Source organism: Perissodus microlepis, chromosome 2, assembly GCF_051167445.1.
Source record: "Perissodus microlepis isolate ML-2025 ecotype Zambia chromosome 2, ASM5116744v1, whole genome shotgun sequence".
In the NCBI taxonomy this organism is placed as follows: Eukaryota; Metazoa; Chordata; class Actinopteri; order Cichliformes; family Cichlidae; genus Perissodus; species Perissodus microlepis.
In genome coordinates this window covers 12,734,478-12,874,128 of record NC_140462.1, presented here as the reverse complement: position 1 = coordinate 12,874,128, position 139,651 = coordinate 12,734,478, and the positions used below count along the sequence as shown (strand labels likewise).

The 139,651-nt window shown below is 40.6% G+C and overlaps 12 protein-coding genes and 1 long non-coding RNA gene across 23 annotated transcripts; 8 read left to right on the top strand and 5 right to left on the bottom strand.

Moving 5' to 3' along the window:
• Nucleotides 1–10,327: 10,327 nt before the first annotated feature.
• rtn4rl2b (reticulon 4 receptor-like 2b) lies at nucleotides 10,328–16,143 on the bottom strand. The gene is made up of 4 exons (XM_084947716.1): nucleotides 15,964–16,143; nucleotides 14,498–14,724; nucleotides 14,154–14,387; nucleotides 10,328–12,513 (listed from the first exon to the last, which is right to left on the bottom strand). The coding sequence occupies exons 1-4, from the start codon at nucleotides 16,010–16,012 to the stop codon at nucleotides 11,668–11,670; spliced, it is 1,356 nt and encodes a 451-aa protein (XP_084803842.1). The 5' UTR covers nucleotides 16,013–16,143; the 3' UTR covers nucleotides 10,328–11,667.
• A 9,495-nt stretch (nucleotides 16,144–25,638) lies between these two features.
• Nucleotides 25,639–46,926, bottom strand: slc43a3b (solute carrier family 43 member 3b). The gene is made up of 13 exons (XM_084947706.1): nucleotides 46,587–46,926; nucleotides 36,300–36,566; nucleotides 36,052–36,181; nucleotides 34,583–34,629; nucleotides 34,407–34,483; nucleotides 32,931–33,023; nucleotides 32,701–32,840; nucleotides 31,418–31,524; nucleotides 31,152–31,295; nucleotides 30,776–30,883; nucleotides 30,192–30,378; nucleotides 28,645–28,765; nucleotides 25,639–28,556 (listed from the first exon to the last, which is right to left on the bottom strand). The coding sequence occupies exons 2-13, from the start codon at nucleotides 36,484–36,486 to the stop codon at nucleotides 28,434–28,436; spliced, it is 1,464 nt and encodes a 487-aa protein (XP_084803832.1). The 5' UTR covers nucleotides 36,487–36,566; nucleotides 46,587–46,926; the 3' UTR covers nucleotides 25,639–28,433.
• Nucleotides 46,927–49,335: 2,409 nt separating this feature from the next.
• Nucleotides 49,336–49,948, top strand: LOC146392439 (uncharacterized). Its single transcript, XR_014801896.1, has 2 exons — nucleotides 49,336–49,431; nucleotides 49,512–49,948. It is a non-coding gene; the product is annotated as an uncharacterized LOC146392439 (long non-coding RNA).
• A 3,046-nt stretch (nucleotides 49,949–52,994) lies between these two features.
• On the top strand, nucleotides 52,995–65,605 carry LOC146392437 (uncharacterized). The gene is made up of 11 exons (XM_084949874.1): nucleotides 52,995–53,058; nucleotides 53,136–53,191; nucleotides 53,261–53,536; nucleotides 53,623–53,898; nucleotides 53,988–54,528; nucleotides 63,671–63,865; nucleotides 63,945–64,000; nucleotides 64,073–64,396; nucleotides 64,483–64,758; nucleotides 64,848–65,422; nucleotides 65,499–65,605. The coding sequence occupies exons 1-11, from the start codon at nucleotides 53,033–53,035 to the stop codon at nucleotides 65,508–65,510; spliced, it is 2,613 nt and encodes an 870-aa protein (XP_084806000.1). The 5' UTR covers nucleotides 52,995–53,032; the 3' UTR covers nucleotides 65,511–65,605.
• On the top strand, nucleotides 55,960–62,047 carry LOC146392438 (uncharacterized). Of its 2 annotated transcripts, XM_084947684.1 has the most exons (4): nucleotides 55,960–58,296; nucleotides 59,903–60,071; nucleotides 60,233–60,312; nucleotides 60,787–62,047. In XM_084947684.1, the coding sequence occupies exons 1-4, from the start codon at nucleotides 58,264–58,266 to the stop codon at nucleotides 61,081–61,083; spliced, it is 579 nt and encodes a 192-aa protein (XP_084803810.1). In that variant the 5' UTR covers nucleotides 55,960–58,263; the 3' UTR covers nucleotides 61,084–62,047. The 2 variants fall into 2 exon arrangements, with proteins under 2 accessions (XP_084803810.1, XP_084803803.1); XM_084947677.1 differs by having other exon boundaries at nucleotides 55,961–60,071.
• Nucleotides 65,606–66,978: 1,373 nt separating the features above from the next.
• smtnl1 (smoothelin-like 1) lies at nucleotides 66,979–70,867 on the top strand. Its single transcript, XM_084947651.1, has 5 exons — nucleotides 66,979–67,198; nucleotides 68,589–69,184; nucleotides 69,284–69,398; nucleotides 69,512–69,663; nucleotides 70,027–70,867. The coding sequence occupies exons 1-5, from the start codon at nucleotides 67,106–67,108 to the stop codon at nucleotides 70,409–70,411; spliced, it is 1,341 nt and encodes a 446-aa protein (XP_084803777.1). The 5' UTR covers nucleotides 66,979–67,105; the 3' UTR covers nucleotides 70,412–70,867.
• Nucleotides 70,868–71,527: 660 nt separating this feature from the next.
• On the top strand, nucleotides 71,528–76,091 carry LOC146392435 (uncharacterized). Its single transcript, XM_084947664.1, has 4 exons — nucleotides 71,528–71,929; nucleotides 74,436–74,536; nucleotides 74,618–74,696; nucleotides 75,019–76,091. Exons 1-4 carry the CDS (start codon nucleotides 71,635–71,637, stop codon nucleotides 75,828–75,830), a joined length of 1,287 nt encoding a protein of 428 aa, XP_084803790.1. The 5' UTR covers nucleotides 71,528–71,634; the 3' UTR covers nucleotides 75,831–76,091.
• Nucleotides 76,092–78,140: 2,049 nt separating this feature from the next.
• Nucleotides 78,141–95,873, top strand: LOC146392434 (catenin delta-1-like). Of its 8 annotated transcripts, none has more exons than XM_084947610.1 (22): nucleotides 78,141–78,454; nucleotides 83,726–83,851; nucleotides 85,260–85,423; nucleotides 87,493–87,561; nucleotides 87,648–87,767; nucleotides 87,878–88,140; nucleotides 88,716–88,997; nucleotides 89,101–89,338; nucleotides 89,455–89,677; nucleotides 89,842–90,037; nucleotides 90,152–90,269; nucleotides 90,425–90,578; nucleotides 90,777–90,794; nucleotides 91,086–91,154; nucleotides 91,256–91,383; nucleotides 91,553–91,703; nucleotides 91,806–91,998; nucleotides 92,155–92,363; nucleotides 92,458–92,499; nucleotides 92,601–92,668; nucleotides 92,854–92,908; nucleotides 94,272–95,873. In XM_084947610.1, the coding sequence occupies exons 3-22, from the start codon at nucleotides 85,265–85,267 to the stop codon at nucleotides 94,328–94,330; spliced, it is 2,814 nt and encodes a 937-aa protein (XP_084803736.1). In that variant the 5' UTR covers nucleotides 78,141–78,454; nucleotides 83,726–83,851; nucleotides 85,260–85,264; the 3' UTR covers nucleotides 94,331–95,873. The 8 variants fall into 8 exon arrangements, with proteins under 8 accessions (XP_084803736.1, XP_084803741.1, XP_084803738.1 ...); XM_084947615.1 differs by having other exon boundaries at nucleotides 92,854–92,956; XM_084947611.1 differs by lacking the exon at nucleotides 78,141–78,454 and adding an exon at nucleotides 78,494–78,932.
• Nucleotides 95,874–97,848: 1,975 nt separating this feature from the next.
• LOC146392433 (uncharacterized) lies at nucleotides 97,849–107,892 on the top strand. The gene is made up of 6 exons (XM_084949541.1): nucleotides 97,849–100,977; nucleotides 101,438–101,628; nucleotides 101,728–102,995; nucleotides 103,192–104,268; nucleotides 105,491–105,613; nucleotides 106,133–107,892. The coding sequence occupies exons 2-6, from the start codon at nucleotides 101,472–101,474 to the stop codon at nucleotides 107,030–107,032; spliced, it is 3,525 nt and encodes a 1,174-aa protein (XP_084805667.1). The 5' UTR covers nucleotides 97,849–100,977; nucleotides 101,438–101,471; the 3' UTR covers nucleotides 107,033–107,892.
• Nucleotides 107,893–109,195: 1,303 nt separating this feature from the next.
• cryba1l1 (crystallin, beta A1, like 1) lies at nucleotides 109,196–111,902 on the bottom strand. Its single transcript, XM_084938702.1, has 6 exons — nucleotides 111,482–111,902; nucleotides 111,028–111,110; nucleotides 110,810–110,928; nucleotides 110,321–110,462; nucleotides 110,083–110,225; nucleotides 109,196–109,864 (listed from the first exon to the last, which is right to left on the bottom strand). The coding sequence occupies exons 2-6, from the start codon at nucleotides 111,100–111,102 to the stop codon at nucleotides 109,717–109,719; spliced, it is 627 nt and encodes a 208-aa protein (XP_084794828.1). The 5' UTR covers nucleotides 111,103–111,110; nucleotides 111,482–111,902; the 3' UTR covers nucleotides 109,196–109,716.
• A 576-nt stretch (nucleotides 111,903–112,478) lies between these two features.
• On the top strand, nucleotides 112,479–114,368 carry crybb1l1 (crystallin, beta B1, like 1). The gene is made up of 6 exons (XM_084938701.1): nucleotides 112,479–112,628; nucleotides 112,820–112,917; nucleotides 113,024–113,142; nucleotides 113,223–113,355; nucleotides 113,453–113,595; nucleotides 113,684–114,368. Exons 2-6 carry the CDS (start codon nucleotides 112,825–112,827, stop codon nucleotides 113,853–113,855), a joined length of 660 nt encoding a protein of 219 aa, XP_084794827.1. The 5' UTR covers nucleotides 112,479–112,628; nucleotides 112,820–112,824; the 3' UTR covers nucleotides 113,856–114,368.
• A 1,878-nt stretch (nucleotides 114,369–116,246) lies between these two features.
• On the bottom strand, nucleotides 116,247–128,638 carry cabp2b (calcium binding protein 2b). 3 transcript variants are annotated; one of them, XM_084947609.1, is made up of 8 exons: nucleotides 128,534–128,638; nucleotides 127,731–127,997; nucleotides 119,766–119,957; nucleotides 118,458–118,488; nucleotides 118,220–118,354; nucleotides 117,962–118,071; nucleotides 116,699–116,846; nucleotides 116,247–116,612 (listed from the first exon to the last, which is right to left on the bottom strand). In XM_084947609.1, exons 1-8 carry the CDS (start codon nucleotides 128,612–128,614, stop codon nucleotides 116,587–116,589), a joined length of 990 nt encoding a protein of 329 aa, XP_084803735.1. In that variant the 5' UTR covers nucleotides 128,615–128,638; the 3' UTR covers nucleotides 116,247–116,586. The 3 variants fall into 3 exon arrangements, with proteins under 3 accessions (XP_084803735.1, XP_084803732.1, XP_084803733.1); XM_084947606.1 differs by lacking the exon at nucleotides 119,766–119,957 and having other exon boundaries at nucleotides 128,534–128,637; XM_084947607.1 differs by lacking the exons at nucleotides 119,766–119,957; nucleotides 127,731–127,997; nucleotides 128,534–128,638 and adding an exon at nucleotides 121,102–127,719.
• Nucleotides 128,639–130,541: 1,903 nt separating this feature from the next.
• On the bottom strand, nucleotides 130,542–138,744 carry LOC146392429 (zinc-binding protein A33-like). Its single transcript, XM_084947605.1, has 6 exons — nucleotides 137,996–138,744; nucleotides 137,162–137,257; nucleotides 135,194–135,427; nucleotides 134,999–135,021; nucleotides 134,533–134,648; nucleotides 130,542–133,846 (listed from the first exon to the last, which is right to left on the bottom strand). Exons 1-6 carry the CDS (start codon nucleotides 138,521–138,523, stop codon nucleotides 133,281–133,283), a joined length of 1,563 nt encoding a protein of 520 aa, XP_084803731.1. The 5' UTR covers nucleotides 138,524–138,744; the 3' UTR covers nucleotides 130,542–133,280.
• Between the last annotated feature and the right edge of the window lie 907 nt (nucleotides 138,745–139,651).

Sequence of the window (139,651 nt, the reverse complement as noted above, 5' to 3'; positions counted from 1 at the left end):
GTAGCATTTATACTTGGGAAGGAGTGCAAGTGTTAGGCTAGGTTTAAAGGTAAGAACTGTTCAGTGACACTTTATAAACTGCAAATTTAAAGCTCGCGTGTGATGTCATCACTTCAATCACAGACTGGATATTCCTGCGAAACAAACAAAGCTATACTAACTTTGTGTTATTCAAGTGTCACGTATAAAATCCTGGGTAGTTTGTATGGGATAAAGAGGTCAGCTTGTCGTACTGTGGTGGATTTATTGTAAATAACTGCACTGAACTGCTGTACAGTATCTGTGGTGCCCATGGTCAGTGTTGGTTTACATCAACTGTAATAGACTAATTAACAATTAAAATGATGATGATGATCATTCACTCTATAAATAGTATAATGTCAGTGTAGAAAATGAAAGTCAGCTGAGATAGCTGTGAAACATCTTCTGACATCTGGTTGAATTCAGTTGTGTGCAGCCACAAAGAGCAGCTGGCCAGCTGAACACAGCCTTTACACTAAATAAATCTACTGAAGCTCATATTAAAAATTATTGTGAGTAGTTTTTCTTTTCCCTGTGCTGACCCACTACACATATCTTAGGATTTTCTAACCTGCTGAATCCCACTGTAACCCCTGACTGTACTTAGTCTAGTGTTTAGGTGTGGAGGCACAGTCCCCATCAATGTAGCAACAGAACATTTTTTAAAATGATCTATCTGTGCTTATGTCCCACAGAACAGATTCAAGCTGAGTACATTCATTAGAATTAGAATTATTATATTAATACTGCACAAGGTTCAGTTACCTTAGTACAAAAATGGTTGGTAGAATTGTCCTTCAAGGAGCTATTTTTTACTTTCTTACTTTGAGTACATTTCAGAGGCTGTACTTTTGCCACCTCTGCTCCCTGTGTTTTCTCTCCATGTCCCTCGTGTGCAGCTCTGTATTTTTGATGTTTTTTGGACTTCGTTCAAATAGTACATCTTCTACAGTTGGCTGGTCATTAGAGCATTGTTTATGTACAATGATCCATACAATGTACAATGAGCGGCTCAGCAGGCCTAGTTGCTCAGTGGATAACACAAAGAGGCTTAAGACATGTAACATATTTGCTGTTTTTTTAATTAAATAAAAGCTTTTAAATTGTTTCATGCAATGAACAAATTTAAATAACTAATCTATGGCTACAGATCTCTGGCTCAGCCTACTGAGCTGTCTGAGCCGTAGATAAAGTGTTGGGACCCGAGTTGATTTACTTTTTGGACTCGTATTTGCGTCATCCCGTTCTGCTAAAACCTGTAAAGTTTTTTATTAAATCCGCTTTTCTGGCTCTTCCAGAGAAAGCTTTTCCTGTTATCCTCTGTAAACAGGGAGACAGATGAATGCGGGTCCCAAGGGCTCGTGTCCCATATTCTCTAATAATTTTGTACGATTCCCAAATGTGGACTCGTGCAGGATGGCTGAGAGACGGCATCCAAAACAAACAAGAAGAAAAGTGAGAGAAAAACCCTGCAGAGCACCAGACGGATGTGTTTGCCTACTCCAAAGTCAGGAGCAAATATGGTGTTACCGGAATAGCAGTGTCTCTCACAGTGGCTCTGGAAGTCATATTTTTGGGCACATATAAAGCAATTGTCAAAAGGACGTCACAAGTTGCGTCTGTGCCAAAAAACATGGGCTATACAGGCTCCCAGTGGGAGGCAGAGTGACTGACTCACGACAACTGCTCATCTAATCACTGTGCTTTTGTTCTCCTACTTACAACAAACTCAAGACTCACACTTCTTGGGTTTTACTCTTGTTGTCTTTGTCATACGATGACATCTTTCACTCTTTCTGAATCAGATCAGGCAGAGGGAAAAAAAAAGAAGCATGCATCAAATCTCGAGTGCTTCTTTGGCTCCCAGCAGGCTCTCTATGCAGCCTGTTGCAGAATATTTTTAGCTGTCTGCGTAAATGTTCAGAAGAGTGGACAGATCTTCAGACAGATGTGCCCTGTCGTCACCCCGCTCTCCTCTTTTTGCTTCTAAGTGACTCAAGGCCGGATGCACAGGGCAGCAAGCCTCATCGCATAAATTCTCATGCATGTTCATGGATATTTCTGTGCATGCGCACACAAGCAGAGGAGCAGTGCCAGAAGGTTGACGTTTCATTCATCAATCCAATTCTTATTTATGGCTGCATCTTATTTTTCTGACTTCTAACCTCTTCAGCTGTCAAAGCTCTATTATGGCACTTAACTAATCTGTGTCTGTCTCTTTATACTGCAAAACGCAGACAGTACAACTTTGATGAACCTAAGATATTCAACAAATCGATACAGTCAGTCAGATGTGAAAATGACTTATCAGTTCTATCTTTGCACACAGGGTTTTACTTACAGTTATACATCCGCATTTTTATGTATTAAAAAGACGCACAAAAATTTTCCGTAGTTTCTTTGTTTCAAGTTTAATGAAAACTAAGAGCAGGGGTGCCAAACATAAGGCCTGGTCCCAAAATGTGCCCGCGGTGAGTGTTATTAAAATTATTTATGAAACCGCCTTTTTTTATGTGGATATACTACATATGCAGCATGCATTACATTGTTTAGTAAAAATTAATTTAGATGTTTAGCAACATACATAAAGTGAACACAAGTTTGTTTTCCAAAAATAAATAATACTTAATAATAGTTGGGCAGCCTACTGATTAGCTACCGTAACACTCGAGTGCGTTTAACTATACTGGTAATGTGTGATTATGACCTCAGCTAAGAAACTCAGACAAGAGTAGCATGAGAGATGTTTACTTTGATTACACAAACATTATGTAGGAGTTGATAATAGATAATAGATATTTATTTGTAAATAACTGGGCACGAATAACCTGAGCTTCTTCTATAATAATATAGTATATTTCTAACTAACTAGGTAATACTCCCTTTAAAGATATAACACGTTTTGGGGTCAACCTGAAAAAGCGACAAATGCGAAATGTAAAACTGAGATCAGAGGTCAAATATAAAATGACATTTGGACGTTTGGAGTACCCATATACCAGTATCAATACCTGAATGTTTCCAATACAGTCAAAGGCAGCAGAATTTCAAGTAAAGTTTTAAATATAAAAGACATTTTATGAATGTTTGACTTTATTTAACTTTGAAAAAGATCATAATAACATGATATTTAGAATATATGTTGTCAATAAAAAGGCAGTAAGAAATATTTTGATAAACTGCTTTATACAGAAGCCTTAGTTTCTAAAATATAAGGCGTTCTGTCAATTTCTGACCATTAACTCATTAAGTTGTCCTTAAAAACTTTGGTGGATGTAAACCAAATTTTAATAGAATTTTTTCCATGACCCTACTCCACACCCCAACAAATTTTTATGAGAATTCATTCAAAACTTTTGGAGCTGTCGTGTTTTAAGGACAGAACTATTACGTCCTTGGCTGAGGTAATCGTGCTCAAGTTCTGAAGGGTTAGGGTCAGGGTCTAACAAAAAATTAGCAATACTTTACATTTTACATCCACAAGAAGCTAGTATAGGTTATCAACAAAAAGGTCTTGGGTTCAAATTTCTGTGTTGGAGTTCGTGCATTCTCTCTGTTGGTGTTAATGGGACTGGCAGCCTGTTTGCGGTGCACTACTCCTCTTGCACCCATGATCCAGAACTTGATAAGGGAAAGAATTTATAGTAAAGTATGGATTTTATACCTTATGCAGTATTTTTGTTTTGTTTGTTTCTTTTTAAAAGTAAAATCATGTGCTGTGCAGCAGGTTTTGGACCCAGTATGGAGGAGAGGGAAAAATGTGAACTCAAAAACCGCTTTGATGCGTGAGCTTTTTCAAAATCTCAAACATACAAATTGAAGGAAGCGCTGGAGTCAGGAATACAAAACAATAGAAATCTGGGGTAAACCATGGAGGGGAAAGACACATTAAGGCTATTTTCAAACAATTTTAAAACAGTGAGAGAGATTATTCACAAGTGGAAAACATCCAATCTTTCCAGCAGTGGACGTCCCAGCAAACTCACCCCAAAGCCAAAGAAACTGTAAAACTCCCAATAGTTACATGTGAGACACCACAGGCATCAGTTATAGGCAGAATTTAGAAAAAAGACTGAACAAGCATAGTTTGTTTGTTTTAGCCCCAATAAACATATTCTAGAAACATAGTTTCATGTTAATATTATATTATTTGTACATAGATAGGGAGCACATAACTTCAGGAAACATGGAGCAAGGAAACACACAGCAGTGATCGAGGATGCGACAAAGGACCAGAGGAAGATGTAAACAGTTTACACACATGGTAATGAGGTGAGGGTTAAATAAGTGGGAGACACGGCAGGAATAAATCAGGGATAATGAGAGGGCAGTTAAACTAGACATGGTGCAAATGAGACAAATAACTAACAAAAAAAATGACAAAGTGATATAAGATGAAACACAGAGATGGGATTTGACCAGATACGGGAAAATAAGGCAAGCAAGGAATACAATATGAACTAAAACCAAGAACAGAATTAGAGGGAAGAACCAAATGCAAAGAAACACAATCAGGAAACATTATTTTAAAAAAGCCCAACGCTCGGAACTGGGTACTTGACTCAGGAACCCGAATACATGGACAACTGTTCAAAGAACTGCAAAAGTTAAAAGAAGACATATTTAATGGAAAGCTTTCTTTTTTGATATTTAGTAATTGTTTGGGAGGTTTCCCAGTTGACTCCCTCCTGCTTGGCAGCTCTTCGTCTAGTGAAACTCCCACAGGCAGTAGGAACATTGATGTTCAGTGTGTGAACTCATAGGCAGCCTCTCTCTCTTTCCTTGTTTCCACTTAAAATGATTTATTCATTCAGTCTTGCTTTTCTGTTCAGGAGGAAGGCTTTGCCGTCCAGCAGGCTCAGGTTTTCACGTGCTGGTTAATAGAAGCTGGCACTGCTGTGTAACAGCACTGCAAATGATGTTTGTCAATTATGGATGTGATAGGTTCGCTTTCCTGTTGACTGCAGCCCTGCACTCTCAACCATTCGACTGAATTCTTTTGCAGGGTAAATATCCAGCACGCAGTGGGAGGAAATTAATCGGCTCCATCCTTCTGAAATTCTTTCCCCCATACATTTCATTTCCTTCCGGCCTCCTTTGACGTCAGGGTGTGAGTCTCGGTTCATCCTCTGCAAATACCACGTGTGAAGGTGAACGTCAGCAAACACGACGGCAAAACGCAAACTAAAACGCCAACTCATTCGGGCCAACACGCAGGCTTATTCAAGACAAGCATAGACAGCCACGTGGAGGATACTGTCAGGGAGAGAGAAGTGCCGGAGCGATGGGTTTCAGACAAAGACTGAGTGACAGCAAATTAAAAAGATGCACACACACAAAAGAGAGGAATAAAAGGCAGCAGAAGTTAGATAGAGAGTTGGGGGAGAATGAGTGGGCACACATCATCAAAGTCTGACGATCAGAGAAATTCTAGCTGTTAATGGCCTGGTTCCTGCACCGGAAAAACACTAAATATGTCCCATGACCACCCAGGCAGCTGCTTTCCGCCATGGAGGGCAACCGCCCACAGTTCTGCCATGAAATTGGGACTTGAGAATATGGGAAGGGTAATTACATTGGTCACGATGAAAGTTTTTCTGCAGGTGGTTATCAGTGGAAGGAAAAAGCTGAGGGGAGTAATTTAATACTGTTATCTCATCTCCTCTAACAGTGTGAAACTGTGACACACAGTAAAAAGTCCTTTTACATAACCAAAGCTCAAAACTGCCTTTAAAGTAGTTTTGTCACAGTTATACTGTGAAATACTTTCTGACCTGGTAACTGACTGCATCTAGACATATTGTAGACGTATTTCCTTTGAACATAACAGCAGAGACATTTCTGATAATAATGCAAATAATTAAGAAAACACATGAATACTCTATAAATGGAGTTTTTTAAAAAAACAAAAAACCCCAAAACCTTAAACTTACAAAAAATCCTTATTTTCTCTCTTTCTTCCAGTCAAAAGAAGTATAAAGTATTACCACTGCCAGATGTGTGAAACTACACATCTGGAAAAGCTCAAGAGCAAACTTCTCAGTTCAGTATTCAACAGCAAATTTTAATGAGACATACATTCACCTGCCATTTTATTAGGTACTTCAGAAAGGCCTTAATTCTTTGTGACATAAATTCAACAAGGTGCTGAAAACATTCGTCAGAGATTCTGGTGCATATTCACACGACAGCATCACATAGTTGCTGCAGATTTGTGAGCTCTACATGCATTAATACACTAAACTGCTGTCATGTGATTGGCTGATTAGACAAGCAGTTGAAAAGGCATACCTGAAAAAAGTCACTGGTGAATACATATAACTCACTAACTCATTAAAACAGGGCCTTTTGTATTTTCTTATACCACATAATGTTTTTTTCACTCATACTTAATTCTTATAAATATATGTTGCATGATTAAATATGAAAGATGATGATTACACGAATTGATTATATTAAGAGGCATTTGTGTCTTCTACATTTACAAATAGAAGACACAAATATTTACTGTAACTTTTTCCTGTTTTTCTTCCACGTCACATTGGCAATGAATTAGCTTAGCTTAACTAGCTAGCTAGCTAACCTAAAAAACAAACAAAAAACCAAAACAAGGTGAAACATCCACATTGCCTCTGCCTAGGGGTGGGTTTTGATTATCGATTAAAATCGATTCTGGCTTGGATAACGTGATATCGATTCATTAAAATCCTGAATCGATTTTTAAATATAAATTTATTTTGCCCGAAACCCTGAATCTCAGGTTAAACCTCACAAAATTTCTACAACCACCAAACAGCTAAAACAGTCAATGAGAGCAGGTACACGGATTCTGCACAAAGATGTAAACACAAAACGCGGACCCAACGCATCCAAATCAGTGAGATGTCGCCTTTCTCACCCGACGGCCCGTGGGGGCTGACCACAGCTCACTGGTTTTGAAACGTCGGCGGGTGCTTTGTGTTTACGTCCTTTTTGCGCTCGATTCTGAAGCTGCAGGTTTTATCTCTCTCCAAACAATATTGACTGAACCAGCAGCCAAAGACGATCCAAACTACGCTTCACATAAACATCGTCACGAATTTCCTCTTACTTTTGCTGTTTTGCTTCCACCACGATAAAATCACACTTCACGTAGAGCTCTCTCTCGCTCTAAATCGATCATCAAAACCCACTCCTACTTATTACCCACCAGTCTATGGTGTCGGCCGCTGTTTTTTGTTTGTTTGTGTGTTTTTTTTTTCAACTTACTTCCGACAAGAAAGCCTAATTTCTGCTGTTCAATACAAATTTAAACTTTTTAAAATTATGCAAAATTGCAAAAATGCTTAGCTGTGTCTCTAATCAAACCTCAGTAACTTTACTCTGCTTCACTTCGTTTTTGACTGCACAATATTTTTAAGGTCATCTGCTATAAAAACCCAGACCGGGAAAACCGCCTTTGTGTTTTTCTGTGTTTTATCCTCAGTTACTTTGACACAAAGGAATCAGCTGTGATGGTTACACCTTTGATAAAGTCTCACAAGTGTCAGGTTTCTTTTTATAGATATAAAAATATAGATATGTACTGCTAAGTGATCAGAATTATAATATTTCTGACTGTCTGAGGCAAAATTTCCCCTATTCGAATCGAATAGAATCAATTCGGGACCTTGTGAATCGGAATCGATTCTAGAAATCAGTGACGATACCCAGCCCTACCTCTGCCTATTAGTAGGTTATTGCATTAAAAAAAACAACCTTGTAATAAATCTCAAATGATTTATTTTTTATTTACAATATTTTACAACAACTTTAATTTATGAAGCCACGTAGAATCTTACCTAAATACTATAAAATGTTCCAAGTTACAGGCTCTCAAACTACATAGAAGTAAGTCCAATATTTTTCAAGGTTTATTATGGAGGTGGCTGTGGAGGTGTAGGAAGACAGGAACATCTATATATCAGAACATCAATCCCTGGCTCCTCAAATCTACATGTTGAAGTTTCTTGATGTATATCTGTGAGTGAGTGTCTGAATGTTAGACAAGGCACTAATACATAGAAAAAAAGTGTTTGTAATGATGGGTGTAGTAACAGTGCTTAAAAGTACAGGTTCATTAGCAATTTCTACAAGTTTTGATTCTGTTAGCTAAAAACTCTGGGGAAAACAAAAATGCTAATTGAAAAGTAACAAAATGTCTGACTCACCTATTAACACTTTGGAGGCCTCTAAATTTATTTGAAAATATTCATGGTATGGAGTAAAATTTTGCATTGATCTATAAAGTTTTAGTAAAGAAACAAATTTGCTGACTCTGAGGATTTTTCCATGAATGACCCAGTAACAAAATCCACCTACCAGCATCTCTGAAGCTCTATAATTTAATACTATTATTTGTTTTAAATAAATGTAAAAGCATGTGAAAATTGCTCGTTGATATTTTTTATTGAGTTTTTACTGAGTTTTCGCCTCTGAGCAGTTGCCAGGCAACAAGTAGACTCCAGGAAGTGCCTGGGCCTGGTCAAAAAAAAAATACTCTGACATATATTGCTCTGTAAAGCAGTAAACACACATTTATACAGTGTTTCTAAGAATCAAACATACCAGATATGATGTTCTTACTAGTGATCTTAAAAAGTGCAGGTTTTATTCCTCAAACTTTTTAAATTATTACACACCTTTTCCCCTCTTTTCAGTCTTTGAGCTAAGCTATTTCACAGAGCTATCTGGGAGTAGTGTCCTTTGCTCCCATCTAACTTCCCTTCAGGTCAAGAACTAACTTTTTCACAGCTGATATTTAGAATTTTTATTCCAGTAAGGGGAGATCCTTACTTTTTTTGTACGTGCTTTTGCGCACGTTCTCACTGGGAACTGAGCCAGCATTGGCACACCTGCGGAGAAAGGAGGACAGGTAACACCAGGTGTCATGTAAAGCGGTCAGTAATTGTTTATTTAGTGGAGAAAAAGATTCAAACAAACTTCTCAGTACTTTTAAGATTCAGAGAAGCTATTCCCGCAGATCACTGGGAACCGGGGGGAATAGGTTATGTCCCTGGTGGGTAAAGTCAATTATAATAAAATGGTTTTCCTTTAGAGTCAGCAGGTGTCAATATCACAAAGTAAAGACGTATTAAGGCTATTTTTAAACAATTTTGAAACAATGAGAGAGATTCTTCACAAGTGGAAAACATCCAATGTTCCCAGCAGAAAGACGGAACTAGCATAGTTTGTTTGTTTTAGTCTCAACAAACACATTCTAGAAAGATGCACAGTTTTTGTACCATATTTGTAACATATGACTCATTTATTTGTTAGCAAACGTCAGTTATTGGCTTACATTTTTATGTGTGAGGATCACAGGACTAACTTGACTTTTTCAGATATTCAGGTTTTTTTTGTGGTACCTTTATTTTTTTTTGTTATAAAAAAAAGACAGTATTTGTTGTGTAAAATGCAATTTTTAAAAAACTGATTTTTGTCACTTTTCAGTGAATCTGAACTACAACCAGAAGCAACAATCACATATTTTAATATTAAAATTAAAACAAGGCGATCTGTGAAAGTTGTGAATAATTATTTACATGGAGGCCAACCACGAAGTGTGAAGTTGGAGGCAACTCAGCTAAACTTCTTCTTTTTGTGTGCACATGTTGCTGTTTATGTACGTGCACGTGTCCTTGCACTAGCAAACAGATGCGTGAGTGTGTGCATCATCATCATCATTATCATTATCATTAGCATGGTGAGAGTATCTGTTGAGGGGGTGTGCTGATTCCGGGACACATCACATATTCATCCCTGGTGTGCTCCCGGTTCTGCCCTGAATCATACCTCAGCCCCTCCTTCCAAACCACCGCACACACACACACATCTCGAGAGCTTATTCATCCATCTCACTGTATATGTAATGCGACCTGATATAGCTGCCTTCTGCACATGTTGAGAAAAGTGACTGGCTTAACATAGCCAAGGCTGGATACCTTGAACACGCACTGCATCTACTACACACAGTTATACAGATAATAAATATCCCTTCTATAAACAAATGTCCTCACTTTTGCACGAGTCCCTCATTTTACTGGATGGAATATTCCATGCAAAGCCCTTATTCAATAGGTTATCAATTTCAGACTTGCTGAAAGACTTGTTGCATTATATAACTGTATGTCTTATGCTTTGCTACTCAGGTTTCTGCTCTCTGCTTTCATCTGATTAAGTGTTCGTGTAAATTCATTATTGATTTTTTTGTTCTTTTGCATCATCCCTAGAGAGCACTTAGAGTGAGATTAGAGCAAAGACAAGAACAAAGAAAACTCCCACTCACTTCTGTGTAATTATTTCTTTATTTTTTAATAAAGCAAAGCACTTCCATAACAGTTTTTAAATTTTTCATCAAAAAACAGACTCTAACGAATGTCACAGTATCTCTCATGTTCTGTTCTGAAACTCACAGTCATCATCGAGGTTTGGTTTCAGATTTAACATGTGGGGCCGACGTGGACCGTATGTCACAGTTAGGCTTCATTGGTCGTAAACAACACACATACACTTTTCCATAAACACATACTGGGGTTTTTGTGTGTATGAAGGATTTTTTTTTCAGATTTCAGGTTAGAAAAAAAGCACATACAGACATGTAAAATAATAAAAAACAATATCAGGTATAAGTGTAATGAAATAGGACTTCTGGACTTCCACACAACATGCATACAGGCACTCACTTTTCTAAGATAGATGAAGATCCGTCTCTTCCAGACTTTTCTAGACTCTCTTATCTACATTACTTAAGTTTCATTCACACAACCACAACAGAAAATTTAAACACACACACAAATCAGTTATAACTCCATGTCTGGGATATCGAAAACTTTTAGATTTATAAAGGGCAAAGTGATAATAGTGGAAATCAAGAGGCGCATATTTAATTTTCTTGCCATCCTTTTACAGTCTAAGCATCTCTTCTATCTTCACAAACAACTGTTTACTACGATCAAAGTACAAATCCACCTAGTCCAAGATACAGTGTGCTGGATGTGTATGTACAGTCATGGTGTGTGGTATGTACAGATGGTTTGCTTGCATCTCTGGGATCACACAAGGTTTTGAATCTGAAGGAGGGAGGTTAGTCACTCCTGGTTGCATTGAAGTGAACACCTCAAACTGCTTTACTTCTCTCCTCCTAGATCTCTCTTGTTAATCCACATCTTTATCCTACTTCTGGTAATGCCAAATAATCTTCCTTTAATAATGTTAGTGATAATTGAATGGCGAGTACTAGTTAATATAGAAAACAGCTGGATAGTTTTACAACGCCTGCGCTGTTTACAGCTGTGATAGAAAAAAAAGACATCTGGAGACCCCACCAGCTAACTTGGTAGTTTTCTGCCTTTGTGTTGTCACTGTCATTCAGCTCTGATGTCATCCTAAGCCTGTACTACGAAAGATCAGGTATTTCATGATCAATTGTGTCTGGCTCTACATCAGCTCAACTGACCTGGCACTTTTAAGCAGCTCCCTGCTGCCTTGCCTGTCTCCTGCTTCAGTGTAGCACCCCTTGCATGTTGAGGAGGCAACTGAAAGGACTCAAGATCCAGGTTTTTGTTAGTATTAGAAAGAGGAGAGGGAGAAATCAGAGAAAGAAACAGGTAGAAAGGAGAAAGGAGTTCAGCTGAAAAGGAAATGGAGGGAGAATACGAGTATGGTGAGGGTGAGGAGGTGGAGTGGGCGTGGAGTGATGGCTAGGGAGGAGAATGAGGGGAAGGCTTGGTCGTCATAGCTTGGAGCACAGTCCAGCTCAACACAGCGGACAGAGGAATCTTCATTGCCATAGTTGGTCCAGTATTCTTCTTGGTCGAGTTTGGGGAGGGCTGCCTCATCAGCTGACAGTTCATACTTGGAGGGGAACTGAGGCTTGACCGCAGGGAAAGGGAATGACTTCACTGTTTCTGAGCTCTTCTGGTACGAGGACTTTGATTTGGATTCGGGTTTGTTCTTGGAGAACCACCAGCGGGTCTTGGTACTGAAGGTGGTTGTGGTGGATCCAGCCAGAGAGCCGGGGTCAGGAAGAGGGCAGAGAGCGAAATCCATTTCTCGGAGGAATCGGAGGTCCTGACCACGACGTGTAGATGGGGAAGTGCACACAAGGTCAGATGAGGAGATGCGGGCCTTGCGGAACCACTCCCAAAGGGGACGTGCCTCACAGCCACAGGACCAGGGGTTACCATTGAGGCGGAGGAACTGGATGTCTTGGACATCTTTCATGGTCTGTCCTGGTAGCTCAGCCAGGGAGTTGTTGAACAGGTAGAGGATGGTAAGACGACCAAGGTCACGAAAGGCCTTGCGGTTGACCTGCCTGATGCGATTGTCATGCAGAAGGAGACGGTCCAGGTTGACCAGACCCCTGAACACATTTTCAGTGAGGGTACGGATACGGTTCCCATGCAGGAACAGATGGGTGAGGTTGACCAGATCAGAGAAAAGGTCATCATGCAGAAAATGGAGTTGATTTTCCTGCAGCAAAGTCAAAATGCAACATTTAGTGCTGGGAAAAAAGTGAAAAGTAAAACTATAGACTGCATATAAAAGATACACATAGTGTCCAATGCAGAAGTGACTTAAGCTTGCAATCTGTTTAGTGGTCAGCAGGGGGGACTCTGCTGCTGGTTCAATTCTCAGCTCATTAGACACTTTTGTGATGAGTTTGTGGTTTCAGTCACTAGTTTAATGTCTTACCAAGCAAACCATCATGTTCACATTACAAATTATAATCCCACTAAGACTAAAATAAATGATGATGGATTGTATATAAAAAAGGCTACTTCGTGATTGCAAGTTGCTGTCTTAAAAAACTTGAAACTAATGATTAACATCACAATGTTTACATCTATCTTTGATATACAGTCTATGAGAAAGACTAAAGAGAGAAAGCTGATTTTGAATCCTGAAATCTAGAAATGATTGGAAGCTCACACAATGTGCGACACAAAAGCCGCCTTTAACGAATTACTGAACATCCAACATTTCTCTTTGAGTCAGCGATCAATATGAGCAGTAAAAATAAATAAATAAAAGAATATCTCACCTCCCTCTGATTGCAGTTATAATTTATGCACACGTGAGAAGTGTTCTGTTTGAAAGTAGCTTTATAACACTGAGAAGTGACCTGCATTGTCTGAGTCACACTGAATGTGGGATGTGTTCTCTTTAATTCCCTCAGAAGGCTTCTTGGCAGGCAGTTATTGTCTGATTGGAAGAGAGTTTAAATTCAGGAACAGATGAGATCTCTCTGTTAGCTGCCAAAAGCTGATAGCAACCAAAAAATAATTCACATGGCATCTCTGCAAGCTAATTTTCAATGCATTAAAATGAAATCACTGCCTGTTATATTATATCTCTACTTTTAAAAAAAAAACTATTTGGATCTACTGTACTGGTTTTGAAGTGATTTAAAAAGATGACTTTAGGTTTTCTTTTTCACTTATTTTAAATAAAATTAACTTAAGGATGAATATGAAGTGTTGTAGTAATTTTCCTGCCTTCTAGAAGTGGTGATTGTATCACCATCCTTGCCATCTATATTTGTATTTTAAGTTTGAATTGATATTACTTCCTCTGACTTGCAGATACACTTGCTGAAAGTAAATGTGTGGACATGTGTTTTGTTTTTTATTTTTATTTTACAATTTATATTATTAGAAGATCTGTCAACTACCCACTTAGCTTACATTGATCATTATCTGCATTCAGTTTATAGTAATTAAATAAATCTATTGTCCTATTGTAAATCTATCCTTATACGATAGTTTCAGTATTTTTTAACTGCTCAGTGGTTCTAATTTTCTTTGTAGATATACATTTCTGCATCTTTTTATTTTTACAACTTATTATTGTTTGCATATAAATGCCTGTGGTGTGTACAACTCAGTGGACCTATTTATAAGTGACGCTTCAACACGTGCAATATGAAAGCATCAACGTGCGTGTGGGTGTGCAGCCTGCGCAAGCTTTAAATCAATTCTACAACACAACTAAACGTAGTAATTTTGCATACCCTTGATCATACCCATGTATTACTATCCAACATCTTACTGTGAACGTACTGGTCATCTTTTAGGTGTGTGTGTGTGTGTGTGTGTGAATGTTGTCTTTACCTGCAGATAGAGAAATTGCAGGCTGTACAGCTTGTGGAAGAGATCATGGGGGAGAGTGGCCAGCTTGCAACGATGCATATGCAGGCTCTGCAGCTTCTCCAAGCCCCTGAAGGCTCCACCTTCCAAGTGGCGCAGTGAAGGGTTGTCACCCAGATCCAGCTCTTCCAGCACCCTGAGGTTACTGAAGGCTCCGGCCTCAATCCATGTGATGTTGTTGCCATATAGCCAAAGCACCTGCAGAGGAATTCAACAGGACAGCAGAGAAAAATAAGAATAATGGCATGAGAGAGGAAAAATACATTTCTGCACATAATTACTATAAATAGTGTTGTCACTCTGCTCACTTGTGTCTCAAAGCCAAAAGAGTCTGCGCGAAGCTCTGTGATGCGGTTGTTCTGGAGGAAAACACGTTGTGAGTTGTAGGGCACACCGGCCGGCACTATGGTGAGGTTCTGGGACTGGCAGCTGACCGTCATGGGCGTAGGGTAACACACACACAGCTTGGGGCATGCTGTGACCCCACCCGGCTTCACCACCACCAGCCACAGAATCAGCCATAGGGTTAGTCCACCTGGAAAGAGAAGAAAAAGGCAATGTTAGCATGAGAAAACTGCAGGAGTAGCGGCTTGGAAAAACGTGCACATTGTGTGTGAGAAAGAGTGACTGGCAAAGAAAAAGAGATTGGTTTCAGCTTTAGGTACCATTTCTTTTTCTTTTTGTCTGTCTGTCAAAACTTTTGTTTTGTTGTCAGTGATTCCTTTTAACATCGCTGTGCTCTTACCCGTGACCTGTTGATGGATTCAGAACCTTAGGCTTCATACATAATTCAGCAGCTTACATTACAAACATCAATCACCCATTCATATCCACCTTATCACTTTACCTAAGTATCAGTGGATTTTGTGACATGGTTTCATAACCGTGGATTTCAGCAGTTTAGACTATAAATTAGCCACAAATCAAGAATAAGAATATATTTAAGAGGCAGAAACGTGAAGCACATTGCCTCCCTGTTACATTAACCCTGTTTTCTACTTCTCAGGCTGTTTCAACCAAAAGGATGTTTCCGCCAAAAGGTTGTCTACGCGGAGGGCACGCGTAAAACTAGTAACCAAACCCGGATCAGTTTCGGTTCTTATGATTAATTTAGCAGCTTCTTGGCATCGCTCAGATTACGGTACACAAAAAAGTGGGCAAGGCGGGAAAAGTACATGCGTTAAATATTAACGAGGTTCCTTTTCATCTATTGTGCGCAAGATTTTCCAGCGTCTCACCCCTTGACCTCTTAACAAGTTGGACTATTAGCCGCGCTGGACGCTGAGAGACAGCTGGAACCAGAGCTCTGGAGTCAAATAGGGCATATGTCTTTCATATTTACACTAACGCTAAAGTAACGAATTGTGCGCGCAAAAGTCATGCTTTTATCTCTCCATGCGTAAAACAGTATGGAGAGCAGAGGAAAAAGCTTTGACCACGTGTAATAAATAACTTTTTAAGCAGATCACAAAATCTGTACCCAGAGTGAGCATCCCTGACACGTTTCTTTAACTCTCATAATATGTAGCTGACATATACAGTTTAGATTCACAGTAAAATAATTAGAAAACAGTCAGACTGACTGCGCGTAAATCGTAGTCTACACTTTGTTTTTTTGTCTAACAAAGGCTGCTTAAACCCAAAATGACACGACAATATTCCCTGAAAACACAAAAAAAAACTGAACGTGTTCAAAGGTAAGTAAAAAGGTGTCAGCTATAAGCACATGAATGCACCTGTAGAATCTGCAGGTGCAAAATGGTGAGGAACTTACCCTTGTAGTTGCGGGCGCTGGAGCCCCTCACGGTGCGACGAGTTTCCATCTCGAACCAAAGCCGAAAGCGAGTTAGCCTGCACGGCGTGGAAGTGCCTGCTTGATGCTATCTCTGCTGAGGTTCAGCTCTGGTGACCGAGTCACTGCGGCTTCAGGCAGTGACGTACCGGAGTCCCGAGGAGCTTTTTATCCCCGTGGCCGGTCTTCGCCCACTGCCGTGGGTAGCGGAGGATCCTCTACGTCAGCCTGGGAGGAGGAGTTACCGGAGGAAGCGACTAGAAAGGCAATGGCAAAGCTTGCCACTGTCATCTTGGCGGCAGACCTCCACTGGCTGTCAAAAGAAAAATAATACAATTCAACATTAATCATTTATTATGCTGTGATAATGAAACACAACATAAACTAGAAATTTTCTAATTTCGTTACATTTTCTTTCTGAGCATGTATTAAATATTCTAACCTTTCCCCAACGTTTAATACAAATATCCAGTATTTAGTTTAACTATTGCAATAATTTCTTTGTTCATCGTTTAAGACAACTCGCAGTGTGGGAGGATTGGAGGTGGATGGAGGTGACAAATTACTGGGAAAAAAAGTAAGAATTATTGCTGTATGACTACTGCACATTAAACGAATTTGTGTGTAGCCTCGTGGCACATGTACTCTGGGGAGGTGGAGGTGGGAAAACTCATCTGGCCTTAAAGTCAAGTTATCGTTTCTCTTCTTCGGTGTAGGCCAGGCTGGAAAGAAGCCGATAGACGCCTACAGTTCAGAATAACAGATGAACATGAAAGGGAAACCCAGCGGTGGAGCGAAATCATCTACCACAGCATATGACCTGGTTATATTAGTGTGTGTGAAAGGGAGAGATAACACCACTGACAAATCGTAGTAGTACAACACCTGCACATCAGGCTGCATTTATTCACACCAATCCTCTTTGTAAATGTCACATTTACCAAAGCAATGCATTATTAATCCTCCAGTGGACTGATGAAATGTGGATTTTCTTTGCGCTGTGGATGTGAATAAAGATGATGGGATGACTACCAGTAACAATGACACAGAGTACCCATTTGACTGAATAGGTCCCATAAGTCGCTTCCTTGAGCCAATTTGGCTGCAGAACAAATGATTTGCTAGAAAAGGCGCGATGCAGCGCGCACGGGCGGGACGTGGGATGGATGACAGGGGACATGGAGTTTTGTTTTGTTTTTTTCCATGTGAAATTAACTGTGTCAGGGCAGGGGTGGGCAGAGTTTACTCACAAGTGAGTCCTTCCTTCGTGGCACGGGTCAAGCCCAGGTCCAGCATGATGCGCATCATCTGTTCCCCAGTGAAGACACGCTCACCAAAACCTGCTCCTTGAAGGTCATTTGTAACTCCAAGCTGTGAGCGAAGCGCAGGCAATAAAAGCCGTCTGGAGTCACACGATTTCTTGGCATCGGTATAGTGATTGGGGGAGGCAGCTCAACAAGGAGGCATTAGTGGCCTCAGCGGGGGTCTGTGGAATAGATAAGGTCGCGTGTGTGTGTGCACATGTAATGCACACAGGGTATTCTTGGCCTCAGGGTGAGTGGGGGAGGCAGCCAGCTCATCAACAAGTGTCCACCTTCAAGTGTGTGTGTGTTTGCCCACCTGCATGTGGGCGGCTCTTGGTGCCCCTTCTACAATAATGATCTAGTATCCAGGCTGAGACAAGTTTTGATTCATTCTTGTGTGTGTGCGTTTACATTGGCGCTTACCTGAGACTTACCTGAGTATGTGTGTGTGAGATGCTAAAGCTATGGCCCATCTAATCAGAACAAAATATTAAAGTGGATAAATGTATGCAAGGACATACACACAGGCACACATCTATCTCCATTCCCAGATACATTCTCTCACTTGCCTGCTGTGTCAAAGTGAATCACTGGAACGCTGGCATTTGAACTGGTGTAAACACAGCATGTTCAAAGGATCTGTCCTGATCCTAAAAAAAGTGTTGGTGACTCTGTCCATAACCCCCACTCACACATACAAACATACACACACAGCTGAAGACCTTGTGTGAGGACTGAGTGTGGATCTCTGCCCACAGGGTGGAAATTCAAGGAGAAAACTCCAGAAACTTTGCTTTCATGGATTCACTCTCTCAAAGTTGGTCTCATTTATGTCAGGCTCCGTGTATTTCTCGACCTCTTGGTACAGGGGAGGTTAAGCTTATCATTAAAGGCATCTGAGGACCTAAACCCTGTGAGGTATTGCAAAACGTTATTTGATTTCGTCAACACAGCTAGTCCAAGAATCGTTTTCAAATCTCGGCCTTTTAATGCACTGTGAACTTGAAAGAAATGTATGAATCAGACAAAATGTGGGTGTCTTTTGGGACAGAAAAGGTCTGACAAGACTTAGCTAATGAGACAATGAATCATTTGATATTTTGTTTCAGTGTCAGTGGAGAAGCTTCAGCGTGTAAAGTTCATGTTTAGTTGTGTAATTAACGTGATGATGCAAAATAAGAGAAATCTAAAGTGTAGTTGTGTAACGTGTGCTTTAGTCACTGATAACTGAAGTGGAAAGTGGTCCTCTTTAAGACTAAAAGTATGTGGACATGGAACAGGCCAAAATCACAACTTCATCTCATACAAACATAAGTAATTACTTTTACTTTTATTACTCTGGTTTAAAAACCTCTGTTTAAGTATTTGCAGAAAATCTTAAGGAATTTGTTTTCATTCAGCTTCACAAAGCTGTTAGGTGATAACTTCTCACTCTTTTAGTTCCAAAAGCATGAGGTTTAGGCCACAACGATTATGTTTAAAACAAGGCAGACTGTGGCACGCAATAGGCCTCTTCTTTAGGAGATCAGGTGAATAACTTGGTTATCAAAAACTATCATCTTTCTTCACCTTGAGAAGCTCTTGGGATGCTTTTGTAATATGCACTCAGACATGCTTCTGCACTCTAAAGCTCTGTCAGATCAGTTCTACATCAACTGGCTGAATCTGAGTACAGCCCTTTATACTTCACAATTCATCCTGCTACTTGTACCAGCAGTCACTTTTTGAGATATTTGTTAGCCAAGGCCAGTCTGGCCCTCTTATTCTTGAGTGTAACCAGTGGTTTGCACCTTTTTGTAGACCGCCTGTATTTACATTCATGTGGGAGTCTCTTGATTGCAGGCTCTGATAATGATACACCTTCTTCTACTAGACTGCTCTCTATGTTGTGAAATTGATTTTTTTTCAAGCAAGGAAATACATTTGTGCATATGCACTTTAGTTCTCTTCTGTGGCCTTTCAGAACTTTGGATCTTAGTGAGATGACCAGTGAGTGATCTTGTCTTTATTTATTGAACAAGATTGTTGAGTAGACCACTCCTGTCTCTGGCAGGTTTGTAATGATTGCCTCCCTCACTTGCACTGATATCTCTTGGTTTTTGTTTATCTTTTGCAGTTTTATTTGATAGTTTAGTTTTTGTTCTCCATTCATTTTGGGAGACAAAATCCTGTGGCCCACGGTGTGGCTGGACCCAGACTCCTTCCATCTTTTTGTTCCTTTTTTGCAGGAAAAGGAACAAGAGTTTCTAACAAGAAATGATGCTTAGTGGCAAACTGAAACTGGGGTGTATTTTTTTTGTTGGGGTCACTGAGATTAGTTGAGCCTTTGCTTGTTCCTAGTTGCGACCTACTAAAAATTGAAGTCAAACACTTTCAAATCACACCTCGAGTGTTTGATTTAAATGCCTTTGTAGTTTTGTACAGAGGCATACTGTTCATTGAAATACATATTCTGCATAATATATAATGCATGTAATGAAAATGCATACAATTCAAGTAATCAGCAACTTCAGATTAAATATACATTAAAGAGAACCATTATACTCATTTCTATCTCAACATTTTTATTCTTGGATGGCAGTAAGCATGATTTAAACCTAATAACAAAACTAATTGATCTCCTGCTCAGTCTTTTTGAAGCTCTTCAATTCACCCACTGTCTTGAAACAAGTCTTTTTAAGCTCCTCTTCCTGTAAGCCAACTTTTCTGTAGACTGAATGCCTCTCACAAACAAAAGATTTGAACAGCAGGTGGGTGGGGCTGCTGTGCTCACTGCCAGTGCTGTATGCCTGATATGACCATATTAAGGACATCTGCTGTCAGTGACATCACAAGAGAGACAGGACAACCTATGAGGGGAAAGTGAGGCTCGGATCTCCTTTTTCTGTAAAAACTGTGCTGTCGTCATCAACATATTTGGTAAATATAATTTATGCCCCATATGGGTTTGCTTACTTTTGTCCAACTTGTTAATATTGCAGTTTGTTACTTGCTTCATTGTTAAATCTCTTTTTCTGAGGTCATCATTTTACCAAATGTGTTGGTCATTATAATTAAAATCAACAGAACTGGCTGAATTTCAGACAATTTTTGAATAATTTCATTTTTGATAGAGTTTCTAATCTCACATTGACCCTCTGAACTAGGTGGCATATACAAATATTCTATACAAATCTCACAGTCACATGTATTTATAATTTTGACAGATCAATTGAGCACCAAATGGAATGTCAGATTGGACTGGTGTGTCAAAATATAATGTGTCATAGTATCATATTATAATAATCACAGTCTATGTATGTAAGCTTATATGTTTCCTACTGTATCTACCACTTGCAGCATGGCTGTTTTGCTAATAGAACAGAATAGAATAGATCCTTATTGTCATGGTTCACTAAAGCTCCAAAGCTCCTTCAACAGCAAAAGACAAATAGCCTATGGTATGGATATGAAATAAATTGAAATAAAGCTAAATACAGTGAGGTAATATGCACAGGATAACAATGCAAAATGCAAATGTAATGAAAGAGTTTGTTAATCCACAGTCTTGGGAATGGGAGAAGAAATTGTGCTTTTTATCACTGTGAAGAAACTATTGGTTTTAGATCAGATTGATTTGAATCTCTCACCAGAGAACAGGGGGAAGAATATGTGATGTTTGGGGTGCTTTCCTTTGGAGTCAATTAGTGTGGGAGGGTGGTGTTGGTAATGCACTCTACCACCCTCACCACTCATTGCAGGCCACTTCTATTCTCTCCTCTGATGCTGGTAAATCTCACCATGCAGCCAATAGAAGCTGGTCAGCAGGTGATGATAAAGGTAAGTGTGCTTTAACTTCCTCAGGAATTAAAGCCTCTGTCGGGCCTTCACCACCTCATGGGAGACGTGTGTGTTCTACATGAGGTCAAGCAAGATATGAACCCCAAGGAACTTAAAGCTCCCTGCTTCCTACTTATTTGTGCAGAGGGTAGAGGGCTCAGTGTGCTTCCTGAGGTCCGTTATCAATTCCTCAGTTCTTGTAAAGCTTAACTTCAGAATATTCTGATAGCAGCAGTCTGTGAGGGGCCTGACCTCCTCCCTGTACGCTGTTTCATCATTGTTTGATATCAGTCCTACTGTGGTGCCATCATCAGCAATAGTATGACCACAGCAGGGGCGGATCTGAAGAAACCTTCTTTAGGTGGCTTGGAAATCAAACAGGGTGGCAAAATCAAAGCCATTTTTTTTTTACACATATGCAGGTAATAATAATTCTGTAATATGTATTATATATGGTTAAAATACATCAAACGCTGTAAGTATACATGTTTCATATCAATATAGACTGTAACGTTCTTATTTTCTTTAGCCAAGATAATAAAACATTTCAGTTACATGAAATGTGAATTTTGACTTCATTTACGCACAGCCTATAATAAATAAGTATGCAGCCAAATAAGTATCAAATCCAGAAAGCTACACAACATGGGGTGGTTCATTTACAAACACAAGTCTTTACACTGTTTTTTTTTAATTAGAAATAATCAAATTGTTCTTAAATTTACACAAAATGCCAGAAATCTGCATTGTCATTAATAGATTTTTCACCAAAAAAATAACCATTTTCAAACCTTCCTTTGAACCTCCTAAGGAACAATATTAATTAGGAGGTTCAAAGGAAGGTTAAAATTGTTATCACCATTGTCTCATCTGGTCAGAATGCAAAAAAAAAAAAAAAAAAAAAAAAAAGACCATCAATTAGTTGCAGTATATCTGGGTTTATTACATTGTTATCAGTGATAGCTTAACTTAAAGGAAGACACACATGGACTGCTAAACTCTGAAAGAGAAAACAAGGTTGGACTGCAAGTTACTAACTTAAGAATAAAGGTTTAAACTCAGATTTACCAGAAACAAGGTAAATCTGGTGAGGTGAGGGAGAGTTACGAAAAGGGTAAATAGAATAAGAATCTTTACAACACATCCATTTAAAAATACTACTAAAACTAAAATTAGAGAACAATCGGCTGTCACAGTAAGATGCCACACATGAGTGGACAAAATGAGTTTGTCCACTACAAGACAGCCTAAACCCTGCAGGCCTGACAACAGGAGGTGTATCACTCCTCCTGTTTTTCCACCTGGAGACAGTGTTTACATTGCAATCTGCCTTTGGTGGCTTTTTGGCAGCAACTGTAACAGTCACTGGAACCCTCACTGACACACAAAACAAAACAACAAATACACTACACACTAACCACACAAGACAACACAACCCACTAACTACACACTCCAAACACCCTACACATCACAAATCTCTCACATCTCAAAACTCACTGTCGATATTGCTCTCTTGCTCTCTCTCTCTCAAGCTCTCGCTGTTGCCACTCCTAAAAATTTACCCTCTTCCTAAATAACCAAACCCCACATGTTGCCATAAAAAATTTTTATTGGTCGATATGGTACATTTTTCCACCAATAGGAAAGGGGTGGCATTTTTTTCCTCTTCTCTTTTTTTGCACTGTTCTTAAAAAAACACCCTTTTATGGTTTCTTCTAAACATCTACACTAAACATCACGATAGTATTCAGAAAAGAGCATCGCATATATAGATTTTTTAATCGTAACTCTGCTTTTAGTGGTCTATCAATAAAATTTGCAAACTGGCATATAGTTTGAAGTCTAAACTTTCAACACAAGTTCAAATGAAGACTCAGCCTGGCTGCAGCTTGTTGCTATGTCATTCTAAATCAGTCATGAAGTATATTCACTTTTAGAATTTATATTCAGTGTTAATTGTTGCCTGGCTCAAAGTGTTAATGCTAGCTTATTTTAATAAATAGCATTGTGATAAGCAAAACTAGGGTTGCACTACGGGTGGCACGAGATCATTATATGGTGGCACTTTTCACCCCATGCTATGCCCGTAGATCCGCCCCTGACCACAAGAGCCTCAACACTCTATTTTAGTGCAGCACTTAAATAAATGTACTTTCCATCACTTTAAAGAGTATGTAAATGGAGGTGTCCATTATTTTTTGGCCACGTCTGATGTCCGGTTAAGAGACTCGCGGACCTCACAGCCTTGAACAGTTTGTTCGTTTAGTGCTGCAACTCTAAACTGAGCATCAATAAGCTCATAGTAGATGATGGAGCCTGATGAGCCACTTATTCATTCAGTTTCAGGCATAAACTGTTTTCCTATTAGCTGCCATAGCAGATGGGAGACAGCACATAAAGGCTGACAATGTGAGGCCTTAACATGTTTTTCTCTTGTTGAACCAATCACAGAGAGCGACACAATTTAGTTGGCACAGTTTGAGGTCGCCTATTAAATCTGTGTGTTCATATAAGACATCCTCTGTCTCGAGAACATATTCATATTGATTAAAATGCACACACACACTAACACACACACACACACAGTGCACACAATCCACCTCATTAACCGACAACCTTATTTTCATCTTCCACTCCTCCCGCCCTCGCTCCTATTTCTGTCATTCATTTATGCAAGTCTGTATTTTTAATTTGGCGAGATGCTGAGGATGTGATCATCAATGACGCAGATGCATGGATGCAAGGGAAGAACCTGTCACCATGTGCATACACGCTGCGTGCACACACACACACACACACACACACACACACACACACACACACACACACACACACACACACACACACACACACACTTGATGTGAAAGACTTTGTTCAGTTGCATCAAGTTTTATTTTTAATTTCGGGGCACAGCAGGTGTGGGGGAGTGTCCCTGTTATTTCAGGTGCCAGAGATTTTCCCCAAGTATTCTTCCCCAACTGAAATCTCCTCAGCACTTCCCACAAAAACATGGCAACTGCCACCCAGACTGCCAACAGTATGAGTATGACTGGAGAAGTCATGCTGTCCTCCAAGGCTGCCGTGGAGGACAGGTGTGAAGTGATATCAGATCTGTTTTCCACAGATTGAGCACAACACTTCTCTGACATTAACAAACTCACATCCAACAATGTTTTAAGAACATGAAATGATACAGCTTGTAGAATCTGAGGACTTGTCTGGTTTGTTTCATGCAAACATGCACCACCTTCTTCTAAAGATGGCAACTACATTGCTCACCCTGCCGTTTGACCTCTGACAGTATCCTCGGGGCTTCAGGATGTGTGCTGGCAGCAGGTAATGTACGGTCTACCCTTACAGGTCTGATGAGCTCACTATTTGTAATTCTATTTTATGCTGTTCTGTCATATATTGTGCTGGTCACATATTTTGAGCACGTCCCAAATTTCTGGATGCATCTCATCCAAACAGAGGCAGTTTGAAGCCAAGGATTCATAAAAGTTTTTACACACAAACTGGTTCACACCTGTTAGCTTTGATGTTTTAAATTAGCAGAATAGGCAGATTTTATTTAATCCCAAACTGGGAAATTCACTTGTTACATACAGCAGCACATGGACAGGAAGAAAAAGTGAATTAGAGATTTAAAAATAAAAATGGAAAAAATTAATGAAAAATGTGCACAAAAACCAAAATCGTGTACAAATGGTTACTATATACTGTAAGAATCTGTCTCATTTCATGTTAAAACCCTTCACTTGTCTTCTGTTTGGACTAACAGCATTCTTTCCAGGTGTGTAGTCTTGAGATTGATTGATTTCCTAATGTTAGTCTTTAATTCTGCAGCAGCAAACTGAAGATCTAATATTCAGTTTATAAAGCTGTTTAATGCATCATGAGTTTTATAAACAGAACACCAACTTTGCAGCTCTCTTTCCTCAAGTGCACAGCAGTGACAAGTGAATTAAGGTAGCATGCTTTGAAGCTGAAACACATAATGACCCTTTTGCTGTCAGGCAACCACAGAGGCATCGCATGTGAAAAGCCTCAATACTTCATGTTTTCACACATGGCAATTCCACCTCCTTAGCCTTTCAGTGCCATAGAGATGGGGAGCACGCGACATCTGTCAAATTAAAAGAGAAAAATATGTGGAACAGAAGCCTCCTATCCTGGTAGATGGTCCTTTCTCCCATACAACGCACCCACAATGATGGCAGCATGTTTAGTTTTTCAAACTAAAAAAAGGACTAAGGTCACACAATGACCCAGTCTTCATCACCATAAATAAACCAAACCTGGCTGAGCAGGTGCCAATTATCTTCAGTGATGGTCTTCAATTATTCATTTAATATATCTAATGGTTTATTTGTTGCTTTAAATCCTAATTAATGTATAATTATATAAAATGCGCGCGCGCACACACACACACACACACACACAAATACCTTTAGAAACATGTTGTAATAATACATCATTTGGTCAAGTATTCAAGCAACAGACAAAACATTCAATAAATCAAAAAGGACAAAAAGCCAGTAATTGTCACATTTATTGAAATATAGTATTGGATATGTGCATGTAAAATATACATATACTGGACGTGTCTCATAGGTTTCTTTGCATCATAATTGCACTTTCTATATCTTTGGCACCTGCACATGAGGATATAACAGTTTCACCACAGTTAAAAACTGAAACTGCATTCAAGGCTAATATGAATTCCCTTTACTACACTATAGATAATATCAAAAGACTTGTATCATTTTGTTGCTGAAAAAAGAAGTTTGTAGGTCAAGACAGTGCAAAGTCTAGAGTAGTTTCTTTAGATTTTGCTTCCAAGAGCTCAGATTTTTTTACTTTACTTTGAGCAGTGTAACCTACAAATAAAATGCCCAAGATAATGGTTTGATAAGGTATATTTATAAAAAAAATTAAAAAAGTAATTTGCACCAACAAGGAAACCCTAGCGTTACTAGGTAAAAACTTGGCACATCTCGGCATGGTGAAGTGTTGTCATGATTTGTGAAATTTTGAACATAGAAAAATGTAAATCCATTTTATTCCTACGTGCGATACATCTGGAAAACATCTTGTCAACAGCTTCGTTTTTCAGCCAAACAAAGATTCCAAGCACACTGGCAGTGCAGTAAAAGCATACCTGATAAAGTGAAAAAACAAAAAGGCACAGTTGAGCACTGTCAGTCATTGACCTTCCCAGAGCCTGAACCTCACTATGAAGCAGTGTGGGATCATCTTGACAGAGAATGGAGCAAAAGGCAGCCGATATTGAAAGAAGAGCTTGCAAAATATAAAGAAACGAGTGATGGGTAAACACTCTTGCACAGTACTGTTTACATGCAAATTTCAATATTATTACTACCTCTTAACACTTGGCACTTCAGAAAAATACTTAGAGTCTGAAACAAACACTATAGGAGACATTCCCTTTAACATCCTTCACATGTCAACATTACCAGGTACAGTACATTTAAAAAAAAAGAAAGAAAAAGAAATAAGAAACCACGCTCCTCCACACTGAACACCTGAGAATTCACATCCTGGATGCAAACAAGAATCCCTTACTGTTGATTATTGTCATGATGTCAGTGCAGTTTGTACCGTGTGCACTGAAGCCAGCAGATGGCAAAGTTTTTATACTCTCCACTTCCCTCATCAACCAAGTTATTGACTTACTGTCAAGACATTCCTTAAATAAATAGCTCAAAGCCAAGAACGAGCTTAAAATTATTGCTTTTGTTCCCAAATGTCCCTTATGTTCTCACTATAGCCACACTGTTGGTCCTTTACTCTTTAGGAGGTAAAAACACGTATAGGAGAGAGAGAGAAGTTGAAGATGTTCGCATTGGAGCAATGACACAATATATTAAAAACAAACAAACAAACAAACAAACAAAACAAACGCAGTGTATTTGTTGAAAGCATTTCTCTGCCAAGGCTGGAATTCCCTCCATACAATGTGTGAACAGAGCCCCTGGATCCAAGACGTCATCTGGATCTAAGTTACTTTCATATTTGCTCGGGAAAATAAAAATTATGTTTCACCTTGTTTCAATCTGATGTGCACTTGCAAAATTATAATCTCCCCCAATTTCAAGGAATCCTTACTTTTATAGTAACTTCATAGAAAACTTTGTAACTTCATTTAACTTCAATGTAACTCAAATCATTTCATGTAACTTCAAATCCATGCATACCTTCAGTATCTTGCCAACAATCTAGCAATTGTTTGAAGGGGAAAAAAAAAAAAAAAAAAAAGAAGAAAAAAGGACGTAATAATAAAAGTGCATTAAAACAAGAAACAAGACATGTCATAGTTTTTGCACATATATTATTAGGGCAGCCAGCATGATTACAGAAACGGACGGTAAAGCAGGGTTAGAGAAAAGGGCACATTAGCACCATCGGTTTGTTTACATGCTTCAGAGACAGCAGCTCAGAGCCTGCTTAAACTCTTGCAAAAGGGAGTTAAAAAGCTGCAGAGCAGAATCTTTTCTATGACAGATACAGTCATTTTTGCACTGGACATGCACAAAGCTTTGCGAATGCACACTTTACAATCTGAAATGCATTTACAGCCAACTTGTGGAATGTTAAAAAAAAGAAAAAAAGAAAAAAAGAACAGCCAATAAAGTTAGTATCTGAATGCTTTTTGTTGTTCTTCAGGCTCTGTCTTTCAGTAGATTCAATCTAAAGCAAAACAATGCAAACTTCAATAAAACGGGCCGAGCAGCAGTTTTGTTACAGTAAAGTACATTTGAGATGATTTTTATGAATATTCAAAGAACTGTGTTTGACAGATAATGTGTAAGGTTTGGTTGCTGATTCAGTGCTGGTCTACAGCTACATTTGCACTGGTGTGGAGGTGTGTGTTAATATAAAGTGAGAATCATGTGAGAGTGGAGAAAAAAAAAAAAAAAACTACAATTAATTTGGATAAATCAGTAGCTGGGGAAATTATTAAAAGGAACGTCTGCAAAGGAAAAACAGGCAATAGCACCAAAATGCAGACAAGCAGATTATTGGTGCGGTGAAAGTAAAGCCCCATATAATTATATAAGCACAGTCATTGATTAGGAGGAGATCTCACTAATCTAAGATGCAAACTTTGGTGATCCTCAAAGAAAAAGACCATTTGCAGTTTTAAGAAAAATCAGCTTCTATCATCATTTCAGTACAGAGCCTGAAGAGCAAACAACAAATACTTCCTGTCAGGAATGTGGAAATAGCACTTTAACCACATGAAACAAGTTGAAGAGGTAATTCTCACTGGTAGTAAACTTATAAGAATGAGTCACTGTGTAGACTTTAAGAAGACTGCGTCATGGCTTTATTCTTGACCCGCTGGGAGGAAACGCTTCGACAGTGCAGGTAGACTGAGAGGGGGTGGATGAAGGCCAGCAGGCTGAGCAATGTCAGACCAATGTTCACCTGGAAAAAAATGGAGAGAAAATGATGAAGATGTGAGGAGAGAAAGGATGAGATAAGGAGCAAGGATAGATCATAAAAATGTATTTACATATAACGGATCCCCATCCAAGACTTTAACCAGAGCAAAGCAGGGATACTGCAGCAGCGAAAACACCGCAGACAGAGCCATGACCAGACCATACAGCTTCCCAAAGTGGCAGGATGGGAAACTAAACACACAGACCGAGAAAGTAAGGAGGAAGGAGATCACACAAGAATTATTTAACCAGGACAGGCAGCAATAATGTGGAAATAATTACTTATTACAGTATACTATATTTACATGCAGTCTAAGAGCATTTGTATACATTTACTTGTCAGCAGCTAACATTAAAGACCCTTTGATGCATTTGAAAATATGAAGCTGTGGTAGAGATGATGTCACTGAACAAACTTATAGACCATCCTGGTCACCCTCCGTACAGACTGAGCACTTATTACACATTTCCATTACTCATGCAGCAGCTTCCTACAATGCATTATTTGTTCTGCTGACTTCACTTTTGTTGATTAGGAAGTATTTAATATATTTGTTTTTTTAATACATTAATTTTTTTAATTTAGATTTATACTACTAATAAGGTATTTAAATGATGCTAAACTGGTACTAATGGGCCCAAAGTCTGCCAAGAAAATCCACCACCAGCCTGAACTGCTGATCCATGCTTTCATGTTGTTTACATCTAATTCTGACTTCAAGAGTTTAGACTCAATGTTTTTCCAGTCTTGTGTTCTTCTATTGTAAACTGCAGCCTCAGCTTCCTGTTCTTAGCTGACAGGAGAGGCCACTGCGTGGTCTTCTGCTGCTGCTGAGATGCTCTTCTGCGTACTTTGGCCGTGGCAAGAGGTTTGAGGTATTTGAATTACTTGTCTCCTCTTATGATCTAGATTCATTTACTTGACGCCTGGGGTTACTAATTTTTATTAATTTTCACCCAGAGAACTGCAGCACAATGGATGTTTTCTCTTTCTTTGACCAACCTTTGTAAGCCGGAGACGAGGTTGCCAAAAAATCCCAGAAGTTTCCAAAATACGAACTGACTAGCTATTTTGTAAGATTTCACTTTTAGGCATTACTCTACTTACTAAAATAATTTATTTTAATTTGCTGTGTTTGACTTCATTTTAACTGCTGTAGCAAAGGCATATCCCAAATTTGGATAAATGAAATGCTTCATGTTATAAACACAGCTGTTATATACTGCCATCTAGTGATCTAAAGAGGAAATGCTGGGTAATGCTCACCTCTATAAACATTTTTAAAGACCAGTGTGTAAACCTGCCTGCCTCTATGCACATGTGTATATAGAGGTTGGCTTATTTAAAAACAAACAAGAAAAAAAAAATGAATTACATGCCTCATCAAAAACAATTCTTTCTGATAAGTTTCTCTTTTGTTATTGTTTTTTCACTGTTTTGATGGATGAGAGTCATCACTAAAATATGTGTTTTATGGGTTATCTTTTTTAAACCACAGATTTCTTATTTTTTGTGTTTCATTAAATATCAGAAATATTTCGTGGCGTTACAGTTGTGTTGAAAGAGTGCTGTGAAATATAAACTATTCATTGATTAGCGTGCATGTTTGATACTCACGCCACACTGATGAAGGCCGCGTTGCCGCCATAGAGGAAGGAGCGGTTGAGCACCTGCAGGACGAAGGTGAGGTACTGAAGAGGCAGGTATGGGGTGGAGGCACAAATGGAAAACAACAGGCACTGCAGGGCCGTCAGGAAGAGAGAAAGCACCGTCGCCCGCAGGTCCACCTCCTGCTCGCTCTCCCCTACAAACACAATAATGACTTAAGACTGAAGTCTGCATGTCGCTCTTTATGAATCTGCAGCCAGCCTGAGGGTCTCAGACTCTTCAGATGAGACTGAAGATTAATGTGGACAAAGCTTTGCAGACTGTGTCCTCCGAGTTCCCAGACAAATCTTTATATACTGTATGCAAGTTTCCTTTCTTCTCCCCTATCATTAGTCTGAAATAAAGTTAAACTATTAAACAAAACTTCAAACAAGGTATAAAAAGACTAGTTTAAATAGCATGCACAAAAACTAAACCATGACAGCATTTCATGTAAACCCATCACTGAATGAATTTATGAAAATTAGTCAATCCACACAGGGATGGGAGGTGTTGTCTTTTATTCTACATCAGTATTAGAGTCATGGTGTTACCTTCAGCTCGTGGTTTGCCCTTGTGTCTGTCCATAATGAGGCCGTTCCAGGGAGCACACAGCACGCCACATAGCTGGGTGATCGCAAAGGCATTGGTGTACTGACTCACTGCAGGGACACAAACAAGATGGATAAAAGGCAGAGTCCACCAAAAAAATGAGACACCAAAGTTCAAAAGGCATCAAAAACATGGAGTTTTAGTTTGTAAATCACTGCACTTACTGTGTAACTTCAGAGAGTAAGATAAGCCAGTTTATTAATGAAGCAGAATTTAGACACTGATGCATTTTCAAAGCACCTAACGCATGTTGATTTAGTAAAATTACATTCAAGTGCTTAGAGCTGAGACTGAGTGATGTGGTGTTTGTGCGATTACCCAGTGAGGACTCTCCAGCTGTGAGCCTCTGCAGCATGGGGTTTAGGGTGCCAATGAACAGGTAATGCCTGAGCTGCATCACTGACAGCCAAAGCAGATGCCACATGAAGAACCTGGACAGCAAACAGTCACGGAAACTCTTCTCTGAGAGAGACGGGAGATCACAGAGATGAGGAAAGAAGGCAAAGAGATAGGTAAAAATCACAGTGGATAAGTGTACTGTGTATGATTGGTTCATTATTTTTCTTTCCAAGTTGGGCACAGACCTTGCTTTGCAGATGCATCCTTGTTGAGCGGCACTTCCTCTACCTTCTGTGCATCTCCGTTTTCCGCAACCTCACCAATACGATTGTCCGATTTACCACAGGTTATCCTGAGGTCAAAGTCAAAGTGGGGTTAACGGCACACAGAACAGACCGAGCGAGTGTTTTACATTTACTTTATGATTTGAGTTTATTGGAATTTTAAATTTTGCAGGATGTTTGCATGGAGATGTGGGAAAAAAAAAAAAAAAAAAAAAAAAAAAAAAAAAAAAAAGTTGAGCATTCAAAGCATTTTCTTATTACAAACCTCATTCAGCCACTAACACAAATACACACAAGTCATTTTTTCCTCTCTAAGTCCTTTAACCTAGCATTCACTCTCAGACAGATGCATCAATTTGGGGTTCAGTATCTTGCTCAAGGATAGGTTTGGTGGTTTGATTCCTGGCACCTCTAGTCTGCATGTCAATCAGCAGACAAACGTTTCTACCTTTTGAGCTACAGGTGAGGAAAATTATGCACAATTATAAAATTTCTGCTCTTATGATCAGTTTTAGACTTTATATTGGCGGGGACTCTAGTGCATAAAAAAAAAAAAAAAAAAAAAAAAAGCTGTCCTCATACTGAGGTTTAACTGTTCTGTTGATTTTAATACAACAGCACGCTTTCACTGATGTCCTCATCACTGGGCCTTTGTCATCATTGGCTGTAAAGAGCTCTCTTACTCAGCTTACTGAGTAAGAGCTTTCTCAGTAAGCACTGGATGCATGTTTGATCTGTTTCCTATGAAAACAGGAACTCTCTATGAGGAAACTATTCTGACCACAGTGCTACACTGATTCCTCTTTTTGATTTAGCTATGGCACTCTCCTTTAGCACTAGCTCTGCCCTCCTTGTCCACTCCAGGTTTTGTTCATTGGCAGCAACACAAACACAAGACAAACTAATCAAAGTAAAATTAAACTCATGCATGATCATTTCATGCATCTTCACTGCAGTTTTTATTTTAGCAACCATGCTGCAAGGTACATTTGGCACTTTCCAAACACATTAGTATGCAAATGTAAACTGACTGGTCCTTGCATAAAGCTCAAGCAGAAATGCACTACATAACATTTCTGATTCACCCAGTCACTTTTTCTGCATCCAGGTGCTTTTTATCCAGCATTCCCACTGATTAAAACTGCGCATCCCTCCTCTCCTTATGGTCCTTTGTCATTTTAGAAAAAAATACACTTTGTACTTGAAGTGCAGACTCGTCTGTGACGTCTGCCGTGGATTCATACCCGTATGTGTAGTTATCCGGCAGCGGGTATGGAATCAATTTCCGAGGCAGCAAGAAGAAAGTCCTGAGCAGGTGAACGACGCTGCAGGCGGACAGAAACAGGAAGGAGGAGCGAAGAGCGATGCCACGTTCATGCAACAGCTGCAGGAGAAGAGATGTGGTGGTGATCATTGCTACACGAGACAGCATCAATATATCCTGCTGATTCTTTTCTGTGTAAATGTTTCTCACCTTGATGACGAGGAAGAGTGCTGAGGAAGAATCAAAGGCCCCGTTATAAAGAGTGATGATGGTGGAGCGACGTGAGCCAAACAGGTTTCCTACCTTTAGGAAAATTGAATTAAATGTTATTGTGGGGGCTCTCTTTAAAATTCTTAGTTGATATTGGTCCCCTCTGCATTCATCTTTCTGTTGTCTATTGTAAGTTTCTGGACAGAAACACATATTGTCACGTAGCCTCTGAAGCACAGACTTTAAGCTTTAATTAAAGAGGCTTAACAAACTGATTTAAAAATTACAGCCTCTTTATAGATTTCAATTCTCAGATGCTCAAAAATTTTCAATGTGAGTATTTGTTGGATAAAAGTCTCTTGCGGTCTAGATGCTCTCCCAGACCTCGTGTTATTAACCAGTGCAATCATCTGCAGTCTTTTAGGCCTTTTAGTTTTGCTGAGCTGGCTTCAGCATTCCTCCTTTCCTTGTCTACAAACAATGTAGTGGTCTGCAGATTTGGGCATACCTAAAGTTTTTGCTTTCACTGATAGATACAACTGAAGGCGATTACGTCTCTTGTACTGAGAGTTCCTGTGAACAGCGACCAAATGCAAATTCAATATTTGTACCAAGTTTATCTATTTTCCCCACGAAGGGAGGGGAGAATAGATAAACTTGGTTCAGTTTTTCAGTTAGGAGTCAAGTGTGCACAGCTGAAGATTATTTTTAAATTCTGTGCTATGGTAGATAACAGCTCGAGCCGACGTAATTTTAGTGAAAATTGAGCTACAGCATAAACACCGCTCCATCTCCTGAACCTTGAGAAAGCTTAATGTTTGTCATTTAGGTTTGGAGCTGAAAGTCTGCACTTCAAATGACACCCAAGTTGTTTGATTTAAAAATCCAGTGCGCACTGTACAGAGGCAAAACTACAAAACCTGTCACTGTCCAAACACTTGGCTGTAGGTCTTGCTCGAGGGGGAATGTAGAATGTGGTTCAAATTCATAAATTATCGTGGCCTCCCCAAGAGGGATTTGAGCAAAAACAAAAAAAAGTGTGGTGAAGGTGGTTTCTGTGTTTTGGCTTTATTGCAGTTTGCTGATAGCCTGAGGAAAGAGTGGAACGTCTTACATTCACAGAACACTAGGATCATAAAAGGTCACACAGTCGAACCTCTTTCTTCACACAGTGCTTTACTGACAAAGTGGGCCATAGATGAGTCAGTTAGCAAGTTGTAATCATGTGTCTTTCCAGCTCTTTCAGGTGATCTACACACAGAGCTCACATGCAAAAGCGCATTTCAGAAGTCGAGAGGTTTAAAGGTTTAAAATGTGACAGGTCTAAAAAGGTTTTACTTTCCCAAACAGGAAAATGATCAAACAGACATTCTAGAAAAATATATAAGAGTTTTTTTTACAGAAATAGTCAAATGCATAATAAAATTAATTAAAACTGCCTTATGTCGCAGCAGTAATCTTAAATTGATCCAGTACCTGCATGTTGGTCATCAGAAATAAGATGCCACCCACAGCCAGGAGGGAGAGAGCTGGGAAGAGCAGGATGGCCAGAACTAAAAAGGAGAAAGAAAGAAAAACATAACAGCTGTAACATTTGTGTTCATGTTGATATTTATATTTATTTACTCTGATCTTTATTTGAGAACTCTCACCTGAAGTAGAAAAGGCCACCATCACTGTACCTATGGTGTAAAGAAATCTGCAATTGAAAAGTATCATTTGTTATTTGTGCCACACAATTTGCTAAAACAATTTGATGAATTCTTGATCATTAGTGTCCTAATAACTGCACAGCACTTTGGCAAACTGGTTGTTTTGAGATGTGTTACATTAACACACCAGCAATCACAAGCAAGTAAATGTGCTTCTGGTGCTGTTTGGAGAGCTTTAATTTCCTTTTCTTGGCCTAAGCATCCTCATCTGCACTTGGTGCCTCTTATACAACTACTAGCATTCCTTGGCTATTTATTTTCACCCCACCCTGTTTAACTGGAAATATGGATCTGTTCAGTGCCAGTCTGTTATTGTGGATTTAGATATTTGGGGCAGAACCCTGCAGAGGTATGTCGGGTGTTCTATTACATGATTAACTTTGAGGAGGGAGGACAGCTTAGTGTTGGATTCTGAGCATCTGGAGGAGAAAAGAAAACATTACTCTGCGATTAACCATCTTTCCATTTTCTTGCCTTCCCCGCTAAATCTGACATTTGATTGAACTTTAGACGGCATCTCTGGCAGCAGAAGAAAATATTTCCTCTTACTCTACTTTCAAAAACAATCTTTGGCTATCGCACATTAATGTGAGTTTTTGTTAGAAATCACGAGGAAACTCAAAGCTCAGACAGAGATAGAAAAATAATGCTCATTTCGATTTGGGTCATGGGGTCAAATTCAGATGTTAATATTTGTGACACCAGTCTAATTTGGACTGTTTTATTTGCGTCCCTAACATGTGAGAAGCTGAAAAACTGTGGTTCCTCCAAGCCTCCAAATCTGCTGTCAGATCGGATATCCAAGTATTTCAGGAAATTCATGCATCCATCATTCTGTGGTAATCTGAGTTATGGGCCTGAAAGTCCACATTTGCAGCGCAATAATTCCTGATATCTTCCCTGAAAAAAATTCTCAAGTAGTTTTCTAGATAATGGAATTTAAAAGTGGACTCTCAAAAACAGATGCAACTTTAACTCTTGAAATTCAACATGAGAGTAAGGACCAGAAGTTTTGCAAAAGTCCTATTAAGGAGTGGATCCTTCCTCTGGAATTGTCAGGAAAATCTGGGATAACATTTTAGTCAAAATATGCCTGTTTACCTAAAAAACAGACAGCCTTTGCAGTTAGGAGGGATTTTTTTTAAGTCCATTTTATTTGTGGGCAGGATATATTAGAATTACCTGCAGAATTTCAATAAACCATCACATCTCGAGGAAAAACGAATTAAAAGTTGCACTGTGCAGTTGTTGCTCAAAAGTTATGACATCTTATTGGTGCTCTTTAATAGTTTACCACTTCCTTTCTCTTAACATGATTGTTGGGCTTTTAGTGCCACATACGAGTACATTTTTCATATGAATGTTCTTGATTAGAATGATTCATTGACTATTTAAGGTGCTGGACTTACATGCCGTAGAGCCGAGTCACTGTAGTACCAAACCGGTCAAAAAGGAAACCATTCGGCAGCGTCAGAAAGTTGTTCATAAAAGACGCAATGGTAAAAATAAGCGAGAACTGTTCATCCTGTTCGGTGCAATCTGCAGAAACAAAGGTTAGAAAAGACAGAAGCAACAGGTGATTGATTAATTTCCATTCTTCAGCCATTTAAGTTTATTTTGTTGTTCAAAGTTGTGAAGGTGAGAACATCACACTGACCTAAAACATGTGTTCCATTGACTGCTGTGCCGTTGACACACAGAGAGCTGAAGTAGCCTTCTTCCTTGAGGACAAACACAAGAGAAGCCCAACCAAACACGGCTCCAGCGAAACACAGGCACTCCACCAGACCTGTGGTGAAGGTGAGGCAGCGCTGCACCGATAAACCGCTCCCAGACCCTGGCATGGTCGCACAGGCTCAGCTCACACTCACAAGTATGTCACAAACTTGTACACATTCAGAGGGGGCTTCACTCACAGCACCTGCTAAAAGAACCAAACCAAAACACTGCATTTTATTCTTATGTTTAAAGAAAAATAAGAATGATGTGACCATATAACAGCAGTCATTTATTTTGTCTAGCAGTCGTGGTTTGTTTCCATTCCAGGCCTGTTGCTGCATGCCAAGCTCTTCCTTAACCCACCTTCCCTGTTTCTCCATCCCTTCCAAATTGAAAGGGAAAGACTACAAAAAATCTACTACAAGAAAATGAAAAAACCCAAAACAGAACGCCTTAAATCAAAACCTTTTCAGCTGCGTAAGAGCTGTAACTGAAAACATCTGGACATAAAATACCCTGCTCAAGTTTAGGTCACACCTCCAGAGACACATATTGCATGAATTCATAGGTTACACAAAAAGAAGTTATTCTTACTAAGATTAACCTCGTGTTGCCACAAAGAGGAAGTATTCCACATAAACAAAACGCTCTGTTGTTCAGTTACGATGATTTCCAGTTCATTACTGTCTTGTACTCACAGTTCAGCCTCCAAGAGTCTCCACAAATGCTCTTAAACCACAAGCTTGAGCCCCTCGCGTTTGCTTTATATAGAACAGCTCTTCCTTCCTCTTCCTCATCAGTTCCCTCCCTCCAGTTTTTTCTCCTCTCTGCTCTATAGGAGAGAAAATAGTCTTCGCGGTGCTAGTGGCTAAAGAAAACAAACACTTGCGCACGTATAGCCGGCCAGATAGCAGAGCCACATACACTGTGGGAGAAAGTACAGATGTGGATGCTGGGAGGCTAAGACAGTTTAGCCAAAAGATCATGTGACTCAGACAGGGGAGGGGGGAAAAAAACAAAAAACGTGAGTGCCGTGTGGAACCCTCTTTGTCACAGCTGGTGCATGTGGAAAAAAAAAAAGAAGATGTGTGATAGGTTTCCTCTACTTGACAGGCTATAAAAAGGATGCTGCAGTAACTCATGACTCTCCACGGTGCTCCAGGCTGCTGAGAAACAATGCATAATTAGCCCCTCGCTAAAATTAAAAGGAGGAGAGGGTTAAAATAAGGCTTCTACATAAGGGATTAACTTTGCATACAAATCCCCCCCCCCCAAAAAAAACCCTACAACCCCATCATCCAACAAGAACGCAAAGTCAAGTGGTGACACTGAGGGGGAAGAGGAAAAAAACAAAAAGCACGGATAGTCAGAACAGAAAGATTTCACTACTCTAATAACTTGTTACAATGGAGTGAAATGAGTCAAGAGTAAAGTGCCTGCAGTGTTTGATTCTGTGACTCATTAAAAGAGTCAAAGACAGCTGCACACCACACTGAAAGATTCCAGGCCAAAAGCCTCTGCTATGTTTGTAGATGGCCCTCAGTTTGAATTCAGGGTACAGACACCTCTACTTTTAAGATTAGGCTTAAAACGTTCCTTTTCCCACTCACTCTGCATTTAATCATTAGTCATTCATCTCTGGCTCTCTTCCACAGCCTGTCTTTTATCCAGTCTTCCTCCCTTACACCCAACTGGTCGCAGCAGATGACTTCCCCTCCACTAGCCTGATTCTGCTGGAGGTTTCTTCCTGTTAAGAGGGAGTTTTTCCTTCCTACTGTTGCCAAGTGCATCCTCGTTGGGTCGTCCAATTGATGAGGTTTTCTCTGTAGTTTTGTAGAAACTACTGTTCTTCTACATAAATAAAATAGAATTCAATTGATACTAGTGACAGATGGAAGGCTATTGGCAGACTTAAAAACCCATCTTCAGCTTGTCTAGTTTCTAAAGATTGCACACCACGCTGAAATATTCCAGGATTTTGGCTAATAGCACTTTGGGAATCATCCTGTTGGGTCAAAATACTATTTTTTGTCTATCAACCTGTTCTCTTTGGCACTTTTTATAGATTATAAAGATAGAAATGGGAATACATTGTGTTACTAACAGCCAGTTCCAAAAACAAAGTGCTTAAAGCTACAATTTAAAGCTGGTTCATGCCAAGTTGTCCGTTACGTGTAAGCAACACTGCTTCATCCCTTGAGTTAGGTTCATTTTAACTGTTGAATGATTCATAGGCTATTGGTAAGAATAAATAAATGAATAAATAAATGAATCAGACTTTCAGAAATTCTCATCTTTGCCAAAAATGTGAAAAATAAATATTGTCACAAACTTACTTTTCAGAAGGTTTATTAATTTGTGCCCAGCACGATAAAGAAAAATTTCTAAACTTTTCTGCATAAGAAGCAAAGAAGTGAAGCACAGTGATTCAGCAACATGACCTCCAGTGGGACATTCTTAACAGAAAGCTTATTAAAAAAAGTTCCTACTGAAGATACTCTCAGTTGCATTATGAGAAACATGGGGAGTGATTAGTATGTATCAAGTTTCAAAACAAAAGTATGATTCTTAGCCAATGTGACTTTAAGTTTCACTGGTCAAACACCAACTAAACCACTTTAATAAACTACATAATAGAATATGATCACGCTTAATCAGTTTGACTTTCTCACAGTCTCTCCCCTGTAAGTGTGTATGAAACTAACGAGTCTGCAGCAGTGGCTGGGTGTCCTCAGGAGTGGGCCGATACACCTCATTTCCAGTTAACATATTTAAGCTTGGTCTCCACCCTCAGTCATTGCCATATACTGTAGTAGTCCACTAATAGTAAAGTCCTTCAGGCCACTTGAAACCATAAATATTACAAACTTGCTTATTTAGTATCCCTTGCTCGGATTTGCATTTTCCCCTTTTAGGAAGACAACATGGGAAAAACCTGTAAAACTTGCCTGACCCACTCACTCACCTGAATAACACGTGCTCAGTCCTGTAAAGCAGCGTTCCCCAATCCCCGGGCCACGGACCGGTACCGGGCCGCGAGAGTTGAGGCTCGGGTGTGAAATGTATGGTTTTCAGGGTTTTTAGCGTTATTTTGTTATCGTCTTTATCATTAACTCGGTTTTCCTGGGTCTTTTCACGTGTGTTATGAATAAATCTTCTTTTTCGGTACCGGTACTAGTTTTATTTTGTTGTATTTATCCGCGACACTTTAAAGGCCGGTCCGTGAAAATATTGTCGGGCATAAACCGGTCCGGACAATTCTGGATTTAGATCCAGCTGCTGCTCGTTAGCCTTTTAAAAAAATTATATTGCTGGTAGTTTTAAATTGTTAAATGAGCCTTAGACTGTGATTACAGCGGTGTACCCCGACTCTTGCCCTATGCTAGAGATATGTTCCATTCACCCTGCAACCCCGAATTAGACAAGCTGAACATAATGGCTAGATTGATATCCTTAACCTATTAAATAATTCATCTTCTACAGTGAAGGTGAACCTTCAAAATATGTGGTTGGTTTCTAATACACGAGACAAAATTCCATATTATAGCTTCAAGGATAGGCCTTTGTTTTTAGCAACCAAATATTCTTTAGGTCCCTCTATCAAAAAGGTTTGCATGATCAAAGTTCAAAAAACACACCACTGGAACAAGTTCAGTAACATCCATTCATTCTCTGCACTCACCTAAATCCCTCATACAGGTTTGAGGTTTCACAGCCTTGTTACGACTTTAAAGCTAATGTGCAGTTATAAGAGATAATTAGCTTACCTGATTATTTTTGATTCAACCATTTTTCGACAAAACACTGAGTTTTATAGAAATTGCACTAATCACTCTTTCTCTGTTGCTTGCATTAAACTTCGATTGCTCCAGGTCTTCATGGTTACTCAAAGCAGGTGGCTGAGGGAGGAGCTGTTTGAAATACGGAGGCTAATGGACCAAACCATTTGTTGTGATACCTGTGGGGTTCATGGATTTTCTTTGTGGTGAGTTTAGTTGTTATCCCTGTGATTTTTCCCCTTTGCATCCATAATGGTTTGCTCCACTACTCTAGGTTCATGGTGCTCTCGTGTGTTTTAGCTCTCTTTGTTAAAGTGAGGTTTTGTAAGCAGTAATTTATGAGCAGTGTTTATTTAGTTCGCCCTATTTATTTGCTAAATTTATATGTCTTGCATTAAATATTATTTTTGATGCTTTTATTTAATTTTGATTTAAATAAAACCCACTTTTTCAACAGCACAGCTTTGCCTGCTTGGTCCCCTACAGTCACTGAGACAGCCTGCACTCAGACTCCAGAGATTATTGATTATAACCAGATGGTGATTGATTTCCGAGTGTCAGTTTTCTTTAGTTTGAGGTTGTTGGGAAGGATGGAAAATGGCGACAGTGACATTACTACAAACAAATAGATTTGTTTGTATTTGCATTTCTGGGTGTGGTATGCCAGGATGTCACTGTTGCTAAAGCAAACGAGAAAACACAGCACATATTGTTGTGTGATCTATGTCAGTTACAAAACATACTGTTTACGGTCATTCTTATTACCTTATTGTTTTTGTATCAATGGGTTTCTGCTGCTACAGCAAGTTAAAGAGGGTGTTATGAGAGGGCAGAGATGTAAATGGAAGTATTACTATAAAAACACATATATATCATCATCACTACTCATCACAAGACACAGCTCACACACTCATGGCTTGACACGCAACAAGCTTGAGCACACTTCCTGAAACCAAAGCTTTCTATGTGCGTGTAAGTGGAGCTATAGCCTCACTGGAAAGATGACCAAAGGTCTTAAAGCACATGACCTCTTTCTGGTCACAGTCCAGAGTCACTATAGTAAACGTCCCGGTAGTCAAAGTGGACTCCAACTCTAATGGTGACCCTAGGTGACATGATACGGAGGAAGTGAGTGTAACAAGTAAAGAATGATGTGCCAGCGTACATTTTATTCACTCAAAGGATGATGATGCAGAACGGGAACAAGGGCACATTTCTGTTGACTTTCACATTTCTGTTCTGCCGCTGTGGCCGCTCAAACCTCGCCAATGAGAGACAGATCAAGTTTCTACCTCTACCTCACAAATGATTAAGGGAGTACAAACACCACAGTTACCATTATTTGGCATGAATCCCAGTCATATCCATGACACACAAACTAAATGTATTTGGTGCGTACCTTTTCTCCTAGGCCCTCCATTATATGCTGGCTCACTGCAACCACAATTCAAAGCAGCTGACAGCTGGCATGCTGTGTCCAGTGTCCAGCCTTTTATTGACCCATCCCAGCATTTTGAGACATGCTACATGAGCTAATATAGTGCTGTGCAAAGTTCTTGAGCCAACGCTCATTTCTTTATCATTTAAGCCAGAATTTCTCGTAATTGTTTAAATTAGTCTTGAATAATAGTTTCCAAGGCTTTCTGGAAGTTCTTCTTTGAACATTTGCTGCTTTTTTGCTCATTTTCAGTCCAGTCTAGTCCATGAAATCTTTGTTAAGCCACTTAATACTGACCTATGAGTCAAGTAGGGCCTATATAAAAATCCACCTAACTCAAGTGATGAAATATTGTTGCAACTACACATAACAGACCTTTTAGTAAAGAACCAATTTTAAATTAGACATTAAGGCACTTTGTTACAAGCAGCCTGATGCAAAACAGATATTTTGTTCCCATTCCTTTAGTTAAATCTATGAGGAATGCCAAAGGGAACACAGTTTGATGCGCATAAAATAGTAATCAGAAATGGTCTCAGTGGAGGAGCAGCTGTCACAGAGCCATTTTTAAATAAGGGAAATGTCGAAAAAAGGATGAGGTATGCCAAATTACACAAGAACTGGACTGAAAATCAGCAAAAGGTCTTGAGGAGTGACAAAATTTTATTATTTAGTTATGGATGGGCCTCACGGGTCTAAGTTCACCCAGTAAAGTCACCGTGGCCCTTCAGCTGAAGTCTACTGATACACATTAACACTAAGTTACAATAATTAATACAATTTGGTAATGAAAAACGTAAACATCCATATTGCTGACAAAAGTGAGCTCAGTTATAATTATTCAGTTAAAAGTAGTTTAGTGCTTCTGCAGCAGTCGTGGTAACTAGCATGGCTGAGGATGACACTGGGCGGGCAGGCCTATGCAGGTCAGATTCATGCCTCTTGGAAACTACAAAGAGGTCATTCTTCAGCTTGTGCAGCTATTTTAAAGCACGAAGATATGATGATAAAAACTTAAAACTTGGAATAACTTTAGACAACAAAAGCACATAAACATTGGTAAACTGTGCTTTTCTTAAAAACAGCAAGAGTTCACAGGACAGCATAACAGGCTGGCACTCGATCGGCAATAAAAATATTAAATAGCATCAAAAAAATACACGTAGTAATCTTAACATTAAAAAGTTCTCTTAAAGAACTAAACCCACATCAACATCCATCGAGCGCTGATTCGACCAGTGCTGCTTACAGGCTTTGGCCTGGCCACTGTTATTTTCTCGAGACCCAAAGACATTGTTGACCTGAGGCAGATTTTGGAGTTTGATGTTTGAGTTTTAAAGATGAGTGACGAAACAGACGAAAGGCAACACTAACATTTCCAGTTCCTTGTAAATGTAACCAAACATCTCGCTGGGAGGAAGATCCACAATCTGGAAAGGCACAGTAAGCAGCACTGACCTTCAGACAACTGCCACTGTATCAACTCTGACTCCTGGCCATGTGTGCTCGACTGACTGCCAGCTAAGTTAATGTTAACTGGCAAAGTAAACAAAAGAAACAATGTTGTGCAACCAGAAGTTATGTTATTCAAGTGTCACTACCCAAAAGTTAAGGCAGCAGCATTTAATTATTTTGCATTATATTTATTCATTATTATCTGCTCCACTCACCACTGTCTGCTCTAGCGTTTTTCTCCTCTTCCTCTTTTTCACTCACAGAACTTTAAATCCTCTAATTTTTCACTCATTGGTTTTTGTTGTTGTCTTTTGCTTTGTTTAAACAGGATCATGCATGACTGGAGTCAGGTGGGGGGCCTCATAGGGAGTCAAGGTCTCTCCTACTGTCACTGCAAACTTTGACCACCACCCACCAATCAACAACTTTACAGGTATTGATGAATGGATTTTGTTACAGTTTTTGTTGTAAGCTAGGCTACAACAAAGATAGATTTTCATCTGAGTCTGCAAAAAAATGACAATCTCTTTAAAACTTTTGTCAAAAGGATGCATTTCACTACAAGATCAGATCACCAAAGAGGACTTTGGTGATAATGTGCTTCATAAAAGTGATGCTGGAGCTTTTTGGGTGTATCTGGAAGCTTAGAAATTTGTCTGATTATGAATCGAACCAGGTGCAGGTGTCATTATGGTTGCCTTTAGGGTTATGAGCTTTAGGAAAAGTAAATGAGTGTCCTGATATGAAAACACATGCATGTATATGATTATTCATGTGATTGGATATAAACATACATACATGCATAAATCAGTATTTTAGTGCGAGTCTTCTGCAGAAAATGATCAATCCTCAGAAGTGATGGAAATCTGTGTGTGTGTGCTGTATTGCATAACAGGCAGTCAAACATACTCTTCATTTGTGCCAGTCTGATAAGTGCCAACATCAGCAAACCGTTGGACAGGAAATTGTCACATGTCATCGAATTTATATTTCTTTAAAATTCGATCCCCAAATAGAGAAACCACGGGACATCACACTCACTACTTCCTCTTTCTGAAAACGTTTAGGTAAAAGAAAAAGTTAGTGCCACATGTGACTTATGAGATTAGCTGGTGACAAAAACTCTAAACATAGGATTTTGTCACAAGATTTAGAGTTTTATTCTTTAGCTTATGTGCACTGTTCAAAAATGCTGGTGAGTTTTGGCTTGCACAGTGTGCGTTGGTCAGGTTGGATGAGGAAGCTTCTCAATTGAACAGGTGTGACGTTTGTTTGTGACTTCTGAAACCTGAAATTTGGCATTTTGCCAGCCACCAGGATGTTTTTAAGAACCATCAGTCACGAGTCAGGGGGTGGATCTGACTGTTGATGTGGCGGCAACTTCTCAATAACAAGTGAGCTCGAACCTAAAGCACAATCTGCTTTATTTTCCACTGTCCTGTAAAAAAAATGATGATCGTGTTGTAGTAAATAAGACTTAAAACTATCGACTGAAGCCGTAACCAATCAGGAAAGTATCTACTGAGTTCGTAAATCAAGTGAGCAGCAGGGTAATGTTGTCATAGACTCCTGCACAGTTGAAACAGCTTCACTTTTTCACACCAAGAGGTCAAATCTTTGTTATTGCATGCGAGGGAGTCAAAATTGAAGTGAATGAGAGTACCTATGACTGAATGTGAAGGTTCACTGGTATGAATGAATCAATGACCATGTGACCTTTGGCAAACGGACAAACACAGACCTAGTTAATGTTTCAAAGTTAAAGAACAGGCGTTTTTAACTCTTTCCCCCATAAAGATGACATCTGACGACATTCCCCCGCCCACCCTTAATGATGAATTTTCACACTTCAGTATAAATCACTAAAGATGAAAGATTTGAGTTTCTCTCTAAATAACAATCTGTTTACTGACAACAAAGCATTCATATATGCATAATTAATGCTAATCATTTTTAGTTTAACTCGGTGGACATATCTGAACACCAAGAAAACCCTTCCACACACATGATCGATGATGTAGTTGATGCATAAAAATGCAGTTACCTGAAGTTTATAGGACGGTAAAGAATCTTCTAATTTCATTTTTTTTTTTCATTCCTTTTAAGACCACAACCACATTCTTCAGATAAACGTTCAAAAATAAAGAGAGGGAGCTGTGGATTTTGTCCCAATCAATAATACTGATATAGACTTGGACACAGATATCTCGGCCTCATATCTTAAAAACCAGAACGATAACAGCAGGAAGAGCAAAGTAGCAATAGTCGCCCTTTTTGTTTGTGACAACAGGAAATGGGTGTTGTTTTAAGACAGACTTGCAAAATTAGGAAACTATTCTTTAAGCACACATACATTCACACACCGTCACTTTATTTATTATTTACACTATGCTAGTACCTTTTGCCTACAGAACAACCTTAATTCTTTGTGGTACAAGGTGCTGGAATCCCTGCTCAGAGATTTTGGTTCATATTTACATCACAGCATCACACAGTGGCAGCAGAATTGTCTGCTGCACATCCATGATGCACTCCTACATTGAACCACATCTGAAAAATGCTCTTTTGGATAAGATTTGGTGGCTTTATAGGCCATTTGAGTACAGTGAAGTTCTTAAATGGTGAGTTATGGACATAGTCAGCAATAGCGTTCAGGTGTTTAAACAATGCTCACTTGGTAGTCCAAATGTTGCAGCAGAAATCGATAGTCATCAGACCAGGCAATGTTTTTCCAATCTACTAGTAAGTAAGTAAGTAAGTAAAGTTTATTTATTAAGCGCTTTTCATAGACAGGTAATCACAAAGCGCTGCACACAGAGATTAAAATAAACAGTACGATAAATAGCAAAATGCACAATATAGAGTTTAAATGTAAATTAAAAATATAAAAATGTAAAAAGCATTGGTCAACAGAAAGCTTGTTTAAACAGTAAAGTTTTTAACTGTTTTTAAAGGATTCCACAATAGTACTATAAGTACTATTCAGTTTTGTTGAGCTTCAGTTTCCTGTTCTTAGGTGCAAGGAGTGGTACCTGTTGTGATCTTCTGCTCCTGTTGCCCATCTGCTTCAAGGTTCTGCATAACTTGCTTTATAACCACTGTTTATTTGCATTACTGTTAACCTCCAATCCATTCACTGCAGAATAACCGTTCACCTCTGACCTCTGACATCAACAAAGTGCTAATGGTTTGTTTGTGCTCTGGCACAAGCAACCACGCAACCTCCAAAGGCACTTACATCACATAAGTCTGACCACATCTTTAGATTAGGTCAACCTTAAAAATCGTTAAATTTAAAACAATGAGTGTAGTTGCATATGATTCTACTGCATGCGCTTAAAAAATACAAGAGGCGTCAGTGTGTTTTTTAAGCTGTAATCTATTACAGACAGTGTCACTGCTGCTCGGTGCAGTGTCTGCACAGCCAGACCCGTATGATCTGTGTGCACACACAAAACTGCAGGCAGGCCTGCCCTCATTAGAAAACAGCTTCGAGTCTATTTTTAGTCTGCAGCTTTGTCTGAAGTCTTTGTAAGAGGGGATGTACACTTACGTGATATTGTGATCTCCTGCAGCGATCCCATTGTCCATTAAATCCACACATTGTTCGTCCTGTAACATGAAAGCAGCCTGGAGAAAGGACTCGGGAGGATTCTGCGCTCTCACACACCCTCTTAGTATATGAGTACTAGCTGGTTTGCTGCTCCCAGCTCTGGTCTTTGCTCAGGTCTAAATTCATTTCTTAAAAAGAATCAAATATTTTAATTAGAAAAACTTTACATACTCATTAAAACTTGCATTTGCTCGTCTTCACTAAATTCGACTCCTTGTACTATTCATCTGTCTCATGATGAACTAATAGCTATGTGTTTGATATACGCTAGCTCATGAAGTGTGCCTATGGTCCTTTTGCGCCACCGTGTGACCATAGGAAAAAAATGCGCTGAATAAAACGTAACAATATTGTGTTCCTCAGGATTATAGGATATAGGATTACATGTAAATAAGAATAAAGCCTCACTGGTTTGCATGAGATTCATCAAAAGTGTGGGAAAACTGGATAAATGAATACATAAATTAACCCTCTGGGGTCCAGGGTATAATTGGCCGTTTTTGACTACTTTTGATTTTACCTCTATATTTCACCTTTAAAAACTGTTTATCTTGCCTTGTTTGGTATCATTATTTTCAGCACAACCTCAAATATCTGAAATTTGAGTGATTTTTTCATTTTGGTATACTATATTAGCACAGTTGATCTAAATTCAGACAAAAAATTCAAAATCCGAGTAGAAAAAAGTTATATTTTTACTGTAAAACCCACAAACATGTTTAACGAATCATTTTCATAACTTGAAATGCAAGTAGAAATTGTACATTTCTAAAAATTATGCACAAGTTTTGCAAACAACAAAGTTATATGGTACTGTTTACCTAAAAATGCAGCCAAGGCCTCAGGCGTTTTTTATATAACCATTTAAATCTATTTACAGAACAATCAGGTGTTCTGCATCAAATAAGAAAGCACACAAATTATTTGTGCCAGTCCAAAAAATGTAGTTTGTGTTCAGTATAAGACAGAGGAGAACACCAAAGGCCCAAACCCTGCAGGTCTGACAGCAGGAGGTGCATCCGTCCAGTTTTCTATGTGGAGACAGCGTTTACACTGGAATCTGCCTTAATAATGACTGCTTTTTTAGAGCAAATGTGAAATTCAGCAGTCTAACTGACACACAATACAAGACAACAACTACACAACAAACTAACTACAGCCTCCAAACACGCTAAACGTCACTAATGTCTCACATATGAAAACTCGCTCTCTCTCTGTCTTTCACTCGCCCGCTTATCGTCGCGGGTGTCACTCCTAAAAACTTCCCCTTCTCCCTAAACAACCAAATGTCACATGTTGCCTTATCATTTTTTTTGATTGGCTGACATGGTAAACTCTAACACCAATAGGGAAGGGGTGTTTTTATGGGCTCAAAATGTGGTCATAAATATTTTGTACTTGTAAAAAAGATTTGTATGTGTAAAAAAGATTTGTGTGTGCGTAAAAAAGATTTGTATGTGTAAAAAGAATTTGTGTGTGCGTAAAAAAGATTTGTATGTGTAAAAAAGATTTGTGTGTGCGTAAAAAAGATTTGTATGTGTAAAAAAGATTTGTGTGTGCGTAAAAAAGATTTGTGTGTGGACTTAGAAAAAAAACCCCTGCAAGTTACAAGTACGAATTTTGACCCCATTTTTCTTCCTTTCATCTGATTGGTCAATGTCATGTCAATCACAAATGTAACAATCCAATCAGAGAACAGATGTGTTTGGCTGTTGGAGGGGCGCTTTTTTTGAACTGCAGGGCCCTATTTCAGGAAGCCGGTTTAGTGCAAACTCTGAGTAAGTATACCCTGAGTGAACGAAAACTCTGGGTCTTCGGTTTCACAAAGCGAGTTCAGATGAAGCCTGAGTGAGTCACCATGACGACACACTCCGTGAAGCTAACCTGCCCCCTAGCAGGTTTACTGCAACTAACCCTGACTGTCCCCGCCTCTTTGTCGGAAACCTGACTGTAGGAAGTGTCAGACATGGCGTGCCCCTTCCTTGAAGAGCCAGTAGATGTTGAAGCCCAAATTCTCCGCAGAGCTCTCTGCCGGGAGAGAGTGATTAGAGTGCGTTTGGACATTTTATCATTTCCTGATGATTTTCTGTGTGAACGTTACCGTTTTTCAGCACAATCTATAATTCATTTGAATAACATCCTCAGGCCTAATATTGCTCATGTGACACATCGCGGACATTCTCTCAGTTCTGTACATATTATTTGTATTGCACTTTGTTTTTTTGCAAACGGGAGCTTTCTGTATAATATTGGTGACGCTGAGCACGTTTCCAAGGCTACCGTCTGTCGGGCAGTCAGGAATGTTACAGTTGCACTGAAACGTCTCCTGTACTCGTTTGTGGTGTTCCCCGGTCATAGACCCACAAGATTTATCAAAGAGGGATTCCACAAAATTGCAGGTATCAGGATGAACAAAACTTAATTCATGATGTGGTGATACTTGAACTACTACTTAAATTTTACATTTATTTTCAGGGTTCCCAGGCGTGATTGGCTGTATAGATGGCACTCACATTCCAATCATTGCTCCTTCAGTAAATGAAGGAGACTATGTGAACAGGAAGTCTTTCCACAGCATTAATGTACAGGTACATAGTTCCCTGTAGCATTTCAAACTAACAAATTATTTCATTATAGTAATGGATGCTAATTTGTGTTCTCTGCACTGTGAAGATCATATGTAATGCTGCCAACATTATCACAAATGTGGAAGCCAAGTGGCCAGGCTCTGTTCATGACTCACGAATTTTTCGTGAATGTACACTGAGCACAAAATTTGGACATGGTGAGTTGAAAATACTTTAAAATATATAAAGACCGATTGCTACAGGGACATTTGAACTGAAGTGTATCCTTCTGTCTTAGGAGAGTTCACTGGCTACTTGCTTGGTGATAGGGGGTATCCATGTTTACCCTATTTGCTTACCCCTTACCCTGACCCTGAACCGGGCCCACAGCAGCGATATAATCTGGCTCATTGCAGGACAAGAGCCAGAGTTGAAATGACTATCGGAATGCTTAAGGCCCGGTTCCAGTGCCTTCAAAGACTCAGGGTCACCCCAGAAAGGGCATGTGACATTATTGTGGCATGTGTGATTCTTCACAACATTGCCACAATTAGAGGAGAACACTGTCCTTCTGAACCAAACATCAGCAGTGATCCAAACCATGAACATCCTGACCCTCCCACGGACATACAAGATGGAAGAGCAGTCAGAGACACCATATGTCACAATCATTTCCTTTGACCCATCACCTCAACATGTTGAAAGAAGAATAAACAGATTTTTTGTTCAACTGGCTTTATTGGTCGCCTGTATTTCCTGTACACAAAGTATTAATAAGTATATTATTATGTTGTTCAAACACTGAAATAATTCGTCCATCTCTGACCACTTCACCCACCCTTAACTGATGTTCCAGCAGTAAAATCTCAATCTTGGTCTTTTGGATCTGCTGCTTGAAGTGTTCCATTTCCAAGTCACATTTTTTTATTTTCTTGATCAAATAGGTCTTGTACAGCTGCTTTACAGGGAGCTATTGAAACACAGAAAATAGCATTGGCATTCATAGTACATGCCTACTTAGGTTGGTTGTAAATCAGTGCTGAACATCTTACTGAGGAAAGGTTTGTTGGAGAAGTGGCTGGACCCTCTTCCTCTTCATTTCCATCATCACTCTGTTAGAGACATAGAAAGTCCATGGTTTTATTATAGTACCACATTTTATTCAATTGTTATATTTTCCATTGTAAGATGTAAACCTCATAAAGTGTCTCTGTTGCTTCCTCTTCTGTAACAGCTGTCAATGTTTCTTCATTATTTTCCTGTAGTAAAGAAATTAACAACGTTGCTGTTCTACTGTAAACTCATATAATCTGTGGAGTATTAAGAGTACTCACAACTGCATGTTGGTCTGGCTCAACAGGAGGCTGCACCAGATGCAGTACACCATCACCATCAACTGATAGAATATGAGGTTTATACAGGTCACTTATAACTTACAAGGGACCAAATGGCAATTAACAAACATATACCAATCACCTTACACTTCATTGTCATTATGCTCTCAAAGACAACCAAGACTGAGGGAAGGCAAAATCAGTAGGAAAATAACTTCACTACAAAATAATTCATTATGGTAAAGAGTTTATCAAATGAATGAGTAGCACTGCAAAGGTGACTGTGAAGAAAGGATGTATGCACATCATGTATTATTTTGAATTTACCTCTTATGTAGTGTAATGTACTGTGATGCGGAAACATCCTCTTGGTGTTTATGTGTCCTTTTCCTCCCTGTTCTCCAGCTGTTTCCAGCTCCATAACTGAATGTTTTTACTGGTGAATCTTTTTGTTTGCGTGTAGTTGTTTACTTCTTTTATCATTCTCACTCTAACTCCAATTCTCTGGTCCTCTCAGCGAATAGTTATTGGTGATGTCACATTGATGGAATTCATGCATTTAACCACCAGCTAACAATTCATCTCATTCGATCATGATTATAGTCGTCCCACTAGGTGGCGCTCTAAACATTACTGACAAATGGCATAACCAACATTTCCGAGCTCGAGTCTCATCATGCCTGCGACCAGAGAGATTGGACATTGTGTTTTTGAGTGACAGCAGATTACTGCTTTTTGGCGAGTGATTGAAACGCCACGTGCCGCCATGACCACCCCGTTTCCCTGAACGTAAAAAGCTTCGCAATTTAAAATCACAAAGGTCTTTAGATTCCACACAGAAGATATCGCGTCAATCTGACGAAATCCCTTGGAGGAGTTCGTCAAAGAACGGTGCCTGAAAAGAGGGGAAAATGTCGCCAAAATTACACATTAATTTTAAAATGGCTGACTTCCTGTTGGATTTGGGATATTGCTCCAGGAGACTTTTTTCTACATCTTGATATCTTACATAAGCTTGCCAGGTTTCAGACTCATAGATAAAACACAGAGCTGGAACCGATTTGTTCCAGATATCAAGTGGAAGACAGTCTGGATGGTCCCCCATAAATATTTGATTGTAAATAAGGTGAAAGAAGTCTCATTTAAAATTCTACATAAATGTTATCCAGCCAGTCACTACATGGTAAAATTTAAAAGGGACATAAATACTAATTGTACTTTCTGTGGGGATCATCCAGAAACTGTGACACATCTTTTTTGGTACTGTTCTTTTACACAGAGATTCTGGAAGGAATTTAGCAGGTTTGTTATTGTCCATATTTTAAGGGAGTTTTCTTTACGATGGGAAAATGTTTTATTCTGTTTGTTTAAGTTCCCCAAGAAGTATGATAAATGTTTTTTTATGATAAATTTGTTAATACTTTTAGCTAAATTTTTTATCCATAAATGTAAGTTTACTAACAAAACACCATATTTCTGTCATTATTTTAAGGATGTGGAAATGTACATACAATCAATATCAGACTCCACCAACAAAAAGGCTCTCAAAACAATATATGTATGTGAATTTTTGCGTGTATTCTTATAATTGTTACCTTTTTCTTTTACCCTTGGCTTTTTGTGTTCATGTTCTGTTGTTTTGTATACTTCATCTGTTCGTATGTTGTATACTCATTGTTTGTTAAATAAAGTTTAAAAAAAAAAAAAAGATAAAACACAGAGCAGGGGCTGATGTTTTGAAATATTGTAGGGGGCGCTGTGGAGCCATTTTGCGCTATTCAAGGAAAGTGATCACATAACAACAAAGCCTTCATCACATTGAATCTGTGGGCCAAATTTCAAGACTTTTTAAACTTTCCAAGCCCCTCAAAAGCCACTTCATCTTTCATGGTGAAATGTCAAAATGTCACCTTCACTTCTAAATTGCGGACTTCCTGTTCGGTTTGCGTCAATAGGCCCACAGACTTTTTTGTTTGTCTTGGCATGGTACACATGTGTGCCAGATTTCATACATGTAGCTCAAACGATGTGGTCATAGGGCTGTATTTTACAAGGCATAGGTGGCGCTACAGAGCCATTTTCACATGCCCATATGTAAAACCATTAAAATACAAAATTTTTCACCAGACCTGGCATGTGTGCAAAATTTTATGAGTTTTTGAGCATGTTTAGGCCCTCAAAAAGGCCCTTGTTTTGCCTGAATAATAATAATAATAATAATAATAATAATAATAAGAAGAAGAAGAAGAAGAAGAAGAAGAAGAAACGGAGCAGATACAATAGGGCCTTCGCACTCTCAGTGCTCGGGCCCTAATTAAAATGTGTTATCTTCATTCAAACACCTGAGCAGTTTACGCTGAAGCATGATTCACTTTTCAGGCAGGTGTTTCTTTTTTAGTCATTAGGCTCTGATTGGTTAAGACTGCTCTCTGGCAGCATATATAAGCCTTCACCTCAGACAACTTTATTGCTGGTAGCCTTCAGAATGACGACAACAGACTACTTCTTGGGGTATGTGGCAAGTGTATTTTAATTTCTGCTCTTCTGGCCTATTATAGTTACTTAATGATCTTTTACAAATGTTTTAGGGGTTCAGTCCTTGTCTTGCTGGTTGTGCATATATGCAGCCTTCCTCTTGAGAAAGGTAGGTGAAACTTTTCCATATATACAAACTGTATTGCTTAACTTCTATTAATGTTTCCTTCTCCCTCAGGCTATTATCCAGGCGCTCCTTACTGGAGAGGTAACACAAACACTGCAGGTAATGTTGCCTTAAGCCAGGGTGGCCCTTATGCATACCCATCCTCTGTAGTTGTACCTTATAATGCTCAGCATGGAGGGGTTGCAGTGCAGCAGCCTGGTGTCTATCAATATGCTCCCCAGAGCGTGCCAGTATTATATACCGGCTCCAGCTCTTCTGGCCCTGCCCAGGCTGGAGGATACACGACAGGTTCCACACAGGCTGGAGGTGCTGTTCGACCTGCAGCTGGTAAGTAATGGAATATTTCATGATGCACTACAAACATTTATCGTGAACATTACCAGCAAGTGTTGTGTGGCTTTCTCTTTCAAAAGGTTCAAATGTTGGTGTTTCTACTGGAGGAAGCAGCGCAAATACTGGTGCTAATGTTGCCCTAAGCCAGGGAGGACCTTATCCATACCCCTCCTCTGTAGCTGTGCCTTATAGTGCTCCATATGGAGGTGTCGCAGTGCAGCAGCCTGGTTTCTCACAATATGCTGCCCAGAGTGTGGCAGCACCATACACCGGCTCCAGTTACTCCGCTCCTGCTCAGGCAGGAGGAAGCACAGCTGGCTCTGCACAAACTGGGGCAACTTCTCAACCTGCAGCTGGTACCTACTGTGATGATGCAGTATAAATGCAATTATTAGGATCTCCTGACCCGAATCCTTGGTAATCTTGGCTTAAATTCTTTCCTTAGAAATCAACTGGGCTGTCCCACCTCCCAAGCTCGGTGAGGAATCATCACCCAACCCTCAAAGCCTCGCCTCTAGCACAGCTGATGAGCCTGGTGCTCTTCTACCACCAGTACCTGCATACCAACCAGGAGAGTTGTCCCACTATGAGAAGGCTGCTGAGGCTGGGGACTACCAGTCGGAGACAGAAGAACTAGGTCGCAGGACTGTCCCAGCTACGATGGAGGCTTTTGCTGCTGCGGGTGGACTGGCATCCCCAGGCTTTGCCACAGGACAGTTTGGAATGGGTGGACTGTGGGGTAGTCCGTATCCATCCTTTGACTTCTTGTTCCTGACTGGCCAGTACCCTGTGGGCACAGTCAGTCACTTCAGCCAGGACTACGAGCAGGGACGAGACTACGCTCACAGCACTCACTACCTGAAAGACCACCCCTACCCCGGCTTTGCACAGTCAGAGGGGGCAGTTGGAGCAGCTCAGAGCCTTCAGACTCCCAGCTTGTATGTGAGCAGTCCAGTGGTGGGAGGTTATTACCAGGTTGGAGCATAACCGGTACCTGCTTCCTACACAGGTGTTACACAGGTATGTTTCCTATAATGTCTAAATTTTACCACAACTGCATGTTGTAATTGTACTTGCACTTCCCTCTTGTCTTTCAGGTAAGATACTAGCTGAATCAAATCAGCTTACTGAACTGGGAAACACAATGAACTGGTTAATGCTGCAATAGGAATGACTCCATGTGATACAATAAACTTGGTTTTCAGTGTTTTGAAACGGTGACTTCAGTCTCCTCTGTAGTGAATGGTAATGAAGCTTTACACCCACCCACTCTCCCTTGCTACTCCAGCAAGGCTCTAGTGCCTGTTCACATGTCTGTGGATAAATGCCAATTGCTGTAGTCTATATCTTCGGTCTCTGATACAAAAAGCAAGACCCTAGTGTAAAGCCCCAATGAGTTCCAAACTTGGGCAGACTCGCACAAATTTTTAAAACCCTGATCAACTAATTGGCATGATGAAGACAAGCTAATAATTCTAGGTATTTAATTTCCCACAGAAATTAAAGCACTTTACATAACTAAGACATCTGTCACGTTGGGAGTCAGACTACACGGAATTCATTTTACTAGTTTGCCATACCAGTAGTTCCTTTTCCGGTCTTAAAGTGAGGAAATGGAAAATCTGTGGCATGTAACTGGATTGCAAATTTCAGATTCTGTTGGCATAAAAAAACCTGAACATTTGTATTGCATGATGTTGCTGCATCTGAGTATAAACACTACAGGACAAGCCTGCTGCTTGTCTCGTCTTTATAAGGTGGTGTCAATGTTTATATTATGCTGCCCCCAAGTGGCCAATAAATGAATTTTTAAAAACGCTCCTCTACACAAACTTGTAGCACAGATGAATGCTGTGGTTTCTGTAACCAGCAGTGTTGGTCAAGTTACTTGAAAAAAGTAATCAGTAACTAATTACTGATTACTTCCCCAAAAAAGTAATCCAGTTACTTTACTGATTACTTATTTTCAAAAGTAATTAGTTTTTAAAAACACGATTTACAACCTGAATAGGTGATAAAGCGATAGATCTTTCAGCCCAATTCTACTTTTTCTGCATAATCCATCATATGATGGATTATGCAAAATGTAATCAAATGGAAAAGTCCCTTTTTAAAACTTGTTTTATTAGTTTTAATCTTAACTTTATGCATCAAGCAAAGAATTAATTATATGCACCATTCTCTGACTGGAAGAAATTTATTTAATATTTAAACCTATTTTCTGCACATTCCAGCACATAAAATATTTTTTTGTGTGTGTTTACACTCACTCTTTCAAATAGATGCAAGTAAAACACAGCAGAAAATAAATAAAATCAAAGACTCAGCGGTCCTTTTGCTCTATTTTCACCTGTAAAGCAGGAGTGGGTAGGCGGAGGTTTACCCTGGTGCAGGTGTGCCGCAGCGGTCAGTGGAAGGATACGGCAGTTTCTCTGTGAATTTCCCATTACGTCATAGCGCACTCGGTGCTTGCTTGGAAGTTTAGGGGGTTTTTTCGCTGTAAAAAGAAGTTTTCTTCACACGCACAACGGACGCTAATGTTTTTGTCACTTTTTATGGAATCAAACTCAAAGTAAGGTCAGTACTTCCACGCTTTAAACGCTGCACGCACACACTCTCTCCCGCACTCGATATATGATCCATTGTTGATCTGCACACAGCTGTTGTCACGAACGTGGCACTCGCTTACGTCACTGTCATGAGACATTCTCGCAAAAAAATCAGGGTTTTAGTAACGCAGCGTTCCTACGGGAAAGTAACGGTAATCTAATTACCGTTTTTGCAATAGTAATCCCTTACTTTACTCGTTACTTGAAAAAAGTAATCGGATTACAGTAACGCGTCACTGCCCATCTCTGGTAACCAGCATGTCAAATGAACATGCAACAGTTTGTCGTCAATGATTTGCAGACACTTCCACACAGGTGTTAACAGCATTTATAAATCCACAATCCTTTCTACTCTCTGGACTTGATGTCTTCAGCTCCATGTGAAAGACTAACAGCAGCTGTGCATTACAGCTCCACTTTTCACATTAACCACCATTTGTGAAGTAACTGCAGGCCACATAAGACCAAAACAAAGAGGAAGACTATTTTGCTGATTTCTAGTTCCATCTTTATTTGTGGATTACTAGAGTAGCTTTGCATGATGCAGTTTAAAATAATCCTTATTTTTATTATAGTGGTCTTGGTGCACCTCTCAAGTTCATTTCCTGTCTGCAACAAGAAATTTCAGTTCCCTTCCCCCTCCCTTGAAATTAATTTCCTTTGGACTGGCTGCCTCTAGCATGCAAAAGCTTTGAACAGCGTTTGGGTGGGGCTTCTTCTGAACTCACAGCCATAGACGTGTGCCATGAGATGGCCGTATCAATGATATCAGTTTTCATTGAGATAATATGGAAATGAGCAACAACAAAAAACAGTTTGAACACTGGCTCATAGAGATGACTTTCACACATAGTGCCCTCAATATTTGAAACTTTGTAAATATTAAATATGATTATTCACCACTGTAAATGAATGATTTATTTTATTGGCACATAGACAGACTCTTTATTTTTAAGATTTGTGTTAAAGCTCACCTTTTCAGCTCCACCAAGGCAGTTGTTTGCCTTGTCAGGTATCTTGGGCTCTGGAAGTGTATGTTTTTGATTTGTGGTTTTTGTAGGGTTTGTTATTTGTTTGTTTACTTGTTTCTCACTTCAGTCCAACCCCCAGTCTTCTTTGTGTATCATGTGTTGTCTGGCTTTTTCTTTGCCCTTCATTGCTGCGTCTCACTGTTCTGTACACTCTCAGAAATAGAGGTACGAGAGAAGAACATTTTTGTACCTATAGGTACATTTTTTTTTAATGTTCCCTTAAAAGTACAATACTGGTCTTTAAAAGTCCAGAAATGCCCCTTTAAAGGTTCAATTTGAAATAAAGTACAAATCTGTACCATTTTGACCTGTACTGCAGTGACAGTGGCAGAATGTGGTAATGGGTCAGCATGGGAAAATCTGGATGGGCCTGGTTAATTGTAAAATTCATATGAGATGTGAGTGTGCTCATAAAAGCTACATGTTATAATCAAATCTGTTGGTCCTCTCCTCTGTACGTAAATTATCCTATGATGCAAAGAATATCTGTAACCTACCTTTGTGTAAGTTATGTTAAATTATATTAAAAAAAACACACACACAATGACATGCAGGCACAACCAAATGATGTTAAAAAAAACTGGTCCATTTCCATTTTATTAAGTTCCAGTTATAATTTTTAATGTTTTAAATCTTTCAAAAACGTGAAATCATTTTACTGTTATGTTTGGCCATTTACTTTTTTGCTTTTACTACATCCTAGAATTGTTCATTAATTGTGAGGTTTTTATGGAATTTGCAACATCAAGTTAAACCGAGGTTCTTTGGAAGTTAAAATGTCAAGCAGATTTTTATGTTACGGTGACTACATTTTGTAAGTTACAAATATAGTTCGCCAAGACAGCATAACGGTTTCTAAACAACTGCGCATTAATACCACAATGTTCAATGTTCAATGTTCGCGTTGCGAACTTGACACATGAAAATGTGTCAAGTTCGCAACGCGCATTAATCCCAAAGGCTGAAAAGCCAGCAGCGATGAGTGCTCCGCCTCCACGCTGACTAGCGTTGACGCAGAAAATGACTCTCAGAGGGTTATCGACGGAGGAGCTCCTTAAAAAGTTGATGGAAGAAAGCATTGATGTGTCAGACGACGAGGCGCAAAGATTTAGAGGTAAGTCGGGTGTGATTTTGTGTTTTTATAAAAATTACAACGTGTAATTTTACAGTAGAGTTAGCAAAAGTCCGAAGAGCTAGATTTAACATGGGTGAAAGCTAGCAGTCAGCTAAGTTTTAAACAAAGAAAGGTACAAATGTGGACTATTTAGACTGTTGGTGGAATGTTCAACGTCTGTCTGCCCGCCGTATTCGAGTGTTTTATCAATAGTGACTAACCGTGTACAAATATGTAAAAAAAGCAATAATTTCTCAAAACATGCTAGTATGTAAATATAGCTATTAACAAAATCGTTTTCTAAGCAAAATTTATCGCATCTAACTTGTTTCCCGCTCAAAGGGATTTTAAACAATGGAAGGTACACATTTGTACCATTCCACCTACTTAGTGGGATTTTCGAATATGAGAGCTGTAAGCTCTGCGCAGGGACACTGTCTGCAACACAAGAATTGTTAAGATGATTGGGGAAACAGCTAATGATTTTTTTGTCTCTAAATCTGATTATTATTTTCTGTACTAACTGATTAATCAATCTGTTTATTATCTTTAGAATTTTTGTTCAAGGGTTAAAGCACTTTACATTTATCTCCAGTCTGTGTCTTTAACCCTTTAAGACCTACCATAGAACCAAGTCCGCCAGAGCTTATATTATATTTTTACATGTTGTAGTGCTATTTTTGGGAGCATTTCAAGTTGCTGTACATTAATATAACCATTACAGCCTAAATTTTAATAATATGTATGCATTAAGTGCATAGTAATTACATAAATTGCAAAAAAAGTGCAATAAACTACAAAAAAATTGAAAATCGTTTTGGTTTTTTTAACATATATTTCTAGTTAGAGAAATTTAAGAGGCTTATCCCTCAAAACTGTAAATACAAAAAAGTTGCACAAACTAGTTTCCCACCACAGGAAATTTATTTTGAGTGTCTTCATAGTTTTATTTTTGAAATACGCCAATTTTTATATACTGCAGGAAAAACGAAAATAAATATTATAGTGCAAATTTACAAAAAAGCAGCATATGCGTCAAAATAAACTATTTCCAGCAGTGCAATATGAGTCCTAAGCATCCCAGAAACGACACAGAAAGTCATAAAGTCAAACATAACTTTTAAAAACACCAGTATAGGCTCATGAGGCCCTGATGGTAAAAAAAAAAAAACTACATCTCCGCGAAAATGACGTCACTTCCGGTTTCGGGCAGGTCATGGCGGACATGCGATAGTTCGTGCTGACTCTATTCCAAGTAACAAGTGTTATGAACAGCTGATCAGATCGGCAAAGCGTGTTTCTGGAATATTATGTTTTTGTTCCTGCAAGCGCTTTTTATGCAGTTTTTGCAAAGCTTTATGTGGAAGGAAACTGTGACCAAGCACAAGCTGATGGCATAAGATGTAAGTACAACTTCTCCGGTTTCATATGCAAAAAAAATTATTGCACTAGCTTACGTGGTTGCAGAGCTACCGGGATTTAAACGTAGTTGCGCAAAACGGAGCGTGCCCGCTCCGACCGGTTTTAAAGGGTTAAACATATCAAAAGTTTAAATCCTCAATGTAAAATGTCATTCTTTTGTCTATTCTGCTCTTTTCATTTCCAGTTGTGTGATGAGGTTGATTTAATGCATCCCTGCCAAGACAACATCTATCGCCGCTTTAGCGAAAACTTCACTGCTGTTCTTCAAAATGTTCTTCAAATGACCAAGGATTTGCCACTGAAGAAGGTCTACATGGAAGCAAGAGAGAATGCACTGGCTGAAGACATTACAGGTGCTAATTTGACCTCATACAAATAGTAAATTTTGTGACAATTCATTTGCTCTCTCTTCCAAAAATAATTGATGTACCATAGTGCCATGTCAAGAGCATGTTAATGGGAATTTGCATGCTATCAAAATCTAATGAAGTGCATTTGCATCTGTATGACCTAGGAATTGACGTCAAGGGGGCACTTCTCCTCTTGCCATCCATCTTCAAGGAGAAGATAGAAGATTTCATCATCCTTGGAGAGGTAAATGCATGATGCAATGCATAGCCTTTGGCCACAAGTTTCATTCTCGGTGTTTTGTTGGCATGGAGCTGAATTCAGCTGCGGTTCAGCATCACAGCTAAGCTAATGTAGGGGAAACACTGCTGTTAATCCACAGTGCTGCTGTGCTCTTGGGTTTTGTCTGGTGTTTATATAGATAGATAGACCTTTATTGTCCCCTTAGGGAAATTCTTCTTCACAGGCACTGTCACTGTCAGGGGTGATTGCTTTTGCCCTTGAATATTATGTCAAACTTTAGCAGCTTATCAAACACTACAACAGTCATTGGTCAAGAAGCTTTTTGTTTGGAGTAGGGGCCATGTTTACAGGTTATCAGAATAGACAGTTTTGTTTTGCAGCAAAAAAAGAAGGTAATTTGAGGAATCTGTTGAAAATCCACTTGGCACATATTGCTTAAACATACTGTATACTAATGTTTTTCTTCCTCTTCTGCAGAATACTCCCACGAGTCCATACCCAACCATTCGAATGAAGGATAAGAGTTGGACAACTGCCCTCTCAAGACAGTGTCGCTGTGTTGTGACAGTTGAAGGAGTGGATGTTTGCTCGTGCCGCTCGCTGGATGAGGCCTACATCTCAGCATTCTCCACCTTCTTCGTGTTCAACATGACCTACACTGCATACTTTAAGAAAACACTTGTCTTTCTTCTGAACTGCATTGTCAACATAGGAGACCAGGGAGACAAACCCCTGCCAGTAAGTGTCACCAGGGTACTTAACCAACTCTATTAAATATGCCCCCACCCAAGTGTCACTACCTCATTCACTACCCAAGGCTGATTTTGATGTATAGTCCTCTTCGCCCTTTGTGGTGTATGAGATATGAAAGCAAGCATCAATATTTCAAAAATATAGCGAGTAAATGCAAAAACTTTGTAAACATTACTGCAACTCTTAGCAATCGTCATCAAATGAAACAGTGCTGGGAGTTTTCTTCAGATAGGTTGCTTGTTGACTTTGAACATTCACTCAGCACAAGTGTCAGTGTGCCATTTTCATCTCTGCCAGGTGACTTACAGAATGCTCTGGAAATGAACAAAAGTTTTACAAATGTGCATTTTCAGGATAAAGTGCTTCAGCGTGTGTCTGCTATATCTGTCAGCAGTGTCAAATATGAACTTGAGGATGTTTTTGTAGTTGGCCATGTACACACTGAAGCCATACCTATATTCTTTAAAATCAAGTATATTTTGAATGTTGATACTTGTTGGGTATTGTGTGGGAAACTGTTACTTCCTTGCACTTATGAATGTCATTGCCATGCTTACCAAGTGGCAGTTGACAATGACTGGATCCTGTTCAATCCAGGAAATGAATTAGACATTTTTATGCTCTAGACACCTATTTAGTTGATGATAGGCTGTTTGTGTCCTTGAGGTATTCTGTGTGACGTGATTGCAAGAATATTTTCCACTTTGTCTACATATATGACATATATATATTCTGGCTTGTTGAAGTAGAGCAAAACATTTGTGTGGACAGTTTTTTTTAAATACATGCCATCTCTGTGATCCGTCAAAACATTGTGTTCAGGTTTTTAATGTCTTTATGTGATTGTTTACTTTTTTAAATGAATGTATTTTTCTTGACATGTCCTATGGCAATATACGAATGTAATCAAGGATGTATTCCTGTGGTTGTTTAAATGCTTTGATGTGATTCTATTATCGAAAATAAATGGTTAAATAACTAAATATTTTGGACTATTGGGGGTACATTTTTGTCTCTTTAGGTACGAAATAGGTTGTCGCTGGGGGGGTACCCTCATAGGTACCCTATTGTACCCTTTTCAAGGGAACATTTCTGTACTATAGTTTGTGTGTAGCATCCTAGCTAGTCGTAGCAGGCGTGTATTTCTCTTGGATGTGTATTCCTGTTAAAAGGATGTTTGTCCTCCCTACTTTTGCCAAGTATTTTACCACATGGGATGATATGATCCTTGAGGTTATTGCTCTCATATTGTAGGGCTTACCTTACAAAGACTACCATGAGTCACTTGTTGTGAACTGCTGCTTCTGTCTGTATGCTGTTCAGAGTGAGCCAACAGCAAATGTAGGGTCTGGTTTTGGAGCTGTTCATATATTGACTGAACTAAATTATTATAAGAGATCTTCCCTTTTTCTCCATCCCCATGTGCTGCTCAAGAGCAGGGGTCGGTTAACCTTATTCTATTTCACCTATATTTTCATGTGAAAGTACTTTGTAACTGTAGTTGGTCTTAATCTGTTCTGAGGTACTATTACCTGCTCTTGTGGCATGTGATGTTTTTTATAAGGGTCACTATGTTATAAAAAATATATAGTAATTCATTTTAAGCAGTTTCATTGTTTATTGTTATTGTGAACAACAGCTGTACATTATTGAGATTTAAGCTCTGTTTATGAGAGATGGTTTTAGGACCTACATGAGACAAATTATTTTATTTCCCATTAAAGTGAATTTTCATTAAACTTCATTTTTATTGCACATTTCTTCCTAACAAATGTATAATGTTGCTGAAATGTCCAAAAAGCTAGAAGTCTAATAAGGGTTGTATTGGCTCAGTGTTCGCACATCTCACAGAAAAGGTCAACAGAACAGTGAGAGATGAACTGGATGCACTGATGATTAGCATAAAACTGCTTAGATTTCCACAAAAATGGAATCATCTATCCAAATAGCAAAAACAAATGCAAATGAACCCTTGTTATTTTTCAGAATTCGACATCTACACCATCTGAGATTGTTGTAGGGTAGTCAGCAGCTCCTCGCACCTAACAGGTTTAACTATGAAGTGAGAATAATGAGTCTGCAAGCAGGTCGATCTCAAAGCTTTACATGTCACAGACGTGGCTCTGTTTTTACCTGGGAAATCACTGCGGTAACTTATACTGAATGCTTAACCTGGTTAAGCCAGGTTATGTAGACAGTTTCCATCTAAAAGTGTTACGTCTCCACTGATTCCTTTATTTACAGCATGTTTAAGTGCCCTAAAGACTGTCTGTTGGCTAAATATGTTTTATATGTGCACACTGTTAAGCTGTACCTTTAGTACCTTACTAACACCATAAATAAAACCCAGCTGTAGTTACAGCAGCACAAATGCACATCACATTATCACTGGGATGTGACATGTGATGCACAAAATGTATAAATGCTTTTATACTTTATACTATACATTTCTGCCACATGAATCACTTGTCTTATTTGCATCAGTGTTGCATTTTAAATCTTTATTTTTCATACTATTTCTAGATTTTACCATCATTTTATTTTCATCATCTGATAATGTCTCTGATTGGACTCACTGTCTTCATATAGGAATTGTTGATTGTTGAAGCCCAGTTGATAGCCACTGTTATGATACTCGTTATCTTCGACTCAAGCTTGAGTCACCTTTCCAGCAGGTGTATTTCATTACTTCTTTAAGCTCTGATTGGTTAAGACTGCTTTCTCGCAGCATTTTTAATCCTTCACCTTTGGCAATTGTTCTACTAATTGCCTTCAGAATGATGACTGCAAGCCTCTCACTGGGGTATGTGGCAGGTGTAGTTGGCTTTTTACAACTGACTACTTTTTGTAGGCACCTGATTCATATTTTCAAATGGTTTCAGGGGTTCCCTTTTTGTCTTGCTGATTGTGGCTATATGCAGCCTTCCTCTTGAGAAAGGTAGGTGAAACATTCCTAAACATACAAAACTTTGTGATAAATCTTCATTAATTTCAGTTCTTTCTCACCCAGGCTCTAATCCCAGCACTCAATACAGGATAACTAATGTAAACACTGCAGATAATCTTGCCTCAAACCCAAGAGGAACTTTAGCCAACTTAACGCCTGGTAATGTTGCCTTGGCTCGGGGAGGACCTTATGCATACCCATCCTCTGTGGTTGTACCTTACAATACTCAGTATGGAGGGGTTGCAGTGCAGCAGCCTGGTGTCTTTCAATATGCTCCCCAGAGCGTGCCAGTATTATATACCGGCTCCAGCTCTTCTGGCCCTGCCCAGGCTGGAGGATACACGACTGGCTCAACACAGGCTGGAGGTGCTGTTCGACCTGCAGCTGGTAAATAATGGAATATTTCATGATGCACTACAAACATTTATCGTGAACATTACCAGCAAGTGTTGTGTGGCTTTCTCTTTCAAAAGGTTCAAATGTTGGTGTTTCTACTGGAGGAAGCAGCGCAAATACTGGTGCTAATGTTGCCCTAAGCCAGGGAGGACCTTATCCATACCCCTCCTCTGTAGCTGTGCCTTATAGTGCTCCATATGGAGGTGTCGCAGTGCAGCAGCCTGGTTTCTCACAATATGCTGCCCAGAGTGTGGCAGCACCATACACTGGCTCCAGTTACTCCGCTCCTGCTCAGGCAGGAGGAAGCACAGCTGGCTCTGCACAAACTGGGGCAACTTCTCAACCTGCAGCTGGTACCTACTGTGATGATGCAGTATAAATGCAATTATTAGGATCTCCTGACCCGAATCCTTGGTAATCTTGGCTTAAATTCTTTCCTTAGAAATCAACTGGGCTTTCCCACCTCCCAAGCTCGGTGAGGAATCATCACCCAACCCTCAAAGCCTCGCCTCTAGCACAGCTGATGAGCCTGGTGCTCTTCTACCACCAGTACCTGCATACCAACCAGGAGAGTTGTCCCACTATGAGAAGGCTGCTGAGGCTGGGGACTACCAGTCGGAGACAGAAGAACTAGGTCGCAGGACTGTCCCAGCTACGATGGAGACTTTTGCTGCTGCGGGTGGACTGGCATCCCCAGGCTTTGCCACAGGACAGTTTGGAATGGGTGGACTGTGGGGTAGTCCGTATCCATCCTTTGACTTCTTGTTCCTGACTGGCCAGTACCCTGTGGGCACAGTCAGTCACTTCAGCCAGGACTACGAGCAGGGACGAGACTACGCTCACAGCACTCACTACCTGAAAGACCACCCCTACCCCGGCTTTGCACAGTCAGTGGGGGCAGTTGGAGCAGCTCAGAGCCTTCAGACTCCCAGCTTGTATGTGAGCAGTCCAGTGGTGGGAGGTTATTACCAGGTTGGAGCACAACCGGTACCTGCTTCCTACACAGGTGTTACGCAGGTATGTTTCCTAAAATGCCTACATGTGACAATCTGCATATTGTAACTATACTAACTCTTTCCCTCTTTCCTTCCAGATAAAATACTAGCTGAATCTCAAAGGCATGAGCACAAGTTTAATCAATAAAGTCTTATGAAATGCTCCTGGTCACTTTTCTTATTAGTGGTGGTGTGGGAACGACTAAGGTTGGAGAAATTACATGTAATGTAACTACTGGGGTCAATTTATGATCTGTTAAAAGACCGAATGCGCGCCTGAATTTAGACCTGCCCATGTGGGGTTCATGACCTTAAGGGAACTACTTGGGTTTTCTGTTGGCAACCTGTAGTGGGCCATAAGTGGACATTCCCGCTTATGGCCTGGTATAAGCAAGTTTACCCTGCTCAGGCTGTCAAGTAGGGCATCCAGTGTGCTAAGTTGTAGATCTGTATGTTAAGGTGGATCTTACACTGGCAGTAACCTATATAAGCTTTCAAGTATTTAACATAAAAATACTGGAAGGGTTTACTTTCCCTGGTGGGGATTGCAAAAAATGTGGACACACAAGCAGTACAAGAGAATTCACTGGGAAACCTTTCACCTAAGCTACAGACAATAATTTGAATCCTCCACATACGTACACATTCTGTAATCTACTAGATTATAGGAGGGTAACTATAAATAGCTGAACTCCCCCTCCCTTTGCCACATGGATCCTTCTTTCACAAACATCCAGGGTACATTAGATGAAGAGCTGTGATTTGAGTCAAGGTGTTGACAGGAGAACTGCAGTGAGTTTAGAGCGAAATGATACATGGACTATTTGATTCCACTCAAAAAAGAAAGCCTACTGTAAGGGAAATTATGTACATTCACTAAGAAAAGGCCTTCAAAAGTCACATTTGGGTTTCAGGGCTAAAAAATTTATTGTCAAGTACTTTTTTTTTTTTTTCAAAAAAAATAAAAATAAAAATATGTGTTTGTGTGTGTAATTAAAAAAAAAAAATGTTTAGGTGGATTTCATTGCTTTGAACAGAGCTGAGATAGCCCACTCATGCTGATTTGTGTTTCATGTTTCCTTTCCTTGACCTTTTGCTATAAGTGCATTTCCCAAATGTTGAACTGTTGCTTTTAATTTTATTAATTTAAGCATCCCAACAGTACAGTACTCTAAATCACCACACTTTACAGTAAGAGCTTATAAACGGGACAGGTGGTAGCTAAATTGTGTCTATATTTTGCTAAAAGAGAGAAAGCATATTTAATGGTTTCAGTGCTTATGTATATGTGTATGTGTGTGTGTGTGTGTGTACAACCATGGTTTCCACAGCAGACGCAGCTGTCCGGCCTGAAGGACTGAGCCTATGTCACTGTAACTCTATTTCGGGAACCTGTGTTGTCCAAAAGGTCAGATAAAGAAGCACAGGAATCCTTACAAAGCAGAGGGCGGGGGTGTCGGGTGAAGGCGGATATTCACAAACCAACACACACACACACACACACACACACACACACACACACACACACACACACACACACACACACGTGTTAAAACTCAGGGCAGTGTTGCTGAGAAGGGGAGAAAGGCAGACAGGAGTAGTGGGACACAGAGACATTAAGAGGGGCTTTCACCTTTGACTGAATTAAAACGTTAGTGTACCAAAGTCTGATCTGACCTCTAATCCAGCTGATACACACACATTTATGGACACCATGGATGGAGAATCACCCAAACAGGACACATCCGGTTCCACAGAATCAACCAATCACACTGACACCAACAACAACAGCAACCAGGTCTGTATCATTTATTTATTTATTTATTTAACATGTTCATTAACATTTTCACATTCACCCACAATGACTGTCCATCCTGTTCTGTACTGGGAAAAAGCAGTGAGAGTGTTCGTGGCTGTAGCAGGTGCTGTGTTGGGACAGCAGAGCAGGAGAAGGGGTTGTTGGCTGCATTTGCTACACCTGTTCTTACTACTGGCTGAAGAATGACACATACACACGTAAATACACACTCACACAAGTTATGCAAAGTAGTGCACATGACACACACTAAGCCACACATACAACGTTGGAGTTTCCTATTCCCACTGATGAGTCACTGCTGTGATGCCTGACCTGGTGTGACTGTTCCTGCAGGAGGTCATTAATAAACAGGGTACATGGGCCTATTTAATCGTGATGATAGGAAATAATAATGTATGCATTACATTTTTTTATATGAGGATTTTTAACATATGATGTGAGATGATTGGTTTTAAAACTGTAAAAGGCCAATTTTCCCCTTGAAAGTTCCAACTCTGAGGTGTTTATTTATAATACTCAACAAATCCCAGAGCTCCAGGTCTCACATTACAAGGACTGTGTTATCCCTCGAGTAACTTGTGGAAAGTCCACTTTATTTATACAGCAGCTTTCATGTAAACAGCTCAAACGTTTCACATAGCAAGACCAAGAACTGAAGAACACAGAAAAATCACAAAGAATAATTTTAAAAATACAAATCAGAGTTAATGAAAGAAATATCTAAAAAAAAAAATACAACACACAGCAAATGAACTAACGGCTTGCATTACAAATCTGAAATAAATAAAATAAAAAACACAATAAACTTTTGTTCATTCTTCATACATTTTTTTCATGAAAGAAACAGAAAAATTCCTCTTTACAAGACTGAAAAGAAGAAGATAGTTATCAGAAATGTAAATAACTGAAAGGAAAGAGGAAGACTATCCTGAGTCATGCTGAAGAGAAAACATGTGATGTAGTGCCCCCATAGAGAAATGACTATGAAGAAGCTTCTCCCTTCTTCACAAGGGGTCACCACACCAGGTAAATCTGGATCTCTGATCTGGCAAAATTCTACATGGGATACCCTTCTTCACCCAAACCCAGAGGGATTGTGTGTCTCATTCTGGGATTGAACTGGGGATCTTTTGCTTGTTACGTGACTGTGTTAATGTTTGGAGAGTGAGCGGAACTATTCACACAACATCTGCATGCATACATAGCAAAGAAAATTACTGTGTATCCTACACTGTTACTTACACTGAATACTCCACCTTAAACTCCACTTTGTCTTGATGCCTTGGTATAAGGCTAGAATTTAGAAGTGATAGAACTATTGTCACAGACATGTATTACAAGTGTTTATCACATATTTACTTTTGCACAGGCCGGCGAGCCAGAGGTGGTGGAGAATAAAGACTTGGGGGAAGGAGCAGAAGGTCAGAGGGTAATGGAGACTGAGGATAAGGCTGAGGAAGATACTGTATCAGAAGAGGCAGAAAAGGAGACATCAGGAGACACAAAGAAACCTCAGACTGTGTCACAGTCTGGTGAAGGTGATACTGAAGCAGCTGCACAAGATAAGGAGAAAGCATCTACTGGTGCTGAGGTGAAGGATTCTGAACGTGAAGGAAAAGATAAAGAGGAGGAGGCAGAAGAAACCGAGAAAGGAGGGCAAGTGGCAGAGATCCAGAGTAGTGAGACTGGAAAAGATGGAGAGGACATGAAGGACAAAGAGAAAGAGAAAAAGGAAGAAGGTAAAGATGTGAAAGAACAAGAGGCAGAGAAGAAAAAACAAGTGACGGAGGAAGATGCAGAGCCAAAGGACAAAGGAAAGACAAAAGAAGCAGAAAAGCAGGCAAAGCCCAAAAGAAAGAGTGGTCCCCCCTCCTCTTCTCTCTCTCGACCAAGACCCTCTGCACGCTCCATAAGAGCGTCTGCTAAAAACGACATCATCGCCAAGTTCCAGAAGGGCGCACCAGAGTGAGTAACTACATGATGCTTAGTACCTCAAATTAGAGTGTGACAGTTAAAAATGTTCCTCAAGAGGTTAAATCAGAAACTGTGTTGCAACACTGCTAGGACACCAATACCTCGCAACTTCAAGATTCAGAAGTCATCTGCTGCCGTGGCTACAGGAGCTTCAATCAAACAGAAGATACTTCAGTGGTGTCGCAACAAGACTCGGAACTACGAGGTGAGCTCAGCGTTAAATCTTTATCTAATGCGACACATCCGCATTCTAGATCCAGAGATAAAAGACCTAATTTAAGATGCTCTTCCCATGTGTCTCTCTCTTGATCTTTTTAGGGCATCAGCATAGAAAACTTCTCGTCATCCTGGTGCAATGGGATGGCATTCTGCGCTCTGATTCATCGTTTCTTTCCAGATGCTTTTGAATACAGCTCACTGAAGCCAGAGGAGAGGGAGAAAAACTTCACTCTGGCCTTCAAAACTGCAGAGTATGGATTTCTTCATTCTTTCTTCTCTCAGTTCAGTTCAGCACATTATCACACATGAAAGATAAAAATAGCTAAGACTGAATGACACAATTACAATATTTAAGAGTCGGAACTGTACATGCAGCACATAATATAACAAGGTCACGGTGAAAAATACAAAAGGAGAACTGCGGTGAAAAGAAAGTAAAATATAATTCTGCATGTTGGCTGTCCAAAAAATAAAGTTTCAGGAAAACAATGTATGGAATGACACTGTTAATGTAAATGCACCTGGTTAGAAATCTCTTATTCATATTACTATGAATGACTGCCACCTTGTCACCTCAACTTTATCCTTTCCCCTCCTTTGTGTATCCCTGACAGGTCCTTGGCTGACTGCTGCCCTCTGCTGGAAGTGAGTGACATGCTCATGATGGGTAATAACCCAGACCCAATGTGTGTGTTCACATATGTCCAGTCCCTGTGCCACAGCCTCTCCAAAATAGAGAAAGAGAGGAAGGACAAAGAGAAGGGGGAGAAAGAGAAGGCTGGTAACGAGGAAGAAGAGAAGGACAAAGGAGACGATGCAGCAGGAGAGGTGTCGCCAGAGAAAGATGAGGAAGAGTCTGCTGAGAACGAGACGATGAGCAGTCAGGAGGATAAACCAGTAGACGGTACAGAGATGGAGGGCACTAATGAGGAGGGGAGTCCATCAAAGAGCTGTGAGGTGGAGGAAGGTCAGAGTTCATCAGTCGAGGCAGAGTCTTAGACAGACAATGGCAAACACAAAAACTGAAAAGACCAAAAAGATTGTTTATGGTACTACAAGGAGCAAGTCTTAGTCTGGCATTGTTGGACTGACTACTGTCAGAGTAATGAGGTACAACAAAAAATCACTCAAAACTAAAATACTGGTGATGATGATGTCTCGTAGTTACAGCATGTTTGAAAATGTACTTCTGTGTGTGTTTTTTCCATTTACGGCTATGCTGTTTTTTATGTTGTTCTGAGCACGAAAAGCAAGAAATTGCTGTGTATCTATGAAAAATAATAATGAAACAAAGATCTTGTGAATTAAAAAGCTGCTTGTGCAATAAGAAAACCTTGAGAGTGTGTGTGAGACGGATGTACTTTTTTCATAATACACATGAAAAGGTTAAACTATTTCTGGTCAGATGTTAAAATTTTAAGTTGTTCCAGATTGTTACTGTGAACAAGGTAACAGTGGGGAGGGGCTTATGACACTGTGAAAAATTGTGTGGGCAAATGTTCAGGGCTTTCAGGCAGACAAAAGATGCTACAAGAGCTGTGAAAAGCTTCCAAAAGAAAAGTTGGTCTGCTAATGCAATTTATAACACTATCCTCCATTAAATGGAATGTAAACAACACCCCAAAGCAGGTTTCTCTGGGCCAGAGCTTATTTAAGAGGGACTGAGACCAAGTGTAGGTCTATCCAATTGAAATTTAATATTGATTTTGTTAATCGTAGATCCCCCCCAAACTAAAGCGGAAAGCGAACAGCTATCATTACTCCTGTGATGGTACTGGAGAAACATTAATCTATATAGATGAGGTAACTCCCCCTCACATGTGAAGTCATCATTATGTTTAAATATGTGGAGAGATTCTGGAGGGTCATATGCTACAATCCAGATAACATGTTCTTTCCTGGAAGGCCTTTTAAAAATGTAAACCCATTAAAAAAAATTCGCTGTATTGAAACAAACTAATACCACAAAGCCAACTGTTGAGCAACTAAAACTATATCAACCAAGAATTGCCTTCAAAACTACAGAAATTGTTTTTTTCAAACAAACATCATCACCAGCCAAGCATCACCCCCCACCTCCCAGTGTCCCTGCTTTCTGGGTATTACGGTAATCAGCATCATGCTACCAGGAAGGCCATTGTGTTGTCTCTTTTGTTAAGCTAACCTACTGACCGTGTTGCGCCCTTTTTTCAACACAAATCTCGGTGGCAGCAAAGTGAAACATGTCCACAAACATGCCACCGGGGAGCCTGAATCTGGAGTCACAGCTTTTGTCTATTATGGACGTGCTGGTGAAAGCGGCGGTGGCAGAAATCAGCCAGCTCTTCTCGGAGAGCTCGGCGTCTCTCCGTCTGCATTTAACCCAGAGCTTGAAGGAAAACGAAAACCTGAGGACGAGGATGAAGGTTATGAGGAGTGAGCTCTTCTCCCTCAGGCTACAAACCAGAACTAATCGACCAGCGAGCCGCTTTTCCCCCGTCAGAGGAAACATAACCAAACCACGAGCTAAGCCACAAGGTAACGATACTTTCACTTTAAAAGTACTTCATACTCGAGTAACAAATAACACTCCGCCCCCGCCATTTATATAACTAACTATTAAATACCCACCGCTAGTTACTTCAAACCAATAACGTATAAAACAGCTGTTTTAGCTAGTTTAACGAGTTGATTATGAAAATGCAGATATGCCGAGTAGTATCGCGCATCAGACACAGCTGGCCCTGGTCATGTGACACAGATAACAGAACCAGCGGGTTTTTTATTATGGTGATAAAAGTTTATTCGGCTTATTAAATGTGAATTCACTCACTTACTTAAACTTAATAATGGTCAGCATAAATAAATAACATAAACATAAATAAATAAACAAATACACAAATAAATAAAGACACATTTCGATACGTTTATTCAAAGCCTCAGTCTAAAATAATTGTTAAGTGGAATTTCCGCTTAAAGTATGTGATGCTGAATTATAACAAGTCCAACCTCAACTCAGAACATGTGTCTGTCCCTTTAAATACATTTAGTCTTCACCACAATCAAATCAACCCATAAAGAATCAAAGACTCAGGTACAGAGGTTATTTATGGACATATTCTATGTTATCATAAATCACTAATATGATTAATTAAAAATCAATGTCTTACATGATCTTTCATATTATATTTCCTTTATAGACATTTTTTTTAAAGGAAAAGTAATGTTTTGTCACTTTTATTGTGTTCACTGTCAGGTAATTGAGTGGTGTAAACCACAGAGACCATAGAGAAATGCCATTAATTCCCCGAGTTTTAAGTTCCATATCATATTTGGTGTCGACATGTCAACTTGTTTTTTTTTGCAGACACAGAACATAAACAGATTTCCCTAACATGTGTTATGTGTCATTAATTGACTCTTTTATGCTCTGCATGAATCTGAGGGTTGATTAATAGCATACCGACTTTATATCAAGCTTAAAGTCAGAGCTGTCTGTGTCTCAAAAGTGTCTGGATTGCTTAATTAATAATTTTCTGCAGCATTAATCCCTTTTCTTAGTTTACAGTTTTATTTTTTATGCAATTCAATTTTGAATTCAGTCTTATGTGCATAGCTCCAAATCACAACAACTGTCAGCTCAAGGGCACTTCATTAATGTCTTTTTATCACTATTTTATCATCATCCTCTGACAAGACCTTTGACTGGAGTAGGCGACACTCACAGGGATCATTTTGTGCGAAGAGGAATCATATGTAATGTGAAACACTTGTTTTTTTGTGAGCGCACACAGAGCCCGCTTTTGTGATGCTTGTTATCTCCGCTGGGGGTATTAGGTGTTATTGAGCCAACTAATGCAAAGAAAACCTGGCTGTGTTGAACTTCCTTCATTTTATTCCTGTCAGCTCGTTTCAGCAAACCCATGTGACACCAACAGGGAAGTTGCCTCCCCCCCGTCTGTTCTTGACTCTTAAAATCTTTCGTTTTCAGCTCGTATAAATACTGATACCAACAGATGAACAAATAGCTAACTGAAAGTAAATCAAATTTTTAATAAAAATATAGAGGACCTGTCCATATTTGGTATTACAAACTGTGCAGTAAGGCTTTGGTGCAAATATTTGTTGAGACCAGGATGTCTAAATGACTGTGACTCACTCTTCAAAAGTGCTGTGTTTACGTAGCAATAAAAGTTCAGGTTTTGATCAATCTTGAGGTAAAAGTAACATGGAAACTAGTTATAAAAACTAACCATTTTCTGGCCACGCCAGAAATCAAACCAAACTGAACTGAGGGTATAAACTAAAGAAAAACTAAGAAATAATATTAGAAATATTAAAAAATGATCAGCTGTAATAACTCTGGCCTGCACATTATGAGGAACCTGCATAGTGCTGCAAAATTGTTCTGTATTTCAAAGACTTTATAAGCTTACAGTTTCTTCTGCTTATCTAGTTCAGGGTTGCAGGGAAAACTTTCACATTTAGACTGTAGGTGTGACAATGAATCTAATCTCTGGACTGTGGGTGAAAGCTAGAGTACCTGTAAAGAACCCACGCAGAAAGAACACACAAACTCCACATAGTCTGAATTCAAAGCAGGACCACTGCACCACCAGGCCTGTCACACTCTATAAGTGTCAGCGAATAAAAATGCTTTGAAGCATGCATATTCAGTGTGGCTCTGTAGTTCAGTGATTTATACATTTACTAGCATTGCAGTTAACATTGCTTTAAATAAAACTAACCACCACAAGTCTTTCCTGTGTGGTGCAACAGTACAGCCAATAAAACAGTAAAAGTATGATTGTTGCTCTTATGTGACTACATCAACACCATCTGTGGTCACAGTTATTTAAGTTACCCTCAAAGTAGTAGGGTCCTGGGTTCAAATCTGTGGTTTCTCATGCTAATAAAAAGGTTGCTGCTGCTTATCTGGGGACAGGACACTCTCGCAAAAGACATTCTTATTCTAAGGAGTTTCACTTCCTGGTTAAATAAAGATTAATGAATAATAAAAATGTATTTTCCTTTCCTTCTTCAGTTCTCATCAAATCACAAGTGGCTCAAAAGGCGGGTGGGGAAGCTGCTTCTATCGTCCTGCAGTCGGAGAAAAAGACCACCTCCTCAGCAGCTCAAGTGCAGGTACATGCAGTCCATAAATGAATAGCAGTAGCTCTGTTTGAAATCTAGTTTGCTAATGCTTAGCTTTCCTTAATGTGCTAGTGTGCAGATGTGGAGAGTCCAGATGTCATTCTAATCAAAGATGAGGATGATGTGGGTGGATGTGGGCCAGATGTTGGTGGTGAGTAGGATTTTTAAGTGAGCTTAAAGGGCTGATTAATTATTATTTTTATTTGTATTTTATGTCTTTACTTGTCGTCACTACAGCACACAAATTCTAAAAGCCTAGATTGTCTATCTTCTATCTTAGGGATGAAAAACAATTAAACCAGGCAAGCCAAGAATAGGAGGAAGAAAGTAGATCAGACGTCAAGCATCTGATAGAAAGTCTCTCTTTCTAAATTACACACAAGCAGTTCCTCATTGATGAGTGCTGAGTAAGACTGGCCTAAGCGCTTCTGTTTCATAGTGGCCTTTAAAGATGCTATTCTCTGTCTTTTCAGATCAGGGTGACTTTAGAAACCACAGTCTGCAGGGCGGTGTTGCAACAGGAGCTCAGAATTTGGAGCCAGCTGGTTCCTCTTGCTCGACAGGTGATAACGAGGAGCTGAGAATCGTGTGCGTTCACGGCCGAGGCGAAGGGCCTCTACAGGATGAAAGTGACACCCTCTTCTCTGCGTCTGAGCTTCAGGCTTTTAGCTCTCTGTCCGACCACAACGTCGGCCACGACAACCTGCTGAATTTCACCACCGGCGCAAGTGACAGAGCTCCAATGAGAGTCACACAGGATAACAGTGCCGGACTGGTGAGAAACAACCAACTTGAAAGAAATAATTCCACACAAATGGCTCCGACAGCATTGAACCCTGGATTGAAATCGCCACTAGTAGTAACTGAGGGTCAAGTGGGGCACCCCAGCCACATGAGCCAGTTCCCACAGCAGCAGAACGTCTTCCCTCACACCGCCAACAAATCCCTGGACTGCAACTTCTGTGGCGAGCGCTTCCACAGCCGCGAAGACCTCATCGTACATCGCGCGAGTCACACCGGGGAGTCTCCGGTCCCTTGCTCTCTGTGCGGCAAGTCGTTTGTCAACAAGACCACACTTAGCATCCACATGCGCATTCACACGGGCGAGAAGCCGTACGCATGTGCGCAGTGTGGAAAACGCTTCACGCAGAACGGCAGTCTAAAGATCCACCTGAGGACACACTCCGGAGAGAAGCCATACACCTGCAGTCAGTGCACAGCCAGTTTCAACAACCCCAGCAACCTTCGCAGACACATGATCACACACACCAACGGGGCGCTCTGACCCCAACGGACTAGAAAGACTTGATAGACTTTGCAGTTTAGAAGCACTTTTACTGTCATTTGTGCCACAGTGTAAAACTGTTTTGGATCACGCGCACTTGTAGATTCCAGGTACGCTGACACAAACAAGCATGATCGCTGTTCAGATTTTTTAACTATAGGAAAACCGGCTTTCTATTCTCGAGCGTGCACAACAGATCCTCAAATGAAGACACTGAAATAAAGAACCATGTCACAGTTAGCAGTGGGTGACTGTGGATTACTTCTGTTTTGGTCTATGTTATTTCAAAATGGGATATCAATTATCATTTAAAGCCTGGACCACAAAATAATTGCCAGAAAATGTTTAATGAAATTATTAAACATTCGGACAAGTTTTTAGAAATAATATTTGAATACTAATTTGCATATATGAGTTTAACTTTGTTTCATATTTGCTCATTTTTTTTGCGTTAGTACCTTAAAAATGTCATGTGCAATTTATTTAGGTTTGTCAGGGGGAAGATTACACTAGAAATCTCAGAAATTGCTGTCAAATATGATACGCTACGCATTAAGGGGTTAAAGTCTATTTTATAGCAGACTTCTGTATCGATAAAGCACCACAACAAGACTGTGTCCAGATTTGAGCATTTCTGAATTTTACTTATGCACCACATTTAATACAGTGTTATAAAGCATTCCAGCTCAATGATTTGCCCACTGCAGCAAACTGATATTTATTAAATTTCTGTTTTCTGACCCCAGACTCTGTTCTAGGAAGCACGTTGAGCATACTCAGGTTATTCCTTTTATCTGGATTCACTTATTCTAACACTAGTAATCAGGATAAGCAGTCACATGAAGCTGGCACAAAGATGGATAAGTGACAGCAGAGTGGCTGATTTTACACAAGAAGATCAAACTGTAGTATTAGAAAACTATGAAGCAGTTACACACACAATACAAACTGAAAGTAACACAGATTCTGCAGACAAAGCAGCAGTAGGACTGCGTGTATGCTTCAAGTGTTTTTGTTAGTAAGACTGGAAAACACCTACTGTTTTAAATAATATAGCAAGTTGAAGCCAGGAAAGAAAGCTGGGCAAAAATGCAGACTGTGTAAGTTAACAGATGCATCAATATCACAATTCTGTTTAAAGATCTGATAGCTGATAGGTGGTGATTTTATACCTGTTGATCTCTAATCTCAAATATAACCCACACTGGTCTGCAGCATGAGTTACCATGGCGATGTCCAACCTGCAAGAAGTGAATAAAGGTTAACCCTGAAGTTACCGGGCTTAGTTCAAATCCACTGATGTAAAGCTGCTTTTATATACTATAGGGATACTTTTAAGTAACTGCTGAGCTTCCTCAAATAATAAGATTTAATTCAGTCTGAACAAAATGAGAACGAAAAACATGAATCATTACTTATAACAGTTGTTTTTACATGTGTATTATTTCCTTTAAAAACGCACTACCTCTACTGTTGTCATTTTTTGCAGCTTTTTTCCTCTTTTTTGTACTTCCTGGATAGATAGGGCAATAATATACTAGTCAGTGTGGATATTCTGAATAAATATAGTTGCTTTTTTACTCGATGCCTGAAGAGTTTCATTTTGCACCTCTAGAGTGCAGTGTTGTCCCCCCCCCCCCACCAGCACCACCAGCACTACCAGCACTTACAATGTCTTAAGGCCTGGTCACACTGAATCACTGTGGGTGGGGGGACTCTCAAGGAAACTGGGGGAAATTCCTCACATTGTTCCTCTTTCCACCCTACCCACACTTAAGTATTGCTTAAGAGTTTGTAGTTTGTTTATTTTTTTTCTTTGATTTTACCGAAAGCTCTGGAAAGTCAGACTGTATTAAAAAAGAGACTTGACTCAAAATGTTAAAAAAGACACTAAAATTCAAAATAGTAAAAACAAAAATAAAAAACAAACCCTTAGAGTTATAGTCATGCATTGAGCCTTAAATCCTTTAAATAGCTGTGGTCAAGCATGATTCATGTAAAGAAGCATGTTTACCAGCAGACCAAGCGCATGCGAAACATGTGCACTATGGCCGTTGATAGCGGTTTTTAATACCAGTAGTTTTGGCGACTTGGTGAGGAATGCTGTTGTTGTACTTCCCCATGAAAGTGGTGCTTCCTCCCAGACTATTGTTCTTGGGCAATCAATGAAATGACATCAGTGTGTGTGTGTGTGTGTGTGGCCACTGAGGGGAATGAATGGGCGGAGATAGGAGGCGGTGGGAGGTAGCTTCTATATTCCACAACACAATTTAAATCCCTCACTTCCGTTTTGTTGTAATAGTCTTTCTCATACCAGCCAGTGTATGTTTCATCTGGGAGGGGATACTTTTTATTTTGTCCCTATTCTGATAGCAGACTGCTGAGCGACTGCGCCCACCTCGTAAAAACACCTGTATGAGAGGAGGAATTTTGTGTGCGCCTGCGTCTTTACGGTAGCCGTTGATCCCGCCCTCTCTTTTGATAGAAAACTCGGTGATGTCGCTCGGTCTTTAACGAGCTTGACCCAGAACCCGGAGAAGGAGGGGGAAAAAGAGGGCAGAAAACAGTAAAAAAACAAAAAAACAAAACCGACCGTCTGTAAGGGGCAGGCTTTTCAAGAGCAGGTGAGTAAATTCGTAAATGTTACCATATGGCTGCGTGTGCTGGGGGTCGCGTTTTTCCCCCCTCCATCAAATTATGGGTGCACTGCAGCGCTGGCAAGGAGTGGTCACAGCATCGACTCTCCACGGCTAGCTAACGCTGCTAACTTAAAGTTCAAATCGAGACGCTCTATTGCTCGCCGTGCAGGACTCAAACAAGCCTTTGGTGCCAGGAGATAAAACAAAGAAAGCCGTCAGACCTGACTGCGAAGGACGCTTTAACCGAATACTCCCGTGCCTAATCTGTTTTTGCTACCCTAACGCTAGCCTGGCTATTTTTTGGCAGCGATCTGGGACGGCTATGTGGGTTATTGTGATGCTAACGCTGCAAGACAGCCAAACGAGGTCATGCGGGTGCTGAGCGAGCATTCACGCCAACTTGGGCTGATTTGATCTCCGGCGTTGTCATTTATTTGTGTAGTAGCGCTAGCGCAACTACAGAGTAAGTCAAATGCGTGGTCTTTGTTCGCCTTTTATTTATGTCTCTGTGTGCCAGCTCACCGCGTCGCTCCTGCCCCATGCTGCTATCTTAACGCTAGCAAATCAATTCCCGACATTGCGTGGGATTTCAGAAGGGGTGCTAGCAGTTAGCTGATCTTGCAGGTGATAGGTTTTGGGGTGTTCAAGCAGATATGGCAGTGTGATGCTCGAGCGTTTTTCTTTTTTTGCCTATCTGCACTTAACTGTGGTTTGACCTACTTATCGTTGCAACTGATGCCTCCTTTCTGCGTGTAGCATACATATTTTTCAGCTGGAGAAGGAAGCAGATTGCACAGGCTTGACGGTAATTACGATTAGGAGCTCTCCCGTGTCCCGGAGCATAATTGGAAACCTGTTTGGTTAGACGTGTATGTATATGTTGCAGAACTCTCTAAGGTTAATGGTCTTCCATTTGCAGCCTGCCACACATCCTGGGATTATTAGCTTGTCAGCCTGTGAACCTGTTGTGTGAGTCCTGTGTGGACTTGTTTTTGTTAGGAAAGTGCCTGGGTGGGGATAACTGTCAGCCTGTTTGTGTGCCTGAACTCACAAACACTGGTTTCATTAAGGCACAAATGCACACAATGTGTTTTACACGGGCTTCCTGTACCTATCACTTTACCTGTAGCTGACTCATGTGCTCCAGGTGCCACCACTAATAAGTCTGTCTGCAAGTCCTTGTTTGATTGTTGATGCGTGCTGCCGACACAGACTACAATTGTGTCTGCTCTCTTGAGGTGTACAGGTTAATCCCCGAAGGGCCTAATGTGTGTGTGTCCATCTACGTGCGTGCATGTTAACTGTGTGTGTGTGTGTGTGTGTGTGTGTTAGGATGTAAGTGGATTAGGAGGCTAAAGCTTCAATCCCATTACAAGCCATGCTCAGCTTAAACTACCACCAGTGGCATCAAACTGACTTGAGAGCAAATTGCAGTTAGTTACTTTGAGATGTGTGAACAGATGTGCGTTTCAGCAGGGAATATCTTGTTTCAGTGGGAGCTGGTGCAGGTGCCTCTGTTACTGACTAGATTTTAATTAAGTGGACAGAGGCTATATTGTTGCTTACATGTGAGTATGATCAGATATCCCCTGACAGGAGTGAGTGAGTCACGTTGACTGATGGGTGCAGAATCAGATGGAGCTGTCTGACTTGTGGTGTGTCAGTGTTTGATCAGATGTTGTAGTTGACCTCAAGGCACGGTACTTGACATGTTGAACCTCTTTTACTTCTCCTTGTGTGGCTCTTTTAAAGAACAAAATAGGAAAACTTTGTAGTTACATAGACTTTTTAAAAATGCGTATAAGTCCATGTTGTGACTCCATACCTGAAGTCCACATGCAGGGTTGCTCCATTTGTTTCCTCTGCCACTTTACCTTTTTTCTTAGGTTGGTCTTTCTGGGCATGTGTTTTTGACATCTTATTACAAGGAAAAGAGAAAAAAACTCCTGGGCTTATTTTTTTTATATATATATTAAATGTCAGACCACAATGTCTGAAACCCAAGAGAAGATGGTGATCTGATTCAGTGGTTAGACCACTCTGCTTCTTGAATCAACAGGCCAAAAATAGACTGATTTTAGATGGAGCCTGCAAACAGTCACCGCAAACATTTAATTTGGTTGCATCAGACATGAACTAGTCTTTTAACCAGTCTGAAGTGCTCAGTTATAAAGTTACAACGTCCGCTTACTCAGATTTTGGTTAGTGGATTTATTAAACTTTTAAAAAGTAGAAACTTTGAGTTTTCAGGTAGTTGCAGGGGGGTACATTTGGGACCAAATAAAGGAAAATGCGCTAAAAAGCAAAACAATAATTTTCTTGTTTTAGTATTATTTAAAAGCATAACTGTGATTAAAATGAATGACTTTGTACTTGTAATCTCTAGGAGATTCGAGTGAAAGTAATGTTTGATGTACCTCATGTGAGAACAGAGCACGTAACCGTCCAAAGTTTACGACGTGCGGACAGGCCACGTGTTTGCTGCCCTGTGCATGATCTGGCCTTACACCTAATGACAGCTAACTCATAAGATCATTTCCAGTAACTAGAGCAGCGTGATGCTGATTTTCTCACTTTCTTTCTCACATTTAGCATTAGAAAAGGGAACTCATGATAATGTCAGTGTGTCAGAGTTTTTCTGATGTTATCCCAGATTTCTACAAAAAAAAAAAAAAAATGCTCTAGTAACTTCTTATTTTAAAATAAATTGTGATGACTTAGCTATGCAGGTTCATAAAAATTGGTTCCCAAAGTTAACAAAAGCAGAACAGAAACAGTAAATGGAGAACAATATTGGCAGGGTGGGAAGTGCCTTGTGGTCGTGTGATCAACATATTGACCATGGGGGATTTTCGCCGCAGCAAAACACTCTGTTGATGGAAGAAGACAAGCATCAGCTGGTGGTTTATGAAAGTGTACCTCAGGTAGGTTTTCAAGGTTTGTGTACAACTGGTTCTATTGGGGTAGAGGATTTATAGTGAGCCAAAGACGCCATTGCGGACATCTCCTCAGCTCTGATGTCGAATTCATAACATCCTGTTTCTCAGGAAGTGGCTATGAGGGGAAAGGGGAGCGGAGCGGCAGTGGGACGACATTGATTGTTTTCATTGTTCAGCGAAACTCTGCGCTGACTTTCAAGGCCAAAACTAACAGCTGTGAGAGAGAGAGTCGGATGGAGGACAGAAGCCATGCGCATGTAAAGAGTGACACAGATGCGTGCACAGTCAAATGTGTCCAATGATCTTTTTCTTGCTCCCAAACTCTTTTCACACTTGCGCCCGTGCTCTCAGTTGCACAAACTTCTCATTGTTCCTCCAGCCTCCCAGGCTGACAGCTGCAAATTCCCTCCTGGCTGTGGTTAAACCACAATAACACACTTGCTCACACACAGTGTGTGTGTATATACACAGACACACACAATCACATTCTCGCCTGCCAAGAAATATCCATCATGGTTTATAATTCATCTTGTGCAAATGGCATTAGTGCTCATTAGTTCAATGAGATGGCCTACAGACGGGTAATGATAATATTAATGATTTCAACAAGCCAAGAATTGAGACTATGTGAGTTTATCACAAAACTATGGAATCAGAGCAGCTTTAGAGACTTGGTTAGTTTACTTTCCTGTGTTTGGGTCACAGTGACCAGTAAACCTGCCTTGAAGTGCCACAAAAGCACAGTAAACTCTGATCTCTGAGTGATTATTAGCTAGTGTCCTGCTTGGCCCGTTCCACACTGGATGAGTGGGTGGGCTGCTGTGCTGAATTGGCAGGAGACAATGCTAGGAATGCAAGATTAGCTTTTATCTTTGATTCAGCACTCCTTTCCTTATCGCCCCCAACCCCCCCCCAAGCTTCACCCTCTCATTCCCTCATCTTTCCTACAAGTCCATCTGTTTTATTTGTTTCCAGCTCTTAAAAGTCTGTCCATCTCAATCTCTAAAGGATGAAATCAGCCCTGTCTGGGCTGTGACCATATAAAGACATGTGGGTAACAGGACAGCAGTTTGTGATTTGCTCAGGTAGGAGGTTATGACTCTCTGTGAGTCAATGAGGTGACATCATATCGCTTCCTGGCAGCCAGCCTTATCCCACATGCAAATGCTGGTTTTGGTTCTCGTGGATTCCTTTGTCTTAGGAAACACTTAAGCCACGCCTGGTTTCCTCATCAGGTCATCCCACTTTCCCTCCCTCTTTTCCCATACTGAACACACCCCATTCTGGGATTTTATTTTATGTTTTTTTTTTTTTTTTTTTTAAATTTCGTGTGCTTTGTTAGTCATTATTTTGAAATTCGTACAGGAACAGACAGGCACTGCAGCCGTCATTTTACTAGGTAAAATGAAACTGAGAAAATGATCTTACTGTGTGATAATAGTTTTGTTTTTAACTATTTTCTTTATAAACTCATGCAGTGTCATGAAAGTCAAACGATGAGTCATTCATCATCACATCTTGAGCCCCATTGCTTGCTTTGTGCTTTGCTCTACACCTGCTATCTGAAGTGTAAATGCAGGGCCCTGTTTCTTGTTCAAACTTTCAGCTGTGTTGGTGCATGTGCGCCAGACAGTGTGACTGAAATGTAGTCGTCCCCCCCCCCCCCCCCCCACCTCGTCCAACCGGTCATGCAGGTGTGTAGCAATAGCGGGTTTATTCACCTCATGAAGAGCTAGGCCGCTGCAGAACAGGGTGTATCACCAGATAAGAGGATCCGAGTCTCCACTATCCAGTTGCTTGCCTCTGGTATAACAACGTCTCTTTTATTTTTAAGGTACAATAACAAAGGATATAGAGGGAGGGGATATAAGGCAGTTAGGAGATTTGTGGATTAATGCTCGGAGCTACAGGTAGGGTGAAAACTGATTAGAGAGAAAAGCTTGGATGAAAAAAGGGCAAAAAGAAGAGGTGGTAAGGTTTTAGAGATATGTTAGAATCTCTAAAACCTGCTTTTGCTTAAGCTCTTTATGCTGAAAATCGATGTTATCCAACCTAGAAATAGCTGCAGGTTGTTCAACTTTCCCCAGCTAGCCTCCATACTCTGGCCAAATGTTGAGTAAATACAGGGTGTGTCCAAAGGCTGAAACTACTGTATATCTGTCTCCCTGCTGTGCCTTCCTCCTCACAGAGCGAGCAAACAACCCCCGTTGACACGCTTGTACGGTATTCTCACTGTGTTGCTGATTTTCAAGCCAATGCGTCTTCACTAAAACACTTCTCGCCCTCTTTCCTCCACCTCTCCTTTCTTTCTCTGCAGTCCATTTCTACCTGCTTCTGGGGCTCGGTGGTTGGGTCACTTTCCACACATGAACAACTAAAGCGCCACTTCTGACCTCGGTGTGATCTCTCACCTCTTCTACCAAAACCCTGCCCACAGGTTAAGGTGTGTATTTTGGATTTTCTGTAAACCCAGCTTAAAGGCAGATGGTGCATTTTTAGTGGTCAACCCATAAGGAGAAGTGTGCAGTTCTCTTTGGGGTTAAAGGTTTTAAGTTGTGGTGTTAAGCTTCCTGTTTTAGTAAAAAAAAAAAAGCTTCATTTTCTAAGGGTAAAGGTTGTTTATATAAAGGCTTTTCTATTTATCACCAGAAATTATTCTACTTGAATATGGGTGGGAGTGACTTATCCAAGGACAGCATTTAGCTTCTCTCTGCTCTTATCTGAAACTTTATCCATGAAATGTCTTGTGATACAAAGATACTACTACATGTTTTAAAAACTTTTCTTGGCGTCTTATTTCTTGTGTGGTATCGGACAGTATCAAAATTTAGAGGATATCTTCGTTTATTGAATGATGGTGTATTAAAACTGCATGCAGTCATTGACGTAATGTTGTGATAAAATACTACATATCCACATTTTATGATTTAACAAACTTTTATGGTTAAGTGCTATAAACCTCTGCTACCACTTCCTCTCTGCTGCAGTTTACCAGTGAAGTTGGGATTTCAGGTTTTTTTTTTTTCTTGTTTTAATCCTTTGAACACGGAAAATTTTCCCACACAGAATTTAAATTGGTTGGCCACACTAATATATTTATTTTAGCCAAAAAATACATTTATTTTTTTAAATCAGTTTTCCTCAACTCATCTTTTTGCTTTTTTTTTTTTTTTTTTTTTTTTGTATTTTTCAAAAGTTCTGTTACAAAGTTTTCTGCCTGCAGGCTGACCAGTCGCTGGTACTGGTTTTCTAAACAGTCTCTCATTCAGTTGAGCCCCATAGGATGTGACTGACAAGGAAAATGAATCAACTGCTCTGTCTTGTATTTGTCACAAAGTGCTTGGAAATGTGACCGAGAGCAAGAGGAACACCTTATTTTTATTTATTTATTTTGTGTCTGTGTGTGTCAAATCTTGTCTGTTGCTGTTGATGATGTGTGAATATGTGGGAAATATTGCTCATAGTTGTGACATTTGGGGGGGGGGGGATGAATGAAATGGACATGACAGGAAGTCTCTTCCTGTAAAATTCTAGTGTATTGGGAAAGTTCTCTGGTTGACGTTCAGTTGGAGGCGCGTCTTTACGCTAACCGTTGTAATTTCATCACTGAAGCCAAATCATGAAGCGAACTCTTGTGAAATCCCTAAGCTCTCTAAGAAACCTCTGTCTTTAGTTACCAAACAAGATCTGAGGATAACCATCTCCCCATTCAAATCATGCATCAGCTGGATCTCGCTGTACTCTGTTTGGAGAGTGTGTTTTTGTTATACACCCTCTCCCACTGCTGTAGCCTGTTTTAGGGCTGTATGCATGTGTGTAACGCCCCCTTCTCTCCCCTTGGGGCTGTGTAGTGTGTATGGAGCAGTGCGAGAGCGCAGCGGCTCTGCTGGAGTCGGTCAGGGAGCAGGAGGTGCAGTTTGAACAGCTGACCAGGGCGCTGGAGGAGGAGAGGAGGAGAGTGGGCCTCCCCGCCACTAGCCCCTCAACCTTGGGTCGTCCCCTCCCTCACACACAGGTAACTCCCCAAAGAACCCAAATATTCCCATCTTGAGTCATTTCAACACCTCTACATCTTTGATTGTATGGATCATTATTCCCTCCATCGAAAACCTTGGAGTGAGTTCATGCATCGTTTGTCTCTTGACATTCATCCGTCCATCACTCATCCCCTATCTCCTCGGTCCCACCTCCTCCCATCCAGTGCTCAGCAAGGGCGTTTCTGTGCGTCATTCTTGTAACATTTTTTTTTTTTTTAGATCTTTCTTTACGGACTCTGATAACATATGTCTGACTCGCTAACTCTCATCTGCAAATTTATCATTACATGCCTTCAAAACCTATCAGCATGCCTACAGTGTCACTCACCGGAAGCACTCTGACTCACATTCATTTTTCATTCTCCCCTGCTGTGGAATTTCAGTCATTTTCTTATCCCTTCACAGCATTGTGCATGTGTTGCATAGTCCTCTAAACAAGTTTTCTTCCCCAAGTTTTTGTTTTTGTTTTTAAGATCACGAATTATTTTCTTTTATGATCACGTCGCATCCTCAGTGTTCATTTGTTTTAAACTCTACTAGATGAATGGCTGTTTAAAAGTCGATATTCATTTCTGCTGTATGCAGTCTTAACTGTCTGTGTGTTGGTGCTGCATGTTGTATCTGTTAGACTTGCAAATTTGTGTGTTGTACGTTAGAAATTGTTATGGCTACTCCACAGAGCTTCCAGGTTTGGCAGGAAGCTGACAGGTTGGCTTAGGGTGGCTTTTCAAAATGACAGTGGATACATTTTGACCATTAACTGACACATTTTAGCTCTGATGCTGTCAATATGTCATTATATCTGACAACTGAGAGCACTTATGGAGGCAGAATTGCTAAATGACAATAATGGATTTTGTGCAGATGTTATAAGACGTTACATTTTCTTTTTCAAATAAATTAAAAAACAGGGACTATTATAAGTAGGTATATTTATTTTCTTACATTTATTTAAAGCTTTTTAGAGGTTTAGCTGTGACTCCCACTTGTTTTGTTTTCCAGACTAATAATTTATGTGGTCCCACTGTTATCTTGTGCCATTTTTCTTTACCATAGCGCTTAACTATCACAGTAGCAAGTTTGAGCAGTTAGAAAATAATGGACCTGTTTTTGTTTGTTTGATCAAGTCACTTTTACAGTAGAGGAGAAATGTTGGCACACTCTTGTAAGCAGTTCTTAAATGTTTTCCTTCCTTTTTCAGGGCGTGCTGACATTGATTAGATCTCATGTTTTGTCTTATGAAAATCCTTGAAAGCCTGAAGGCTACAAAAACTATGTGATAGCTGTCAATGCTTTATGATAAAGGCACACAGTATCTCTTCTGCCATTATGGGTTCAAATGCATACCAGAGTTGTTTGTAAATCAGCTGGTACTAAAGGAAGGACCAGCTCTAGAGGAAGTTTGTGCTTCCTTTACGGTGTATGCACAGTCTGCTCTTCCAATCTTCATATCACTTTAAAAAACAAAACAAAACACAGCCCTGCTTCCTTGTGGGCACACAATAAAACGCAGTAGCGTTGCAACAAAGTGGAAGAAATTGTTAAAGGTCTTTAAATATTTTTCTGGTCAGCAGTATCAGTAATACTGAAACTGAGTGTTGAAACGCTAAACAGCTGCTGAGAAACGCTTCCAAAATAGCTCAGTTGTGCTGCTCTTGCATGTGATTGCCACTAACCGAGATAGTTGCATTGCTAGAGTGTTACTGTGGTTTAGAAAGAAAGTGTCCCAAGTCGTACACTGTGACAGCCTTTGATTATATAAGAGTTTAGTGCAGGAGGAAACGAGGTGTGAGGATGACTGGCTGCTTTCCAAAATGTCCTCCTTCGTGTCTGGCAGTGATTCACAGACCATAAACATGCAGGGACGGTTTGGTCAGCACTGAATGTGCTTCAGCAGCAGTAATATCATCTGAGTGGTTAAAAGTAGACAGCACAGACTACTGGGAACTGTGCCTTTACCCTCAATCTTGTATATTGTTTCAGTGTAATAGTATATTTAATTTTTTTCCTGTGTATTTCACAGTCATGTTTTCCTCTTTCATCCCAGAACGGGCGTTTAGGGGATGCAGACATAGAACGACTGAAGCTGACAGACACGTATATAAACGGCACACAGGTATGTGATTGTACAAAGTTAAGCACATTTAAAAATAATCTTTTATCTATGCTTAAATATTTACACGTGTGGTGTCTTTGCTACAGTACAGGATGGTGGACCCTGCACATGGCGCTCTGGATGAGAGCTACACGCCAGAGGATGAATCTCAGGAAGTGCATTCAGTCTTTTCCGAAGAAGGAACCACGCGGCGGATGGACAATGGGGTATGTTAATCTAGCGCATGCTTCATTTTCACCGATGATATCAGACGTTATTAAATTTTAATTTAGCCATGAACATTTTAAAACACTGGACTGATCTCACTATGCCACAGATGAAGAAACCGATATCGCGCACAGTCCTGCCTACTGAGTCATTGTCCATCGATGGGGGCTTGTCAGTGCCTGGTATGGGCGTCTACAGCGCCACATTGGACCGTCCTTACAGGCAGCCTGGTGGAATGGACTACCCCACTGCTACAGTACCCAGAAACTACCACTATGGTCCTGTGGGTGGTTACGATGACTATCGCGGAGGTCCGCCATCAGAGGCCTACGCTAGTCTGAGCAGGGGTTCACACATGGATGATCGCTACAGGTGATTGATGCTTCTGGACAGTGTCTTGACGTTTAATGGTGACTGCTTTGCCCTACATTCAAGCATACACGTCTTTACAAGCCACAGTGTAACGGAAGTTTCCATCATTGCATACAGGGGAATAACTTCCTGTTTTGCCTCTTTAATTATTTAACTTTTTAGCCCTTGTTAATACTAATAGACATGTTTGTCCACACTCAATAATTCAAAGCTAAATATAATTCCCCCCTTTTTTTTAAGCATGCTTTTTTTTGTAGTGCATGTTCTAAATAATCATTCAGTCATGTGTGAAACTGACATGAGCAGAATTTATAGTTGACAGGCCTTGAACTTGACACCATAATAACATGATGGTAACATATAGCCAGTCTATAAACATCTGTTCCGCATTTCTCCTCAGACCATGAAGTGTCAGGCAGAAGCCGAGATGTGACATCAGATAACACGTGTCGATCTTTTCCACATTAGCAGAACCTATCCTGCTATCTCTGTCAATCTAACACTGTCTTTTCTTTGGAAAAGAAAGGATTAAGCTAATCCGACTCATCACTTTCATAACTGCCATCTTTACTCAGGCCAATGGATGGCTACAGGACTCTGGACTCTGGCTACCGGGCTCCGAGCCGCCAGCAGCTCGACCCGTACGCAGCACAGCCCCAGGTGGGTCGTGGAATTAGGGCCATGGGCTCTGCGATGGAGATGCGGTATGGGCACGGTCACTATGGTTTGGAGGATGATCAACGTAGCATGGGATATGATGAATATGGAATGGGGCCTCCACCCATGCACCCTGGAGGCTATGGTACCATGCCACGCCTGGGACCGGGGCCTGGGGGTATTGATAGACGAAGACTGAGGTAAAATAAAAACGTACTGTTCTGCACTAAGTTAATTCACAACATTACATAGTTTATTTGATAAATAAACACTCTTGATAAATGCTTCCGTCCACTTTTACAGGAGCTGCGAGGACACTTTGGACAGTGACATAGGCAGCGTTGAGCCATATGCCTGGGCCGTCCCGATGACGATGGAGAGAGGAAGCATGGCTTCTCTGGACAGCACATTGAGAAAACCTCCTACTTCGTGGAGACAGCCAGAGCTTCCGGAGGTTATCGCCATGTTGAATTACCGCCTGGACCCTGTCAAGACCAACGCTGCTGCCTTCCTCCAGCACCTCACATTCAAAAACGACAAGGTAAAGCAAACTCTGCAATTGTGTTTCTGGTAGTTCTCTCTTTCTTTGTATGCTGAGTTGTAGTGTTTCTTCTGCTAATTTCTTTTTTTAAAGGAAGTATCTAATTATGTTTGTAGGTTAAATCAGAAGTGCGCCGCCTAAAGGGCATCCCAGCTTTGGTGTCAATGCTGGACCATCCTAGTAAGGATGTGCACCACTCAGCCTGCGGGGCTCTGAAGAATATTTCATATGGACGAGACCAAGACAACAAAATCGCCATCAAGAACTGCGATGGCGTACCTGCTCTGGTCAGATTACTGAGGAAAACGCACAACCAGGATCTCACAGACACCATCACAGGTATCACTGTTATTTAAAATACTTGTGGTTTTTGTTATTTTTAATATATGTAGCTCTTAAATGTTACTTCTATTTGAAAGATTTGTGTGGTGGTTATATTTTCTTATTTTAAAGGCTCAACTGTCTCTTTATTTCATTCTAATATTCATTCTATATTATCCCAGGCACCTTGTGGAACCTTTCATCCCACGATTCGGTTAAGATGGAGATTGTGGACCACGCCCTGCATGCCCTAGTTGACGAGGTGATTGTTCCACACTCAGGCTGGGAGAGAGGGAACAGCGGAGGAGGAGAAGAAAGCTGCAAACCACGCCATATGGAGTGGCAGACCGCCTTGACCAACACTGCTGGCTGCCTTAGGTATGCAAGAGATCAATGGGTGAAAAGCAGAGGAAGTTGAAGAAGGAGAAAAGGAAGCTTATTTTAAGGAGAAAACATGCAATTATGTGCTTAACTTCTCTCCCTTTACTTCAGGAATGTGAGTTCAGAACGCAGCGAGGCCAGACGAAAGCTGAGGGAATGCACGGGGCTGGTGGATTCACTTATGTACATGGTCCAGTCACAGATCAACTGCAAAGATGTGGACAATAAGGTTAAAAATTCACTTATAACTGTCCCTTTTTTTGCAAGACAGTTGTGTGATTTTTTTTTTTTTTTTTTTTTTTTTTTTTTTTTTAAAATAAATAAATAAATAAATAAAAACTGGAGTTTGAGCCTTTTGTCCCCATTCACCCCTTCTTCCTATAGCTGGTGGAGAACTGCGTCTGCCTTCTGAGGAATCTGTCCTATCAGGTTCACCGTGAAATCCCCGGCTCTGAACAATACGCAGAGGCCATACCTGTCAACCAGGGCCCAGCTCCAGCCAGTAAGGGCGGCTGTTTTGGCTCTAGAAAAGGCAAAGGTTGGTGTTTTACAGCTACTCCATTGTGTCAGATTTGTGGTTGAGTGAGTGGCAGTTACTGGTGGGGTTGAGCTTTTTGGTGGCAGAAGACCCTTTCCCTGTTTTTCACACTCTACTACTGTTTCCCCCCTTTACTTTTCTCCCTCCTTATTTCTTCCCACCCTATTTCACTTCTTCCTTTCTCTGTGCTCTGTTTAGATGAGTGGTTTTCCAAAGGTAAGAGTTTGCGTTTGGTGTTGTCACGAACCTGCGAAGCTGTCCATCCCTCTCATCACATTATTTTACTAATGCATATTGAAACACCTGGAGAAATAACGTTGAATTTACACGCATTCCACAGGCATGATCACACATAGCATTGCATGCTGATGGTGCTTGTTTCACTGGTTGCATGTTGGACCAGATAACAGTAGAAGACTGAGAACATGAAAATGGTTATATACCCCCCCCCCCCCAACATCACTTATTCCGTCTTATCTGCTGTTTCTTTTTCTTTTTTTTCTGCAGGAAAGAAGGATGTAGATGATGGAAGTGCAGATATGGTTGATATTCCAAAGAGAACGACACCTGCCAGAGGTACTGTTTGTGTGTCTGCTTCTCTTTCAGATGATTTATAGTTGATCAGGGAGCTTGTGTTCATATAAAAGCACACAACTCTCTCTCTGTGCCAACTTTAGGTTATGAGCTTTTGTTCCAGCCTGAAGTGGTTCGTGTTTACACGTCACTGCTCAAAGAGAGCCAGAACCCATCAGTGCTCGAGGCTGCTGCCGGCGCCATCCAGAACCTGTGTGCTGGCCGGTGGACTGTTAGTATCATTTCTTTTCTGTGATTCAGAGCTGGCTCTCTGCTATAAAAGGCTAATGTTTAATTTTGAACTTTAAAAGTGCATGAACCCTGAATAGTTGGGTCTGTCTTTGTTTTTATGTTATTAGATGACAACTAAAGTTGATCTATTCTTTGTGCTTTTCATACAGTATGGTCGGTATATCAGGGCCAAGGTGCGTCATGAGCAGGGACTCCCCATGATGGCAGAACTGCTGGCTCATGGCAATGATCGTGTGGTTCGTGCAATGTCTGGAGCTTTGAGGAATCTTGCCATTGACAACCGTAACTGTGAACTGCTAGGTAAGATTGTTTCTTCTTAGCTGTTATCTATTATCTTAGCATCTGTGTCATTTTTCTAAACATTCATTGCACTTGGGTTAAGAGTAGGAGTTTCTCTTGCAGGTTTGCATGCAGTGCCTCACCTTGTGGCCAACCTGCCTGGAGCCCAGAATCAGTCTGGGCGTAATCTATCCGAGGAGACAGTTGTGTCTGTACTGAGCACGCTCAGTGAGGTGCTAGGCAACAGATTGGAGCCAGCAAAGGTCCTTCGAGAGAAACGAGGCATCGAGAGCCTGGTGCTAATCAACAAAGACGGGTAAGTGTTTTCTGAGTGTAGAAAAGGTGCTTTGCGTATGTTTTTTGTCGTATAAAAGTAGCTGTTTTCTAAACAGTGTAAGCCGTGTGTGTTATATAACAGAAAACTCATCAGAGATGATAACAGCTCCAACCCTTATCTCTGGTTATCTTGCAGCAAGCGCTCTGATCGCGAAGTGCGGGGGGCGAGCCAGGTCCTGCAGCTCGTCTGGGCTCACAAGGAACTGCGCCGACCTCTTGAGAAAGACGGCTGGAAGAAGACAGACTTCATGGTTAACATTAACCCAGGCACCACTACCACTAACGGCCCGAGCACTCGAGCTAACGGCACCTATGAAGACAGCACTACACCCCTCCTGGACAGAGGTGAGCAGAGAAAGTATTTACATTAAATTTTGTAGGAGGGTTATTTATGAAGAGTTTTACAGCTTGACTCATGAATTGTTTTTCTTTGTGTCAGGGGAAAAGAGGGACATGATTCCCCTGAATGACATTGGCCCTGGTTAGTAGATTTCTTTTAGATTTCTTTTGTTTTTGGGGGGTTTTGTTCCGCCTCAAGATTAAATCTTTAGCAAATTTTAACCTGTTTTCATCTTCCTTCAGAGGCCTACTCTACACTGGACCAGAAAGAAAGGAGACACACTCTGGATGAGACCACAGACACTTTACCGGTACTTCAAGTCACTGTTAACATGTTGAATTGCTGGCTTAATGACACTAATCCCTAACCTCCTGCACAGCTCTGAATATTTCCTGATTGTAACCTTTTAAAACCTCACGATTACTGACACATATATTCTCACACTCACTTCCTGTCCGCCTTCTTTCTTTCTGTCTTTCTCGGCTCCTCTCTCAGCGAGGGGTGTATGGGGGCAGAAAGGGCTCCCTGCCTCTATTGGACTCCTACGATGGTTAGCCCTCCCCCATCCCCTCTACCCCCCTCTGCATGTAACAGCATGGTATGTCCAACTGACCTCTATTCCTGCATGAACTTTATGAACTCCTTTTTGTCTCTAATAACTGAAAACCTCAGTGAAACCTGGTCCAAGTCTGATTGTGAACTAAAACAGGCAGAGGTGTCGTTGTACTGATGCTTAAATATGAGATACCCTGATGTGTTGTGTATTCATGCTGGTATAGTATGCTGCTAGGTGCTCCTTGTGCGTTGTCCTCTGTCATTGTAAATCCGAACCCCGGGCTGATCATTAAATAATAACATTTAGATCCTCAGAATAATAACTGTTTATGCATTAGTGTTGTCACAATACCACAGTTAAAAGTTACTCAGTCCTTTTAATACAAAACCAAAGTTCGGTGTCAGTTTTCTACCCGTTTGCTGTACATGATCTCATGGGACTGGGTACAAATGGCATGAAACTTCAGGCCCATTTTGTGCCTTATGCGGGCATTTATGGTGTTAAATGCCATGCAAAAAATTTACTGGTCACATTTGTTGTTCTTGGCAAGAAATGGCACATGAAAATCAAAACGATTCTGATGAAATTGATGATTCCCAAAGCAGTTTTGCTGTGACAGCTACTCTAATCTTTGTCCCCCTCAAAGTCCTTTACAATCAGCTGCTGGAGTGGATTTAAGAATGTCGGGAAGTGTTAATGCTTTTGTCATGTTGTGAAATATTTGTCTGGTTTTTCGGCGATCCATTCCACTGTTGTGGGTTGTTATTTGTGTGAGAGAGCACACTCTTGTGGTTGTGTCGGCTACTACAATAACAGACACCCAAGAATGGAAATGGGTTTCATTGATTTCTTTGAGTTTGTGAGGAAAGTAGTGGCAAAAAGTGCTATTTCTTAACAGCTTTGTTTGGATTACTTTGTGAAATGTTCCTGACTGCATGACCAGAATGGTGAGGGTTTTAAATAAACATGTTTGACAGTTAAGACACGTAACAAATCAAACACAGAGCAGCCCAGTCACTTGTTTAGAGTCGTTAATGGATGATTGACTTCAGCACAGACTTCAGTTTATTATGGAATAGTTTTATGTGCAGGGCAGCAGGCCAGGAACTAGAATCAAATTTAACTAAACTAAAACAGTAATGTGATTATAGTAGCCTCCTGTTGAAAGGTCGTTTACTGTGACAACACTAGTGTGTAGATTGCCATACTTATACCACACAAGTCTTTGTGTTGCCTCCTTGTTTGATGTCTAAATCAGCCACATATCTTTTGTACTTATGGGTTTTTGGTTTTGGGTTTTTTTTGTTTGTTTTTTTTGGTTTTTTTTTAATCATTGTGTTTTCGTCTCTTCCTCCAGAAAAACTGATAGTTTGCATCACCCAGACTGGGCCGTCCCTGCCCTACCACTGCTACTGAGGAGAGAAGATCCAGACTCTCCCTCTCCTCACCCCTTCCTTTCCCCATTTCTCTCTCTTATCACCACACAGATGGGATCAAAACATGGGGGCGGGGGGGTTGGCATCCAAAGAAAGTGGTTGTGTTGTAGGCAAAGACTTTCAAGCAACACACACACACACGTGCAAATTCAGTTGTAGCAGCAGAAATGTATTCCGTTTATAACTTATAATTATTCTGTAAAGGCAATCACCTTTGTTGACAATCATTTGATTCTGGTGTTGTCCTCCGGCTTGCTTTTTTTTTTTTTTTTTTTCTTTTCATGCTGTTAACTTTTTTTTTTCTTCTTCTCTTGGCAATTTTATTGTCATGTTACAGCCACCTGACATTGGCCCTGATACGTTTGTATTTAGACATTTAAGTAGGGTATATACTGTATATAAAAAGAAAAGGGGGGTGACTGCAGTAGTTTTGGCTCATTAATTTAATTAATGGGAGGTTGGGACACACCGACAGCCCGCCCTGTAGATTGAGAATGTTTATATAGGAGTTATTTTCCTGTCTAGAGTTATTTTCTCTCAGTTGGGATGACAAGAAAGGGCAGGTGTGTGTATATTTATCATACAGTAAACCTGTGGGTGTGTGTGCACGTGGAAAATGAATATGGACCTTTTGAATGATTGTGTGTTGATCCAGATGACACATGTTTTTCCATCAGTCATGCTGTCTTTTTTTTTTTTTTTGTTGAAATTGTGTGCTCCTCTTCCTGTGAGGAAGCTGTTCTTGTTTTGTTCCCTTTTGTCCCTCCCCACATGGAACATTTAGGAGAATTTCAGCTGCTTTATTTTGGATTTTCCTGTTTGGGTTTAGCCAACTAAACCAGCCAACACTTCAGACCTGGTACTGAGATGAAGCTGTGAACAAACACTACTAAGCCACTAAAATATTTCAACATACAGCTTCAGAAGGCCCTTAACCATTCCTGTACACCTGCCTGTTCATCTTTTCTTTTCTTTTTTCTTCTGGACCAGCTGGAGTGACTTTTTGGAAGAAATTTAAATATAAAATTCTGTAGCTGTTTTTTATACATGCTTGTCTGTATTAAAAGATTTGGGAGGCTTCTTTACTCAGAGGAGACTCGAGTTTTAACAGGTTGGGAGAGATACAGGTGTAATTTAAACTGGGAGGCTGGCAGAAGGCACATTTTGTTTTTGGGTTTGTTTGTTTTTTTTTGTATTTCTTTGTGCGTCTGTTTCTTTTTATTTTCTGGAGGTTTATATGTATGGGAGTGGTGGATGAGAGCATTATGCAATTTGTTCTACTTTATAATTCCACTTTTACATCGGAGTTGTTTTAAAGGCAAAAGAGACCAATCATCTTTTTTTTTTTTGTTTGTTTTTTACTCTTCACACACATAGTATATTTGTACTGTTGCCTATCCATGTAAAATTATGATGTATCATTCATTACCTGCCTTGGCTCTGAGAAGTTGCTTTCGTTTTTTCTTTTTTCAGTGACGTATGTAACTGGTTGTTTTTATAAATAAAGATCTTTTCCTAGACAAGCTCTGGTAACGTGTGATTGATGTGGCTGTGTGCTGATGTGAGGAAGGACTCCTCGTGTGGATAAACATATCTAATTAAAGAGGGGAAATGCATCTGCGTAATTTCATCCCCTCACTCTTGTAAAGGCAAATGCTAATAGTTGGTGTGTTTGATATTCACTCCCTCACATCTTTAGATCTAATTAGTAGTGCTTTCAGTTGGGAAATGCTTTTTATTTAAGAGACAAACACGTTAATCTCCTAACTTAAGACCTCAAACTGCTCACGCCTTGTGCTCAAGCCTTATTAAAGCCAGCTAACTTTCAAGCGCCACAGTAAAGCTGAAGGCCGGGCGAGCATTGACGTTCTCGGCTTTGCTGTTTGTCTTTGGTTACACACAGAGCAGCATGTTGACAGGAGGGTAGTGTCCTGAAGGTGTGTATGTGTTTGCTTCCAAACATGTCAAAGATACACAGTTGGTTGTCTGTGGATACGAAAGTGTGTAGGTGTTTCAAGTATGCAGCGCATCTGAAATGCATCGTGGGCTGGCTGAGAAGCAGCTGCTGGATCACGAGGGCTATGAGCAGATGTCGGTGTGAAAGTTTGATATTAGTTAAGCTATGATGTGCATGCGTCTGCTTGGAATATAAAATTAACCTTAAATTTAATACACAAGGTGCAGGAAGACAGCCAGTGAGGGCATGTTAGTGGTGTTTCAGCACCGTGAGGGAGTTTATTCTATAGTCTGGAGGTTCACATGCTTTTTGTAGTAGCTACTAAACAATTAGTCATTATTGAATCTCTTTACTTTTAGTTGTAACAGTTTGAATCACACCAGCATACACACAATATTCCTGCTTTCATCTCTCAATCTTTAGCAGTCATTTTCACTTTTAAAAGCCACAGAGTCCTGTTTACAAGGGAAGCTACAGATTAATGATTTATGAGAGATGTGCCAAAAATGCCTACACGTATTTTAAGTTTTGAGAACTAGGCCTGATTTGAGTTTTTAAGCGTGTAAAAGGTATCAAGCCCCACAATAGACTGGCAACCTGTTCAGAGCGCATCCTGCCTATTAGCCAAGGGCAGCTGAGCTAGACTCCAATGCCCCCTTATCCTGAAATGTATAAGACAAATTGATGTGCAATTTGAGAATTTTGGTTTAAAAAAAAAATAAAGCAAAACCTCTTTCACTTCTACTTATCTTCTTTAAGAGGTCTTGACATTAGCTAGAAACAGCCATCACTGCTGAAATTGAACAAAAATGAAGCTAAACTGCAGTGTGTGAAAACCTAAGCATGCTCCATGATTCAGTAGCTTGTACAACCTTTAGCAGCAGTAAGTAGTTTTCTGTATGACTTCATCTGTCTCTCACCTCACTGTAACAGAATTTTGGCCCGCTCTTCTTTACAGCATTGCTTCAGTTCATTGAGGTTTGCAGGCGTTCGTTTATGCGCGGCTCTTTTAAGGTCCCACCACAGCATTTCAGTCAGGCTGAGGTTTGGACTTTTACTGGGCTGTTGCAACAACTCGATTCTTTACTTTTCAGCCATTCTGTTGTAGATTTGCTGCTGTGCTTGGTCAACTTGTGCCAAGCTATAGTTGCTGCACAGGCAGACTCACATTTGACTCTAGAATACTTTGGATCGCTTTAACATTTAAAATGCTGAGACCTGTGAAGTTTAAGATGTAGCTCTTGATGGGCTTTATTGCAGTTTCTCAGAGCACTGCAAGGTCTGATCTTGAGTTAAGTCTCGTGGGACGTCCGCTCCTGGGAGGATTGGCAGCTTTCTTTAATGTTTCTCACTTGTGAATAAATTATTAAATTGTTTGGAAATGACCTGATGAGCCTTCCCAGATTGATGGGCAGCAACAGTCATTTCTCCTCAGTTATTATATACATATTGATTTATTCTTTTTATTTACTCGCTCAGCTGCAAAGGAGGAATCATGAAAGAAATCTTCTGCTACAAAGGTCTTAGACTTTGTTCACAGCTATAAAGCTACAAGGAAAGAATCACAGTGACAAATGAGTCCTGAAATGTATATGTGGACATGTGAGTGCTGCTTTAAGACATACTGAGGAGGGAGAAAGAAATAGTAAATCTATCCTTTCGACACGGAGCCCTGTGAAGTTCCCTTGCCAAAATTAGCAGGCTCCTCATTCATGATAGGAAAGGCAATATAACCGGCATGTAAATATCTCAAAGAATTTCCAGTTTATGAAGGTAATCTTATAGCAACATTTATAGCTGAACTCCTTGCTTACAGCTTTAATATTAGAGCTGTAATTAACTGCACAGCTGTTGCAAGCAGCTATCTGACTCAGATGTGCGCCTGTCTGGGTTACTCACTGCGTGTGTGTAATGCTTGCAACCTGTGCAGCTGGTGCAGACACACACACACCGCTCTTTAAACCTGAGACCACCAAACGCAGCAGATTCTCCCCCTCTCCTTCATGGTGTCCTATCATTCGGTGTCATTTCTATTTAGGGCTCCTCCGCTGTTCCTCGTTTCCTCTCTAACGCTCAGATAGAAGCACCGGCATTTAACTCCTGCACACCATATCGGAGGGGGAAAAAAACCCGCTGGGAGGACCAAGGGAATACTGTACGTGATCGAGAGAGGAATGTAGAGCTGGATTCATCACAGGGACACCACACCACTGGGATTTTATGTGTGGCTTTACGCTTCCTTCCTTATACTCCCTAGAGGTGATCTGTGGAGGACTATGCGTGACCATACAAACAGATAGAGCAACGGACCGGCTTTGATTTGACTCATGGATACACTCAGCGTCCCTGGTCCATCCACTTCGAACTCGGATAACGAGTCCCCTGAACATACTCCAGACCCAGATTCCTCCCGCCACACCACCCACACTGGTGGGCAGAGCGGGCTCGGTGGCCTGGGATATGGGATCAGGGTAGCGTGGCACCACCTGAGGCCCTTCATCCCCTTCTTTCTCATCAGTTCCATGGTGGTAGCTCTCGTCTACCTGATGCAAGCCATCATCTACGGGGGGCCCTTCAAAGACCCGCTCTTCTTTGTCAAGTTTAATGAGCGCTGGCCCCGACCGACTTCACCGCGAGTGGACACAACGTCCTCTACCAAGCTTTTTGATCTGATCACCCCCTCGTCATTTGAGGAAGTCCATGTTGACGTGCACAGAGACAACGGCACAACGTGAACTGGAATGTAGAAAAGAAGGACTCCAGGGGGACCACACGCTGCTCTTGGATTAAAAGAGCACATACTAATATTTGAGTGGGAGACATTTCCCTGCCGGTCCTCTGTCCCTCTTAAAATAAAATATAATGGATGAAATTTTTATTTCAGCAGCTGAATCAGGTTTCTTTAAAATCCATTTAAATATTCAGTGTGCTCCAGCTTTTGTTTCTCTTATGAAACAAATAAAAGTGAAACTGCAATTATTTTTTACAACTTTTGGAAGATTTTGTTATTTGCACTGAAGGTTCTTGCATGGCGCTCAAAATGTATAAATCACTACCAGTTTTATACATTTTTTTAAAGCAGAAAATTTGTCTGCGCGATCTGTAGAGTGAAGCACTTATGATTTTAAATGCTTGGCCTGGTTTTCTCTCTGCACTGAACAGCAAATTTGCTTTTCCTGTACGTTAAATAAAGTGTCAGTCGTCCGAGGTGGAAAAGTCAAACAGTGATGTTCCAGCATCGCAGTCCTGTAGTCTCCTTTTTCCTGATTTGTGTTACTATCCCAGCTCTACGCAAACACTGTCCAGGAAGCACTTAGAGGGAATTTATTACTCTAAAGAATGTAACGTTTGAACAAAACCAGCTTGAATTGTCTAACTCAGGCTGCTGAGGCCTCATTTTGACCTCATCTTAACGGCAGAGTTTATTTTTTTAGACAAAGTAAAAGGTGTAAATTTTGTCCCCCGTCACCTTCAGTCTTTCACAGCTGAAAATGCTTTATAGACTTGAAAAAATATTAATCTATCCTTTAACCTTCCAGTGGAGTTAATGTACTTTTCTACCTCTCACCACTAAAATCCAGCTCCTCTGTTCATAAGTAGAAAATATTCATGATTCCCTCCCTGAGTGTTTCCCCTATAAATGCATCTCTTGTGCTCATTACTCATTGCTATCACTATATATAAATATATGCTTAGAGAGCAAGAGATGTAGGATTACATCCTACTTCAAAACCTACTGGTGGATAAAAATAATTTTATATTGATATGCATATTAGCCAAGGTCCCTCATAAAAATTGTTTATCTCACATTAGACGGTGAAAAAGTTGAGTGGTAACTTTTAACTGTTATTTATTGTGTCTCTGTGCCATTTTAAAATGTCATGTAATGTAATAACAACTGAACAAATCCATGTGTTAAAGAGTGTAATCAGCTGTGGTTGAATTGTATTATTATTATTATTATTATTATTATTATTATTATTATTATTATTATTATTATTATTATTATTATTACTGCAAAGAAGTGTGCCAAAAACACAAACAGAATATTACAAAATGCATATTAATATAATAATAATACTAATACTAATAATAAAGCAGTTAACTCAACGAATTAAACTATAAAACAATCTAATTTAACTGTAAAATGAAAAGAAAATACTACCAATTCCTAAACGACTAAAAAACATTGTGATTTTGATGGATTTAACTATTTAGCTATTACTTTGCTATTTGAAAAAACTACTTCTATCTATCTATCTATCTATCTATCTATCTATCTATCTATCTATCTATCTATCTATCTATCTATCTATCTATCTATCTATCTGGTGCCATTTCACGAAGACGGAGGTTTCAGCAGTGAATGCTCTCTCTTTGTAATGTGTTTGTGTATCTTTGGCCGGCTGTTTTTTTTTTGCCTTGGGGGGTGGCCGTGGCGTCTGTGCGGTGACGCTGCCGCCCCCTAGCGACGAAGCGGAACACTGCACCGTTTCCTCTGATGACAACGTTGACCTGCGGCTGACCCCACTAAAATCGGACAAAAAACAGCCCAATAAAATACTGTCCGTTAAATGTTTTTTGTGAAGTATATTTATTTTTAAGAAAAGAAAAGCTTTTATTTTGTGCCTCGATAGTGGATCTGTAGAGAGTTTTGAGGCCCGCAGACGGTGAGTAAACCAGGTGTCTGTCACATGCCCGACTTTAACAGCAGCTTTAATTAGCAAGCCGGGAGAGCGTGGTTAAAACAGGCCAGATATGCTGGAAGGTGATGTTAGAACAGACGTTTAGCGGTCTGTAACATGTTAACTAAGCTAGTACAACTCTTTTCTCTGTGTAGTCTGTTTGGAGTTCACTGCTAGCTAGTCCTCTGCTACTAACCAGCGCGCGGGCTTTGAGCTGGCCCCACATGACTCGAGTTTAAATGTGCTCAAAGACTATTTATTGCTGCAAGAAATATTTAAGATTGCCCATTAATCCACACTATACATAATAATAAACTATAAAGCTGCTGATAAATGAGAAAGAAAGCTCGACCTCAAAAATCTCTGTTTTAATGTGTAAAAATTTCAAACTCAAAAAGTGTGTTTTTGACCACAATATCGAAGCATTTATTGTGCTAATGTCCAGGTGAGCAGGGATATTTGCTTCACACTCCACACACATGTCACCTTCCGTTTCCACTCCTCTCTGCTCCCCTTCTGAAGTGGATGGGGAAATGTGGTGCTACCAAAAACCAGGGTTTGATACCCTCCTCCTCACTGAGCTGCAGAGACAACAACAGTGCAGCCAGTTCTGTGACACTCTGCTTAAGGCAGAAGGTATGAGACACACATACACAAAAAACCCATAACAAAAATTTGCATGTGTTAGTTTTGCTTTTAAAGTTTTTGTTTTTGTCATTTCTCCCTGTCTTTCAGGGGTGTCTATACCCACACACAGCTGTATTCTGTCAGCTATCAGCCCCCACATCTCCTCCGCTCTGTCCTCCACACCGACTCCTGCTGCGGGGCAGAGTCGCCTCTTGGAGTTTCGGGCTCTGGGTGCCTGCACCTTGCTCCACTTGGTCAGGCTTCTATACTCTGGAGAGATGGCTGGGGAGGGTGAGAGGGAGAAGCAACAGGCTATTTCTGCTGCGGCCAACCTGGGCATCCACGGGCTGGTGGAGGTGACGAAAAGGGAGTGTAAAAGCAGGGATGGGGTCGGGCAGTGCGCCGAGATAGGAGTGCAGACGGAGCCTCTGATGTTTGAGAGTGAGGAGAGACCGGGCAGGTGGAGAGAGGTGAGGGATGGGAGCACTTTTCTGTGGAAAGAGATGATGTCAAATGGCGGGAAGGATGTGTGCACTCAAACAGACGAGCTGCAGATAAACACAGCTCCACCTGCTCACCCAGCAGTATCGTTTGAGACCATCGATATGAGTGCTCTCCAGAGTATACAGCACTCAGACCCCCTACTTGTTCCCCCTCAGATTTGCCCTGTGTCTGTCCTCTACCCTCCAAATGAACTAACACCTCAGATATCCTCTGCTCCCTTAGGTTCTATACCTGAAGCTGAAAGCACACCTGTTGCTGTTGTGACCCAGCCGTACACATCTGTCCCCCCATCCCTCCCTCATTTTATGAGCCAGACAACCATCTGTAATGCCGACCCCCAGAGCGGATGGGCTGACCAAGATGTCACAGTGGCGGAAGAATGGGAGGAAGAGCAGTTTAAACAGTTTCAAGGCAACATCCCAGGATTCATCAGCTACTTTCTGAACCCTGACAATGAGGAGGAGCCCCGCAGGGGGAGAGCAGGCCGCAGGCGAAGGTCCGGGGTTGGAGGTGCCAGGAGAGCTGAGACGGGCAAGGAGAAGCGTGGAAGACCACGAGCAGGAGGGAGAGGGCGTGGTCGGGGAGGATTAACTCAAATGGTGCAGGAGGTGGGGGTGAGCAGGTTGCAGAAGTTGTTCTTGCTCAGGTGGGGCATGAGGACGCCCAGGACGGGTCAGGGAGGCGGAGCTGCTGGGAGGAAGCTGTGCCTGCAGACCAGAGAGGTTGTGAAAAAGGGTGCACGCTGCGAGAGGAGAAGAGGGCGTGGCATAGCGTGGGCATTAAGCCAAGTTGGAGATGTGCTGCGGTCTGGTGAGGTCGGAGGAAGCACCTCTCAGCGTGGAAGGAAAAATACGGGGCAACAGTTTGAACAGGTAAGCGAATGAGTGTCCCGTTTGTGGCATCTATAAAGTGTCAAAAGCTGTAATTAAATATTAAATGAAAATAGGGTCTGGGAGCTCAAAACTAAACCTTTGAGGGTTTTTACACCCAAAAATGAGGATTCAGATTTAAAACAGGATGTTACATTTGCTGCTTCTTTCAAACATCGTGACTTGTCCTTGTTTGCAGGGCAGTCTTCCTGTGCGGAGGCCACGAAGGTCCAGAGCCAAAACAGCAACATCGGCTTCCTTTTTTCCCACACCTATGCAGTTTTTCAATGCACAAACTCTATCTACCTCCAGCCACTCCTTCCAGGCTTCTCCATCTCCCCACCTGCCATCACCTGCAGCCTCCTCTCCACCATCCTGTCTTCCTGTCCCAGCCCCACCACCTCACGAGGAGCAGCCTGAGCAGATCGATCGTCTTCTGGAGGAAGTGATGATGGGACTCGATATTTTACCAAACAACAAAGGCAGCACTTCACGTGCTCAGCATCCCCTTCCAGCAGGTAGCAACACTGGCGCCTCTGCCTCTTCTGAAATTACCTCATCCCAAAACAAACCGCAGAGCCTTTCCTCTGAGCTCCATGAATCCACTGAGGTTGCAGCTGTTGCAGGAGCAGCTGGTCGCTCCAGTTCTACAAATGGTGTGGTGCCAGTTCTAGAGCAGCCGTGTGAGGGAGAGCTGGGTGACATGCTGGACCACTTCCTGCAGTCGTTTGAGCAGCATGTTGAAAGCTGTCGTGCAAGAGAGGAGATGGAGACGAGTGGTGTGAGCTCCACAGAGTCCTGCCAACCTCACACTCTCATGAACACTTACAAAAAAAACAAAGATCACACTACAACCCCCTACATGCCTCAACTACAAAGGAGCACCCACAGAATTGAGTGCTCTCAAACACCTGAGCTGCACATTGATGAAAATGAGTCTCAAGAGAGCCGCTCACAGTCACGCAAGGCCCACGCTGGCCGCACCGTTTCCCCCAAACACATAGAGGAAACCAGACCGACTTCAAAACGACAGAACAAAAGAAGGCAAAAGCCTTATCTGTTCTCACTAGAGAAGAAGAAGGTGAAGGTGAGGAAGCCAGACGATGCGGTGAACAGAAACCCTCATGCCAGAAAAGAGAAGCAGCTAAAGCAGATTCCTGTGGTGAACCTGGAGAGGAGAGAACTGAAATTAAAATATGCAAGTAAACTGTATTTTTATAGCACATTTAAAACCAAAAAGGTTGCATTGATATTTCCATTGTCTATATCAGGGAGATTATATAATTATTAATCAATGATTATTATTTGGGAGGTTTTTTAACCTGTGTTTTAATAAAAGGAGTTAATGAGCCCAGATTATCCTTCAAACTGTCAGTTTATAGTGGATGGCCAAATAATATTTTTCCTGGTTTGGATTTGTTTAACTCTAAGAAACTGTGGGACATGCAAAATGTACTCACTGAGCCTTCTTATGGGTCAGCGATCTTCCTGATTCCAAGGTAAATCTGCATAGCGATGAAAAGAAATGTGCGGGTGAGTAATAGACAGAGCATAATAAAGAAAACAAATAGGCCCCTGGATAGATCCCTGTGGAACTCCAAATGTCAAAGCTGCCGATGCAGAGGATTATTTTCCGGTGTAAATCAAGACTATACTAAATTTAATAGAAGATTCAAACCAGTTAACCCCAAAGCCTCAACTCCTGCATGATGCTTTGCTTGTTTAAGAATGGCTATACTACTGCATGCTTACACAGTACCTTTAGCAGAAGCTAGGTTTGCCTTTATAATGAACTAGTAAGTTTAAACTTTAATTGTATACTATTAGGACGTAGACCTTAAAAACGCTGTAAAAATCCCCACAGATTCTACCAGATACAACCAAATTGCATCTTTCTTTTTTTTTCATAGCTTTGCGTTACATGTAACGTGTTTTTTTTTTTGTGTGTGTGTGTGTTTGCGTGTCACTCTCATGTCTGTAGGTGGGTAGTGATATATTAACAACTAATTCTGAGCCCCTTTTTTTCCCTGAAGTGTTACATATGAAAGTTGCCCCCGTTTAGTCTGTTCTTTTTAACTAATGATGAGCAATGTTTGAAAATTTTATGTTGATCTTTTGAACAAGACGCCAGCACACCGATGACTTCTTTAACATCATATCGAGTGACTGAAACTGTAAAAGTTCTGTAAGCATAAATATCCCTTACAGTCTTAATTGAGCTCAAAGTTACCACCCAACCGGTTTTCCACAGGTAATCTCTCTCTTAGTTAAAAATTATATATTAATCTTGATAGAGGCTATTAATGGAGTGCTTTACTGCTAGTGAAAGTATCACCAGGACTTATCTTACCCGTGAGAATCTTCTTGGAGACCACACTGCCAAGTTTTCTGTTAAATCCACGGGATACTTCCTCTCAGCAAAACATGATTAAATCTTTGTATTAAGATCAGTCAAACCATTTATTCTGTTTGTACTGTATGTTTGTATATAATTTATGTGCATATGTTTTTTTCAGGGTCCTGAAGAAACAAAAAACATATCATCTACAGGGAAAAATCCCCATGGCGGCTTCTTGAAGATCTACCCGATCAGGAGCCGGGTAAGGGAACCACAAATCCTGGTGAGAATGAGGCTTTTTTCTTTCTTTCTTTCTTTCTTTCTTTCTTTTTTACTAGATTAAAGAGCTCATCTGTCTTTAGATTTAAAGGAATCAGTGAGGCTCTATGGATGAACCATCAACTGATCAACTTATCCAGTGTGTGAGACTCCGTGATTACCAGAGGGTGCATCCCAAATACTGCTACTTTGTGCCAGTTTGTGACAACTGCTACCGTTTGAATGCTGGCAGATATTTAAAGTTACCACACGTGGATTTTTTCCCCACTCAGTCATAAAAGGCTCAGTGGTGTATCTACTAAAAGTCTCGGACGAGTACGGATTTCGTAACCTCGACCTCACAGTCAAGGTCATAGGTCAAGTTTTCTGAAAATCTTGTGAATGCAGTCAGTTAAGAAGGAAAGCTTTATACCATAGGTTGCATGTAATAGGAGGCTGAGGGGTAGCACTGCTTTCAGTATTTTCCATGTTTAGATTATTGTTTTGTACTTTTATAGTTCATTAAGGTGAATCTGTTTTACAGGATGCTTTACCCTTCCTTGAGGAGCCACTTACAGCCAAGCGCCTACCCTCAGCAGTTCAATCAGGGCGCAGACGTAGGGGCAGACCCAGGAAAAATGACCCTCTCAGTTCATCTAACAGAGAGTGTTCAAAACCATCCATTCTGGCACAGCCTGCAGATTTCTGTGTTGCGGATGAACAACTTGAGAAAAACCAGGAGAGACATGAGGAGGAGTTGGCTGTACAGTCACACGAAGAGGTGGGGGGGGCTACGAGGAGGGGACAGAAGAGGGGAGCAGAGTCAGACGAGGATACGAGTGATAACGCCACCGTGGCCAAGAGGGCTTGCTTTGAGACACCGACACAGCCACCCACCTCTGAACCTGCAGACTTTACCTCTAAACTAGGAGCCACAGATTCTGAGGAGACAATCGATGTAGAGACTGTTTCTCCGACCGGAGCCTGTTTACAAGAAGAAAAAGAAAATCTCCCGTGGAGTGAACTCAGACTAGCTGAGGGAAGTCTGACAGATGAGGAAGTACAGAGCAGCGCTGATGAGATCATCGATGTGGATGGAGACGACGAAAACTTTGAGATAAAAGAAGAGATTCACCGCCAGAGCAGAACAGCGCCGACTGTGTTTGCTGACCTGCAGACTTCTGTTTCACCCTCACAGTCTGCAAATGGAAGCTGGGACCTTGTCAAAGATGAGGTCATCGATGTGATTGGAGGCTCCAGTCCCGTCCCTGAACCGGTGACCATCACGTGGACAGAGTCTTCAGAAGGTGAGGAAGAAGAAGGAGGAGAGCTGGATGTTGATGTAGTCGGAGAACACAAAGACAGCGCTTCATCAGCGATTTTCACCGCTGTGATTAAAGACCTAGTCAAGGGAAACGTTCAGACTGAGGTGCACTTTCAGTAACACCTCTAATGCCCCTTCTTTTCTGTTCGTGTGATTTCTTACATTGGTTCATTTAACTGCGTCTATTTCAGGGCTGGTGACAAATGGTCAACGTAGATGTTCATGAATGTTTGTCTTCTCTCTGTATTGTGCTCACGTCCACGTGCAAACATGCTGACAATCACACCAAGGATGTTTGTTTTGCTATTCCACCGGGGTTTAGGATAAACCGAGCAATATGTGTCATTTGTTTCAAGCAGTGAGGAAAGACCTGCATCCTAATGCGTAACATTGTGAGCTTAATCAGAACAAAAGGACGTGTGTTTGTGTGATGTTTAGTTTTAAGCTCTTCAGCTGAGTATATAGAGACAGCTGGGATTGTTCATAATTGAAGAATTTTATGTGTTACAAGTTTAATATTACTCATTTGTAACTGTTAAGCAAAGTTTTTTTTAAAACTGAAGTATTGGAAATACATTTAAAAAATCAGGTTTTTGTATGTAAAGAAAGCGTGTTTTATTAGTTGTACATATGACAGTAACCGTGCATTACGCCTTAATCATGCTTCAGCTGAAAATCTACATCACAACTTAATCTTCCACGGCGATCACAGTCGACCTGACCTGTAGTTGCATTTTCCCAGAGCTGCACGTCAGGTTACGTTGTAAGTTACGATGTAGATTTCCCTCTGAAGCGTAACTCAGTTAGTTGTAAATATGATTGGTCATATATATATATATATACATGTATGTCAGCTTCTGTTCTGCCAAAAATTTCCAGAAAACTTTCAGCACTCCTTGTTTTTATGTTTGTTTTCGTTTGCTAATGTTCCCCGTGGCACTTTTGGTTCCAGGATCTGTTTCCTGTAATAAAGATTTTTCTGTGATGCTTGTGACCTTATTACTGTGCAAGTGGATCTGAAACAACAAACAACAACAAAAGCCTCAAAAGTCCAATCCTATTTTTTTAGCTTCCGATCAGCCAGACCTTCTTGTAATTTTTTTACGTGCTCTTCAGCAATAGTTCTTCAGTCTTTCTGAAGGTCAGGGTTTTTCTTTGGATACTTCTTTAGTTCTTTAGTTAAAGTTAAAAACAGACATAAAGTGTTTCCTAGGTTAAAGCTCTTATAATGAAAGCTGTTCTAAGGTCGGACAACTCAAAACTATTTTTTTAAAACATGCCTCATCCAAAAGAGGAAAAGGAACATACAGCTTGTTATCAGCACTCAGTTTAAGAGCCTGTGTCATCAGTGCCTATGGAATTGGCAGCTTTGCACATCTGGAAAGGCACCGTCAGTGGTGGAGGGTATATAAAAATTTTAAAGTAACATATACTGAACATCTTTTCCAAAAAAAAAGAGCTGCATGTTTGAGCAAATCAATGCTAAATCACATACTGCATATATTAAAACAGCATGGCTTCACAGTAGAAGAGTCGGGGAGCTGAACTGTCCTGCCTGCAGTCACCATCTGAACTCATTTGGCATACGATGAAGAAGACAAAGGACTGTCGAGCTGCTAGAATCGTCTTTCAGACAAGAACAATATTTCTCTGCCAGAAGTCCAACAACTGCTCTCCTCAGTTCCCAGATGTTTACAGGTTGTTGTTAAAATATATGTTTTCCATATTCTATTGTGAATAAAATATAGGTTTATGTGATTTTTAAATAATAGCATTCTGGTTTTAGTTATATTTTACATAGTTTACCAACTTTTTTAAAAAAGATTGGAAAACATAATCTTTTTGTTTTCATTTAGTTTGTTTATTTTCTTAAGATGTACTGTGTTTAACTCTCAGTCACTGAGAGCTTCCACAGATTAAAAAACCCTCAGTATTCATCATTCTCTCCACTTGCCTCTGCTGTGTGTCCCTTTAATTAGTCTGGCAGAAACACTTATAAATGCAGCGCAGCATGACTACCATAAAAAACTTCTAGGAGAACTCCTGTTGCATGTTTTTGTGTCCTATCAAGGTATATGTTATATTTGAACATGATTACTGCCGAGAGAAACTTCAGCCCTGCAGGTGATGTGTTTCATACTAGAAGAGAAGGAAGGGAAGGAAGTGGGCAGCCCACTTTATTCACATATTTTTTTTCTTTAGGCTCAAATTTAATTACATACAGACTTTGAAATAATGAAAAAAAAAAGAATACATGAAGTGAAAATGAGTTTATTAGTTATCAACCTGTGGACCAACCTCCTACACACAACTGCAACAAAACACATCTGAGCTGCACCATATCACAGTCTGCTGCACTCAGTGAGGGACTGCAGCGTGGGAGACTTTCCTGGACATGGTACCATGTTGGAGCTTCGTCTCCCCTCGGTTTGAACTCCTACGCTCATCGCCGAGCTCAGGCGGGAGTACAGCGCAGGTGTGTGCTTGTGTGCGGGTGTGTAGCGACCTCTAAACCAAAGTAAAAAGACACGGTGTGTGTGTCAGTTATGTCGGTGTGTGTATGCGTGTGGAGCGTGTGTTTCCCTGTGCTTTTAACAGTGCGATATTGTCTCTTATCACACTCTGGCTGTAAATCAGTAGTAGTGGTGATGTCGGGTTGGGGCAGCTGTCGCGGCTCAAGTCAAGATGAAGGAAAGGATTGAAGAGAGGAAGATAGAGAGGAAGGGGGTATGGGTAAAAGGAGGCGGGAGTTGAGGGGAGCTGCTGTCCGTGGGCCGTGGCCTCAGTCTCAGCCTGTCCTCCTCTCAGTGCTGGATGCGCCTGATGGACTGGATCTGGGGGGTCTGACAGTGGGAGCCCCAGTTCCTCCAGTGCTGGTAGTCTCCACTGTGTCTCTCACACTCCATGATGTACTGCTGGCCTCTGTAGCCAGGGTACTGGTAGCAGACAAAGCTGTGGGACAGATGGAGAGGGCAGCAGAGTCAGTTTTCAGTAGCTGCTGTCAGAATTAGGATTTAGTAATGAGAATAATATATGCTGATGATGGATTTTAATTATTTAAAGAGTACAGTTTTATAGGCAGATGATGTTTAATGGTCACAAAATAGGGACTGCGATGAATATTTGGTTAGGTGTACCATCCCCATGTTCGTTTTTACGGTGAAACTTACGCGCCACACTGCACGTGCATGGAGCCGACTTCAGGCATCATCCATCCCATGGCCTGCAGAGAGGGGTAGTCGTCACAGATCTCCACGCTGCGGCCCAAGAAGTTCTCCTTCTCAAAAATGAGCATACGACTGCTCTGGTGGGACTGAACAGGACAGAAAAATCCAAGAGTTAGGTTTGAGATTTCAGGGTTCAAAAGGAGGATGTGGTTGGACCCTGAGAGAGTCGGGGTGTACTCACAGCGCAATAGATGGGGCGCAGAGACATCAGGCGCTCCACGTGGTAGGAGATGGAGCCACTGTAAGCGTCCCAGTGGGGGTACTCTCCTCTCTCCATGATGAACTGCTGGCCCTGGAAGTCATGGTGCTCGAAACCCACCCAGCTTCACAGAAGAGACACAGAGAGGCTGGTTTACATGATGCTCCCTTTAAGATTTGGTCTGTAATGTAGGTTTTTGTACCGCTGATAAAATCTCGGCTCTTCTTTTTGTCTCCAAAGTGAGATTTAAAGTAAAGAAACAACTTTTTTTTCAACTGCAGGTGAGCTACAATTAAAAAAACCCACATCTTTGTAATCTTTTTACAAGAATTTTTAGTGTTTTTTAGTGTTTGGAATAGATGTGATCAAAAGAGGATTAAGCCTATATATTTTTCTTTAACTCTGTGCCGGTCCACTGGGTTTTGTTTTCATCTATTTGTTATTAGTAACAAAGAGAGTTTTGAGACTTACGCTCCGCTCTCCACCCTGATGGAGCGGATGTTGTCCAGTCCGCACTCCTGGATGTTGCAGCACTCGGAGGTGAACTCCAGGCACTTGCCCTGGAAGTGCTCCTGCTCAAACACGGTCACCTGTGGAGACAGATCAAAGTGGGGAGGAGTTTAGATACTGCTGCTCCAAAGGCTATAATAAAACATTTCATATACACCTCCTCACGCGCATTTGTTTACCTTGAAGAAAGGAGCCATGCCCATTCCTGAGGTAACCAGCGGCTGGATCATTGGGGACCTTGTAGTTCTGTACATCTTTACTCCTGGATGTGTGGATGTAAAGTAAAGAACAGGAAGTTTTTGGTGAAACAGTGTCAGAGATAGTAATAATTAAAAATAATAGCTAAAATAATCAGACAAAAACACGCTGGTGTTCGCGCTCACAGTAACTCCACCTCAAACTCCACCTTCTGTATCGTTTATGCTGCACAGCTACGACATTTGAAGGGTGATCTGGCCATGAACAGCTAATTCACACTTTTAAAGCAAATATATATATTTTTTACAATCTGACTGACAGCAACAGAAGTGTTTCACAGGTGTCACAAAGTGCTTTTGGATTTCAGTTTCTGTGTGAAAGCACCACCTGTCTGTCGGACCCTGAGCTGAGCTGAAAGCAGAGATGCAGCCTTACCTAGAATGGCACTTTATTGGAAGAGCTCGGGAGTGGTACGCGCCTACCGCCTGCCTCGCGTAGAGCTTTCAGAGAACCTGGCGCTTCAGTTTTATATCGACGGTCGGGGAGCGCGCCTACTTCTGCGCGTTCGCGCGTACGCTTCGGACCATGCAAGCTCTCCGTTTTGACACAGTAACCATGCGCGCGCCCCCGGAGCTGCTGCGTGGCCTCTGGACGCTGTTGTCCCCCTCCAGCGTCTAGCTCAGCAGATCCTAAAGTGCTGCCGAGGCTCGGAAACAAAAGGCTCTCCAGTATGTTCGGACCCCGGTCAGCAGTCCAGCGCGTGCCCCGCGCACAAAGGGTCGGGATCGGGGCGGAAAATATGGGGATTAACGGCGCGGCAGAGAGCCATGCATAAAGTTTTAACTGGGTCGGTGTGAATGAGTGTACAGAAATGGAAGTGGAAAAGGTTTACATTTTCTCTTGTTTAATTAGTGGCATCTAATCGAAGCTGCTTAACCTAATGATCAGGAAGTTTGACCTAAATTACCAGTCAGACAGACAAGTAAAACACAGTGTAACTGGTACCTTCCAGTTACATCCCAGTTTAAACACCTATTCATTCAAAGTCAGGTTAGATTGTGCAGCCTGTTGTTATGTTGCCAGTTGTTGTCTGTGGGACATGAAAAGGTCGTATACATCATACAGTAATAAACCTTTAAAAAACATAAATACACATCTGACACTTTATTTAAAGGGCTGCTCTGTTTTATAGTTTTCAGTCAGGGTTATAAAACAGCTTACACATTTTTACTCTTCATACATTCTGTTCCTACAGTCTGGGGAACTTGGTTTTATTTTAATTCACGCATTCAAGGGGAGACAGAACACTAAACTGTCTGAAATCTAAACCTGACTACTTTTTAATTGGCCAGTCTGTGCTCCAGCTGGTGTCTGTCCTCCTCTGTCTCTGCCCATCCCCATCACCCTTGGTCCGTCCCTCTCTGATGATGTGGGGTTTCTTTTGTCTCTTGTCTCTGACCTCAGCGAGTTTGTTTCTCTTCCCATAATCCCTCTCCTATGTGCGCCAGCGTATAAAAGCGAGGGGCGCACTCCGAGCCACACACACTCTGAGTGAGGCTCGGCACAGGCATCGCACACACAGGTAAGGTACACGCTCACACGCCAGCAGGAGGTCCAGCAGCAAACGGAAAGGGCATAGATTAGGTTTAAGCTTTCCTTTACCTTTAATTCATCCTTTGAGTTCCTCAACAATCTCGTGGCAATACGAAAGGCTGCACTTATCACACGAATAAACAATCTCTCCCTATTTCTCCCGTTTCTCTTTCCACTCAGTAATCATGTCCAGTGGAGATAAATCCAAGACTTCCTCTCAGACTGACGGAAAGGCTGCCCAGAGCAAGAAGTCTGAGATGGGAATGATGTCCTACAAGGTGGGTGGTTCTCTCCTGTTTCAGATACAGATAACAGTGGCTACGCTGAAAAAATTCACATCACAGACCCTTACTGATGTTGTTCTAACGTATTACTTTCCTCCAGATGTACGTGTTCGACCAGGAGAACTTCCAGGGTCGCATGATCGAAATCAGCAATGAGTGCATGAATGTGTGTGAGATGGGCATGGACCGCGTGCGCTCCCTGCGTGTTGAATGTGGACCGTAAGTGTCAAATGAAATACACTTGTGTTTGTGCATCTAAGATTTCGATTGGATGCTTCATGACGCTTCCTCGTCCGCAGCTTCGTGGGCTTCGAGCAGATGAACTTCTGCGGTGAGATGTACATCCTGGAGAAGGGAGAGTATCCCCGCTGGGACTCCTGGAGCAACTGCCAGAAGAACGACTACCTGCTGTCCTTCAGGCCCGTCAGAATGGTAAAAATCTTCTATTTCTTTAAAACGTCACTTTCTTTCCTCTTTAGACTCCCCTCTAAATAAAACCTCTGTCTCCCTCTATTTTCCCGTGTGCCAGGATCCCGAGAAGCACAAGATCTGCCTGTATGAGGTTGGAGAGTTCAAGGGCCGCAAGATGGAGATCATGGACGATGACGTCCCCAGCCTGTTCTCCTATGGCTTCACCGACAGAGTGGGCAGCATCATTGTCAGCTGTGGAACGTGAGTGTCAAGCATCAGTGGAGCTTAAACACCAAATGTAAAAGCCATAAAAACAAATAAATTGACACGTTTCATCTTTTTTTCCCAGCTTTGTGGGATACCAGTTCCCTGGATACCGTGGCAGCCAGTACCTGCTGGAGAAGGGCGAATACAGGCACTTCAATGAATATGGTGCCCGCCATCCTCAGTTCCAGTCTGTGAGGCGTATCCGTGACATGCAGTGGCACCAACAGGGCTGCTACACCATGGCCAGCAAGTGAGGCTCAGGGAAGGAGAGAAAGAGAAAAAGCGGAGGTGAGGGAGAGGGGCGGAGGAAGCGGGAAAGGGGGAGAGACGTCTGAGGCCTTTACCTTAGTGCCTTAAGAAGGTCTTTGATCTAATGCAGTGAGGGGAAGGGTGAGGATCTGGAGAAAACACCTCAGTGGAAGGGCCAGCTGGACCACAAAACCATCAGACCACCCTCCATTCCTCTCTGTTTCGACTTTTCTCTTTCTCCCCTATGGGCTGAGCTTTGCTTTCCTCCCTTTTCTTCTTTTATTTTTATTTTTAGTCCCTCGCTTCATTCCCCTCCACAGACCTCTGAGACACAGTAGAGGGAACAGAGTGTCTCTTACTGTTTTACACACACGATTCTCAGCTCAGGGTATGATGTACCATGGGAAACTGAGTCCTTAGAGCCCCCTGCTCCCTCGTCTTCCTGCCCCTGTGCATTGCACACCCTCTCTGCTGTACAGAATCCTGGCCAAGTTTTCAATAAAAAGGAAAATCTTGATTTCAAAGATGTCGTTGTTGTTACTTATTACATAGAAATCACTTAAATTAATATAAATCAATAACCCATTATTTAAAAAATGGATAAAAATGTGGACAGCCGGACACTAAAAATATATATTTTTCTTTATTTTAATAATGCGAGCCAGTGTTTCTTCTGTGCGATCACAGTTTTCAGTGTCAACATATGGTTGTTAAAAATTCAGTGAATAAACACTCATGTTGTTTCTGGTTTGGGTTTGTTAAACTTTTGCATACTCAGCTTTAAAAACCTCCCAGTGGCACAATGCTTTGTGTTGCATAGAAAAAGAGTCAGTTGGGCAGCAGAGCAGTTTCAGACATGTGATTCTGATCATGTGACTGCTGCATTGTGCACAGGCTCTGCCTAACAAGAGGTCCCATCGAAATTTCTGTTTTGAATTGAACATAAAACACAAACTCATTTCCTTTAAACTGCTTTTATATATGGTAAAACCCCCCAAACCAAAACATCTTAATAGCGATGAATCTACCAGAGTTATCACAGTTTTTTATTTTCTAGTTTTGTATTTTCTACTTAGTTATTAATCTTGTTTTGGTTTAGTTTTTATTGAAAATGCTTAGTTTTACTTGTTTTTTAAATTGTTTATTTAGTATTTTCAGCATTAATTTTAGTCTTTTTAGTTGCAGGGCATATGTCAGAGGCAGGATTCAGGAAAATGACCAAAGGTATTACAATAAAAATGCAGAACTTTTTGAAAGCAGTTTAGTAGACATCCGGAGTCTCAATAAATGCGTCCATCAGTGACTAAGAAATACTGAAACTAAGGATCGTTTCTCTATTTTAACTCAATTTTAGCTTTTCAAGTTAACAAAAGTGTTTTAGTTAGTTTTAATTTTTTCCCCAATTTTTATATTTATTCATATTTTAATTAAAAAAAAAGTTTTTTCTACATCTAGTTTTAGTTTTTAGTTAATTCTAACCTCGCCAAGCATAAAATTCAATTAAAAATTTAAATGTTGAAATTAAAATATAATGTTCACCTGCTTTTAGTTCAAATATCTATCCAGCCAATCACATGGCAGCAACTTAATGTATTTATGCCCGTAGACATGGTCAGGACGATGTGCTGAAGTTTAAATCGAGCGTCAGAATGAGGATGAAAGCTGATTTAAGTGACTTTGAATGTGGCACGGTTGTTGGTTGTCGGTGCCAGACGGGCTGATCTGAGTGTTTCAGAAACTGCTGATCTGTTGGGATTTTCCCACACAACCGTCTCTAGGGTTTACAGAAAATGCTTCAAAGAACAGGAAAGATCCAGGGAGCAGCAGTTCATTGGGAAAAAAATCTCTTGTTGATGCCAGAGGTCAGAGGAGGCTGACCAGAGTGCTTCGGGTTAGAAGGAAAGGCAACAGTAACTCGCTTAACCCTTGTGTTGTCCTCGGGATTCCCATATACTTGTTTGCCATTCGCCTACAGGTCATTTTTGACCTGAGGACAACAGAGGAGCATATCTGGGCAATCAGCCCACAGCAACAGAAGACCACACCAGGTGCCACACCTGTCAGCTGTGTGATGAGTCTACTGAAACATTTGAATGATCAGAATTTGGCAAAACAACATGTAATAGCTGCCATCAGCCGCAATCCAAATGCTTTACAGCACGGCAGATTTTAGAGCTCAGCGTATCTTTGTTTAATACCTTAATTTCCTTAAAGATTGGTTATGTAGATTACTAACGAATACAAATATAGAAAAGTTGATCAGTTTAAAAATATATTATATCCATGTCATCCTCCTTATGTGTAGCAGTTGGCCCTTCTAGTATTTCATTGTCCATCAAACTAGTCTGGGTCTTTAATTATGTATCAGGTCATAATAACTGAACAATTTGTCCATTTTATATATGTTTTATTAATTAAAAACAGGTCTATGATTTTACAAACAAGCGTTTACACTCGAAGAACAAACACTCATATAAAAATACATCTAAAAAACTGAAAATCGTAAATGTGAAGCTGCTGATATGTTTGACATATTTATCTACTGTACATATTACACCTTTAAATTCATACATGTGCAGTCTTTGTTAGCTACAACAGTTTTTTTGTTTCATTACTTTTTAATACAAAAATATAATTTGAGATGCATGCTCTTGAGAGCAAATGAAGGATGTCCACTACAGAGTAGTGCGATGCTTAGCCAGCAGTTGCATAATGTCTGTCTGACACGTGGAGTGGTCAGCGGGACATCATTCGCACAAACTCTGAAAGAGACAAGAAAAGAAGTGAGAGGGAAACAGAGGACGATAAACACGATCAGTCAACTGATCCCATCAAGGCCTTCCCACACCTTCAAAGTCCACCAGGCCATCTCCGTTCAGGTCAGCGTCTTTGAGGATCTCGTTGATCTCTCTGTTAGTCACTTGTTCTCCCATCAGCTTCTTCATGGCCTCACGCAGCTCCGTTAAACTGATCTGGCCATCACCATTAGAGTCAAACTGGATACAGACAGAAAGAAACAGTCCTTTTAAGCACAATTATGAATATTCTTCAATTATTTACTTATTATATTTATTGTGTTTTGCTCATGCATTTGTGACTTTAATAACAGAAAATATTTAAGTTTTATAATCTGGGAAATTTTCATTTTTAACAGAAATATTCATCATGCATTGTTGTAGGTTTGTCAGCCACTAACATGATGAGAAAACTGCCCTGAAAGGTCAAATGACAACTAAAAACAGTGAAGGTTTCTTTCCTCTCAGACGTTTGATTTGCACTTACTGTGTTTCTTTTTGGATTCATTTGTTGAAACTTCATAGCTCTCATTTCTTTATATGTGAATATATTTTAGTCTTTCGCACCTGTTTGGCCTGCTATAGCAGGAAAAATGGAGGCGTCATTAAATGTGTTTGTTTTTGTTGGTTTGTGTTGTGTATCTGTGTGTTTTTGTTTATTGTTTTATGTTTTATGTGACCTGCCCTGGGACATACGGTGAAGTTTAATATTTTTGCTATGAACTGACATGCTGACATCTAATGTATCTGGTAAATTGATGCACATTAACATACAGTATACTATTCAAAGGTAAAAAAAAAAAAAATTAAGTGGCTCTGTTTGCTATTCCACTGAGTGAGCATGCACAATGCCAGGATCTTGAAATGGTCTAACCTGAGTGAATCCAGCCATCATTAAACTATGCATACCTGTGATTTTTCTGCTATGAAATGTCACAATATCTGCTGTGAAAAAAGCCTACCTCCCACTTATGGTTACAAAGATCGGCCTGCTTATTTGAACCCATAATGAAGGTCTGCAAAGGAGAAATGAGCTTGACTTGTTCCATAAACAAGCTGCACAGTAATAAATTATTATTTTTCATTCCAGAAACTCCCTGCACGCTTCTATTTCTTCTTTTATATTTGAAGAGTTATGCTTAGTCTTATTTGTTTATCGTTCCCAATGGATTCTGATTTACAGGCCTCCCCCACAACTGATATTTTCATAGCAGCAAAGTCACATGCTACAATCCAATGCTGCTGTTAATAAAGTCACTACAATTAAATTTATATTTAGGTCTTTATGTTGTAAATGACAGCATGTGTCTCTTGACCTCTTTGAATGCGTCTCGCAGTTCTTTGACTCCGATCATGTCTGCTGTCTCTGCCAGCATCTTGGGTCCCATCAGCTCTACAAAGTCCTCAAAGTCAACTTTACCTCCACCTGAAACACACACACACACACACACACACACACATACACACACACACACACACACACACACACACACACACACACACACACACACAGTTGCCATCTATTTCCACTCTGTTCTGCTGTCTCATGTATTTTAGGCTGTTGCTGCACTCACAGATCTGCTGGCTCAGTTCAATGAGCTCCATCTCTGTGGGCATGTATCCCATAGTCCTCATACACTCGCCCAGGTCTTTGTGACTGATGTAGCCATCTTTATTCTTATCAAACTCCACAAATGCCTCACGGAGCTCTGGTAAGACACACACACACATGCAAAACACGTGTTATTACTGGTAAGGCGGGTATCATATCAAATGCATGTACAGCTAAAAAAAGCGGATAAATCACCTCACCTTCGATCTCCTCTGGCCTCAACTCTCTGTCCTGCCGTGGGGAAAGTTTTCACATATTAGCTTCTTGTTTCACACAGTTATAGATTTCCCCTCACCTTGCAAACATTCATACTAAAAATATTCACAATGTTTGTTTGGCAATAAGACAATAAAAAGTAGACGCAGGCATTAAGGAGCACAATCTAAGACATACAGCTTGTGTCACTTAACGCGTGATGCTAGACAGAGCAGAGATGAAAAACAGAAGCACCAAGCGAAACAAAACAGAAAAGATGAATAATGAGAGGAAATGTTAAATATTTTTTGTTATGTATAATCAGCGTCTTGACGTCTGGCCAATGTTTTTGGACAAAGATTCATTTTTTGTGAACTATGCATCACAATGATATTTATGTTCTTTTAACTCCAGGGTGTTGCACATCAATGAAATGATGTGCAACATTAGATAGAAAGCTCCAGGGCATCTACATGGATTAAACTGTATATCAGATTATTGTATGCAGGGATTCCTGCACCATAGATTACAGTGAGTACCCAGATTACTTTTTGGAGGATGCCAGGCTGCAAACATCTAGAGACTAGGAGATGTCAGAGGTTTAGTTTTAGGAAGATGTCCACTGTCCGGATGTATGTGTCCGTACACTAAATATATGCATACTCAGGCTTGTGTGTGTAACCCGAATTATTATTTGATTGTATTTGTTTTGATCAAATTCTCATTTTCACGCAGTAAAAGAAATCCTGACAATAAAAGCAGAGCAAAGCAACGTTGTGGCTAGCATTCCTTCCAGCAAGAATTCCCAAACGTTCCCAGAAGTGTTGCACTTCCACTTTAATGTGAAGTTTTCTATTCCAGTTGTCCCTGTTTGGGCAGTCTATTATTTTTCTTATTCTAATTAAAAAAAACATCCACTAAAAAGGTTTAGACCATTATTTTGTCTCTGCCTGGTTTTATGTCTTCACCTATATGAAGTGAAGCAAAGGCCACAGGTCATCAGTGTGATTGTTTCACAGTTCACACAAAGGCCTGCATCCTTTCTTTACCAAGGGCACGAATAAGCTCCACAAGGCCAGTCAATGATTTTCCAATGATCTCTCAGTGATTGACCCCTTTAAGCTTGCCTGTTGCCTGGGGATTTTAATTGTCTGACCCGAGCCACTAATGCAGGGGGGGATGACACAGCTGGTAAAGAGCAGGAGGGTCAGCCACGATGTGGGGGTGAAAATGAATCGACACGAGTGGAAAAAGTTGCACTTTGGCTGTGGTAGGACACAGTGTGCACACTTCTGTGACTTCTTGTTACATACGAGCGTCCTAGCAAAGCCCTGTTTAAGGAAGATGCAGGCCGGGCCGACGATGTTGTGCAGCATGTTGCAGTTCTTCACCAGCGCACCGAGGGACTCCTTGAACGGTTTATCCTCTACATCCAAATCCTCATCTCCCTCCAGCTGCTGGCTCATTGCCCTCACCTTACGATGGAAGCGCCAGTGTATCACCCGCTTTGGAAGCAGATCAGGGTGTTAAACCACCAAACTTACTGTCCGTCACACCAAATGTGCAACTGATCAAGCAAGTCAATATTTCAGAAGCAAAGTAAGACCCCTGCTTTTCTACAGTCAAACGTTGGAAAGGCAATAAGCCAGAACTGTAGTATAGATACAGCTGCTCATTATTGCAGGAGGCCCTCATCAGCCTCAGTCCTCACTGTGAGAAACCAGTTTAACTTGAAAATAATCTATAAGTCTCAATCCTGCTGCTGCAGCTTCAAGCTGCTGACACTAGCTGATGTGAGTTTGCTAATTCTCCAGTGTAAAGACTGACAGCTTAACTACACGTCAGTAAGTAACACGGCTACAATAGTAGGAAGCAGTGAACATGAGAATGACTAACTGACAACTAACAGTAAAAAAAGCTAAATAAATAAATATGGCAATCATGCATCTAAAATCATTATTAAAATAAATGCAAGCATTGATAAGCTCATCATATATATATATATATATATATATATATATGGATTTTAATAGATATAAGTTATGCATTTATTTGTCCTTTAAAATGCATAAATAATCTTGAAAGAAATATGATAAATTAATTGTAATTATTAAATGGGGGATAATTAAAAAATAAGGAATAAATGAACGAAAATGTATTTTTTAAAACAAGTGTGGACAGTAAATAAAAAGGACAAATAAATACAGATCCAAATACAAAGAATATACATTTTTGTAAAATTAATTTATATGATTTTAAATTTTAATCTAGTCTTACTTTAATCTATTATTTTGATCTCTTTAATTACATATTTTTTGCATGTTTCGATTTTCTGCACACAAACAGTGTGCCCTTAAATAGCACTTTAAGTGATGCAGTCTGTATACTAAGCTTTCCTGTAATTACCATAAAAGGAAACAGTTTCACTGGTGGAAAAAAAAAAGGAAAGCGTTAGAGTTTCAATAATATATTTTTTCCTGTTTTCTTTATTTACATGCAATCATTAAAATGATACAGTGAGACAACATCCAAAGAAAGCTGCGGTTGTCACGGAGGCAAAACAGTAAAAGCTTCAGTCAGCGAGTGCAAGCAAGAGGATTAAGCTGCAGTGAGTTCGAATCTAACAAAGAGGAGATAAAGTACACTTACCTTCTTCATTTTATCGTTCAGAGATGGTTTGTTCCCCATTACCAGACCTCCCCTGTCACTTTTCTATGTTCCTATTTCCCTGCGCTCTTCTTCTGTGGACTTCTAAAGTCAAGTTCAAGCTCACAAGCTAAAAAATCCCTCTGAGTTTCCCATTCTGGTTAACAGTCGTCATATTGGATAAAACAGAGATGGAAAAAGAGGAACGTCCCTCATCCATTCATGGTCATCTCCACTGACCCAAACCAAACTGAACACGTTACCAAATGATCTTCCCAAAACAAAAACAAACTGGATGACTGAGCAGAAGTGGAGCGCACTGGACACAGCTCGCTTATGTGTCACTCCACAGAAACAGCATCACTCTCGCCTCTTCACGCGGTGCTTTTAATCCCCCCCTCATTCCTCTCTGTCACTCAGTCTTCCCTCCCCCCTTTCTCTCTCTCTGTCTCATGTCAACATGTTGCACGAGCATTCAAATGACTTCATCTACAGTGTGAAGAGTTTTAAAGGGAGAATTAAGAGGACACGAACGGAGCGGGATTAATCCATGCCCTTTCAGATTAAAGAGGACAGGGTGATAGAGAGAGAAAAAAGGGAAGAGAATACATTAAAGACATTCAAAGGAAGAAACGGAAACAGACATACCTTTCTCATGTGGATAAACAAGAATCTAAATATTTTAACTTGGCCTGGAAATAGAGCATGCACTATTTGAAACCATAAATATTAAAAACAAGATATAAAACAAATTCTTGGCTGAAGATGAATATCAGAGGTAAAGAACCCCAGAGGGTTTTATTACTTTAGATGTCTTAAGGCTTGGACTTTTTGTGGATTACATATCACTGCATGTGTGCACTATGTGGTATTAAAGAAAACATTATGTAAAATGAATGGAAATATGATGAGGTTTGTCACATCAGGTTGACTTCTTGTTGCCAGTAGGAGCGCTATAGCTGTTACCTAATATCAACGTCAGGCTGGGACAAACTGGACAGTGTACGCTCACTGGCCTCTTTATTAGGCACACCGTTTCAGCTTCTCATTAACACAATATCTAATCAGCCAATCACATGGCATCAACTCAATAGGTTTAGGCGTGTAGAGATGGTCGAGGCGACCTGATGAAATTCAAACTGAGCATTGGAATGAGGAAGAAAGGTGATGTTAGTGACTTGGAATGCGGTATGGTTGTTGGTGCTGACGTATTGGGATTTTCCCACACAACCATTTCTAGAGTTTACAGAGAATGATCCAAGAAAGAGAAAATATCCAGTGAGTTCAGTGCTCTGGGGTAAATTGCCTTGTTGATGTAATACCCACTCGTCATTTCTTGAATGTGGCAGAGTTCACTATACTTAAATGACCTCCACAGTCAACGGATAAAACAATGTATGTCAAACATGTGGCATTCAACACATGCAATAAATGCAAAAGGTGCTTCTATATGATGTTCTTCTTTTGGCTTCTCCCTTTAGGCATCACCACAGTGGATCATCTGCCTCCATCTCACTCTGTCCCTAGCATCCTCCTCTATCTCACCAACCCTCTGCATGTCCTCTGCATTTTATTTACAACAATAAAATAATCTTTATTTATTACATTTGTTGTTATTTATTATTATTTTATATTTATGATTTATTTATGATGTTTTAGAGTGTGATCCCCTGCTATCAGTGGAAATTTGTACATGTAGCATGAGGGCTAATGCAAAACATAACATGTACGTTTTCATTGCTTTGTCATATATGTGTAAAACATGTTCAAGCTATTAAGGGTCCCTGTGACACTCAGTTCATGGGCCCCAAAGATCACAAAAATGGGTACAAAGTGTACCAAATGTAAAACGTGAAAGTGAAAAAATGAAACCTGCTAAAGTAACAAAAGAAAAATTGAGTGTTTGAGTTTTTGAAAAATATAAGAAGTTGACTTAGCTGTGATTTGTGAAGCATTTTCCAACAAGTATTAGATGTGTTTTTCAATTATGTGGTAATTAAATTAGAAACCAATGGAAAAATACAACAAGTGAGCTGTAATGCTTCAGAAAATGACAGCTTATGCAACTCACAGTGAGACCCTGGTGGCGTTCAAGTGCGTCAGCTCACGTCGAACTGAAAAGCACAATGAACTTCAATTTGAACTTCAGCTCTTACATCCATGGACTACTTTGGCCGAGCTGTCAGTTATAATGGCATAAAGTTAAAATCTCAAGTGGAGGTTATGAGAGCAATGCTAAGTGGTCATCTGAGCTTTTACAAAGCATCTGCTGGCAAATCTCTCCAAAAGCAGATTTGGCATGCTGCTTACTACAGTGCATCCATACGGATGGCACAGCTTGTGTGTGTGTCACTCATCTTTCTGTTTAGTCACATTGTGGGGACTCTTTTAATTTTAGATTTTAGGGTGAAGACTAAGGATCAGGAAAAAGAGGTTCATCGGGTGTGTGTGTGTGTGTGTGTGTGTGTGTGTGTGTGTGTAAAACACTGCAGGAGGTAGATTTAACTCATCCAGTTTTGGCTCTTGCTGTTCATTCTCCAAATTTGTCTCTCTTGTACTTTTCCGTACTAAATCATACACCCAGTTAGCAGTTTATTATTAGCTATTAGTTACCCTAATTGATACATACGGTGTGGGGTGGAGAAAATAATAGAAACAGCAGTGGATACATCTACAAGCGTACAGTTGAATGAAATACTACTCTCAGTCAGCTACAAGAAAACATGAACATAGAGCACAATCAGTGTGTGCAGAGAGAGTTCTTAAACTCAGTCATTAGCTAAAACTAATGACAACTCTGCATGCATGCGTTGTCTATTGCAATAAGCTCCAGTGACCACTAGAGGCCACCTTAGGACCGGTCTAACATCAGTATCACCTGCCAGCTGCAGCAGTGGATGTCTGGGAGAGTACCAACTTTTTATTTGTTTATTTATTTTTTTTAGGAGATACACTAGGCAGATTAAGCAGTCATACATTAGAAATGAAAATCTAGATTTCTATTTTGCCTTTTTTTCTGCGATAAGACTCTTATTGTGATTGATAAACACGGTGGGAAGGCCAACACTGGAATTAACAAGTTTGCAGCTTAAGAATGCTTTTGTGGGATGAAGATAGATCACTTCTCTCAAAGAGCTTTCATGTGATTTGATAGAAACAGATTATTTTATTTTACAAAGGTACATGAGTGAGTCACTACAGGAGATGTTTGGGATGTAAAGCTTTTCATCAAAGTGGTGGTCACATGAAAACTGTTTAACACAGTTGCGGGTTTTGTACACGTTTCTGTGCAGTGGTTCTTATAATATATAATATATCTTAAAAACACACCAGTTGTTCTGGGTTCTACAGGGAAAAAACAATAAAAAAGGGAGTTTTTTATAGGATCTTTTCCTTTATAATATAATGCACCTTTAGGTGGTTGTTGTTGTGATTTGGCTCCTTAATAAGTCAAAATAATAAAATGTGACAAAAATATTAGATGTCATTTATTTTTTAATTGAAAGATCCAGTTTTACACATCTGTGAGGACATGTGGACAGTCGGTATCGGAAGTCTGATACACATATCGTGTTCTTCATTTACTTCATTCAACTGTGCAAAGATCTACTGAGTTTTAATTAAATAAATATGCAGAAATATTCAAACTTTTAAAGGGTTCACTAACTTTCAAGCACTGCTGTAACTCCTCTAACTGGAGCCCAAGCATCACTTTATAGTGCAGATGTGCTGTGATTTTGCTTGCAAAGCTTTCAGTGCAAGACTTTCTGTATTTTTGATTTGTACTTACAAATCAAAATTAATTTGCAATGAATGACTCAATTAATAATTAACTGTCATTTCTAAGTTTTACATTTTTAGCTGTCTGAGATGGAAAACATATTTCAGAAAGTACCAACCTTGTACAGACTATTAGTATTAGTACAAATTAGTACAAACCTTGAGTAGAGTATATACAATTCAACCTTCAAACTTACATACATACATTTAATAGATAAATATGAGTATCAGCTTTTCAGCATATAATATTAGCAGATTAATCACTTCTTTCTGTGAGCTCCAGCATGATTCACTCTGTTGGCTGCGCATTGAAACAAAACTTAACACCAGTAATTGCAACTGAAGACACCATTAAATCTGATTAACTACCAGGTTGGGTCTCTCTTACTGATGGTTTTAATTAATCACGTAAATGAGATGGTCTTGAGAAGTGGGCGCATACACACACACACACACACACACACACACACACACACACACACACACACACACACTGTTCCTGGGTTCTGAATACTCTTTAGTTGCTCTTTTCAGGACATCAGCGCTCAGCGACTGTCATCCTTGCAGTGTGTGGTTAATTTGAATGCACACACACTTTTAACTTAACTTAACTTAACTTTTAACACACGTGCATATGTGCGTGTGTGCTGTGTGTGTGATAGAGATGTGCCATACTCAGGTAACGTGACTCTGTCTTTTGTTTTGGACTCAACATACTCTTGATCTCTGATGTGAGTGTGATCTGGTGTCAGGTGTACATCAGCAGGTTTCCAGAAATGAGAGCTGTCGAGACACCGGGAAACACTAGAAGAGACAGAACAGACAGAAAGTGAAGAAAGGAGGGAAGGAAGAATGGATAGAAGGAAGGAAGGGATGAAAAAAGGAAGGAAGGAAGGAAGTATACTTGTAGAGCTCCCTTAAGCCTGCCTCATTTCTAATGGCCAGCAGAGGGCGACTGCTTTGGTTCCAAAATGAAGTCAACAGCATTGTAAGTTTAGACGATAAAACCTGCAGCTCGCTTGGTCTGTGACCTCAGTGAAAACTTTCTGATGAGTTTATCATCTCACTTGGAAAGTTCAAGTGCATGATGTTTCTTATTAGAGCCAAAACATCAATGTCAATAAAGCGGTGTGTGCTTGTTGTCACAGAATGCCGTGTCCCTTCGTTTGTGATTCACCCTTCCCATGTGGTGGCTAGCTTTAAAAAAAGCTGACAGGATGATAATGATGAAGTCAAAGTTTCAAAAATGTGACTTCACTAACTATTACTATGGTGTAACCATCTTTTATATACAATTCGTGCTTCAGACACATTCATAGTGCAGGAAATGTTTGGTTTAAAGTGAGGATGCTGCACCGTGTGCACATGGTGCCCACTCGCTCACATGAAATCATTGGACTGTCACCTGTTTTGTTCTCACATGGGCTGGATTACATCACATGAACTTCATACTAGAACGCCGGCAGGTTAAACATCAGTTAACGTTCAATTTGTGCTGCAGTGCATGCAGAGCAACTTTCTGCAACCATTTGCATATTTTAAGCATGCTTTTATAAGCAGCTGCTTTCATGTATCGTTATCAAATTCATGTTGAACATATCGTCTTGTTGATGGATAGTTGTTATTCGGTTAGTGAGGGGGAAATTACTCTTACTTGGGGTTTGTTCACATAAAACATCTGCTCAGATTCATTTAGAAATTCAGTTTCTGACCAAGATCACATTCATGTGACCAAGGGCCCGAGGGTGCACTCACTCACAGCTCTTAAAGTCGCTCCTTCAACACTGGTGTTAGAATTTCAGGTTATTTTATGTAAGCAAGTGTGATCTGAGGCTATATTACATATTGTTGCACTTGAGTACTCAAGCTTCTCTTCTCTCCGACTTTGCTGGCTGCTTTCACCCACTCACTTGCTGCTCTCTCTTAATTTGGATCACTTGCATCACCACTGACATCACATTTTTTTTATTTTTACATTGCTTTCCTGTTTCTAACCTCAGCCCCACTCATCGTCACCCTCCTCAGAGTTTGCTGACGCGATCAGGTGGACGTGACTCTTTCTTCATGTCAAGAAGAAAAGAAAATACTGAATGACTCACAAGCCATACTTGAAGTCAGCAGCAGGAAGCGGGTAGGGATTTAACTTCGGTGTAATCCCTTCTGATTTTATTTTCACACACAAACCGCTGTCTCACACCGCGAGCCCACGCGTCTGACCCTTGGGTTACAGCGCTGTAATGGTGTGGCCTACCGTGCCGTGTCATGTGTCACCTCTTAGCATGTGATTGATGGGATGTGATGCGATATGGAGCTGATAGAATGGCTGCAACGATAGGGTGTCCATCAGATCTCTGGCTGACTTTACTGGTATCTATTACGGATTACACTTTGGTAATGTTTCCCAAAGTAGAGGAGCTTAAATCCTCTCAAACTCACGCTATCATCCTTCTACTCGTTGCGCTTTGCAGCTCTGACTTTTTCCACCAGGGTTAAACTACAAGGCAAAATGGTTAATGTTCACCTTACCATTGTGAATTTAGCTTTGTGTCTTTCTGAACTGCCAGATCAAAGAGAGCAGGGCTGCGAGACAGACCGCTACTTTACAAAAGCTGGACCACAGCCACCCTTTAAATTTGAAGTGAAGGCTTAGGCTTAGGGTTTCTGTGAAGCCAGACATTCAATCAGCCAGAGAACTTGATGCACATGCACACACATTTATTCACTCACACACACTCTAACACACACACACACACGGTAACAAAAGTATCAGACATACATACAAGAACGCACACATACACGTCCACTGCAGAGTATGAAACAGATGAGCTTCGCACACACACACACACTCCTACCTGTCCAAACACCGAGTCCACTATGGGCAGCAGGTCGACGGACTCCTCTTCCTTCTCCTTCTCCTTCTCTCTCCTCCGCGGTCCCTCCATCAACTCCTCCAGCTGTTCTTCCAGCGCTTCGCTGTCCTCACCCGCCTCTGCTGCCGTCATCGGGGGTAATTTGGATTTTTGATTGCGAGCAGCAGCTTGAGCGTCTCCGCCACCCCCGCCCTGGTCGTTGGTTCGCTTCTTTTGCTTCTCCACCTTCTTCTTGATGGCAGCCTGCACCTGTGGGAAGGCAGGGGTGGAGGAGAGTAGAACAGTGCACTCAAACTTATATCAATATAAAGCATGACCGATATTACTGAGACTGTAGATGAAATACAGCGCCACAGCGCTCACTGTCTGAAACGTGAGATGTTTAGTTTATAACATTTGCTCTAGGAAGATGTGACATGGACATACTTTGTAAGGAAGATGCCAAAATAAGAACAATACACAACTTGCAGAAGTCAAAATGTTATGAAATGCATGCATTATAAAAATCTTTTTAAAAAGATTATTTTTAACCTATTACATAGAAATCCTTTAACCCATTTACAGTAATCCAGTTTGTTTTAAAACTTTAATAAGTTGTCACATATGGGTAACGTGTTTTCCACAAGAAATCAACAGTTCATCTTTTGTATCAATGACTCTTATCATTCTCTCGGCAAAACAAAACTTCAGCATGCACAATATAAAATGTGATATAGGCTCACAGCATGTAAGGACGCACACACACAGACAATTATATATATCTATCTGCACCCACTCCCACTCACCTGTTTTGCGCTCCTCTCCGGTGGCGCGCTCATCGCTCCAGCGGCTCCCCCGGGTGCCGGCTCTCGAATGATCATGAACATCTCGGTGTCACGGGCTAACACACACACTCTCTCTCTTCGTCGCTCGCCCTCCCCCTCCCTCACCCTCTCGCTTCCCTCTCCCCTGCTCTCCTCTCCTCTGCCCTAGCTCTTTATGTCTTAAGTGTAATAAAACTCCCCCTCCCACCACAAAAAAAAGTCAGCTTGGACCGATTTCTTTTCTTAAACTCTTAAAATGTGTTAAAAATTCAGTCCCATTCACGCAGTGATTGCAGCTGTCTCTTTGTCCCGGGAAACACAAAAGGAGTTAAAATGCTACGGCTCAAATGTTCTCCTGCTTCCTCCTTTCCTTCCAAGTATTTCCTCCAGTTGTTTTCCTCAGAGTTTCATCAAGCTTCTGTCCATCTCTCTCAGGTGAGGAGGTTTTTATCATCAGCTGCTGTCTTGGCTCCGGGATTGAGTTCCAGCACCTCTGCCCCCACTTGCTATCTCCAGATAATTTAGGTGACACTCTATACCTCCCGAACTTTAGCTCCCTCGCGTTTTCTACCTGTAGCACGTTGACCTCTCTCTCTCCTTCTCTTCCTCCCCTTTTTCCACCTTTTCCCCTTCATCACAGGTAAACTTCCCTCCTCTCTGCCGGGTTCTCTACCTCAAACACAGGCTTTATAAAAACCTGCCTTTCCTTCCCCGTAATCTCGTTATTCTCTCGTGTTTTCCTGGTCATTTACACTCATCTTTTCCCATCTTATCTCAATCTTTTTCCCAGAATCCTTCTTCCCCCCCATCTTTTTCTCTTTCTTATCACCATCATTTCCCCCTGACAATAATCCTCATCGTTCCCTGTGCAACTCCTTCTCGTCTCTTTCTCCCAATCTATCTGCCCTCAATCCCCTTGTCACATTTGAAGCCTTTGTTGTAAAACAAATTGGATGTTTTTCTGCAGTGCCCAGGTCAGCTATTCATTTAGAAACAGTGAGAGATAAAAAGAGATGAAGAGCTGCAAAACCCACCCCCAAAAAAAACCAACCTCAGCATCCATACGATGATGAAAGGCTTTCAGTGAGCAATAACACATCACCTCAGGGAAACCTGCACGCATAATCTCATCCACCAAGCATGGCTGAGCCCACACACATGCATGCACAGGTGAACATGTAACCACTGACCCCTATTTTTAGACACGAATGTTCTCATAAGCATGTAATGTTGTGCTTTTCAGCTCGCTAGAAACAACTCCATAGCCTTTTGGTTTTCTAAAGCAACTAATTCCACTAAAAGCATCAGCTTTCTATAAATAAAACCCATCAATCAACCCCGTCCATTTCACTAGCAGCTTTGAGCTGATGATGCATCTCACTTTCCCCCCCTCACTTTGCTCCTAACTGCCTCCCCTGAAAGCTCCCTCCATCGCTGCTCTGCCCCTCGCATCTCCAGTTAACCTCTGATAGTGTGCGTTCTCCAGACACGCGGATAATGTATAGCTACACTTCTCTCCAGTTCCTAATGAGGTTTCCATTAATCATCTTAACTCTGTCTTTCGGCTGTCTTTCTTTAGCCCCTCTCCTCATTGATTATTGATAAGATGGAGAGACAAATTCTTGAGTGGAGGCAGAAAAGAGATCCATTACAGAAAAGCCAAGTTACACGACTGAGGGTTAAAAATATCGGCTCATATTTTGGGAACAGATCCGTCATCTGATCGAGGAAAGATGAAGAATGAATGGACGAGATGGAAAGAGAAATTAGAGGTTAGGGAAAAAATGTGTGTGTGTGTGTGTGTGTCTTTGTTCATTTTCTTTCATCTCAGGCTTATCTGACCTTAAAGAAACTGAAAGATGTGATGAATGGCAGTGGGAGGGTCAGCTGAGCAGTAATGTAGAAGTGAAGGCTTGTGTTACTGCGTGTCGATCAGCCTGTAATAATATCTAATTACAGATCAGAACAGTTAGAGAAGAGAAGGGTTCGACTGAAGGCTGTACGTAGCCCTGACAGGTCAGTCCCGCAGTCTGTGGGTAATGTATGCAGATGACACACAGGGATTAAACAGGCAGAACAGGTACGTTTTATTCAGGTCAGACTAATTCTCATTACTTATTTGGTCGTAATGGTAGTCACAGATTACCGAATTGCTCAACTGGCAGGAGAGGACTCATTAACCTTGCTTAACTGCAGAGTGAAAGAAGAACACAGAGCGTATCTGTGACAGGTAAACACCAAACTCAACCACGGGTAGGATACAGGTAATCAACTGATTAACACAATGTTGTGACTCAAATGTTCAGCTTTTGTTGAGCTTGTGTCAAAAATGATGTTTGTTTCCACTGGTTGAGGGTTGTTGTGTTATATTGTGATACATCAGCAACAAAGAAATAATCACAATAAAGTCCACAAAGGTTTTTATACCAGAAACTATTGACTGTCTTTTTATTTATTCATTTTTATTTCATTTAGCTTTCTTCTCCAGTGAGTTTTCATCCTTGCTTTAATGTTTTGAAGTTTCAGTGTTCGTTTTTTATCATAATGTAATACTGAAGAATGTAACACTGTGTAAAAGCTTGAATCACTCCCTTAATTTCTTTTTATTTTGGTTCCAAGGAGCCACACTATCTTGTTTAAGCAATAGTCTTAGTCTTACTGATAGTTCTCCAAGCTTTCTGAAGGTCTTTCAAGGATCCGTTTTAGCCCAGTCCTTAAAGGCACTTGGTTACAAGCAGATTGTCACAAAAACACACCACGTTGTTCTTTAATTTGCAAAAAAAATCACAGTTTGGTAGGCATAAAATAGTATGATGACATCAAACTTGCTGCATGCTGTGCAGTGTGTCCTAATAATGTCCTTAATTTTACCAAGTGGGTCACATGAGAAACTGTACTTTTGCACTGGTGCAGCCCTCCACAACAGTCCCAGTTTCTCATGGTGCCCCTTGGTCAAATTAATTGTCGACCTGGTTTACAGCCACCCATAAAGCACATCGTTGGCTCTGTCATGGTTTTCAGGTTTCAGAGATCTTGTGAAAATTGATGGAACGATAAACATGGAAAAAGTCAGAAGACGTCAGATTTTGTTCCACCATGCAGTCCCATCTTGACCTGCATATAACTGAAGCAGTGTGGGATCATCCCAACAGAGAACAACACAAAAATCTCTGAATGTCCTTCACGAAGACTGGAGAACTATTCCTGAATACTACTTAAAGAAATTACAACAAGGCTGGCCTACTACAGTTCAGGCTGTGTTAGAAAATAAAGATTTTTATGACATAAGTTGACTTTCAATCTTGTTAGAACTGTATAAACTTGGTTTTTCCTTCCTTCTTCTTCATTAAATTCCCAAATTCCTATTAAAATATAAACAATCAAGGGGTGGCTCAAGACTTTTGCACAGCACTGTATTTCAGTGGCAGTGTTTAAAATTACACATTATAATACATCACTTCTTAAAAGCAACGGACTCACATTCATACTGGCACCTTCAGATGACAACCATCTTTCCTATACAGTCTGTGGATAGTTCTTGATATTTAAGTTTATGTTTTACCACTTGAAGCATATTTCTGATTTGTCTGAGCTGATCATTTTTAAAATCTTCATCTAACAGCTTCCAGTGGGTCACATTTTCATGAGGGTGGCATTCATATGTTGAACAAATGCTTTAAAGTTGCTTCATTCAAAGTTAGCTTTGGCTGCCCTCTGCTGGTACTACATGTGCAATCAAAGTTAATTATACCCTCAAACTCTCATGTCAGCTATCTAAACATTGGTGACTATCACTTCACATTGCATTTGCTTTACAACATTAAACCCTGAGGATACAAACAGACGATTAGTAAACTACATTTCAGATTAGTGTTAGACAAATATGAAGGTGGTGGACGAATCATACTGCAGAACTCATACTGTCATAACATACTACACCCATTATGTTTTCAATGGCACAGAGATAAAACAACTGAATACCTATGGTATTGCATTGTTAGATAAAACACAAACAATGTGCTGAATGATAGCAGTAGATGTGCTTTCTGTAAAGTACTTTAAAAAATACAAAAAGCATTAAAAACTTTGCTAGAAAATCCAGTTAAAAAGCCAAAACAAACCATGTTTTGATATCATAGTTATAAAAACTCGTGTTAAAATACAAAATGTCAAAAATGTTTTCTTTAAATGTCTGTGTTTCAGAAAAAATTACTCAAAAAGAAGACACAGTCATCTGTTTGGAACTAGTTTAGGTGCAGATTATTATGCATTTGGTGCACTGCTGAATATATCCATCAGCAGGAAGATGTGCATTCGACTGACTGAGAATAAAACCAGTGTGTGTGCTCACCATAATAAAAGACTGTGTCAGGTTGTGTTTATAACAGTATTTGTCAAACAGCAACAGAGCTGGGTGGCACACAGAGGACTAATGGATCAAACAGATTAGGTTTTAGCTAAACAGTTCATTGATTATCTTTTCATGTACTTTCTTTGCAGCTAGATTGATTTAAGTGTCGCCTTTCTTGTCCTTCTGATGTTTCATCCACAGCTTGACAGCCTTACAAGACCGTCGTCATACCCCCAAAAAGTCCTTGTAATAAGACAGATGTGTGAATGCTAATGAGACAAGTCCCTTAAAGTTATTAGCAGCCGAGTCTGCAGTTTGATCCTGAATCCGTTTGATGCACAGTGTCGGTTCTCTGATGAAAAAAAAAAAAAAGGCCATCTATCCCCAGTGTGGCGTTACTATGGTGAGCGGCTCCCGGTTGTGTCCGTTGATGATTGGCCAGGGATTGAAGTAGGGGAAAACAGGCTCTTTGAATTTTGCATCATTGAATGTGAAGAGGTGGCTCATGTCTCCAGCATCATAAAACGACACTAGGCCACGACCGTAGTCCAGGTATATCCCCACTCTCTTCGGAGGTTTGGAGGGATATAATAAGTTCTCCTCTATGTCAGTGCAAGCTTCATACTCGCTGGTGCCGTTTCCGCTGTCCCTCAGCACCAGCGTCCAAAAACCATCATCCGGGCAAAGGCTGATCTCATCTTTCCTGTTGACGGAAACTGTGGCCACGCCCAGTCCCCACGCCGTCTTAGAGCCTACCTCCACCTCCCAGTAGTGTCTGCCTGAAGAGAAGGCTTCAGAGCCCAGGACAATGTTGTAGCGGGTGAAGCGCTCGGGGTTGTTGGGCAGGTTCGCTTGTAGTTTTCCTACCTGGACGCTGGTGCGACACGGGGAAACCCACAGACAAGGGTAGGCTGTGTCTGGGTCAAGGGTCACAGGTGTCACAGCTGGGAGGACATGAAAAACAGAGACAAACCAATGAAGGTGAAACATGTTTACAAGAAATGACACCACCCGGACTCCTCTGGAGTGACCTTCAGCAAGATACTGAATGCCAGCCTGCGCAATTAGTGTAAGACGAGCATCAGCTACATGGACGCAAATTAAATATAAATAACGTGGCTCCGATGTATCCAGAGATTAAATTAATTTCTGGAGAGCAGCCTGGTTTTACAGCAGCGATGTTTGAGGTCATCACGGACCCGAAGTAAGCATGTGTAAGCTCGACTTGTGTCGGTAACAAAGAGGTTAAGTTCAGAGAACAAATGGAGTCATGCTTGAAACTCACTGCCAGTCAGAGCAGGCTGAAACGAGACTGAACAATGAGTTGAACCACAAATATGTATTTTCTAGACGCAGCCAAATCTTTTTAAAGGAGTATTCCAACAAATTTTGATGTCATACCACTGTTTGCCATAAAAAGCATTAGTGAGTCTGTGAAATGAGTTGTATAAGGCCTTCTGTTGCTCTGCGGGGGCTTTGAAGTTGGATTTGTTGTATTGGGGCCTGTGGTTTTGGTTTTCGAAGGATACTAAGCACTGCGTCAGTGTTTTTTCCAGACTAGACAGTTAATGACTAATGAGCACTATTGTTCTCTTGACCTTGGTTTGCATGACGTGTGTTATCTTTATACCTGGCTGAAGAATTGAGCTCATTTTCCTCCAAGTCCTGTACTGGAGAGGTCCCAGAAAGTCTCCAGATTGCAGGTCCACAGCCATCTCTGCAGGGCGCTCAAACAAGCTCTCTGCCCTGACAGGGAGAGGGAAAGAGAGTCGTTTTAAAGATTATGAAACATCCAAAACTATATGCTTGTGAACTTGTGTTTAATAGCATATTCGAAGTATTTAAGTACAAGTAACCTTCATTTAAGAAGAAACTAACAAAACCTTTACTCTCCACATTTAAAATGAAATTTGAAACTGAAAAAAATGTGTTTCTAGCTGGAACAATCACAACCTCTCATTCTGTCCGAAAACAACTCAAAACGGACGTGATTGCCTTGTGACTTTTGGACAAAAGTCATGATGAGATAAATGAGAAGATGGCCTAGATATTTAGCTCTGACAGAACTTCTTGGATAAGATTACAGTAGTACTCACCCTCCAATAAAATCTTTGATCCCCTGAAACAGATAAAAACAGGCCTGTGATTACAAACATGTGACTTTCATTCATTCTTTATTCAGTATTCTTTTATATGTGCTCCAGTTATTAGCAAAGTATACTGAAAGATTATGAGAAATATGTGGCTCGTCGATAAATCCTTCTCCTCTGCCCCGTCTCTTCTTCTCTCACCTTGAGTTGCTCAGGATTTTCTTCTTCTCTAAGTTTGAGCCGAAGTTTATCGGCTGTAATCTCCAGTTGGCTGATCTGCTCCGTGGACTGAGTGAGCGCCTCCTCCAGCTGCTGAAGCTTCTCCTCCTTCTGCTTCTGCAGTTTTTCCTTTATGCGCTCCTCCTCCTCAACGAGGAACTCCCTCATACGGCTAAACTCTGCAGAGACCAGCTCCTCCAAATCTCCCGCTCGCTCCTGAAATGTAGCGAGGAATTTGGTCACAGAGAGCAAGAAGTCAGATAACTTTGCCAGTCAGTAGGCAAAGCACAGCTGATTTTGTACAACTTTTTTTCTTTTTTAACCTCCTCGGACCTGGCGTCCACATATGTGGACATCCAATTTTGGGTTGTCTAGACCACAATACTACATTTTGCTCTACAAGGGCCTGATGTCTCTTACGAGGACATTATACTGCCACTGTTCTATCGAAATTTAAAACGAATGTCCTCATATGTGGATCTCTGGCCCTTGTAGAGCAAAATCAGATAAAAAGATAACTCTTTGTTTTTAAATCACGTCCCCCAAATAGCAAAAAGAAATTAAAAATGCATGCCATGAAAGAGTTTGGGTCTTAGGAGGTTAAAGCAATAGCGCGACTCAAAAATGCCCCTTAAAGCTGACAGAAACCAAGTCTGTCTTCAAAATGCTTAACTGCTTTAGAGTTTTTGTATGATAACGATCTCTGAGTCTTTTTATGCTCTTCCTGGGGTGGAAAAATACCGAGCTATGCTGTGACAAACGGTGGGGTTCAGTTTTATTTTGTCACATTTGAATTTTCTGTTACATACTGTTGTTTTAATAGGGTTTTATTATTAGAGAGTTATTATTATTTAACAAGTATATTATTATTTTTTTTAACTGTTGCGTGTCAGTGAAAATGAGGACACACTTACTTCTCATTGACTGTAATGGTGTGACACTAAAACCGGAAGTGTCCTATTTTACTGTTATTATTGAATAAAAATATAGTTTTTTCTTCTTCTCTGGAAATATGACTACAATCTTATGTTCAACAGATTAAATCAACAACTTTACACTGTGACCATTCAGACCAGAAGTGGTTCATCAAATAGGAAAAATCAGTATTTGTTATGAGGAGACGATACATTTTATGTCATATGTGGCACAAATTATTATATCTTACTGAGATATAAAAGTTTTTACTAGATCGATCGATCGATCGATAGATAGATAGAGGTATGTCTGTATTTTTAACACAGAGAAGAAAAATTGACAAACTTCCTCTGCTCAACCACATCCTGTCATACTGACAGAGAAAGGGAGAAGTGAAGAAAAAAAATCTGTGAATCTGCATGTAAACTGGGTCAAACAGACAGACAGGAAAATACACCCGCTGACACATTTAAACACACAGATAGGAAAGGAAACAGTCTGTGATAACCTGGAGCAGAGCTAGACGAAGTTATCTGCCACGGCAGAAATGCTCCAGTGCATTCTCTAACACTACCCTCATATGTGTGTTTAACACACACAGTGAGCGTTTCAGTGAACTTCTTCCTGTGCCTGTCGAAACTCTATCAGCTGAGTTCCCTCGCAAGCTGTGTGACATGAAGCAGTTAGGGCACATGCACAGCCTGTGAAAGAAGAGCGCATGACGAAGATAAACACAAAATGATGTGTATGAATGTTCATGAACCTCCCTTTTTAGTCCAGGATGAGCTCCTGATAATCATCACGTCTAAAGAAAAGATGAGTAAGAACATGGTGTGTCAGCACCAGTCGTTAGTACCACCCGTCATTACTACCGCCAGTCATCCCTCTGTCTTGACAGGTAAAGGTGGAGGAATGCGTCAGAATGTTGCCTGGCCGCTAGAATTTCCGGTTATATTTAGAGGACAAACACACTGGCATGTTTTTCTTTCACAGTGCTTCACAAAGAAACAGCCAGCACACACAGAGACATGATACCTTAATGAGGAGGATCTTTTCATTGGTCTGTTTTTGGAAGAGCGTGGCCTCCTCTGTCTGCACCTGAACCCTCTCCAGAGCCACAGACAGCTTACCCTGCAGGACAAACAGATAATCACATAAAAAACGTTTGTTGAGAAGAAGTTATATAAACCAGATTACGCTTCAATCAACAGTTAATTTGATTCGTGCGTCAGTCCGAACAACGTCCCGTCTTTAATGGGAGTCATACATCCGCCAATCCTCAACTGAGCGCCCTGACCCCAAAAATCTAACAAAGCTGGAATTTAGCACTGCTTAAACATGTTAAGACACACAGAGAGGCCTCTCAGAGCGGGTCTCCAAACAACATGATGAAGGTCAGCTGCCAGGTTTGAAACGTAGCGAAGCTCACACAGGCCTGCTGAATTCCTGTAACGCACAAAAATACCCAAAGGCTCCTGGGGCAGACAGGGAGTGTGCTCTTTAAAGCACAACTGCTACATCTATGAAAAGCCTGCTTGCTACATTAGAGCAGTTGAGTTTTTTAGTAAAAAAGTAGTTTTGACTTGACTTATAGGAATACTTGTGAAACTTACAGTACTGTAGTACAATAAGAGGAGTGTCCAATAAGCATTGTAAAGTATGGCACTCCTTGAAACTCTGATTGCTTGTTTTATCTAGAAGCTCCAGCTGTTACACTATAGAGCAAAAAAAAAAAAAAAAAAAATACAGTAGAAAAATAAATCAAATTTGGTGATTATGTTGGTCAAATCAAAACATTGTCTGTATATGCCTGATTTAAGTTTTTGGAAGACCGGGAGCCTTAAAAACGAGCCAATAACAAAACAGTACCCTGTAGCATTCAAACGCCTCTGTAATGGGGATGACATTGTGGTTCTTGTGGTCTCGAGACATCCCGCACACTAGGCAGATGGGAAGCTGGTCGTCCTCACAGTAGAGCTTCAGCTTCTCCTCGTGCTCCTCGCACATATCCAAACCCATTCCCAGGCGTGGCCAGTGCCCGATGGACGAGGCCACGCTGCTCATGCTGGAACCCAGCTCGCGGTCCTCGGGCATCTCCAGCGTACCTTCGTGGTCCCACACGCAAATCCCCGCGGCCGCGTCCATGGCGCGGGCTCTGCGCACACTATCCACGACGTTGCACAGGAGCGAGTTGGGTCGCAGTTTCCGGGCGCACGACTTTCTACACTTCGGGCAACTCGAGAGCTCGTCCGCCTTAGCTTCCCAGCACTGGATGATGCACACCTGGCAGAAGTGGTGCCCGCACTCAAGGATCACGGGATCACGGAAGAGTTCCAAACACACCGGGCAGGTGAGCTCCGACTGTAGCTCTTCAAGCGCGCTGGCCTCCGCCATCATCTACTGCGCTCATACTTCTCAGAAGACACGTCTGTGGGAAACACTGTGACGGGGAAACAAGACTAAACTGCTCTTCCGTTCACATCCAGAGAGGGAGTGGTCTGACGCTGACAGCAGTATGACTTTTTTCACGGAAGCGACCAAAGGCGTGTAGAAACAGGCTCGGCTGGGCGTGATGAAGGGCTCCATTAAAGGGCGCAGTGTGTTTATGATTGCCCTGAGCGAAAGAGGGTTTCTTAGAAGGAAGAGAACAGCAACAAGAAAGGTCACGTTATTGGTGCGAGGAATTTTTCAAAGGGGGTTGTACCAGGAACAAATTTGCTGACTTGTTGGTTTAAAAGTTTTTAAATTATTAAACACTTACAGTAAATAAAGCAGAAACGTGTAAGCGGAAACTTCTGTGTAGTAGGTTAAAAGACACAAACCAAAAAGTGATTTCCCGTATTTTCCAAAAAACGATTGCCCGTATTTAAACAGCAAGTTGTTGGCCTATGAACTCATACAAACATATGGCAAACCTATCTCTCTTTGAGCATATCGAGTCATTTTGAGACAGAAACATAATTCCTGTCATAAAGTAAAATCTGCAATTAGTTTTTGCCATAGTTGCTTTTATTTATCCTTTATTTATCCAGCGAAAAAGTTTTATTGACATTAAAAATGTAGGTTTTTTTTTAAAGATCTTGCCAAGAAGGCAGCATAAATTGCAACAATTATGACATCACAGCTCTATAAAGCCAAAAGGGGCTGGATTCATTACAATGTAGCTACAATAACGCAGAAATACTTTTACGAATTTCTATATTTTATGTAAAATCTCTTCTTAAATCCTATTGATCACAGTCTATTTACAAATATAAGTTAAGACATTAAACATGGAAACATACAGAAACATTAGAAATCAGATGATAGCTTTTTGGAACAACACCCATCTCAGACAGAATCAAAAGCATTTAAAGGCTTTTGAAGATTGAACGTTGAAGTTTTGAAGCGCTGAAATGCATTTGAGTTTCCTTCTTCACATATACATCACAGGTTTTACCCTACATGTTTTCACAGTGTCGGTGTAATCAAGTCCCATTCATGTCATTTATGGATTTGACTGCATTACACTGTAGAGGCGCAGCT

Coding starts and splice junctions, on each gene's coding strand:
- rtn4rl2b (XM_084947716.1), bottom strand. CDS start 16,012: ATGGAAACTCGTCGCACCGTGAGGGGCTCCAGCGCCCGCAACTACAAG. Junction 14,388..14,497: donor CTTTTGGCTTTGAGACACAA/GTGAGCAGAGTG, acceptor ATTCCTCTGCAG/GTGCTTTGGCTATATGGCAA. Junction 12,514..14,153: donor TGCAATTTCTCTATCTGCAG/GTAAAGACAACA, acceptor ACTTTGCTGCAG/GAAAATCAACTCCATTTTCT.
- LOC146392429 (XM_084947605.1), bottom strand. CDS start 138,523: ATGATGGCGGAGGCCAGCGCGCTTGAAGAGCTACAGTCGGAGCTCACC. Junction 135,428..137,161: donor AAAAGATCCTCCTCATTAAG/GTATCATGTCTC, acceptor GCTACATTTCAG/GAGCGAGCGGGAGATTTGGA. Junction 134,649..134,998: donor ATCAAAGATTTTATTGGAGG/GTGAGTACTACT, acceptor TCTCCCTGTCAG/GGCAGAGAGCTTGTTTGAGC.
- cabp2b (XM_084947609.1), bottom strand. CDS start 128,614: ATGTTCATGATCATTCGAGAGCCGGCACCCGGGGGAGCCGCTGGAGCG. Junction 127,998..128,533: donor CGGAGAGGAGCGCAAAACAG/GTGAGTGGGAGT, acceptor GCCTTCCCACAG/GTGCAGGCTGCCATCAAGAA. Junction 116,847..117,961: donor TGCGAGACGCATTCAAAGAG/GTCAAGAGACAC, acceptor GTCTGTATCCAG/TTTGACTCTAATGGTGATGG.
- LOC146392435 (XM_084947664.1), top strand. CDS start 71,635: ATGTCCACAAACATGCCACCGGGGAGCCTGAATCTGGAGTCACAGCTT. Junction 71,930..74,435: donor ACCACGAGCTAAGCCACAAG/GTAACGATACTT, acceptor TTCCTTCTTCAG/TTCTCATCAAATCACAAGTG. Junction 74,537..74,617: donor CCTCAGCAGCTCAAGTGCAG/GTACATGCAGTC, acceptor TTAATGTGCTAG/TGTGCAGATGTGGAGAGTCC.
- LOC146392434 (XM_084947612.1), top strand. CDS start 85,265: ATGGAGCAGTGCGAGAGCGCAGCGGCTCTGCTGGAGTCGGTCAGGGAG. Junction 91,155..91,255: donor GAGAACGACACCTGCCAGAG/GTACTGTTTGTG, acceptor TGCCAACTTTAG/GTTATGAGCTTTTGTTCCAG. Junction 92,669..92,853: donor AGACCACAGACACTTTACCG/GTACTTCAAGTC, acceptor CTCCTCTCTCAG/CGAGGGGTGTATGGGGGCAG.
- LOC146392437 (XM_084949874.1), top strand. CDS start 53,033: ATGACGACAACAGACTACTTCTTGGG. Junction 53,059..53,135: donor ACAACAGACTACTTCTTGGG/GTATGTGGCAAG, acceptor CAAATGTTTTAG/GGGTTCAGTCCTTGTCTTGC. Junction 53,899..53,987: donor AACTTCTCAACCTGCAGCTG/GTACCTACTGTG, acceptor TTCTTTCCTTAG/AAATCAACTGGGCTGTCCCA.
- LOC146392438 (XM_084947677.1), top strand. CDS start 59,864: ATGTCATTCTTTTGTCTATTCTGCTCTTTTCATTTCCAGTTGTGTGAT. Junction 60,072..60,232: donor ACTGGCTGAAGACATTACAG/GTGCTAATTTGA, acceptor TGTATGACCTAG/GAATTGACGTCAAGGGGGCA. Junction 60,313..60,786: donor ATTTCATCATCCTTGGAGAG/GTAAATGCATGA, acceptor CCTCTTCTGCAG/AATACTCCCACGAGTCCATA.
- LOC146392433 (XM_084949541.1), top strand. CDS start 101,472: ATGTCACCTTCCGTTTCCACTCCTCTCTGCTCCCCTTCTGAAGTGGAT. Junction 101,629..101,727: donor CACTCTGCTTAAGGCAGAAG/GTATGAGACACA, acceptor CCTGTCTTTCAG/GGGTGTCTATACCCACACAC. Junction 102,996..103,191: donor CGGGGCAACAGTTTGAACAG/GTAAGCGAATGA, acceptor CCTTGTTTGCAG/GGCAGTCTTCCTGTGCGGAG.
- slc43a3b (XM_084947706.1), bottom strand. CDS start 36,486: ATGCCAGGGTCTGGGAGCGGTTTATCGGTGCAGCGCTGCCTCACCTTC. Junction 36,182..36,299: donor CAATGGAACACATGTTTTAG/GTCAGTGTGATG, acceptor TTGTTTCTGCAG/ATTGCACCGAACAGGATGAA. Junction 30,884..31,151: donor AGCTGGAGAGTCCTCACTGG/GTAATCGCACAA, acceptor GTGTCCCTGCAG/TGAGTCAGTACACCAATGCC.
- cryba1l1 (XM_084938702.1), bottom strand. CDS start 111,102: ATGTACAGAACTACAAGGTCCCCAATGATCCAGCCGCTGGTTACCTCA. Junction 110,929..111,027: donor GCATGGCTCCTTTCTTCAAG/GTAAACAAATGC, acceptor CTGTCTCCACAG/GTGACCGTGTTTGAGCAGGA. Junction 110,463..110,809: donor ATCAGGGTGGAGAGCGGAGC/GTAAGTCTCAAA, acceptor TCTTCTGTGAAG/CTGGGTGGGTTTCGAGCACC.
- crybb1l1 (XM_084938701.1), top strand. CDS start 112,825: ATGTCCAGTGGAGATAAATCCAAGACTTCCTCTCAGACTGACGGAAAG. Junction 113,356..113,452: donor CCTTCAGGCCCGTCAGAATG/GTAAAAATCTTC, acceptor CCCGTGTGCCAG/GATCCCGAGAAGCACAAGAT. Junction 113,596..113,683: donor ATCATTGTCAGCTGTGGAAC/GTGAGTGTCAAG, acceptor TTTTTTTCCCAG/CTTTGTGGGATACCAGTTCC.
- smtnl1 (XM_084947651.1), top strand. CDS start 67,106: ATGGACACCATGGATGGAGAATCACCCAAACAGGACACATCCGGTTCC. Junction 69,399..69,511: donor ACAAGACTCGGAACTACGAG/GTGAGCTCAGCG, acceptor TGATCTTTTTAG/GGCATCAGCATAGAAAACTT. Junction 69,664..70,026: donor CTGGCCTTCAAAACTGCAGA/GTATGGATTTCT, acceptor TATCCCTGACAG/GTCCTTGGCTGACTGCTGCC.